Source organism: Bufo bufo, chromosome 4 (assembly GCF_905171765.1).
Source record: "Bufo bufo chromosome 4, aBufBuf1.1, whole genome shotgun sequence".
Lineage (NCBI taxonomy): Eukaryota > Metazoa > Chordata > Amphibia > Anura > Bufonidae > Bufo > Bufo bufo.
In genome coordinates, this window is record NC_053392.1 from 373014335 (window position 1) to 373158513 (window position 144179).

The following is a 144179-nucleotide window of genomic DNA, read 5'->3' on the forward strand; positions in this document are numbered from 1 at the left end:
TGGCAGCCTACAGTGTCTGAGTCGCCTCCCCCCTGCTGTGGAATCCTCAGAGAGCTGTGATAAGTGAGCTCAGTGTACAATAACATGTCGCTCTTCTGAAAAGTTTTACACACAATGTCAGTCTGATCTTTTACAAACCAATTCTGTGCAGCAAACACTATAATTCCATATTATACCTTAGCTCTAAAGATTGTCAGCCAGTAGACTTATAACTGTGCATTTGATTCCCATAAAACATGACCATTCCCCACCCCCCAGCACTGATGCAGATTTCTTTCTATTACTGCTGTACTACAATTATGTATAAACCTTACACTATGTATATGTATAGATGCATATATAGCTCAGAAACATGTTTCTTCTCCAGTCTCCTATCATAAGTTTGGCTCAAGGGCTTCCTATACAGCTCAGCTACATCTTTATTATACTCTCCCACCATCCTTGAGGTTGATGGTCCACATATAAAGCTCTGCTACAACTCTTTATTCCACATTCCACCATTACTGAGGCTGACCATCCGCTTATACAGCTCTGCTACATATATATATATATATATATATATATATATATATATATCTTGTCATTTCCACACTAGCACTGTAGCTGAACAGCCTCATACAGTTCTAGTTCATCTCTCTCTCTTTCACCATCACTGAGGCTGACCATCCGCTTATACAGCTCTGCTACATATATATATATATATATATATATATATACACATATATATATATATATATATATATATATATGCACTGCTCAAAAAAATAAAGGGAACACAAAAATAACTGTCACGGATGGTGTACAGGAAACAAGACAATACCATATAAACAATGTCTCTCTGGATCAACAACTAAGGAACAAAGGGAGACCCCTGCAATAGAGCTGCCGCTCTCCCTCACTGCTCAGCCTATGCGAACACCCCAAAGGTGGATGGCCGCATATCCACGTTCCTCGGCTATCTATTACCTGAAGACCCTACAATAGTGAAGGGACACGACCACCGTCTCCCTACACTGACACGGAGGGAGTCAGGGTCACCTGGATCCAGAAAAGACAAAAACATAAATACATAAACAGCACTTATCTGCAGACGACTGACGACTGAGAACTGGGAACAGCATGCACACACACTCCAGGAAGTTGTATCAGCCGCACACTACTGCATTATGGGGAGGAACTTAAAGGGTAGCGATCAGTCTGACTGCATGACAGCTGAGATAGACTAACGAGATGAGAAACTAAACCAAAACAAAGAAATTCAAGGAGGAGGATCTGAGAAGCTCCAGTGAGCGCTTCTCAGCTGTCTGGCTGTGACAGTATCCCTCCCTCTAGGAGTGGACTCCGGACACTCAGGGCCCACCTTCTCAGGATGGTACCTATGGAAAGCCCTGATGAGACGAGAGGCCTTAATGTCCATCACTGGGACCCACATCCTCTCCTCAGGACCATAACCCTCCCAATGAACGAGGTACTGGAGGGAACCGCGGACAAGACGAGAATCCACAATCCTAGAGACCTGAAATTCAAGATTTCCATCAACCATAATCGGAGGAGGAGGCAAAGGCGAGGGTACAATAGGTTGAACATAAGGTTTCAATAAGGACTTATGAAAAACATTATGGATCTTCCAAGTCTGAGGAAGATCAAGACGGTAGGCAACAGGATTGATGACAGACAGGATCTTGTAAGGCCCAATAAACCTAGGACCCAACTTCCAGGAGGGAACCTTCAATTTGATATTCTTGGTAGACAACCACACCAGATCACCAACATTCAGGTCCGGACCAGGCACACGTCTCTTATCCGCCACACGCTTATATCTCTCACTCATGCTCTTTAGATTATCCTGAATCTTTTGCCAAATAGATGACAAAGACGAGGAGAATCTGTCCTCATCAGGCAAACCAGAAGAGCCCTCTCCCGAGAAAGTCCCAAACTGCGGATGGAACCCATATGCACCAAAAAATGGTGACTTATCAGAGGACTCCTGACGATGGTTATTTAAAGCAAACTCAGCAAGGGACAAAAAAGAACACTAATCCTCCTGATTCTCCGCCACAAAACAGCGCAGATATGTCTCCAGATTCTGATTGACGCGCTCTGTCTGGCCATTCGACTGCGGATGGAAAGCAGAAGAGAATGACAACCGAACCCCCAAGCGAGAACAGAAAGCCTTCCAGAATCTGGAAACAAACTGCGTGCCCCTATCAGAGACTATGTCTGAAGGAATCCCATGCAATTTGACAATGTGGTCAATAAATGCCTGCGCCAGCGTCTTAGCATTGGGCAAACCAGGGAAAGGGATAAAATGCACCATTTTGCTAAAACGGTCCACCACCACCAGAATGACAGACTTCCCCGAGGAACGAGGCAAGTCCGTTATGAAGTCCATGGACAGATGTGTCCAAGGACGGGAAGGAATGGGCAAAGGAAGGAGAGGACCTGATGGCCGTGAATGAGGGACCTTGGCATGAGCGCAAGTCTCGCAAGCTGCCACAAAACCCTCAACCGACTTACGAAGCGCAGGCCACCAGAATCTCTGAGCGATGAGATCCAGTGTGGCTCTTGCCCCCGGGTGCCCAGCAAGGACCGTGTCGTGGTGTTCTTTAAAAATCTTGTGTCTCAAAGCGAGAGGCACAAACAACCTCCCAGGAGGACAAAGATCAGGAGCTTCTGACTGGGCTGCCTGCACCTCTGCCTCCAATTCAGGAAAAAGAGCAGAGACCACCACACCTTCAGCCAAAATGGGACCCGGGTCTTCAAAATTCCCACCTCCTGGAAAACAACGTGACAGGGCATCTGCCTTCACATTCTTAACCCCAGGGCGGAACGTAACAACAAAATTAAACCTTGAAAAGAACAAAGACCATCTGGCCTGTCTCGGGTTTAGACGCTTGGCTGACTCCAAATAGGCCAGATTTTTATGGTCAGTAAACACGGTAATAGGGTGTCTGGCTCCCTCTAGCCAATGGCGCCATTCCTCAAAAGCCAACTTGATGGCCAACAATTCCCTATCTCCCACATCATAATTTCTCTCTGCGGAGGAGAGTTTCTTTGAGAAAAAGGCACACGGTTGCCATTTGGCAGGAGAGGAACCCTGAGACAAGACCGCACCCACCCTTACCTCAGAAGCATCAACCTCAACTATGAAGGGTAACGAAATATCAGGTTGTACTAGGATGGGAGCGGAAGCAAAACTCTCCTTGATATTAGAAAAGGCCTTACGCACCTCTACCGACCAGGAAGAAAAATCTACCCCCTTTCTGGTCATATCAGTGAGTGGTTTAACAACAGAGGAATAATTCAAAATAAATTTCCTGTAATAATTGGCAAAGCCCAAAAAACGCATCAGCGCCTTCTGGTTCTCAGGAAGCTCCCACTCAAGCACAGCGCGGACCTTCTCGGGGTCCATGCGAAAACCAGAAGCGGAGACAAGAAACCCCAGAAATTGGATTTCTGGAACCGCAAACACACATTTTTCCAGTTTCGCATATAATTTATTCTCCCGCAGAATGAGCAAGACCTGACGTAAGTGTTCCTTATGAGTCTTGAAATCAGGAGAAAAAATCAAAATGTCATCCAAATACACTAATACAAATTTTCCCATCAAATGATAAAAAATGCTGTTGACGAAATGCTGAAAAACGGCTGGGGCATTCATCAAACCAAAAGGCATAACCAAATTCTCAAAATGGCCCTCAGGGGTATTGAAAGCCGTCTTCCATTCGTCTCCTTCTCTGACCCTAACCAGGTTGTATGCCCCGCTTAGGTCTAATTTGGAAAAGACTTTAGCCCCAACAACCTGGTTAAACAGGTCCGGGATCAGAGGAAGCGGATAAGGATCACGAATAGTGATACTGTTCAGCTCCCTGAAATCCAGACAAGGTCTTAAAGAACCATCTTTTTTCTTAACAAAGAAAAAACCAGCGGCAACAGGTGACTTCGAGGGTCGTATGTGTCCTTTTCTCAAACTCTCAGAGATATAAGCCCGCATAGCGACCCTCTCAGGTTGGGAGAGATTGTATAAACGAGATTTAGGCAGCTTGGCGCCTGGGATGAGATTAATAGGGCAATCATACTCCCTGTGCGGAGGCAAACCCCGAACTCCAACCTCAGAGAAGACATCCAAAAATTCAGAGAGGAAAGGTGGTACAGTCTTAGTAGAAACCTCAGAAACAGATGTTATGAGGCAATTCTCTCTGCAAAAGTTACTCCAACCATTTATTTGCCTCGCTTGCCAATCAATGGTGGGGTTATGTTTAGTGAGCCAGGGTAGCCCCAACACTAGAGGAGTAGGCAAACCGCTAAGGACGAAACATGACACATCCTCAACATGAGCATCACTCACAATTAAACGGATATTGTGAACTATGCCCTTTAATGATTTCTGAGAAAGTGGAGCTGAATCAATAGCAAAAACAGGAATATCCCTTCCCAAAGTGCATACCTGGAAACCATGAGTTATTGAAAATTGATTATCAATGAGGTTGACAGCTGCTCCACTATCCACAAAAATCTCACAAAAAATGCTCTTGCTCTCTAGCGCCACCCTAGCAGGCAGGACAAAACGGGAACTACAAGCAAACGGAAAACCTTCAATTTCCGCCTCAACCCTGCCAATAGTAACAGACGGAACATTTTTAAAAGATTTTTTCCTTTATGTCTCTTTATTACTCCCAGAAAACTGCCTGAATCTCCTTGAGGGACAAACATTTGCCAAATGATTTATACCTCCACAACAAAAACAAACCCTCCCATGCGGGCTGAATCTTCTATTGTCAGAGGCAATCAACCCCAGCTGCATGGGCTCCTGCTCAGAAGGGGCTGACAGCGACTGAGACTCCTGCGCACAGAGTGAGACAGCTGCACTGTTCCGAGACTGAGTAGGACAGGAAGGAGAGATCTCTCGTCTCTCTCTAAGACGCCTGTCAATACGAACGGCCTGAGACATAGCAGAGTCCAAGGAGATAGGCCTCTCATGAAAGGAAAATGCATCTTTCAATCCCTCTGAAAGACCATGGCAAAATTGACTTCGGAGTGCAGCATCATTCCAACCAGTATCAGCTGCCCATCTCCGAAATTCGGAGCAGTATATCTCTGCGGATTGTTTACCCTGGCATAACAGACGTAGTCTAGACTCAGCCAGAGCAATGCGATCCGGATCATCATATATCTGACCCAGGGCTAAAAAGAATTCATCCACTGAGCGGAGGGGCCGTGCCCCCTCCGGTAGCGAAAAGGCCCAAGACTGAGCGTTACCCCTGAGCAGTGATACAATGATCCCCACCCTCCGTTCTTCATCACCAGAAGAATGGGGAAGAAGGTGAAAATGGAGTTTGCAAGCCTCTTTTAAACGCACAAAATTCTCACTACCCCCAGAGAACGTATCCGGGAGCGAGATCTTGGGCTCAGCACAAACTCCATGAACGCAAGCTGAACCGGTCACTTGAAACTGAGAAAAAATCCTACGGAGATCAGCTACCTCCAATGAAAGACCCTGGAGGCGTTCAGCCAAAAGTGAAACCGGATCCATGCTTGAGACGGTTTTGGCGGCTGATAATGTCACGGATGGTGTACAGGAAACAAGACAATACCATATAAACAATGTCTCTCTGGATCAACAACTAAGGAACAAAGGGAGACCCCTGCAATAGAGCTGCCGCTCTCCCTCACTGCTCAGCCTATGCGAACACCCCAAAGGTGGATGGCCGCATATCCACGTTCCTCGGCTATCTATTACCTGAAGACCCTACAATAGTGAAGGGACACGACCACCGGCTCCCTACACTGACACGGAGGGAGTCAGGGTCACCTGGATCCAGAAAAGACAAAAACATAAATACATAAACAGCACTTATCTGCAGACGACTGACGACTGAGAACTGGGAACAGCATGCACACACACTCCAGGAAGTTGTATCAGCCGCACACTACTGCATTATGGGGAGGAACTTAAAGGGTAGCGATCAGTCTGACTGCATGACAGCTGAGATAGACTAACGAGATGAGAAACTAAACCAAAACAAAGAAATTCAAGGAGGAGGATCTGAGAAGCTCCTGTGAGCGCTTCTCAGCTGTCTGGCTGTGACAATAACACATCCTAGATCTGAATTGATTAAATATTCTTCTGAAATACTTTATTCTTTAGATAGTTGAATGTGCTGACAACAAAAATCACAAAAAAAAAAAAAATGGAAATCAAATTTTTTAACACATGGAGGTCTGGATTTAGAGTTACACTCAAAATTAAAGTGGAAAAACACACTACAGGCTGATCCAACTTTGATGTAATGTCCTTAAAACAAGTCAAAATGAGGCTCAGTAGTGTGTGTGGCCTCCACGTGCCTATATGACCTCCCTACAACGCCTGTGCATGCTCCTGATGAGGTGGCGGACGGTCTCCTGAGGGATCTCCTCCCACACCTGGACTAAAGCATTTGCCAACTCCTGGACAGTCTGTGGTGCAACGTGACGTTGGTGGATAGAGCGAGACATGATGTCCCAGATGTGCTCAATTGGATTCAGGTCTGGGGAACGGGCGGGCCAGTCCATAGCATCAATGCCTTCGTCTTGCAGGAACTGCTGACACACTCCAGCCACATGAGGTCTAGCATTGTCTTGCATTAGGAGGAACCCAGGGCCAACCGCACCAGCATATGGTCTCACAAGGAGTCTGAGGATCTCATCTCGGTACCTAATGGCAGTCAGGCTCCCTCTGGCGAGCACAAGGAGGGCTGTGCGGCCCTCCAAAGAAATGCCACCCCACACCATTACTGACCCAATGCCAAACCGGTCATGCTGGAGGATGTTGCAGGCAGCAGAACGTTCTCCATGGCGTCTCCAGACTCTGTCACGTCTGTCACATGTGCTCAGTGTGAACCTGCTTTCATCTGTGAAGAGCACAGGGCGCCAGTGGCGAATTTGCCAATCTTGGTGTTCTGTGGCAAATGCCAAACATCCTGCACGGTGTTGGGCTGTAAGCACAACCCCCACCTGTGGATGTCTGGCACTCATATCACCCTCATGGAGTCTGTTTCTGACCGTTTGAGCAGACACATGCACATTTGTGGCCTGCTGGAGGTCATTTTGCAGGGCTTTGGCAGTGCTCCTCCTGTTCCTCCTTGCACAAAGGCGGAGGTAGCAGTCCTGCTGCTGGGTTGTTGCCCTCCTACGGCCTCCTCCACGTCTCCTGATGTACTGGCCTGTCTCCTGGTAGCGCCTCCATGCTCTGGACACTACGCTGACAGACACAGCAAACCTTCTTGCCACAGCTCGCATTGATGTGCCATCCTGGATAAGCTGCACTACCTGAGCCACTTGTGTGGGTTGTAGACTCCGTCTCATGCTACCACTAGAGTGAAAGCACCGCCAGCATTCAAAAGTGACCAAAATATCAGCCAGGAAGCATAGGAACTGAGAAGTGGTCTGTGGTTACCACCTGCAGAACCACTCCTTTATTGGGGGTGTCTTGCTAATTGCCTATAATTTCCACCTGTTGTTTATCCCATTTGCTCAACAGCATGTGAAATTGATTGTCACTCAGTGTTGCTTCCTAAGTGGACAGTTTGATTTCACAGAAGTGTGATTGACTTGGAGTTACATTGTGTTGTTTAAGTGTTCCCTTTATTTTTTTGAGCAGTGTATATTATATATATATATATATATATATATATATATATATATATATATATATATAGTCATTTCCAAACTAGCACTGTTGCTGAACAACTTTTTATACAGCTTTGCTACATCTGTCTCCCCCTCCACCACTTGCATTTTTGATGAAACGCTTCCTATACAGCTCTGCTACATCTGTCTCTACCACTAGCACTGTGGCTGATCAACTTCTTATACAGCATTGCTACATCTGTCTCCCCCTCCAGCACTAGAATTTTGGATGAAAAGCTTCCTATACAGCTCTGCTACATCTGTCTCCCCCTCCAGCACTAGTGGCTGATCAACTTCATATACAGCACTGTTACATCTGTCTCCCCCTCCAGCACTAGAATTTTGGATGAAAAGCTTCCTATACAGCTCTGCTACATCTGTCTCCCCCTCCACCACTAGCATTGTGGATGAAAAGCTTCCTATACAGCCCTTCTACATCTGTCTTCCTCTACACTACCAGGACCTCCACTTCATAATGTCCTATGGAGGGACACAGGGGACGCCAATATGGAATAGAGGAACACTGAGTTTCATGAATTAGACACCTATAATGAAATATAGTGTACATGAAGACAGATGTAGCAGAGCTGTATAAGAAGATCAACGTACATGAAGATCAAACAGAATTTGAGAAAGAGGGTGTGCGGGAGAAGTATCGGAGGACCAGGACAACTTCAAAATAGGTGAGTATCATTTTTATTTGAATAAATGCACCACCAAATCCACCAACGATTTTACATTAGATTACAATAATGGAATTCAGGATGAACTCCTTTATGGAATGGAGCAACATAGGGGGAAGACGTTATGGAGTGGAGGGACAAAGGGGACACCATTATGGAATGGAGGGACACAGGGGACGCCATTATAGAATGGAGGGACACAGAGGGGACGCCATTATGGAATGGAGGGACACAGGGGGATGCCATTATAGAATGGAGGGACACAGAGGGGACGCCATTATAGAATGTAGGGACACAGAGGGGACGCCATTATAGAATGGAGGGACACAGAGGGGACGCCATTATAGAATGTAGGGACACAGAGGGGACGCCATTATAGAATGGAGGGACACAGAGGGGACGCCATTATAGAATGGAGGGACACAGAGGGGACGCCATTATAGAATGGAGGGACACAGAGGGGACGCCATTATAGAATGGAGGGACACAGAGGGGACGCCATTATAGAATGGAGGGACACAGAGGGGACGCCATTATAGAATGGAGGGACACAGAGGGGACGCCATTATAGAATGGAGGGACACAGGGGATGCCATTATAGAATGGAGGGACACAGAGGGGATGACATTCTGAAGTCTAGGGATACAGGGGACGCCATTATGGAGTGAAAGGACACAGAGTGGAGGACATTATGAAGTAGAGGGACAAAGGGGACGCAATGTCCCTCCATTCTCTCAACATCATAATGTCCTCCTCTCTGTGTCCCCTCACTCCATAATGGCGTCCATGTATCACTACACTTCAGAATGTCACCCCCTCTATGTCCCTCCATTCAATGTCACCCCCCTCTATGTCCTTCCATTCAATGTCACCCCCTCTATGTCCTTCCATTCAATAATGCTCTATGAACACAACCAGAACTGAGCAGCCATAAATCCCCCACAGCTCCATTGCTGTAGTCCAGAGTCTGACCCCATCCTGCCTCATGTCCTCTGCTCCTACCCCTCTCTGCTCCTGCAGATGAAGGCACAAAGGAATAGAGCGGCCGCCCGGCGCTGATCTTTATTTCTTTGTGCTGCGTCCAAAACGGAGCTGCGCATGCAATGGATTTCACACATGTTGGCATACCCACACGACATAAAAAAATACTGAAGAAATTTAGCTTTATTGTGAACGTAATTAACATGTTTATTTTAAAATAAACTTCAAATCAACAGGCAAAAAATAAGAAAAATTAGAATAGTAGTGTTATATTTAATTTACTTGACAAAAATGTTTATTTTCTAAAGAGATGTCTTCAAACCAAGTCTTCCTTTGGAGGACGTTCAATCGGTGCAATATTTTTTGGTAAAGCTGGCAAGGCTGATTGCCATGTCGATTTGATTTTTCCCTCTGCAAATTAATAAAATAAAAATAATCACGTTACTAAGAACTTTTTGAGTGCCCCTGTGAAATAACTAGCACGGGGCACTGTGCTGGTCCAGTAAGACTTATTCATGTCAATATATAGTAGTGAAATCTATGACATTTCACCTGAGTTCTACCGCACATTACTAATGCCAATATTCTTGCCCCCTCATAGTATTTATTGCCAGATATGTGGCCCCTTCAATCATTTATTGCCAGATATGTGCCCCCTCACAGTATTTATTGACAGATATGTGTCCCCAGGAAGAATAGTGCCCCCTTTAGTGCCCCTAAGAATAATACTGCCTCATTAGTGCCCCCAGGAAAAATAATGCCATTATTACCCCCAAGAATAATAATGCCCCCTTTAATGCCCATAAGAATAATACTGTCTCATTAGTGCCGCCAGGAAAAATAATGCCCTCATTAGTGCCCCCCCAGTTAGAATAATGCCTCCAGTTGTACAAGGTAAAATAATGCCCCCTTTAGTGCCCCTGAGAATAATACGGTCTCATTAGTGCCCCCAGGAAAAATAATGCCATTATTGCCCCCAAGAATAATAATGCCCCCTTTAGTGCCCATAAGAATAATACTGTCTCATTAGTGCCGCCAGGAAACATAATGCCCTCATTAGTGCCCCCCCAGGAAGAATAATGCTTCCAGTTGTGCCAGGTAAAATAATGCCCCCTTTAGTGCCCCCCCAGTTAGAATAATGCCTCCTGTTATGCCCCCATGTAAAATAATGCCCCCTTTAGTGCCCCCCATTAGAATGATGCCTACTGTTATGCCCCCATGTAAAATAATGCCCCCTTTAGTGCCCCCCAGTTAGAATGATGCCTCCTGTTATGCCCCCATGTAAAATAATGCCCCCTTTAGTGCCCCCCGTTAGAATAATGCCTCCTTTTATGCCCCCATGTAAAATAATGCCCCTTTAGTGCCCCCCGTTAGAATGATACCTCCTGTTATGCCCCCATGTAAAATAATGCCCCCTTTAGTGCCCCCCCAGTTAGAATGATGCCTCCTGTTATGCCCCCATGTAAAATATTGCCCCCTTTAGTGCCCCCCCAGTTAGAATGATGCCTCCTGTTATGCCCCCATGTAAAATAATGCCCCCATTAGTGCTTCCCCAGTTAGAATGATGCCCTCCCCATTGATGATGCTCTGATTATTAAATCGTTGGTGGAATTGGTGGGGCATTTACAAATAATACTTACCTATGTCCTGCGCTGGTTGTTCTAAAGACGTCCGACTCCTTTCTTCATCCACCGAAGTGTTCGGGCGCCCGCGCATGCGCAGAAGTATCTTCCTTTGTTCGGAGCCGCGGCACGAAGTATACTTGATCTGCGCATGCGCGGCCGCCCGACGTGCGCTTTCACATCTTATAATGCAGGCCGGCCACTAGATCACCAGGGTAAGCGGTGCGCAGGTGCGGCCCATGGATGCGGCCGGCGATAGGTGGCTGTATCCATGGGCAGCGAGTATAAACAACAAAATCTGATTTTTCATTTTTATTAAAAACTATAACATTTAGAAAAAGCTGTATATTTAGGAAAAGTCTCAGGGGGGGGGGGGGGAATGAAAGATGATTATAAAGATGATAATACCCCTTTAAGGGGCATCATAACAGAAAGCAGAGGTTTGGGAAGTGGCAAACCATTTACGGAAGCCACTGACAGAGGTCTTTCTAGACAGATGGTAGGAAGCCGGTACTGATGGACCAGAGCTTGCTGAATGAAGTTACCGGCTGAACCAGAGTCGAAGAATGCAGGCACAGACAGTGTGACTCTCTTGTGAGAGAGAGTCACCGGAACTGAAAACTTCGGAAAGGAATTCTCCTTGTCTAGGACCACCTCTCCAACTGATCCTAAACATTGGCGTTTCCCGGTTTCTGCGGACAATTACGCACAAAGTGGGCCTTGCCTCCACAATACAAACACAGGTTCTCTGCTTTGCGGCGTAAACAGTCCTGGTCAAACAATCGAAGGCACTCTATTTGCATGGGCTCTTCAGATGGGGTGGACACTAGAGGAAGAATGGAGCCAAACGAGGTACTGTAGTCTTCTGGTGCATGCAACCTCCTTAGAACGTTCCCTGAAATGCATATCTATCCTTGCGGCCAAGGTGATCAGGCCATTCAGAGCAGCCGCTGTTACAATCAGTTGTTTTATGCAGCTTGCTAACAAGTTCTGCATTACAGAATTCTCAAAGAAAGTCATATTTTTCTGTATGAATAACCAGACAATTTATTTTTTTTGTAAAAAAAAGTTTCAACAGTTTATAGGCTTATTGACAGCACCCCAATAGCATACATTATGATGTAAACACTGAGGATTGCATTATACCTGTGTTACTGAGCGCATTGTATATTACTGCAAGATATCATTCAGTGTTATAGAAAAAGTAATACTGCAATAATACCATTATTATACACCCTCATTATTTTACTGCAAGATACTGTTCAGTGTTATAGCAAACACATTTTATTACAATTATGCATTTATTATATCTGTGGGATTAAATAAGTTATATGTTACTGAAAGATACCATTTAGTGTTATAGCAAACCCATTTCATTGCAATAATGTAATTGTTATACTTATATCACTTAACATGTTATATATTACTGCAAGATACCATTCAGTGTTATAGGAAAGATATTTTGGAAATGTCATGGTGCTACGCATCTTCAGCAAAATGTAATACTGTTACATGATAGTCATACTTCTGCCCAGCCGTCCATATATAAAAAGGTTTCAAATTGTCCAGTTTTCTAAATGACTGTGTTTCCCTGGTACATACTGTGTCCCATGACCCTATGGACTTGCAGACTGGAACGGTGACCAGAACTGCCCCAGTTTGCTCTCTCTGTATTATCTTGTCCAGCCTCCAGTGTCATCTCAGACAGAGTTTTTGGCATGGTAGGTGACACCATCAGACACAAATGGACAAACTGTTAAAACAACACTTTTGTCAAAATGAACCAGCCATGGATCCATGATCTGTCACATATGGCTGCTGCTTCTCTGTCCCCTCTGTCTACAGCTGCTACTCTTAGCTGCCAATCCCACTACTGCCACTTCCATTACCCCTACTTCTACCACCATTTCTCCTACACAGCCACCACTACTACCCTAACACAGCCCATTCCCATCAACTTACTGACTTGTCTGTTCCATGCTGTGCTGCTTCTGCTGGTTCTACTATTGCTACAACTATTAACCTTACAATTACAAACCTTACTCTTTCCACATCCAATTCTCTACAAAAAGACACCAGAGTCTCTATAGCTCAAACTATAAAAATATCTTTATTAAATGATTATATATAAAATGTAACATGATTAGCAGAGATGTAGGGAATTTTTGTAGGAGTCTCTATAGCTCAAACTATAAAAATATCTTTATTAAATGATTATATATAAAATGTAACATGATTAGCAGAGATGTAGGGAGATTGTATTAGTATAGAGTTGACTCTATTTGAGGGGTTTGCAAAAAAGTCTCTTATTTATATTTTCATGTATAACCTTTTTATAATATCTTTCCACATCCACACTGTACAGCTGCTCCAAAATAATAGTGAGATTTTTTTCTAGTTTTCCACGCTTTTTCAACTTCAGAACAATCCACTTTTTGTCTGACAATTATCACTTGTGTGTGTATAAAAATGGGGAGGCACTCGGTCCCAGTCCCATAATTTTGGGACGCTTGGTCCCAACAAGGTTTTTTTCTGATAACATTGTGTTTGTTTCAACACCATCTGCCTCCAATGGGGGACAATTTTGGAAGCTTTCTAATATGAGAAAGCATAACACATGCAACAGTGCAGTGTGTTTTTAAACACGCTACTTGTTAAAACCTCAAACATGCAATTACCCATAGCAATATATGTCAGTGTCACATTATTTGCTATTGCTGTCATTGAATTCAAGGACTTAACCCCTTCCCGACACATGACGTACTACTACTACTACGTCATGGGAACCACTGCATTCCCGCAATTTGACGTAATAGTACGTCATAGTGATCGTGCGGGCACAGGAGCAGTCCCTGGTAGCCGGGCCCCTGCTGTATCCGCCGGCATCGCTTTAATACCCGATGCCGGCAGATTAACCCCTTCTATGCCGCGGTCCGCGCTGACGGTGACATAGAAGGGGTTTGTGTCGGGGAAGATCCAGCCTCAGGCTGGGTCTCCCTGGCAACCCGTTAGTGTATGAGTCAGTGTCATACAGTAACCGGCAATGCATTACAATACAGATGTTTTGTAATGCATTGCCGAGGGGATCAGACCGCCAAAAGTGAACATCAGAAATAAAGTAAATAAAAAAAGTTAAAAAGTGTTTTTAATAAAATTAATAAAGTAATAAAATTAATAAAGTAAAAAAAGAAACAAAAACGCCCCTTTCCCCTTATTTTATAATAAAAAACTGAAAAAAAACCGAAACCCTCACATTAGGTATAGCGGCATCCGTAATGACCGGCTCTATAAATATATCACATGATCCACCCTGTCCGATAAACACCATAAAAATAAAAAATAAAAACAGTGTAAAAAAAAGCAATTTTTGTCACCTTACATCACAAAAACTGCAACACTAAGCGATCAAAAAGGCGTATGTCCCACAAAATGGTATCAATAAAACCGTCACCTTATCCCGCAAAAACTGAGCCCATACCTAAAAAAATCTCCCCCAAAAAAAAAAAATTATAGCTCTCAGAACATGGAGACACTAAAACATAATTTTTTTTGTTTCAAAACTGCTATTATTGTGATAAAGTGAAATACATAAAAATATATACATATTAGGTATTGCCACGTCCGTAACAACCAGTTCTATAAAAATATCACATGATCTAACCCCTCAGGTGAACACTGCAAAAAAAAAAAAACTGTGTCAAATAAAAGCCATTTTTGTCACATTACATCACAAAAATTGCAACAGCAAGTGATCAAAAAGGCATATGCCCCCCAAAATAGCACCAATCAGACCGTCACTTCATCCCACAAAAAATGAGACAAAGCTATCACTCTCAGACTATAGAGACACTAAAATATGATTATTTTTTGCTTCAAAACTGCTATTATTGTGCTAAAGTGAAATAAATAAATAAAAATTATACATAAGAGGTATCACCATGTTTGTAACAACCACATGACCTAACCACTATAAAAATATCACATGACCTAACCACTCAGGTGAACACTGTAAAAAAAAAATATGTAAAAAAAAGCCATTTTGTCACATTACATCACAAAAATGACAACAAGTGATCAAAAAGGCGTATGCCCTCCAACATAGTACCAATCAGACCGTCACCTTATCCCGCAAAAAATTAGACCCTACCTAAGAGAATCGGTCAAACAATAAAAAAAGCTATGGCTCTCAGACTATGGATACACTAAAATATCATTATTTCGGTTTCAAAAATGCTATTATTGTGTAAAACTTAAGGAAATTAAAAAAAGTAGACATATTAGGTATTGCCACGTCCGTAATGATCTGCTCTATAAAAAAGTCACATGACCTACTCCCTCAGGTAAACGCTGTAAAAATAAATAAATAAAAACTTTGCAAAAACAACCGATTTTTTTGGTCACCTTGCCCCATAAAGTGTAATAATAAATGATCAAAAAATCATATGTACCCAAAAATGGTACCAATAAAAACGTCAACTCTTCCTGCAAAAAACGAGCCCCTGCACAAGACGATCGGCAGAAAAATAAAAAAAAATTGGGCGTTCAGAAAATGGAGATACAAAAACCTAATTTTTTTTTTCAAAAATGCTTTATTATATAAAACTGAAGCAAACATCCTAGAAAGTAGACATATTTGATATCATGGCGTCCGTAACAACCTGCTCTATAAAAATAGTGCATGATCTAACCTAATCTAAAAATAAAAAATAAAAACTGTGCCAAAACATCCATCTTTTGGTTACCTTGCCTCACAAAAAACGTAATATAGAGCAATTAAAAATCATATGTACCCCAAAATAGTGCCAATAAAACTGGCACCTTATCCCCTAGTTTCCAAAATGGGGTCACTTTTTTGAGTTTCTACTGTGACATGGCATCTAAAAACCAGTTCAGCTAAATCTGCCTTCCAAAAACCATGTGGCGTTCCTTTCCTACTGCGCCCTGCCATGTGGCCGTACAGCAGTTTACGATCACATGTGGGGTGTTTCTGTAAACCGCAGAATCAGGGTAATAAATATTGAGTTTTATTTGGCTGTTAACCCTTGCTTTGCTACTGGAAAAAAATTATTAAAATGTAAAATCTGCCAAAAAAGTTAAAATTCAGAAATTTCATCTCTATTTCCCATTAATTCTTATGGAACACCTAAAGGGTTAACAAAGTTTGTAAAATCAGTTTTGTATACCTTGAGGGGTGTAGTTTCTAAAATGGGGTCATTTTTGGGTGGTTTCTATTATGTAAGCCTCACAAAGTGACTTCAAACCTGAACTGATCCTTAAAAAGTGGGTTTTGGAAATTTTCCGAAAAATTTCAAGAGTTGCTTCCAAAAAATAAAATGCCATTTTCAAAATGATCCAAACATGAACATAGACATATGGGAAATGTAAAATAATAACTATTATATGAGGTATCACTATCTATTATAAAAGTAGAGAAATTTGAAAATTTGGAAATCTTTTAAAATTTGGGGTAAATTTAGGTGAAATATATTGATTCAAGTTTATGACTATCATGAAGTACAATGTGTCACGAGAAAACAATCTCAGAATGGCTTGGATAAGTAAAAGTGTTCCAAAGCTATTACCACATAAAGTGACACATGTCAGATTTGCAAAAAATGGCCTGGGCGGGAAGGTAAATACAGGCCCGGGGTTGAAGAGGTTAAAGGTAGTGTTTTGGAGGGGGGGGGGGAAGAACAAACATTTGTAAAAACAAAATCTGAGTCCTAGTAGAGTGTCATATACCAATTTTCACGCCAACTGGAGTATATTTTTTTAAAACAAATTCAACAAAATGGGCACAAAATAATACCGGTAATTTTTATGCAGTGTTGGCACTGTAGGCTATTACAAGATAGAATAGTTTCCATTAGGCAGTACAAAAGACAAAGACCCTAAATACGGTATACAAAACGTGTAGGAATTTTTAATTCAGGAAACCCACTACAAAGTGTGATTTCCTCTAGAAGTGTTCCACAGATTGAATGCAGAAGCGTTGTCAAGAACTAGATAATTTAGTCCATGAGTGAATACAAAGTGCTCAGTATATAGTCTCATTACATCATATTGAATGGTGGTACATCTGGTTAATGTACATTACAAAATGAACACAGCTGTTCTCTGTTCATGCTCTTTATACTGCATATTATAATTAGTGAATTAGGATTGTGAGGGAATATACAGCAGTTTAGAAGTGTATGAAAAGGTATGACTTCTTATATGTTAAAATATTTATATAATTCTTAAGGAGACTGAAGATTATATATGAGACAGGCAAAACCTTGACTAAACTGAGGAAATGTGCCATATGAGACTGTCTGGATCATTAGTCATGATGGCATACAGGTTCAGATGTTTGGTTTGGGTCAATGGGACTGTTCTCTGTTCATGTTTAGTAAGAAATTAAGGAATATTAGAACTTCCTGCAATTTACAGAAGCCTTGGTGAAAAACATATTTTCCCCTGATATGACCTGTTAGCTTGTGTGATATGTCTTTTTGTTTTGTAACTGTTTGTATTCCCCATGCAATACCAATGCTGGAGCAATATGATTTTTCTCTATTTCCAAATGTATTACTTGACAAATGGGTGCTATCATTTTCTTTGTCAAAAGGGCATGTCCCTTAACAGATTGACACTGTCTGCTCTAACTGGCAGTCTGCAACTGAACGACAGTCCCTTCCTATATATGTGCTGGTTCGAATCAGTGAGGGGAACATAGAGAAACAAAATATTAGAAGACTAATGATAGAATGGCACAGTGGAAGCGGACAAAGACAGAATCAGAAAACGTACCAAGCTGAGGTCAATACCACGAGAGTCCAAACCAAATCAGAATCAGAATCAGTAACACAAATAATGGATAGCCAGAGGTCAAAATCAGGAGATCACATCAAATTCAAATGGTCAAACATAATTCAGTCAGGGTACAAGCCAGGGTCAGGAATTCAATAGCAACTGCACAGGAACAAAACACTAGTGTGGCAACCCAAAGGATGAAGCCAATCACAGGTAACCTGTGACCAACAGGCTGCCTGTTTAAATAAGCAGCATTTACTGGTCATTTGACCCGTCCAGCGTCACAAGACTGATGATATCAACATACCTCAAATTGGCTAGCGCTTCCTGAACCAGGAGGCCCAGCCTTGTTGTCCTGCCAACTCAATACCAGCAACGCTGCCTGCTGAGGAGTGCGCCGTTGGCAGAAGGTGACAGTACCCTTCTTCTACAATGGACCACCAGACCCTTAACCCAAGGATCGGGTTTCTCTGAGTGCATGGCATGAAACTTTCCGATCAAGTCGTCAAGTCTCCTCTGGACCATATCCTCTCCAATGAACTAGGTACTGTATTGAGCTGCAGACTGTTCTAGAAACCACAATCTTGGACACTTCATACTCCAGTTGACCTAACACTTCAACCAAAGAGGACGAGTCTGCAGCAGCGATATAGGAGGTACATAGTTCTTCAACAGCAACTTGTGAAATATATCGTGGATTCTAAAAGAAACAGATAAATTCAGTCTAAACGATATGGACCAATAAGGTGTGGAGCAAGTTTTACAGATTAGTTGACAACCATAACTTATCCCCCAATACAATATCTTACCCCTGAAACGTGTCCTACTGCTATCAATCTTTCTCATTTGTATTTCCTTGGATTTTCTCAGGATCGCTTGAACCTGAGTCCAGACTGTCCACAGTTCTTTAGTTACCATATCCACCCCCGGATTGTTAGACGATACAGTAGAAAAAGACCCACACAGCAGGTGAAAACCATAATAAGGGCGAAATGTCAATGGAAGAGTTCACATGATTATGGATGGCAAACCCCACCAGCTCAACGTGAGACACCCAGTCAGTTTGATTGGCAGAAATGTAGCATCTCAAGTATTGTTCCAGAGACTGGTTTATCCATTAAGTCTGACCATTGGTCTCCAGGTGAAAAGTTGACGAAAATGACAAAAAAAATATTCCCAATTTATTGCGAAACAATTTTCTCCAGAATCCCATTGTCTGCCTTGAGAGGCAGACAATGCAGTAATAAAGTCCATGGATAGATGGGACCATGGTTCCCGAGTCCTTAAAGACCCATGACGTACTGGTACGTCATGTGTTGTTCCGATCACCGCCACCCGGGGCTATGGGGGGGACCCGATGGCATGGAAGGCAGCGCGATGCCTTCCTGAGGCATCTGCACTGCCTTCCGGTGAAGAGCCTGTGAGATCCAGCCCCCTGGATCTCACAGGCCCCGGAAGCTGTATGAGTAATACACACAGTATTACTTATACAGCCAATGCATTCCAATACAGAAGTATTGGAATGCATTGTAAAGGGATATACCCCCAAAAGTTCAAGTCCCAAAGTGGGACAAAAAATAAAGTGAAAAAAAGAGTTGAAAAAATAAAGTTTTCCCCCCAAAAAATGAAAAGTTTCCAGTAAAAATAAACAAAAACGTCATTTTCCCCAAATAAAGTTAAAAGAATTCATAAAAAGTAGGGAAAAAGTATACATATTAGGTATCGCCATGTCCGTATCGACTGTGCTATACTAAACTAAACTAAAAATAAACAATTTTTTTGTCACCTTACATCACAAAAAGTACAACAGCAAGCGATCAAAAAGGAGTTTTCCCACCAAAATAGTACCAATCTAACCGTCACCTCATCCCGCAAAAAATAAGCCCCTACCTGAGACAATCGCCCAAAAAATAAAAAAAATATGGCTCAGAATATGGAGACACTAAAACATCATTTTTTTGTTTGAAAAAAGCTGTTATTGTGCAAAACTTACATTAAAAAAATAAAAAAGTATACATATTTGGTGTTGCCACGTTCGTATCGACCGGCTCTATAAAAATATCCATGACCTAACCCCTCAGATGAACACCGTGAAAAATTGAAAATAAAAACTGTGCTAAATAAACCATTTTTTGTCACCTTACATCACAAAAAGTGTAATAGCCATCGATCAAAAAGACACACACCCCAAAATAGTGCCAATCAAACCGTCATCTCATCCCGCAAAAATCATACCCTACCCAAGGTAATCGCCCAAAAACTGAAAAAATTATGGCTCTCAGACTATGGAAACACTAAAACATGATTTTTTTTGCTTCAAAAATGAAATCATTGTGTAAAACTTACATAAATAAAAAAAAAGTATACATATTAGGTATCGCCGCATCCGTGACAACCTGGTCTATAAAAATATCAGATGATCTAACCTGTCAGATGAATGTTGTAAATAACAAAAAATTAAAACGGTGCCAAAACAGCTGTTTCTTGTTATCTTGCCTCACAAAAAGTGTAATATAGAGCAACCAAAAATCATATGTACCCTAAACTAGTATCAACAATACTGACACCCTATCCCATAGTTTCTAAAATAGGGCTACTTTTTTGGAGTTTCTACTCTAGGGGTGCATCAGGGGGGCTTTAAATGGGACATAGTGTCAAAAAAACCAGTCCAGCAAAATCTGCCTTCCAAAAACCGTATGGCATTCATTTCCTTCTGCGCCCTGCCGTGTGCCCGTACAGCTGTTTACTACCACATATGGGGTGTTTCTGTAAACTACAGAATCAGGGCCATAAATATTGAGTTTGGTTTGGCTGTTAACCCTTGCTTTGTAACCGGAAAAAATTATTAAAATGGAAAATCTGCCAAAAAAGTGAAATTTTGAAATTGTATCTCTATTTTCCATTAATTCTTGTGGAACACCTAAAGGGTTAACAACGTTTGTAAAATCAGTTTTGAATACCTTGAGGGGTGTAGTTTCTTAGATGGGGTCACTTTTATGGAGTTTCTACTCTAGGGGTGCATCAGGGGGGCTTCAATTGAGACATGGTGTAAAAAAAAAAAAAACTGTCCAGCAAAACCTGCCTTCCAAAAGCCGTATGGCATTCCTTTCCTTCTGGGCCCTGCCGTGTGCCCGTACAGCGGTTTACGACCACATATGGGGTGTTTCTGTAAACTACAGAATCAGGGCCATAAATATTGAGTTTGGTTTGGCTGTTAACCCTTGCTTTGTAACTGGAAAAAAATTATTAAAATGGAAAATCTGCCAAAAAAGTCACATTTTGAAATTGTATCTCTATTTTCCATTAATTCTTGTGGAACACCTAAAGGGTTAAAAAAGTTTGTAAAATCAGTTTTGAATACCTTGAGGGGTGTAGTTTATAGAATGGGGTCATTTTTGGGTGGTTTCTATTATGTAAGCCTCGCAAAGTGACTTCAGACCTGAACTGGTCCCTAAAAATTGGGTTTTTGAAAATTTCTGAAAAATTTCAAGATTTGCTTCTAAACCTTGTAACATCCCCAAAAAATAAAATATCATTCCCAAAATGATCCAAACATGAAGTAGACATATGGGGAATGTAAAGTAATAACTATTTTTGGAGGTATTACTATGTAATATAGAAGTAGAGAAATTGAAACTTGGAAATTTGCAATTTTTTACACATTTTTGGTAAATTTGGTATTTTTTTTATAAATAAAAATGAATTTATTTTACTTCATTTTACCAGTGTCATGAAGTATATATGTGACGAAAAAAACAATCTCAGAATGGCCTGGATAAGTCAAAGCGTTTTAAAGTTATCAGCACTTGAAGTGACACTGGTCAGATTTGCAAAAAATGGCCTGGTCCTTAAGGTGAAATAGGGCTGAGTCTTTAACGGGTTAAGAAACAAGTCATGGCACTCACCCAGAACTTGGAGACGGAGATGGATCAGAACAAATAGTTTCCATTGTGGACACCTCTCAGGAACCAGATCCTGTTTCTCTCTGATCTTCATCGCCAGATCAGAAGAAATAGAGGCCACAACAATACATATTGGTAACATGAGTTCAAGTTGGATATTTGGAGGATGAATAGCACAAAAGCTCCTAGACAACACATCTGCTTTAGTGTTCTTAGCTCCTGGCCTAAAAGTTATAACAAAATTAAAATGTGTTAAGTACAATGCCCATCTGGCCTGTCTAGGGCTCCATTTAGCAGATTCCAAGTATGTTAAAGGGGTTGTCTCACTTCAGAAAATAGTATTTATTATGTAGAGGAAGTTAATACAAACCACTTACTAATGTATTGTGATTGTCCATATTGCTTCTTTTGCTGGCTGGATTCATTTTTACATCACATTATACACTGCTCATTTCCATGGTTATGACTAGAGATGAGCAAATCGAAGTTGACGAAGTTAAATTCGATCTGAATTTCAGGAAAAATTTGATTTGCACCAAAGCCGAATTTCCTCACGATTCGTGGTAACAAAACGCATGTTTTCCTAAAATGGCTGCTGTACGTGTTAGGACATGGAGCAAAGAACTCTGGGAACGAGGGATCGATCACCCACAATGCCATGCATGCTGCCAATCAGCAGCCAGCCAGCCCTGTGATGTCACAGCCCAGCCTGAGCCATCTTGGATTCAGCCATTTTCCAGTGTATTTAGTGCAGGGAGAAACATCAACAGGCGCTAGGGACAGTGCTAGGAAAAACTTTTTTGTGCTGAAAAAAATCGATTTAGAAGTTCAGGGTAAGATTATTCATAGTGTAGGGAAAGGATAGGGAGGCATCATCTACACTATAAAAGGAGAGCAGGGTGCAATAGGAGAGTGTACAGCCTGGGTAATAGGAGCAATTCTATTACACCATGCTGCATTAATTGGAGATCCAAATTGCAGTTATACTGCTGCTTTTAGGTTGTTTGCACTATATGATCAGTAATTTCAGCAAACCTTGCTTGTTATTGGGGTGCAAGTTCTGTGTGATACCGCCATTTACAGAGTGTATTAATAGGAAATATACGTACGTCCTACTAGCCGTTCTGCGTTGATTTTACATTGTTTTACTTTTCTTGGGGGGGTGTATTAACCCCTTAACGCAAAATGCTGTGCATGTACGGTGGGTAATGCTGTGCCAGAAGGCATTCTGCCATACATGCAGGAGCTGCTCCCACCCGATCACTGCAGGGGCCGGCAGTCCCTGATAGCCGGGTCCCTGCTGTATCCGCCGGCATCGCTGTTTACAGCGATGCCAGTGGATTTACCCCTTCTACGCCGTGGTCAGCGCTGACTACGACATAGAAGTGGTTTGGGGCAGGTGAAGGATCGCATCGGGTCCCCGCACTGCTGTGGCGGGGACCCGATGTTTGAAAAGGCATCCAGATGCGGTGCAGAGGCTGCCCAATGCCTTGCACAGCATGGGGACCTGCCAGACCTAAGCAACCTGTTAGTGTATTACTCAGTGTAATCCACTAACAGCTAAGCATTACAATACAGATGTATAGTAATGCATTGCAGAGGGGATCAGACCCCCAAAAGTTGAAGTCCCAGAGTGGGACAGAAATAAAGTTTAAAAAAAAAGTGTTTTCAATAAATAAATAAAAAAGTTTCAAGTTAAAAAAAGAAAAATACTCCCCTTTCCCCTGATTTTATAATAAAAAATAGAAGAAAAAAAAGAAAAAACACAGATATTAGGTATCGCTGCATCCGTAACGACCGGCTCTATAAATATATCACATGATCCACCCCATCTGATAGAAACCATTAAAAAATATATAAAAACTGTGTCAAAAAAAGACATTTTTGTCACCTTACATCACTAAAAGTGCAACACCAAGCGATCAAAAAGGCATATGCCTGCCAAAATAGTACCAATCTAACCATCACCTCATCTCGCAAAAAATTAGCCTCTACATAGGACAATCACCCAAAAAAGAAAACAAAATAAGGCTCTCAGATTATGGAGACACTAGAACATGACTGTTTTTGTTTGAAAAATGCTTTTATTGTGTTAAATGCAGGGCTTTTTTTCTGGCGGAACGCACCGGGACGGCGTTCCGCCACCTATTTTTCCCCGCCCCGCTTTAGTTACTGGGCCCAGCCGGCCCGCTGCTTAGCAGTGGCATCACCAGGGGGGGCCAGAGGGGGCCACGGCCCCCCTACATCACGCTGTGCCCCCCCCATAAAATGCCCCCCCCCCCCCAAGTGAGCCACCGCCAGGCACAGGGAGATGAGCGCTTCCATTGTGCTCATCTCCATAGTAATCTGCTTGTGCTGCGGCGGTGCAGGGGAGGGAGAGGCGTGTCCCTTCCTCTGATAGGCTGCTGGCCTAGTGCCTGCAGCCTATCAGAGGCCGGCGTAGGCGGCGCGATGACGTCATCGCACCACCTGAGCAATAAAGCGTGGGACACAGGCCGGAAGAGGCCTGCATCGCATCGCTGATGCGAATAGTGTTACTGGCACATTGGGGGGCTTATTACAATACTGGCACATGATGGGGGGGCGGGGGGCTTAATGGCACATGATGGGGGGGCTTAATACTGGCACATGATGGGGGGGCTTAATACTGGCACATTATGGGGGGGCTTATTACTGGCACATTATGGGGGGGCTTATTATTTGCACGTAATGGGGGGGCTTATTACTGGCACCGGCACGTAATGGGGGGCTTATTACTGGCACGTAATGGGGGGTTATTACTGGCGTGTAATGGGGGGGCTTATTACTGGCACGTAATGGGGGGGCTTATTACTGGCACGTAATGGGGGGGCTTATTACTGGCACGTGATGGGGGGGCTTATTACTGGCACATGATGGGGGCTTATTACTGGCATGTGATGGGGGGCACTTATTACTGGCAGTGGCACGTGATTGAGGGCACTTATTACTGGCACATTATTGGTGGGCACTATAGGGGCATCTACTGAGGTCACAAAGAAGGGGTATTTTATATGGGGGGCTCGGTAGCATTTTATACTGGGACACATGGTGGGTACTATGGGGAAGGGGGGAGAGAAGTACTATGGAGTCATCTACGGGGGCCACTAAGAAGGTGTATTTTATACTTGCAAATTATGGGGGACACTGAGGGCATCTACTGTTGCACGATATATGGGGCATTTTATACTGGTACATTATGGGGGCACTAGGAGGAAGGGGGAGAGGAGCACTATAGGGTCATTTACTGGGGGCACTATATAGGGGTATTTTATACTGGCACATTATGGGGGACATTAGCTCAACTGAGGGCATATGGGGGTATTTTTTGCACTGTCACATTATAAGGAGAATTATTTCTACTGGGGGGCATTATGGTGGGCTTTATTACTCCCCCATGGTATGACCCCCCTAGTAGCAGCACCAGCCTCTCCCTGCTCTGTGACCCCTCAGCCCCTTCTTCAAATCCTTATTATGAAATCTCTCTCTTTAGGATAAAACACAACATCAGCTCCGCCGAGCCCCCGGCCAAAGTGTTGAAGTGGTGTCCGAGATCCCCAAGGGCTAAGCCAAGTAACTAAGTTTTCATGTGAAATATGTTTATGTTATAGACATATAGCATACACTGTGCCACACAATATACAGTATACCGCTACACTGTGCCCCACAATGTACAGTATATCTCTAGTCTGTGCCACACAGTATACCTCTACACTGTGCCACACAATATACAGTATTGTGTGGCACAGTGTATCCCTGTTCTCTAAAGGGGCGGTTTTAGGGGGCGGTCCTAGGGGTGGGTAGGGGCGTGGCCAGGGGAGGGGGGGGATGCGTTCCACCACCTTTTCTCTGAGAAAAAAAGCCCTGGTTAAATGTAAAAAAAAAAAAAAAAAAAGTATACATATTAGGTATTGCCACGTCCATAACAACCTGCTCTATAAAAATACCACATGACTTAACCCCTCAGGTGAACATCGTAGAAAAGAAAACTACTTTATTATACTTTATTATGTAAAACTTAAACATAGTCATATTTGGTATTGTCACATTCTTAACAACCTGATCTATAAAAATAACTCATGATCTAACCTGTTGTAAATAACAAAAAATAAAAACAATGCCAAAACAGCTATTTTTTTGTTACCTTGCCTCTCAAAAAGTGTAATATAGAGCAACCAAAAATCATCTGTACCCTAAAATAGTACCAACAAAACTGCCACCTTATCCCGTAGTTTCCAAAATGGGGTCACTTTTTTGGAGTTTCTACTCTAAGGGTGCATCAGGGGGTCTTCAAATGTGACATGGCAAGTTAAAATTATCCCAATGAAATCTGCCCTCCAAAAACCATATGGCGTTCCTTTCCTTCTGCACCCTGCCGTGTGCCCGTACAGCAGTTTACGACCACATATGGGGTGTTTCTGTAAACTTTAATTCCCATTAATTCTTGTGGAACACCTAAAGGGCTAACAAAGTTTCAAAAATCAAGTTTTGAATACCTTGAGGGGTGTAGTTTTGAAAATGGGTCACTTTTTTGAAGCTTCTACTCTAGGGGTGCATCAGGGGGGCTTCAAATGGGACATTGCGTCAAAAAAACAGTCTATCAAAATCTGCTTTCCAAAAAACATATGGCGTTCCATTCCTTCTGCGCCCTGCCATACAGCAGTTTATGACCACATATTGTGTGTTTCTGTAAACTACAGAATCAGGGCAATAAATATTGAGTTTAGTTTGGCTGTTAATCCTTGCTTTGTTATCAGAAAAAAAATATTAAAATTGAAAATCTGCCAAAAAAGTGAAATTTCATATCCATTTTCAATTAATTCTTGTGGAACACCTAAAGGGTTAACAAAGTTTGTAAAATCAGCTTTGAATACCTTGAGGGGTGTTTCTAGTGTTGATCACGAATATTCAAATTGCAAATTTTTATTGCGAATATCGGCACTTTGAGAATTTGCAAATATTTAGAATATAGTGATATATTTTCGTAATATCGAATATTTTTTTTTAATCAGTACACATGATTCCTCCCTACTTCTAGCTTGTGGGCCAATGAGAAGGCTGCAATATCTTTGACTTTAGGAGTAATGTTGATTGCAAATTTTCGTAATGCGAATTTTCGTAATGCGAATTTTTGTAATGAGAATCAAAAAGATTGTGAAAACTCAGATCCGATGGTATATTCTAACCCCCAGGCGTTCCCATGGTGAAGGGGACACTTGTCGGGGAAGAGTATGCCAAAGTGGAACAACTGTACAGATTAAAATAAAAGACTAATATTCTAAAAAAACAAATATATTAGTTTTTTTGAATATTCGTAATATTCTAAAACAAGAATATATAGCAATATAGTGAATATTCGAAAAAAACAAAAACAAATGTAGAACAATTTAGCTAATATAGTGCTATAATCTTTTTTTTTTAATAGTTGTAATTTTTTTCCAATCTGAACTTCAGATGAGAACAAAATTACAACTATTAGACAAAGAAGATTATAGCACTATATTAGCTAAATTGCTCTATATTCGGTTTTTTTCAAATATTCACTATTGTGCTATATATTTGTTTTTTAGAATATTCGTAATATTCTAAAACAAGAATATATAGCAATATAGCTAATTATATTACGAAAATTCGCATTACGGAAATTCTCATTATGAATATTGGCATTCCGAAAATTCGCAATTAACACTACTCCTAAAGTCAAAGATATTGCAGCCTTCTCATTGGCCCACAAGCTAGAAGCAGGGAGGGATCATGTGTAATGATTAAAAAAAAATCTCGAATATTCGCTATATTGCTATATATTCTTGTTTTAGAATATCTTTGACTTTAGGAGTAGTGTTGATTGCAAATTTTTGTAATGAGAATTTTCGCAATATAATAATTCGCTATATTGCTATTTATTCTAGTTTTAGAATATTACGAATATTCGAAAAAACAAATATATAGTAATATAGCGAATATTCAAAAAAAATAATTTTGTGTCACGGCTGAGGATGGGGAAAACCCTCAGCCGTGCGATGACTGAAGATGGTGGTCGCTGCTTGGCCAGGACGACAGAATTAGGGAGCAGGTCACCTCCTATTACGTCCCTAGTTCTGACCCTGACTCCTAGCTGTATGAGCCGACCCTGATGGTAGGAGGGCTCATACTCCGGAACCTTGGGGTCCCTACTAGCCCTCAGGGTGGCCCTGAACTAGGAGCAGGGTAAGACGACCTGTTCCTCCTAGATGCGGACGAACAGGAGTCTCACAGGCCAAGCTGGAAGGAAGGGGAAACAAATACAACTTATGAATATGGCAGGTGAACTAAAGCAGTTCCAAACCTACCTGCCACAGCCACGCTGACTGCAACCTGTGCATAACTACTGCTGTCCACAAACATATGAAGGGCACAGAACACAACACATATCACACAGGTAACCAGGACATCCATAGTTGCAATAAACCGAAAGACCATAAAGACATCTTCAAACATCAGACATAAAGTTTATGACCACAAGGGTGGCTCTCACTGGCAGATGGTATAAACCAGGAGGATGACATCAGCTAACCATGGCTGAAGTACCCCTCAGAGTCTGGCATCCAGAAGGAGCTAAATAGCCCCAAGTGACCACACCCACACACACACCCAGTGTTCACACACTAAGAAGGGAGTTAACCCTTCCTACACCAGGCAAGGGAAAAGCCACATAAAGGGGAGTGTACAATAAACAATTACACTGCAGCTGTTACCGCAGGCAACGACATGCGTGGCAACCATGTCCTGGGAGTCAGCCAGAAGGCCGAGATACTGCCACCACATGTACACAATACCACACGTTGCCACGGGCAGCCACAAGTGAAGGGAAGTGTCACAGTGCACACATACATAAACCTCATGCACACCAGACATAGAAAGTGCAGACATACACAAACACACACACACACACCAAACCAGGTGTAACCTCATGCACTTGACAGCAAGCTGCCTAGCAACAGCTCAGGCTGCTATACTGCCAAGTACAATCATGTTGCCAGCGGCAACCACACGTGAGGCAACATACAAGCAACCCTCACCATGTGGTTGACAATAAAACCAAACCGCAGGCAACAGCCTGCGGATCAGGAGTCACGACCATAAACATGGGTGTGACATTTAGCTAATATAGTGCCATAATCTTTGTCTAATAGTTGTAATTTTTCTCTCATCTTAAGTCCAGATTGGAAAAAAATTACAACTGTTAAAAAAAAAAGATTATAGCACTATATTAGCTAAATTGTTCTACATTCGTTATTTTTTTTCGAATATTGGCTATATTGCTATATATTCTTGTTTTAGAATATTACGAATATTCTTTTTTAAGAATATTCGTCTTTTTTTTTAAAATCTGTACAGTTGTTCCACTTTGGCATACTCCTCCTCGACAAGCGTCCCCGTCACCATGGAAACGCCTGGGGGTTATAATATACCATCGGATCTGAGTTTTCACGATCTCATTGATTCTCATTATGAAAATTCACATTACGAAAATTTGCACTCAATACTACTCCTAACGAATATTCGAATTCGCGAATATTCAACGAATATTCTACAAAATATTCGTGAAATATTGCAAATTCGAATATGACCCCTGCCGCTCATCACTAGTAGTTTCTAAAATGGGGTAACTTTTTTGGAGTTTCTACTCGAGGGGTGCATCAGGGGGGCTTCAAATGGAACATGGTGTCAAAAGACCAGTCCATTAAAATCTGCCTTCCAAAAACTATATGGTGTTCCTTTCCTTCTGCGCCCTGCCGTGTGGACTGATGAAACTGAGGTGCTATGGACTGATGAAACTGAAATTGAGTTATTTGGCCATAACAAGGGGCTTTATGCATGGAGGAAAAAGAACACAGCATTCCAAGAAAAACACCTGCTACCTACAGTAAAATATGGTGGTGGTTCCATCATGCTGTGGGGCTGTGTGGCCAGTGCAGGGACTGGGAATCTTGTCAAAGTTGAGGGACGCATGGATTCCACTCAGTATATCAGCAGATTCTGGAGACCAATGTCCAGGAGTCAGTGATAAAGCTGAAGCTGCGCCGGGGCTGGATCTTTCAACAAGACAACGACCCTAAACACTGCTCAAAATCCACTAAGGCATTTATGCAGAGGAACAAGTACAACGTTCTGGAATGGCCATCTCGGTCCCCAGACCTGAATATAATTGAAAATCTGTGGTGTGACTTAAAGAGAGCTGTCCATGCTCGGAAGCCATCAAACCTGAATGAACTAAAGATGTTTTGTAAAGAGGAATGGTCCAAAATACCTTCAACCAGAATCCAGACTCTCTTTGGAACCTACAGGAAGCGTTTCAAGGCTGTAATTTCTGCAAAAGGAGGATCTACTAAATATTGATTTAATTTCTTTTTTGTGGTTCCCAAATTTATGCACCTGCCTAATTTTGTTTAAACAATTATAGCACACTTTCTGTAAATCCAATAAACTTCATTTCACTTCTCATATCACTGTGTGTGTCTCCTATATGATATATTTAACTGACATTTTTTATTGTAACAACCAATGATTTATACAGGAAAATCATGACGATTAACAAGGTTGCCCAAACTTTAGCATCCCACTGTATGTCATAATTGCCATTCAGCAGTAAAGTTACTTTGCCCTGATGACACTGACACTCTAAGCTCAGTGGCCACTTCCGTCTGAGAACATCCTGTTTGAAACCTCGCAATGGCGAGTTACTGTTGATCAATTGTTAGGAGTCGCCTTGGTCTCATGATGAACTGCACGATGAACGCGATGAAGAACTGCAAGGAGGATCCTTGCCTAATTTGCCGGGTCACAGGCCACGAGACCAAAGACTGCCCAAAAAAGATGTCATGCAACGTGTGCGATCTGTCCTTCCACGTCTACATGGACTGTTCAAAGAGGGATCGTACCTGGGCATCCGTTGCAGCCAAGGCTTTGGCCAGAAGGAAATCCACCTCCACCTCAGCTCCGTCAGTGACAAAGCCCAAAGAGAAGTCATCTAAGAAGGATGGTAAGCGGGCATCTGCCCTTTGCCATGCTTCCAAGTCCTCCCCTTCCTGCCCAATCCCCTCCCTCTCCGTCACCACCACTGAGGCTATCCAAATCCACCTTCCCAAGCCCAACCTGCCCCCTTGCCACCGCTATAGCAGCACTAAATCCCTCTCCTGCTGCTACAGTCCCCACAGAAAACTGAACTGCATTCTGTTGAATCAGGAGGATGTGCTTGCAGAGCTTATAGAGATCCACATAGCTTGGTGGAATGACAAATGCTTGTTTGAAAGGACTAGTGACTGGCGGGAGTATGTTAAAGTCCAGTTTCATTGTTTCTTTCAGGCCAAGCAACAACAACAGGCATGTGAGAAGAAGAGGGACTTCAGGGAGCTGCAGCGTCAGCTGCGATTCCTGCAAGACCTTCATCTGTGCAGCTAGAGCGTTAGAGAGGAGCTGGTAGAGACCAAAAAGAGCCTGAAATGGCACTTTGAGGAGGAATCCAAGTAAATCATCTTCCGTTCCAAGGTGGAGAACCTGGAGAAGGGTGAGAAATGCAACTCATTTCAGAAAACTCTGGCCATATGCCCCTGAACAAACTTCGAGACAAGGACGACAACATGCGATCAGGGAAGGAGGAATTGACAGCCGCCGATAAATTTCTGCAGGTGCGGAGGCAATGGATGACTCTCTGATGGTGGGGGAGCTGCTTTCTGCCGCTAGATCATTTAGGTCTGGCAGGACCCCGGGCAATGATAGTCTTCCAGCGGAGCCCTATGTAGCGCTGGGGGATCTGATCTATTCGGACCTGTTGGAACTCTATGAGGAGATGGTGGTGGAGAGTAGAATGTCCCCATCGTTGAGGGAAGGCATGATCACGATCTTGTCTAAGCAGAAGGGGGAGAGATGTGACCTTAAAAACTGGCATCCCATCTCTCTCCTTAAAGTGGACTACAAGATCCTCGCCAAGGTACTGGCCAACCAGCTGAAGATTGTCATCGTTAGGATTGTCCACTCAGATCAGACCTGTGGAATTCCTGGCTGCAGGATCGCAGACAGTCTTGCTCTCGTGAGAGACACGGTACAATACATCAAAGACCGCCATGTACATGCGGCCCTGGTCAGCCTCGATCAGGAGAAGGAATTTGACCGAGTCTCTCATGAATGCATGGGCAAGGCGTTGTGCAAGCTGGGTCTGGGCAAAAGGTTCTGTTTGTTTGTTAACCTGATGTACCTTGATATTTACAGCACGGTGTTGGTGAACAGCTGAAACGGTCCTCTACTTTTTGTTTATAGGGCTCTTTGCGAGGTCTATCTGGCAGAATGGAGAGATCAGAGGGATCACCATACCAGGACCAGGACACTACGAGGTCAAGTGCTTGCTGTACATGGACGACGTGACTGTCTTCTCCGCTGACCGGCTTTTGGTGACTGCATTTGTCCAGACCTGCGAGGAGTTCGGACAATCTTCAGGGACTAAAGTCAACTGCGGGAAGTCAGAAGCTATGCTCTTCAGGGACTGGCAACTGGCTTCCTCTGCCCCCTTCCCATTTACCATGAAATCGGATTTCATCCAGATCTTGTGAGTCTGGTTCGGGAAGCAAGGCGCAGCACTCAAGTTTTGGGAACAATGTTTGGCCAAGGTGAATCAAAGGATTGGACTATGGAGCCTCAGACAGCTCACTATTGAGGGCAAAGCACTCGTCCTGCGTAACAAAGTTCTGCCTGTGCTACAGTACACTGCACAGGCATGGCCTCCTCTTGTCACAGTTTCTACGGCCATCACCAAGACAGTTTTTCACATTTATTTGCGGCTCCAAAATGGACATAGTGAAGCGAGCCATCATGTACAAAAAGCCCCGCAAGGGTGGGAAGGGCATTTCGGACCTGCCCACCTTACTGCGGATCACCTTTGTTTCTGACAGTGTTCGCCGGACTCTGAGAACTGCACACGGCTCTGCAGGCAAGGCCATGTCTCGCTTCTTTCTCCTGACCCTCTGGAGTGGTCTAGGCTGAGACAAGTGGGACAGCTCCATCCCTTTCAACAGACATGCCCCTTGGTATTACAGAGATGTCATCAGGTTTGTGAGGGAGCATCAACTGGAGGGCCTCAAGCCCGACTTGTGGAAACCCAAGATGATCCACAAGCTAATAAGAGCGAAGGACTTGGTGGAGTCAATTCAAGGGCTCCCTGATGACACCACAGAGACAATATGGACTAATGTATCTTCAGACAGGTTAACCAATGGGCACAAGGACTTGTCATGGATGGCCATTCAGGGAGGCTCGCTTATCCGGTCATTAATGCACTCCCGAAACCTGTGCAAAACCCGCTATTGCCCCAGGTTCCCTTTTACGGAGGAAACATCTTTTCACCTGTTTTGGGAGTGCCCCTTTGCACAAGGCCTATTGAATGCCCTGAAACATGAACTCAAAGACTCTGTGCCCAGGAACAGCCTGCAACACACCTCGGTGTTGTATGGACAATTTCCTGGGATTCATACTGTTGAGGCCATCCAGGAGGCCTGGCACTTTATGAACTGTTTTAAGGACGCTATATGGCTTGTCAGGACCCGAAGGCTTGTACACAGCCTACTGTGGGATTACAACATCTTGGACATCAACGACGAAGAAGAGGACTAAACCCCTCTCCTTCCCCCTCTCCCCCCTGTTGCCTCTGTCCTTTCAATAAAGCTTTGGGCATGTGATATCCCCTCCCTACCCCCTCCTTCCCATCCCACACCCCTCATCACTGTCTAAATGCTTTGTTGAATGGTTACATAAAAATACTATGCTATACAAGAAAATTATAATTATTTATTGTGCTGCCTCGTGGCCTGTGCTACGTCGCAGTACTATGTATGGTTGTTTAACTATTTGATTACAATAAAGGTGTATTCAATCAAAAAATGTGTGGAGCATTCACTCAAAGGGATATTCTTGTATCTTGTTATGTAACTTCTTTTCAACTGCTGTACAGTTGGTGTGTATGTGGTGCACATAAGCTAACCTGATACATATCAGCCTCTAAAGTGACTCTGTTTTTAAATTATGCACCTCACTTCTTCCAGTCTGCTTCTCTTTCTTAAAACACACATTGGACAGTGTCCATCTGTCTTATGAGGTTCCTGAGAAAGACAGAACAATACATACTTACAGAGAGAGGCATGAAAAATAGTGAGAGATACATTGTGAAAAATGTACAGACACAATATAATATTTTGCAGACAGACCGGCTCAGACAGATTGACAGACACACAGAAATACATAAACAGACAAATACAGACAGACAGCTATGTAAAAGGCAGAAACATACCAGCATCAAGACACACCTATAGAAAGCAGTTTGAGGGAAAGACCAAGTAACACAAAGCAATATCTACTGTATACAGGCTGGCTGAAAAAAGAAACTGAAAAAGGTGCAACAAACCCTCGTTTTGCTGCTACATGTCAGGATTATTTAGCAAGCCAGCTTCAGGTGATATAGAGCACAGCTTCCTTACATGCCTTGTGGAATCAGCAGGCAGCTCCCTTTCTCAGCAGACAGGAAGTTCAGAGCAGAGAAGCCCTGACCAGAGTTACTCTCAGGTGCAAGAGAATGCACTTCACAGAGCTGGGACTAGACACTAGACTAGACCATAATCGACCAGCAATAGGAGACAGCAGACAGGTCATAACTAAGGGATGCGGGAGTGCAAGGCTACTTTCACATATGCATGTATGCTGTCCAGTTTTGAGATCTGCAGCAGGGCCGGACTGGCCTGCCGGGATACCAGGAAATTCCCCGGTAGGCCGGAAGGCCTGAGTGCCGCAAAAGGCCGCGGCCCTGGTGACAAGTCCATAGTCATCTGTATCGCCGTCCTCAGGACGGCGATACAGATGCCTGTTCTGCGGCCGGGGAGGGAGAGGTGTGTTCCCTCCTGTTCCTCTGATAGGCTGCCGGCCTAGTGCTGGCAGCTTATCAGAGGCCGGTGCAGGCGGCGCGATGACGTCATCGCGCCGCCTGAGCCGTATAGCGAGGGACACAGGCCGGAAGAGGCCTGCATTGCATCGCATCGCTAGAGGTAAGTATAAGTGTTTTCTTTTTTTTTTATATAGGTACAAAACTGGCTGGCACATGATAAGGGGGGACTACTAGGCTGGCACATGATAAGGGGGGACTACTGGGCTGGCACATGATAAGGGGGGGCTACTGGGCTGGCACATGATAAGGGGGGACTACAGGGCTGGCACATGATAAGGGGGGACTACAGGGCTGGCACATGATAAGGGGGGACTACTGGGCTGGCACATGATAAGGGGGGACTAATGGGCTGGCACATGATAAGGGGGGACTAATGGGCTGGCACATGATAAGGGGGCTACTAGCACATAAGGGGGGCTACTGGCACATGATAGGGGGGGGCTCTGGCTACTGGCACATGATATGGGGGGGGCTCTTATTACTGGCACATGATTGGGGGCATCTATGGGGGCACATCTTATTGGCAGATTATTGGGGGGCACTATAGGGGCATCTACTGAGGCTAAAAAGAAGGGGTATTTTATATGGGGGCTCTGTATAGGGACATTTTATATTGGGACACATTATAGTGGGTACTATGGGGAAGGGGGGGAGCACTATGGGGGTCATCTACAGGGGCACTGAGAAGGGGTATTTTATATTGGCACATTATGGGAACATTAGCTCAACTAGGGGCATTACAAAGGGGTATGTTTTGCACATTATAAGGAGAATTATTACTACTGGGGGGCACTATGGTGGGCTTTATTACTCCCCCATGGTATGGCACCCTAGTAGCAGCACCAGCCTCTCCCTGCTGTGCTATCCCTCTGCCCCTTCTCCAAATCCTTATTATGAAATCTTTCTCATTAGGGTAAAACACAACATCAGCTCCGCCGAGCCCCCGGCCAAAGTGTTGAAGTGGTGTCCGAGATCCCCAAGGGCCAAGCCTAGTAATTGTACGTTTTTATGGGGGTTCTACAAAAGAGCTATCGTGGGGCAAAGTTCATATTCGTGTTTACACACGTGTTTTAAAATGAATTCTTTCTCCTATTATAAACAAGTAAATAATGATGCAATGCTGTGGGGCTGGTATGCAACTTTTTCCAGGGCTGGTTTTTATCCCCAGTCCGGCCCTGTCTGGCAGGGGATCCCAAATCCACAGCAAAACTGTTCCGTATTTCAATAATACAACCGCCTGCATTTGCTCAGAACAGATCCGGTTGTATTCTATCAAAAATGAAGAATCCGGATCAGGCAATAAAACCATTGTAAGTCAATGGGCGCCAGATCTGGTATTTTCGTGTCTGAAAAAACAAAAACGATCCAGCACCATTGACTTATATGTTTTTTTTGTGCCCGATCTGGCTGCTTGTAGCGATTTTGTTTCCAGCATGGGAATGCAACAAACCAGAATGGAATGCATTCTGGTGTGTTCTGTTCCGGTTTATTCAGTTTTGTCCCCATTGAAAATGAATAAGGACAAAACTGAAGTGTTGTGCTCTGCTTTTTCAACCTTTATAACAATGTAACAGTTTAATTCTGTAAACTTTACAATGTAAGCTCTGTCCTAGTGAGAGATTGTCTTAGATACCACACTGTCTACATTTCGACATCCACACAATACATCTGTTGTATGTACATTGTTCTTGAGAACTATGAACACTCAAATAGGCTACAAACAAGCCTCCCGTTTCCTCAGTTTCTCAAATCGTCTTTTAGACTGAATAATTGTGCTACATATTCTATAGTCATTAACCTCTATCTTTGATGTCCTCTTGTCTGATTTTTACATAGCCATCTCCAGTTTCTCCCAAGTATCTCCCATACTTTGAAACTCAATATCTATAAGAATCTCACTGCTCAACGTTAGTTTATAAAACTCAAAACAATAAGAGCGATCCAACTTTGAAATGTTCTTTTATTCTCTTGGAGCTATGCAGTGGGAGGAATATATTCCACATTCGATTCTTCTACTAAAGTGTTACTATTCAAGTGGATTATTGAACATCTTCTCCAGGAGGAGAAAAAACTTTTCTCCAATATTCAGGTGGAATTGCTCTGCAGTTGTTTCAAGTTATATAAACTAACATTGAGTGGTGAGATTTATTCTAAGCATTGTGAATTTTAAGTAGATAAGAAGTCATATAATGTTCAGTACACTTGTATAAATATATATATCTTGTGAGGCAGTAACAGGCCTCATGGCTGTTAGGGGGGGGGTGTATGTCAGGATTTTCCATATCTTCCCCATCAGTTGCCAGGCCTGAGGCAATACCAGGTGCCACAATCACCTGAGAATAAAATACACCTCAGCGTGAGAGAGTGAGAGGCTTGCTACCTGTTTGTCGTGAAAACAGATTCGTTCTGCTGTCAGCAAGGACTCTTTGAGGCAGAATTGCCGTATGGTGTGAATTAACACCAACACCGCAAGGTAACTATTTGTTTGTTTATGACTGCTTGTTTTGTCACTTGCCTAAAGTGTGAATAAAACACTGAACTGTTTGATCCAAAGAACTTGTTGTTGCTTCTATACTGCGTCCACTAATCCTGTCTACCAGAGCGAGTCCCAACAATATACACTGCTCAAAAAAATAAAGGGAACACACAAATAACACATCCTAGATCTGAATTAAATATTCTTCTGAAATACTTTGTTCTTTACATAGTTGAATGTGCTGACAACAAAATCACAAAAAAAAAAATATGGAAATCAAATTTTTTAACCCATGGAGGTCTGGATTTGGAGTCACCCTCAAAATTAAAGTGGAAAAACACACTACAGGCTGATCCAACTTTGATGTAATGTCCTTAAAACAAGTCAAAATGAGGCTCAGTAGTGTGTGTGGCCTCCACGTGCCTGTATGACCTCCCTACAACGCCTGTGCATGCTCCTGATGAGGTGGCAGACGGTCTCCTGAGGGATCTCCTCCCAGACCTGGACTAAAGCATCTGCCAACTCCTGGACAGTCTGTGGTGCAACGTGACGTTGGTGGATAGAGCGAGACGTGATGTCCCAGATGTGCTCAATTGGATTCAGGTCTGGGGAACGGGTGGGCCAGTCCATAGCATCAATGCCTTCGTCTTGCAGGAACTGCTGACACACTCCAGCCACATGAGGTCTAGCATTGTCTTGCATTAGGAGGAACCCAGGGCCAACCGCACCAGCATATGGTCTCACAAGGGGTCTGAGGATCTCATCTCGGTACCTAATGGCAGTCAGGCTACCTCTGGCGAGCACATGGAGGGCTGTGCGGCCCTCCAAAGAAATGCCACCCCACACCATTACTGACCCAATGCCAAACCGGTCATGCTGGAGGATGTTGCAGGCAGCAGAACGTTCTCCACGGCGTCTCCAGACTCTGTCACGTCTGTCACATGTGCTCAGTGTGAACCTGCTTTCATCTGTGAAGAGCACAGGGCACCAGTGGCAAATTTGCCAATCTTGGTGTTTTCTGGCAAATGCCAAACGTCCTGCACGGTGTTGGGCTGTAAGCACAACCCCCACCTGTGGACGTCGGGCCCTCATATCACCCTCATGGAGTCTGTTTCTGACCGTTTGAGCAGACACATGCACATTTGTGGCCTGCTGGAGGTCATTTTGCATGGCTCTGGCAGTGCTCCTCCTGTTCCTCCTTGCACAAAGGCGGAGGTAGCAGTCCTGCTGCTGGGTTGTTGCCCTCCTACGGCCTCCTCCACGTCTCCTGATGTACTGGCCTGTCTCCTGGTAGCGCCTCCATGTTCTGGACACTACGCTGACAGACACAGCAAACCTTCTTGCCACAGCTCGCATTGATGTGCCATCCTGGATAAGCTGCACTACCTGAGCCACTTGTGTGGGTTGTAGACTCCATCTCATGCTACCACTAGAGTGAAAGCACCGGCAGTATTCAAAAGTGACCAAAACATCAGCCAGGAAGCATAGGAACTGAGAAGTGGTCTGTGGTGACCACCTGCAGAACCACGTCTTTATTGGGGGTGTCTTTCTAATTGCCTATAATTTCCACCTGTTGTCTATCCCATTTGCACAACAGCATGTGAAATTGATTGTCACTCAGTGTTGCTTCATAAGTGGACAGTTTGATTTCACAGAAGTGTGATTGACTTGGAGTTACATTGTGTTGTTTAAGTGTTCCCTTTATTTTTTTGAGCAGTGTATATATATATATATATATATATATATATGTGTAAGACACTCTCCCGTTCCGCCATCCACTGGGGCCCCCAGGAGTCCTTGTAGGGCTCGGTCTGTGGGGGACCCCGTTGGAGTAGCAGGACAGGTCACGCATGTGCCTGGGGAGTCTTCGGTTCCGACTCCTTTGCGGGCAGACGCGTTAGTGCATCCGTATGGTCTCAGAGGCAGATTGACCGGACTGGTGGCGGCACACAGCGGCCGGTCCTGTCTCCGGTATCGCCTGCGGGTTCCGTCCCGGCGTCTGTGCTGACGCGATAGTGTATTCATGCTGGGCTGCTCAAGCATCTGCGTGCACGCTCAAGAGGAGGTTCGCAAAAGGATACGCGGCCAAACGTACGCGTATCTTATTCGCTACGCCGTCCGCTGATGGGGAAAATACCTGTACATAAATTCTAGTAGATTAGAGGGCAGGCATGAGTTACTGGCTGGCTGTCACTGGCTGTCCCCTTGGTGTTTCCCTGCACAGGTTATTATTCGGGTTGGTTACCTGTATATGCTTACTGGTTTGGACTGTACTGCCGTTTATTTAATAAATCCACTATTGTTTAACCTCTGTCTGGTTGCTTGGGGTTCTGCACCCTTACAAATTTACAATATACAGGGTGGGCCATTTATATGGATACACCTTAATAAAATGGGAATGGTTGGTGATATTCACTTCTTGTTTGTGGCACATTAGTATATGTGAGGGGGGAAACTTTTCAAGATGGGTGGTGACCATGGCGGCCATTTTGAAGTCGGACATTTTGAATCCAACTTTTGTTTCTTTAATAGGAAGAGGGTCATGTGACACATCAAACCTATTGGGAATTTCACAAGAAAAACAATGGTGTGCTTGGTTTTAACGTAACTTTATTCTTTCATGAGTTATTTACAAGTTTCTGACCACTTATAAAATGTGTTCAATGTGCAACCCTCTTCTCCCACTCTTCACACACTGATAGCAACACCGCAGGAGAAATGCTAGCACAGGCTTCCAGTATCCGTAGTTTCAGGTGCTGCACATCTCGTATCTTCACAGCATAGACAATTGCCTTAAGATGACCCCAAAGATAAAAATCTAAGGGGGTCACCTTGGGGGCCATTCAACTGGCCCACGACGACCAATCCACTTTCCAGGAAACTGTTCATCTAGGAATGTTCGGACCTGACACCCATAATGTGGTGGTGCACCATCTTGCTGGAAAAACTCAGGGAACATGCCAGCTTCAGTGCATAAAGAGGGAAACACATCATCATGTAGCAATTTCGCATATCCAGTGGCCTTGAGGTTTCCATTGATGAAGAATGGCCCCACTATCTTTGTACCCCATATACCACTATCTTTGTCTGTAGTTTTCTGCTTCTTCATCCAGCTGAGGCTGAAGGTGCTCAGACTGGGAATATGATCAAGTCTCAGACGGTACAAGATCCTTGCTGTCTTCCCTATGCAGGGGTTCTCCTGAACGCTATCACACAGCCTTCCCCTAGCAGGGGGGAGGCTACACTCTGACTCTAACTCCCTTCTCCACCCATGCTGCAGGATGTGGGAACAGCCCACTTCACTCACAGAGGGGGAGCTAAGCTGGAATAATCCATTCCAGCCTAGATAAACTAAACTGGGACTAGTACCTTGCCAAAGTGTTGCTGCCACCTACTGGTAACCAGGCAATATTACATAAACAATGGTATTTAACATAGATTTATATGCACATTTGTGGAGAATATGATATAAATTACATCAGATGACAGTGCAAAGCTCTTAGAAGATAGTAGCAAGGTAGCGGCATGTAGTAACACAACTCTGACCTTGATTCCATGTGGGGTCGAGGACCTCATCGTCCTCTACATCATCTTCCACCCAGTCTTCACCCCTGCCCTCCTTGTTGGTCTGCACACTGCAGAAAGCCACATCGCAGTTGGCACCTGTGTTTCATCATCATTCGAGACATGCTGCGGTGGTCCTCCCATGTACTCATACTGAAACATAAGTGGTTGGGCATTGGTACACTCAATCTCTTCCACTTCTGGGGCAGGGCTATGTGGATGGCCCTGGGAAACCCTGCTAGCAGAGTCATCAAAAAGCAGAAGAGACTGCTGCATGACTTGGGGCTCAGACTGCTTGGCTGATTTGCAAGGGTTGAGGTGAAGGACTGATGGACATCGGCTGCAGGTGCCAACTCTGATCTTTCAGTAGGAGACTGGGTGGGAGACAATGTGAATGAACTGGAGGCACTGTCAGCAACACAATCTACTATCGCCTGTACTTGTTCTGGCCTCACCATTCGTAGAACCGCATTAGGCCCGACCAAATAATGCTGAAGGTTCTATCGCCTACTCGCACCTGAAGAAGGTGTTTCACTTGTGCGTGTAGCTCACACAGATCAACCACATCCTCTCCCTGCAACAGTAGCTCCACCAGCAGCACCACGACCGGGGCCACGTCCTTTTTTTGACGCTCTCCTCATTCTCTGTAAATTTAGGATCTTGCCCAAAATGTTTGTCTTTTTAATAACAGAATATAACTGCAGTATCTAACGCTTGTTTTTTCACACTGACAGATGCAGCAAAGGCCGCAAATTTAGTATTTTGCCCAAAATAGGTGTTTTTTTTATAACAGAATATAACAGCAATATCTAACGCTTTTAGTTCACACTGACAGATGCAGCAAATGCTGCAAATTTAGTATTCTGCCCAAAATGGGTTTTTTTTTTTTATAACAGAATATTATTGCAGTATTTCAAGCTTGTATTTCACACTGACAGATGCAGCAAAGGCTGCCAATTTAGCATTTTGCCCAAAATGGGTGTTTTTTTTAAATAACAGAATATAACAGCAATATCTAACGCTTTTATTTCACACTGACAGATGCAGCAAATGCTGCAAATTTTGTATTCTGCCCAAAATGGGTGTTTTTTTTATATAACAGAATATTATTGCAGTATTTCAAGCTTGTATTTCACACTGACAAATGGAGCAAAGGCCCCAGATGTAGGGTATTGCCAAAAATGGGTGTTTTTTTAAACTCAAAATATTATGGCAGTATTTCAAGCTTGTATTTCACACTGACAAATGCAGCAAAGGCGGCAAATTTAGTATTTTGCACAAAATGGGTGTTTTTTTAAACACTGAATCCCCACAGTTGGTGGAGGATTGGCGCATAAGCAATGAGGCTGGCGTAAAAGCCGAAATATTTAATTTTTTTCCCTCCGGGCACGGATGTATGTTCCTGCTGGAACATACATATTTTATTCAGAATAGAACATAAATCACGGAACAAAAGTTTAAACTGAGAAAATGTACAATTTTAAGGGAAAAATATACCGCCAGGTAGGTTTTGACATCATCCGTGGGTGCCATCATGGGGATCGCCATACGAACCGCTTTCCGGGCATCGTGAACACTCGGGGATGCTCCTGGCGTCTGTAGAGCCATAACGTGTTCCAGCAGGAATATACATCCGTGCCCGGAGGGAAAAAATTTAAATATTTCGGCTTTTACGCCAGCCTCATTGCGTATGCGCCCATCCTCCACCAACTGTGGGGATTCGCTCTGGTACACAGGATAAGCGGACGCAGTATAGAGGCACCAACCAGTTCTTAAATAAAACAGTTCAGTGTTTAAAACATAAACAAAATGTCACATTCAACATAAAAAGTCACCTTGTGGTTTTGGTGTTAGTTCACACCCTGCTGGCAGTTCTGCCACAGAGAGTCCATGAACCGGCTTTAGGTGGTCTCAGCCCTCCAAGCCCAGCACAAGCCTCAGATCCCAATACAGAGATCCTTTCTGCTGAAACCAGCTGTCTTTTAAAGGCAGCTAGGTGTTGCCAAAGCCCGGGCCGGCACATGAGATCCAGTCCGGTGTTTGACCACACCTGGCTGCTAATCAGTCCAGCAGCACAAACTGGGAGGAAAATACCTGCCTCCCCATACAACTCCCTTTACTGTATCACAGGTGTTAGAAGACGTAGAATTTTAAAAGCAAATTTTAACATTTTCAAAACTAAATTCTAAAAATGACTTTTTTTTTTTTTTTATATAAATATTTTTATTTTGAAAGAGACATACAATTAGTACAAAGACCGATTCAGAACAGATCATTGTAAATAATATAATAGTCATAAACATAAATATCCTTTTATCCCTCCCCCCCCCACCCCCATTGGCTGTCGTTTCCCTCAATTCATTCAAATACTACAGATAATACAAACATTAAAGATATCTACGTGGCTCTGCGTGCTACTCTCCGCTTCCTTTCAATGTCCTCATAGATTTTGATTTGTTGAAGGTATAGATCCCATTCCCTAAAAGAGGGCTGAGAGACAGAGCCCCAGTACTTCACCAATATAGCCTTCGCTACCATCAGACCTCTCATCCAAATCCGTCTAATCTGGGGGGGGACTTCCGTTTCTGAACCATAGTCACCGAAGATCACTATCAATATCCCCGGGTTATAGTTCATTAGGGATTCCTGTTGTAAAGCAAAGAAAACCTCGTCCCAATATTTTCTTATTTTAGTGCAACTCCAAAGCAGATGGACATAGTCCGCATCAACATAGCCGCATTTAGGGCAGCAACAGTCCCGGCCCCTATTTTGGGGGAATTTCCCCTGGATTTTGGGCGTATAATACAACCTATGGAGGATTTTAAATTGAATTAGTCTATGTGCACTGGAAACTGTCGCCTTTCTCACGCTCCTATAGATAATAGGCCACTGCAAAGGAGGGCAATTCAACTCTTGTTCCCATTTGCTTGGGCTTTTAAAAGGCGTTACAGTTGCCAGTGCCATTCGGAGTTTAGTATATAGTCTAGATATTTTCACCTTGTCATCCTTCTGGGCATCACAGTAATCAAAGAAAATGTTCTCTCGTGGAAAAATACAGCCCCTATTCCTAGAGGCTTCAAATACATGTTTCAAACGTGCATACATAAATATATCAAGTAGTGAATATTGATTAAAACCGAATTCCAAAAGTGATTTAAAGCGTCCTAAATAAAAAAGGTGAGACACCATATAGATGCCCTTTCGTGACCAATAACCATAATCTGTAATTTTGAAGAACTCCTCCAGCCCCCCGTTCCCCCACAGAGGGGTGAATCCAAACGGACCGGAGACTTTAAGGATCTCCTTCAGCCTGTTCCACACCCTCTGTAGTGAGCAAGGGATCAGCAAGGACCTCCTCATTCCCATAGTCCCAGTTTCCAAACACGCAAAAATATTCTCTATTGGCCTATCAATCACTTTATTCAGATATCGTGCGAGTAAACTCTCTTTCCAATAAAAACACCGCTGAATCTGTGCACAAAAAAAGTAACCTTGAAAAAAAGGTAGCGACAGCCCACCATCTGCCTCCGACAACCATAGATATCTCTGCTTTATACGCACTCTCTTTCTGCCCCAGATTAGATCGTTAATCAAGGTCTCCAGTCTATGAAAAAAGATATCGTCAATCCAGATAGGAGAGGCACACATCGGGAACAGAACTATAGGCAAAATAATCATCCTGATCAGTGCAATTCGATCTGTCTGTGCCAATGTTAATTTCCGCCAAGCGCCAACTTTGGCCCCAACTTTATTCAAAGCTGGGGCCAAATTCAAGTCATAATACCTACTTATTGGAACCCCGATCTCGACCCCCAGGTAGTTCAAAGAATCGTTCGGGGCCAAGACACGGACTCGGCTCCCCACATCTACAGCTTTCCGGTTCAGCGGGAGGAGCGATGACTTTGTCCAGTTGATCATATAACCTGATAGTTTACCATAATTCTCTATTACCTCTATGACAAATGGAAGAATTTTCCATCCCTGATCCAGAAACAGAATCACATCATCTGCATAAAGACTTATTTTATCGCTCACTCCCGCCACCCCGAAGCCTTCTATACGATTCTCCAAGCGTATCCGACAAGCCAATGGTTCGATAAAGAGAGCAAAAAGGAGGGGAGACAGGGGGCAACCCTGTCTCATCCCTCTCCGCATCTCAACGGGAGATGATCTCACACCGTTGATATTAATACATGCAACTGGTGGTTCATATAGCATTTGGGTCATTCCCAAAAATGAATTGCCAAGGGCGAAACAAGACATCGTAGCCCAGAGAAAAGGCCACTCCATCCTGTCAAACGCCTTTGCGGCATCTAGTGACAGCATGGAGTGGTCCACACTGCCCCCAACAGAAAGATTCAGATAGACCCTATATATGCTCGTCTGTATTTGACGGCCCGGGATAAAGCCTGTCTGGTCAGGATGAACCAGGCCGGCTATAACCCGCTTCAAGCGGTTGGCCAGGATTTTTGCAAAGATCTTATAATCCGTATTTAAAAGCGATATGGGTCTATATGACCCCACATCGCATGGGTCCTTCTCCTTTTTCAAGGCCAGAACAATCACCGCCTCTCTAAATGATGGTGGTAAAGAACCAAGTGCACAGGATTCATTCAGAACTTGGAGTAAAATCGGCAGAAGAGATTTGGCATGATACCTATAGGTTTCGAACGGCAATCCATCTGGGCCGGGAGATGAATTATACTTTAAAAGCGGAAGAGTCGATTGGAGTTCCTCCAGGAGGATGGGGGAATCCAGCATCCCTCTCTCCTGGGTGGATAACTGGGGGAGCGCCAATTGTTTAAGGTAATGATCCATGTCGATACGTCTAAACGTAGACTCAGATTTATAGAGGGAAGTATAATATTTCACAAATTCCTCTCTAATCTCCTCTGCGGATCTCACCCCAATTCCCTGAGAGTTTCTGATTTCTTTTATAGTGGTAACCTCTCTCTGGTTGGCAACCAAACGAGCCAAGAACCTTCCGGTTTTCCCAGATTCGCAGAAACGGTTCTGACCCTAAAAAGGAGCTTATGTTGTGCTTTTTTATATAAAAGTGACTTAAGCTGAGAATTATCCTCCTTTAATTGCCTAATGAGTTGCTCCTCATGGCGGTTAATCAGTGCGGCACGCAAACTCCTTATTGAATCCGTCAAATATTTTTCCCTACGTCGTATTTCAATTCTAAATCTATGGATTTTACTGAAATACAAACCCCTAATATGGGCCTTCAACGCGTCCCACACATAATGAATATGTGTTGAGCCTACGTTGAAGCCCCAAAATTCCTGGATATCCTGATCAACACGGGCCTGCTCCCCTATCACATCAAACCAATGTGCATTCAGTTTAAAGGTCCTTCCTAAAGTAGGAGCCTCCACAAACGAAATCAAGACTGGAGAGTGGTCCGATATTCCATGAGGCTCGTACCTCATTCTCAGGACGCGACCGCACAGATCCCGACTAGCAAATGCCAGATCAATATGGGACATAGACCCGTATGACTGGCTGAAGCATGAAAAAGTTTTTTTATTGCCGTAGAGGTGGCGCCAGATATCAACCAGCGCCAGCTCCTGGCACACCGCAGCCAAGGGGGATCCACTGCGACCGCGCCCGGAGACTGAAGAGAACCGGTCCAACTCAGGGTCTAATACCGCATTAAAGTCACCTGCCACAAATAAGGCACATTGATTTTTAGTAGATATATATTGAGCCAAATGGGATAGAACCGTTGATTTAAATGGGGGGGGGGGGGGGGGAAATAAATAAAGGCCAATATCACCTCCTGCCCTTTCCAAAGCCCATGAAGAAATATATATCGCCCCTCTTTATCGATAGAGCTATCTAGCAGTTGGAACTCTATCCCGCGATGAATGTATACACTGACACCTCTTGCATAAGAAGAGTAACAAGTGTGGTACTCCAAAGAGGCCCATTTCCTTTTCAGTGTATACAACCTATCTGCTGTCGCATGGGTCTCAAGTAGTGCCACAATGGCCGGCAAATGACGGGTCACAAGGTCGAATACCACCGTCCTCTTTACTCTGTCTCCCAACCCTCTCACATTCCAGCATAGAATATTACAAGGCATATCATATGGGTAAAGGCATCCACAATCTCAGCGGAGAGGCACGCATGACCACGTATCGGAGAACGGCAGCCAATCCCTCCCTAAAACCCCCTACATGATTGACAGAGCATTTTACAATACCCATCAACCTCTCACCTTCCACCAAACCTCCCCCCCGCCACCTCCCCTCACCCACCTCCCCACCTCCTCTTCATAATATTTTATAAACCCCTAGAGTCCAACCATTGTGCCATTTCTCTTGAGAGAAATCAGGAAATATTGATACCTGGTTATTGTTGAAGTATGTTTCTAGTACTTCTCTTTTGCGTCTAAGGACCCAATCCCGATCCTTTGAGCAGACGAATTTAGCTAATATTGCCCTAGGGGGGGCACCTGGCGGCGGTTTTTTAAAGGGGATCCTATGGGCCCTTTCCACACAAAAAGTCGCTGCATCATAGTCTGGGCCCAAGTTTTCTACCAACCAGTTCTGAATAAATTTTGGCGAGTTATCCTGTTCTGCCCCTTCTGGGAACCCTACTAGTCGCAAATTATACCTACGCGATCTATCCTCAAATTCTACCACTTTCTTTCTTAACCAGGTACGATCTTCGTCTACTTCTTTTAATTTATTCTTTAATACACCGTTTTCTACACTGACCAAATTAACTGCAGTTTCCAGCTCTTTCACCTTTAGTCTCAGCTTCGTCATTTCATCTCTTATTATGGTGACGTCCCCCTGTACTACTGCAAGGGAGGAGGTCAGCTCAGCGACCGAAGTGTTGGTAGCGTTTACAACTCCCAGTATATCCTGCAATTTTTTATTAATGCTCTCAAAGCCTTCAGAGGAGCTAATCTTTGATGCACCCTGTTCTAACCGATCCGCATTATCCAATCCTATTTCTACCTGAAGAGCAGATCTCTGTACCCCTCCTCTAGTTTTTGGGGGTGGTGATTTCAAAAACTTATCAAGTCGAGCCTGCGGACTCCCCCCTGATCCACTTTTTGGGGAGGGCAGACCACCCGATTTACGATATTTGGGCGGCATTTTTCTATAGGTCAGTATCTTACCTCTATAAACACAATTCCCACATAAATATGTACAAGGTATCACCCGTTTATATTAGCCGGAACACATAGGGTAGAGAGGCGAATACCAGTCAGATGAGCACATCAAAGAACCGATTAGTAACTGAACTGGTGTGGATACCCAAGATCCAGTGTATGTGCAGTCCAACTGGTAACCCCCCCCCCCCTAAATAGTTGGTTAAATAAGGTTGCCTATATTTACCTAGCAGTCAAATATATGAAGGCAAAGTAAGTCACTAATAGGCCAAAATGAAGTTACCGGCAGTTATATAACAGTTATATAGCAATCACACCAATGTGATACAATGTGATATAATGGAGCAAACTCAATTAATATAATAACCGATTATTGAGGCCGGGTTTTACAGAGTATGTCCCATAAGAAATATGCTACAGTCACCAAACTTTAGCTTTTCAGCTTCCACAAATGCAATGTCACATTGCTCCTAAGAGCTGAATTTATCAGGGAAGCCAGTTCATCCAGATGGAAGCAAACAGTGTCCATAAAGCTGAGAGTTGATGGGGATCTTCACGGGTCTTTACTGATTGCCTGTGCCTTGCACAGAAAGAGGGACAGTTCCACTGATATCACAGCCCCGGACCCCAGCGGCCACACAGCCAACCGCCCCAGGGCCCGCAGCAAACCGCCACAAACCGCCGGAGTCCCCAACCGGGACAGAGGAGATGTTACAGCCGGCTGAGAGCACCACGCCACACCACCCGCCAACCGCCCCAGGGTCGACGCACTCCTCAACACTCGATATGGAGAACGAAACAACCAATTCATCCACAGGGCGTCTGGCACTGAACCCCCACCTCCCCCGCAAGGACCACAGCCCTTCCACCTAGTAGCTACCTGTGCCAACAACCGAGACCCCCCCAGGCAGCGGGGTGACATAAAGGACGCCTCCGCAAGTCACAGCAGAGAGTGGAGATCAAACATAGGGCATCAAAGATCGGGTTGGAGCGGGCGGAATCAGCAGGTGGGTGGTGGCGTCAATAAATGGTGTCCACATAGAACAGGGAGCACGGTGGAACGGGAGAGCATGAGCCACAGTCATATCAGAGTCTTACCACCACCAGCGTGCGGCACCTCAGATGGAACATCGTGCCGCAAGTCTCAGCATAGAGGATCACGCAGTCAGCTTGGTCTGGCAAGTCAGGGCGCGCAACAAACGGCTAAAACAGGTACATGGAGCTCCCATCTAGGCTCGACTAGCCTGGCCTGGCCTGGCCTGGAGGCGGCATTCCTTCAGGTCCACATCGGGGGAGGTAAACTAGGCGGTCGGAGAGGGGAGAGGAGAGAGAGCGGCGACGGCAGCCGGAGGAGGAGCGCGGCGTGCCTACGTCATGCCGCCTTGCTATTCTAAAAAAATGACTTTTTTAAAGAGCCTCTGATCAACCCTATTAAACCAGGCATACTGCCTGGTAGGTTTGATCATGCTGATTAAAACTATACTTTTCTTATGCCTGTACCATATGTTAAACAGCAGCAGAGATATCTGTGGTTTTGAGTACCATGGGGTGGGGCTGATTCCTTGGAGCACTGCTTTTGAAACACCACTTTGCTCTTCACACCCCCCCTCACTTTATTTGACGTGGGCTAGATATCAGCATGCTGGGGGCAGAGTTGTGTCCTAGAGCTGTGTCCTAACATGTACATATCCTATACATTACTTACTATAGCCCTGCCATGTTCAGAATAGAGGTTTTCTGTGCTTAGAAAGCTAATACATCACTGGTCTATTTATAAGCACAATATATGATTATAAAGAAACCAGTAATATGTTTTCACTTTCCAAGTATAGAAAACCACCTTTCGCAACATGAGAACTCTATAGACTGGAGGTAAGTGGTCAACCTTGCATGTAGATGTCACTGGTTCAAAACCCAGGGAAGGCTTATAGATTTTTTTCTCCCTCATTTACCCCTTAATAAAAGGCTATAGCCTTACTATATTGAGAATAGAGGTTTTCTATAATTACAAAGCTAACGCATATTACTGGTTTATTCACAGGCACAATATATGATTATAAAGACACTAGTAATATTTATTAACTATAAATGAGTTTTTAGAATCACCTTGACCTTGCTCACCAATCACACTTTTGACTTTTCCAGAGTACGGTCCCTTCTCAACACAGTTCAAATCCACAGTCTTTAATTGAGACACTATCTCTTTATGAGTTCCACTTTAAGGCCGCTTTCACATGTTTTTGGTCAGTTATTTCCATTAGTGATTGCAGGCCGAAACCATGTGCCTGTCAAAAACACAGAACAGGTGCAAATCTTTCCATTATACTTTATTTCTATGTACCCCCACTTCTGGATTTGGCTCACAATCACTGATGGAAATTACAGGCAAAACACTGATGTATGAAAGAGTCCTAACGTGGTTAACAGCACACAGTGCAACTTGACAATAAATATTTGCAATCTTTGTCTCTGATGTCACTTGCTCTGCTACTTACTTACTTACTTACAGTCAGCTGTGGACCGAAACCCTTCTTCTAATAACAGTACACCTGAAGGGGCTAATATAATGCTCCTGACAGTGTATAGCCACCAGCTGCTTTGCAACCTCTCTCAGATTCATTAGCCTCTGCAGCTCTGTCTATTTTTGAGTGATACCTCTGATGCAACTTCTTTCAAGGACCCTTCTCTGACTCTGGTGTTCTCATTTATTAGCCAGAAAGGCTCCACTCCTCCTCATTCTCCAGTCACTTTTCAGCCTCTCTTCCACAGAATCCCCAAGTCTCCTCATTTCTTCCTAGAGAACCCCGGTTCATTGTCCTCTGCTGCCCTTGGCTTCTGTCTGTAATTTAAAGTGATTTGGTCCTCTCTCTCCCCCTCTGTACCAGTCTAATAGCTTCTTGTTTATTGTATTTTTTTATATTGTGCATTTCTAGCCCCCGCAGCCACGGGCAAGAATGCAAGAATAGACATTTATATCATAGTACCGGCCATGTGCAGTCCGCAAAATATGGAACACACATGGCTGGTGACTGTGTTTTGCGTATCCGCAATTGGCGGACCACAAAACAGTTGCGGACATGTGAATGGACCCTAATAATAATTGGTTGTGGCCACCACATCCATGGAAAATAAAATGTCACATTATTTACCTTGGACTCATCCTCTTCTGTGCTTGCATTGAAAGCATTCAGAGCATGTGCAGACACATTCTGCAGAATTTCCAGTATCTGGCCATGAGCAGAATACTTTCAGCCCAAGCACAGAGGATGATGCGTTTAAGACAGCAATCACATGGGTATATTATCTGTCATCTTACTATGGACATTGTGGCCATAGTTTTTTAGAGATTCTTTTCAAAAGTAGTCAACCCCTTTAATTATGAATTGATATTGTATTTTTACATAATATCATTATGCAATTACTGATTGTGACTACAGCTGCAGATTACAAATGGCTATTTTACTGGGAAGTCGGAGGCTTGAGAAAGGAGGTGGTCCCCCCAAACTTTACAATGACATGGTAAGAAGCGTGTCCATCTACCGTAGTGTCTCTATGCACAGCTGGACTTCATGAACTGATAATTGATTCTTTGTTTTGGGTACTATGGTTAAATATATTTATACACTTAAACCGCTTGCTGGCCGCCTATTAACTATATATTTCTGAGTGGTTGGCACATATCTCTGCACTGTCCCTGCCTTCCCCATTACTCTATTCACAGCACTCAATAGCAGTGGTGTAGCTAGAAATGACTGGGCCCCACAGCAAATATTTGAATGGGGCCCCCCTCCCCCAGTAATTTTTTTGCAACCCCTTCCTTTCATGCCATCCCTGGCTAGTAAAGATCGCTCTCTCAGACCAAGCCAGGCAGCTGTTTCATCTCTTTCCTACACTGTCTATACTGTCACTGTATATCATTTCATTGTGTAATACAGTTACACAAAGTAAAAAAAAAAAAAAAAAAATGCCACCACACTGCAGCTTATAGCCCCACTCATGGCAACCATAACCCATGCATCCCATATAGAGATAAGCACATTTTTTTAAAATTCGATTCGCCGGTTCCCCGAATTTTTCGGGAAAAATTGGGTTTGATCCGAATAAATTTGATGTGAATTACATAAGAAAATGGCTATTTCCTTGCTGCTGAGAGCCTTTATAGTGGTGTAGAACACTGTGCCTTGTAGTAACATGCATAGGGAGTCTGCTTTGGTAGTGAAATAATACTGTGAGTCCGTTTGACATGCAGATGACAGGCGTCTCTCTTAGAATCACTGTACACTTCACTTATTTGGGCAGTCACGGGGCCAAAACGGAACAACTAACTCAAGTATCAACTCAGCCTTACAGGTAGATGTAGGGTCATGAAGAGGCACACTCCTTTTACACCCTTATCAACTGATTCCACATAGATGTCTACAGAACCTGTTCTATTAAACGCTTATACATGTAGAGCCCCCCGACAGAGTGGAGAGGGCGTCAGCAGTAAGTTTGTGTTGACGTCACTGATTATTTTTCCCATTCTCTGATCCCTCAGAACAATTACCCAGAAAAAACGGATCCTGTCTGTGGAATATACGCCTTCACTTGGTCAGCATTTTCTCAATAATCCATCAGTATTGCTAAAGGCAAAAAACACACGAGTGGATCTAAAACAGAGATGACACGTGAATGGAATATTTGCATGTCTTCTGTGTTTTGTACCCACTCCTGATTTTGCCTACCAAATCATAAGCCATTTCTGATGGGACCATACAGGCCTTACAGCTGCTACACAGACATGATCCGTTGTGCGTCTCCTTTTTCCTTCCTTCTGACAGATCAGAAGAAGTGTCAAAAAAATGATGATGTCAGCCAAGCCGAAAGGCAAAATAGTGGACCAGTCATGAAGTGGGGAGGGTGGGAACAGCATGAGAGGTCCACAGAGTGGACCTATGACATAGTGGTGAGGTGAAAGCAGCATGAGGAGACCACAGAGTGGCAAGGTGACATACTGTGGAGGTGGGTGGCAATACCAGTACCCGCTGAAGATGGTGGGTGAAAGAAGGATCACTTGGCATCAGATGTTTGGCATCAAGTGAGTAACAGCATCAGAATAGTAGCTGGGGCAGGTAGCCAGAAGAAACCAATCTCTTTTGTCAAATTGTTGGTGTGGCACCATGGATGATCTAGTCTGATGCATCAGACATTGGTGTGTGGAAATCCTAGCTGATCCACGCCTGATTCATCTTGATGCAGTGTCCCACTATATGCTATATGTGGGCACTTTAAACTCTTGCTAAATGTCATATCAAATGTATTGTGGTATCATGCTGTAATTCCCTTTAACCTTTATTCGCCCCTAGGTGGTGCTGCACCACATATATATATATATATATATATATATATATATATATAGCTGGGGGGGTGTAAAGTTAGTGTGTCCGATGCTAATGAAGAGATGAGAAAGTTAATGGAGGAGCTGGAAATTTGTATTTCCACCGAAATAATTCAAAAAAGATTTTAACGCATATATGTGCAGTGCTTAATGCAGAATACAAGATTTTTTGTCCACCGAAATAATTCAAAAAAGATTTTACCGCATATAAGTACAGCGCTTAATGCCAAATACAAGATTTTTTTTCCACCGAAAAAATTCAAAAAAGATTTTAACGCATATAACTGCAGCGCTTAACGCTGAAAACAATTTTTTTTCCCACCAAAATAAATCACACAAGATTTTACCACATATAACAGCATCGTTGAATACAAGCTCCTGGGAAGGTCATGGAGCGTCCCGGTCATTCGGCATCTATTCGATCCGCTGAAGAATTATTTTGAAAGTGTTGTGGGGATTTGCTCTAGGAGACAGGCTAGCGGACGCAGTATAGAGGCAACCACAAAGTCTTTAACTTAAACAGTTCAGTGTTTTATTCACACATAAGGAAATACAAAAAGTTACACTTTGCAGTCTAGGTGTTTGTTCACACCATGAAAAGTCCACAGAATAAAAACCTTCACCTGGTTTTTAGTTTCTCCACCTGTGGCCCACAGCAGGATTTAGGGGCCTGTTTCTCAGCATACGGTTCCCAGCCCTTCTGCACGGCACAAGTTTTTAGATCCCAAAACACACAGGAACTGATAGCACTCCACTGTCAAAGAGGAGTAATCCACACCCAGCTGAGACTGCTGGCTGGATTTGATATAGGCCAGTCAAGACCCGGCCTGGAGCATAGAGAGAAGCCACCCACCCAGCACTTTGGCTACTCCCAGTAAGAGCCGGCCGGATCAGCTTACAGCCATACTAAAATAGCAACATGTTAACCAGCACTAGCTGCCGCTGACACTTGAAAATACCGGCTCTTACTTTACCGAGCCCAGGAACCTCGATGACACATAGCTTCCATCAACAATGGACCCTTGCACCTTCCTACAGTGTGTATCATAGATATCATAGAGATTTTACAACTTATAACTGCAGCGCTGAACACAATTTTTTTTCGACCGAAATGTACTGTGTACAGTTCTGGGCTCCAGTGAACAAGGCAGACATAGCAGAGCTGGAGAGGGTCTAGAGGAGGGCAACTAAAGTAATAACTGGAATGGGGCAACTACTGTACCCTGAAAGATTATCAAAATTAGGGTTATTCACGTTAGAAAAAAAGACGACTGAGGGGAGATCTAATTACTATGTATAAATATATCAGGGGTCAGTACAGAGATCTATCCCATCATCTATTTATCCCCAGGACTGTGACTGTGACGAGGGGACATCCTCTGCGTTTGGAGGAAAGAAGGTTTGTATACAAACATAGAAGAGGATTCTTTATGGTAAGAGCAGTGAGACTATGGAACTCTCTGCCTGGGGAGGTGGTGATGGTGAGTACAATAAAATAATTCAAGAGGGGCCTGGATGTATTTCTGGAGCGTAATAATATTACAGGCTATAGCTACTAGAGAGGGGTCGTTGATCCAGGGAGTTATTCTGATTGCCTGATTGGAGTCGGGAAGGAATTTTTTATTCCCCTAAAGTGAGGAAAATTGGCTTCTACCTCACAGGTTTTTTTTTGCCTTCCTCTGGATCAACTTGCAGGATAACAGGCCGAACTGGATGGACAAATGTCTTTTTTCGGCCTTATATACTATGTTACTATGTTACTATGAAATAAGTCACAAAAGATTTTACCACATATAAGTGCAGCGCTGAATACAATTTCTTTTCCACCAAAATAAGTCACAAATTTTTTTACCACATATAACTGCAGCGCTGAACGAAATTTTTTTTCCACTGAAATGATTCACAAAAAATGAACGCATATAAGTGCAGCGCTGAACGCTGAATAAAATATTTTTCCACCAAAATACTTCAATAAAGATTTTACCACATATAACGGAGCACGGAGATGGAAAAGGTCTTCGGATTCCCCCCGCACTATACAGACATCTCAGAAATGAACCGCTGCTCCCTACAACAGCTCCTGGGAAGGTCATGGAGCGTCCCGGTCATCCAGCATCTATTCGTTCCGCTAAAGGATTATTTTAAAAGTGTGTAGAAACCACACGGGGCCCCCACGCTGCAGATTTATCATGGAGACATCATGGAGATTTAACCGTATATAACCACAGTGCTGACTGCTGAACATTTTTTATTTTTCGACCAAAATACTTTAATAAAGATTTTACCACATATAACCGCCGCACTGACTGACTGCTACCGCCGCTACTTCCATGAACCCCTGCTACTTCCCAGTAGGTGCTCTACCCCGGGCACGTTTGGCTCCTGACCTCCCACTGCTGCAACCCTGCTGAATCCCAGCCATGCTTTCAACAAATATAACCGCCAACGTGAACTAACAATGTATTTTTATGTTTGTACTGAAATAGGCCACTAAACGCTTTCAACTCATCTAACCGCCGCCGACGTGAACTGAGAATGTATATTTCTGTTTGTACTGAAATAGGCCACTGAACACTTTCAACACATATAACCGCAGCCGCCGTCAACTGAGAATGAATTTTTCTGTTTGTATTGAAATAACACACATAACCGCCGCACTGACTGACTGCTACAGCCGCTACTTCCGTGAACCCCTGCAGCACTACTTCACGGGCAGGTAGGCTGCTGAGAAGCAGGTGCTCTACCCCAGGCACATTTGGCTCCCGACCTCCCACTGCTGCCACCCTGCTGACTCCCAGCCATGCTTTCAACACATATAACCGCTGACGTGAACTGAGAATATATTTTTCTTTTTGTACTGAAATAGGCCACTGAACACTTTTGCCACAAATAAGTGCACCAGTAAAATGCGTATATATTTTTCTTTTTTTTTACTGTAATACGCCCCTATATGCTTTCAACAGAAATAACTGCAAAAGTGAACTGAGCATATATTTTTCTTGTTGGACTGAAATAGGCGACTATACGCTTTCACCAGAATTAACTGCAGAAATGCACTGAAAATATATATTTCTTTTTTTACTGTAACACGCCCCTTAAAAAACGCTTTCAACAGAAATAACTGCAACAGTGCAGTGCGTATATGTTTTTCTTTTTTTAATGAAATACGCCACTACACGCTTTCACCAGAAATAACTGCAACAGTGCAGTGCGTATATATTTGTCTTTTTTTACTGAAATACGCCCCTATATGCTTTCAACAGAAATAACTGCAGCAGTGCAGTGCGTATATATTTTTATTTTTTTAATGAAATACGCCCCTATAAGCTTTCACCAGAAATAATTGCAGAAGTGACCTGAGAATATATATTTCTTGATAGAATTAAATAGGCCACTATACGCTTTAACCAGAAAACAATTAAACAATTAACAGAAATAACTGCAACAGTGCAGTGCGTATATATTTTTCTTGTTGTACTGTAATACGCCCCTATACGCTTTCAACAGAAATAACTGCAACAGTGCAGTGCGTATATATTTTTCTTGTTGTACTGTAATACGCCCCTATACGCTTTCAACAGAAATAACTGCAGAAGTGAAATGCATATATATTTTTCTTGTCGTACTGAATAAGATACTAAGATATAAGCCACTAAAGGCTTTCCAACATAACACTTGCAGCCCAATAACAAAAATCTGTAATGACAGAGCTGTCTAAAGACTATTTGGATTCCCAAATAATTGTTCCCTGTGCTTGTAAATCACTTTCCTATCAATGTCCCCAGCGCCTACTGACATCTCTCCCTGCACTAAGAAACTGTGAAATGATTTCTCCCTATCCTTTCCCTGCACTTATATATCCTTTTTTCAGGTTTTTTTTTTAAACATAGGAGGTTTTTCCAATAGCTGTCCCTAGCACCTTCACACGTCTGTCCCTGCACTCTGAACGCTGGAAAATGGCAGAATCTAAAATGGCTGCCATATTTATAGGGCTGTGACATCACAGGGATAGCTGGCTGCCGATTGGCTGCATGCAGGCATGTCAATCTGGGTGATCCCACCTTCCCAGAGTAAATTTCCCCCTGTCCTGAGTTCTCACACGTGTAGCTGCCATTTTAGGAAAATTGCAATTCATTACCACGAAGCGCAAGGAAATTCGCATTCGTTTCAAATCGAAGTTTTCCTGAAATTCGGATCGAATTCCACTTCGTCAGCTTCAATTCGCTCATCTCTAATCCCATATATCAAAACGGCCATTCTGTTTGTTGTTTTTTTTTTTTTTTTTTTCATTTTCCTGCTTTTCAAAAGTAATTAAAAACAAATACTAAAAGAAAATAAATAATAAAATATAAATAAAGCTTAATGTATCACTGAAAAAACTTGTAAAATTGTTTAGAAAAAAAAGCTATGGCTTTCAAAGAGTCATATACTAAAAAACTGAAAATGCTCTGTCCCTGAACTGGTTAAACGTTGCCTGTATGATTGTTTTGCAATTACTAGCTTGAGTTGTGCATGTGATATACAGTATATGTAGTTAAGGCTGCCGTGCAGCCTGTATTTGTGGGAGGGGCATAGGCCCAGCCCCCTTTGGCTATAAGACCCACGGAGTGCAAGGGACGGGACGTGCAGCCAGTTACCTGGTACTTCCGGTTCACGTCTGGTTCCTGCACGTCCCGCTCTTTTTCGTCTCGGCTGGGTGAGTATTGGCTGCGGCGGCTCGTCTGGTGCTTTCGGTCAGGTAAGCGGGGGGTATCCTATGCCGGGCCAGCAGTGTGGGGACCGCACGGCGGGTCGGGTCCTCACCCCGGGGGGGGGCAGCGCTCGGCTGGCCGGGATCTTACCACATATATGGCATATCCATAAGCATACACAGATTCCCGATGCGTTCCACGGTGGAACGCATCGGCAGGTACAATCCCGCCCACCTCCCGGAGCTACACTACTTCCCTGATGCGTTCCACTGTGGAACGCATCGGCATCCATAGGTCGCTTAATCATCAGGAAGCCTTGCTTAGCACCAACCTCTTCCCTGCGCTTCACCGTGGGGCACACAGGGGGAACCCCATATACTTTGCTAGGCACGCACTATGGCTCCGCCCCTGGTAACACTTGCACCGTATTAAGAATCCCGCCCACTATGTTGTGCAAGTGCAGACTGGCCAGAGGTAACATTGCGGTTACACAATGAGGTAACCACGGCCGTCCACTGAGTTCCTATGTCCTCGTCATTGGTACCTCCTGGACCACATATATATACATGTGTGAACGCTCAGTCTTGTATATAATAAGGGTGGGGAACTCAGAGCATGCAATGTATGACATTCAGTCCGTGTACTGTCACCGTAAGGAATCTGGTCTGATTTTGTGGTCATCAGTCAGCAGACCTATGTGGTTCATAGTTCTGTGTGTATATGTGGCCACGGGCGGCAAGTGTCAATTTGGTATATCGCAAGACTTCAGAGTCCTTTGTTTGTCCTGCTCTAGGGCGGCGTGGTTGGTCTCTCTGGGCGGGAGCAGCAGTGCCGATGTTATATAAAAAAATAAATAAAAAAAAAATAAAAAAAATCTCCTTTACCTTTTGTCTTGCATCATCATATTACAGTGGCTGCTTCTGGTCGGTTATCTGTCACTCCACTCCGGTTCAAGGATTTCTTTACGTACAGTAGGTAATACGTCCTATCGTCCATACGGGTATGGTATGTGTCACGGGGGTTTGGCCGCAGGCACTTTCACACATTCCTTATCGTCTACTTGAAACATTCAGGCGCTATTCTGTCAGTCACCCCGGTGGCACATGATTTTGCCTGAAATATCTAGGGGGTCACTTGTTTTTTTTTTTTTTTTTGTGGTACGTCGGCTTGAAACGTTCAGGCTTGTGGTGTCCGCCACTCCGGTGGCATGTGGTCCGGCCTTGAATCCCAGGTTGTCAAAATGTTTATTGTGGTGCGTCTGCTTGAAGCGTTCAGGCTTAGTCACGTCCGCCACTTCGTGGCACGGTGTCCTGGTGGCAGGGTGTCTCGTCATCTCATGTGGTACGTCCGCTTGAAGCGTTCAAGCAGTGTTATGTTGTTCTCTCCTGGAACGTCCAGGTTGCCATACTCGTTACGGTGGCACGTCTGCTTGAAACGTTCAGGCAAAGTATGTCTGCCACGCGGGTGGCTCGTGGTCCTGCCTGGAACGTCCAGGTTGTCATATTCGTTTCTTGGTGTACATCTGCTTGAAACGTTCAGGGAAATATTACGTCCGTCACCTGGTGACACGTGGTCCTACCTGGTACGTCCAGGTGGTCGTTCCTGTCCCTTGTTACACGTTTGTCTGAAGCGTTCAGGCAATGTTGCGTCAGTCATCCCGGTGGCATGGTGTCCTGTCTAAATACGTCCGGGGGGGTTTTTGTTCACCAAGCAGGGCACACATCCACCATAGCAGCATGCTTGACCTAGCAGCATGCCCGGGGGGCACGTCATCCCAGGTTGTTGGTTCTTCTGTCCTCAGCATTGTTGCCCAAAAAAGATTTTCATACTTGTTCTTTGTTTATACGGCAGCATGTTTGGGGTTTCAGTGCCGGCAGTTTTTCCATGAGCAAGGCCTCCACCTCGGTTGGTGGTACGAGCCTCCGGTACGGTATCATTGTCTTTGGCACCCAAATTCCATAACCAGGTGAGTATCAATTCAGGTTCATTAGGCTGGCCAGAATCTAGGGGCAGTTTCAAAAAAAAAAATGGGGCCCATCGGGTTGTCCTAGACACACCTGGGTCCGCACAAGTAACAAAGGTTTTGTCCTCAGGTCTTATCCAGGGCGTAGAGGTTACAGCGCGGTCAACATGTCCCAGGCCTCAGACATCGACGATGCCTCGTCCATCTCCAGGTCCATGGTTTCCGGTCTGGCTGGTCATGGATCCCTGAGGAACTGGACAATTCCAAAACTGGTGGCCGAATTAAATAGAAGGGGCATTAGTCACCCGGCTTCGGCCAGGAAAGCCGAACTTTATAGGCTACTGGTATCTAGCCCGGTTCCAGCAAGCGAGCAGCTGATAGTGCTTTCTATCCAGGCTTCACTGGCTCAATTAAATGCCACCATGGGGAGTCTGGCTGCCTCGGTTGCGGACATCCAGCACAGGGTCGTGGAGCTGGAGTCAAGGGCCTCCACCTCGTCGCAGTCAGTAGCGACCATATCGGCAGTATCGGGGCCGGTGGCAGGTTACCTAGGTATGTCTTCTACTCCGCCGGCCATTGTCCCAGCTCATTTTGTGGCAGAGAACATCAGGAGAGATATACTGGCGGGCAAAGAAGTCAACCTGGCATCTATCCTCATAGCTTCCCACGATGCTAGTGAGCACAGAACCATTGATTGCGGGGAGGTGTCAGTGGTGATGAAGTCTAAAGATGCCAGGTTGAATCGCAAGCTGTCCATACCAGAATTTGTTCTCGCCTTTAGCTTGTTCCGAGACGTCATCTGCTCGGCGCAACCTAATAGGAGGGAGGAGCTGGACGCCTATCTATATCAGGTCACCGATTTGGGTCACAAGTATGGGGGCTCGGCGTTTTATGACTACCATCGGTCCTTCGCGGCTAAAGCCGCAGCCTCCCTAGCACAGTTTCAATTCATGACCAATTGGGCTGTGCTAGACATGGAGCTTTTCTGCAGGCATTTTGCAGGACTCCGAGCCCCCACTTGTGGTTCGTGCCAATCCATTTTCCATGACACGGTATGGTGCCCCAACGAGGCGTCTGCCCGTCCAGATAGAGCCCTTCCAAGTACATCGGGGGTCACCAGGGGTCCAGCCCTCATGGACAAGTTTGGCAGGCCTATTGTGTATCTGGGCAAAAGCCAGATATGCAATAACTTCAACTTTGGGCACTGCATGTTTAGCGGGTGCAGGGCACTTCACGTGTGCACGGTCTGCTTTCGGGCACATCCCAGGTCCACCTGTCCCAAAAAATCGGCCAAACAAGCATGACTGACCGACGTCAACGTGGATCTCCTGGAAACACTCCTGGAAAGGCATGACGACCGGCAGTTCGTGCAGCACTTGGTCACTGGCCTGTCATTAGGGTTCCACACAGGATTGGTGGCCCTGCCACATTCGAATTGGGAGTGTGAGAACCTCCTATCTGCAAGACAAGATCCTAAAGGCGGTGCAAGCGGTTTTATCCTCAGAATTGGAAAAAGGCTTCATCATCGGCCCTTTTGACTCAATTCCTTTTGAAGTATGGAGGGTCAACCCAATTGGTGTGGTGTCAAAGAGAGGCTCAAATAAAAAAAGGCTGATCTATGATCTCTCGGCTCCTCATTCCTCACATATTCCTAGTATCAACTCGCTCATACCGTCAGAAGAGTTCAGCATGAAGTACTCTTCTATCGATGAAGCCATTCAGTTCATTCTCAAGGCAGGCAGGGGGGCCTGGTTGTCAAAAACTGATATTGCCGATGCCTTTAAATTGCTCCCGATCCTCCCGCAACTGTGGCAATATTATGGCATCAAATGGGCAGGAAGATATTACTTTGCCAATCGTCTTACGTTTGGCTCTAAAAGCAGCCCATGGCTGTTTGACCGGCTGGCCCAGGCCCTGCATTGGATTCTGGTCGAACATGGGCAGGTTCCGATGTGTATCCACTACTTAGATGATTTCCTGCTGGTAGAGCACCCTGCCAGTCAGCCCTCCGGTTTATCCTCTCTGCTGGAATTGTTCTCGGCGCTCCAAGTTCCTCTCGCCACTGGGAAGACGGTCGGTCCTTCCTCAACGATCACCTTCCCAGGGGTCATTCTGGATTCGGTTAAATTGGAATCAAGGCTCCTTGAGGAGAAGTTACAGCAGATCCGGTTAGCCATCCAGGAGGCTGCCAAATCCTGCTTCTGAACCAAAACAAGCCTCCAATCCTTGCTGGGCCGGCTGAATTTCGCCATGAGGGTCATGCCCCAGGGGCGCTCCTTCGTATCTCGACTCTTGCTGCTCCTGCCATCAGCCCCGGAACAAGACAGTGTCATTCGTCTAGATCAACAGGCCATGGCGGACCTGTCCATGTGGAGCTTGTTCATGTCCTCTTGGAATGGCGTCAGGTTGTTTATTCCCCCCCGGGGCTCATCCTCTCCCACGGTCTATTACGACGCAGCCGCATTCAAGGGCTTTGCAGCCATTTTTTGCAACCACTGGCTGGCCGGTGCCTGGCCGTCTCAGATTATGCTGGACGGGCAGGCCCTCAGGTCTTCTCCCTTCTTGGAGTTGTATCCAGTGGTGGCAGCAGCCCGTGTATGGGGCCACGTTTGGTCTAACTCAAGGGTATCATTCATCACCGATAGTCAGGACGTGGTCGACATCATCCGCAACGGCAGAGCCAGATCCCCAAAAATCATGGCTCTTATGCGTAGGCTGGTATGGTTATCCATGGTACACAATTTCTGCATTGAGTGCTCCCACATACAGGGATCCAAGAATACGGCTGCTGATGCGCTGTCCAGGTTTAACGTTGATGTCTTCTTTCAGAACATGCCGCTCGCGGACGCAACGGGGGCAGACGTTCCGGCGTACAGCGACCTGGTGGGACTGACATCTTTAATCTCCAAAGCAAAGGACCTGTTGCACCAGAGCCTGTCTGAGAATACAGTCAGGAACTATCAGACGGGCTGGAATCTGTTTAAGAAATTCACCGAGAGTCATCAACAGGGCGACGTGGATGACGTGTCGTTCATCATGGCCTTCATCGCGCATTGTCATGCCAACCTCGGGCTCGCTCACAATACCATCCGCCTGTATTTAGCAGGGGTGCAACATCAATTCACGTTGGACAATCCGGCCCGGATCTCTTTTTTATCTTCACAGGCGATCAAGGCCACACTCCGGGGCATTGAGAAAGCCGGTGTAAGCAGGCCGGTGGTCCGGCAACCCATGACCGGCTCCTTATTTAGGCTGTTGTCCTTGGCTCTGGATGGTGATCCTTTTGGGCCCTTCATTAGCACAATCATTAAGGCCGCCCTTTACCTGGGGTTTTACGGGTTCCTTCGTCCAGGGGAATTCACCACCTCCGTCCGCGGCGGTCGTCATCTCCTGAAGCAGCACTTGACCTGGCATCACGACCAGTTTGTTCTGAGCATTCCATCTACCAAGACCGCTCAGACAGGACCTCCAACCTTGGTGTCCTTCTACCCCTCGCACAACGACTGGTGCCCGGTCGAGGTGCTGCAGCGGTTGGCGGTGGCTCTGCGGGCGGCAGCAGCTGATAGTCCCCTACTCCCCTTCAAAGGGGGGCCATTGTCCATGCCCCAGTTCATGTCTCATGTGCGGTCATTGGTGGCGGGGTTGGGTCAAGACCCAAAGAGCATCTCGGGACACTCTTTTCGTATTGGGGCAGCCTCTGCGGCTTCAAGGCACCAGATACCTCCTCATGTCATCAGGAGCATGGGGCGCTGGAGGTCGTCATGTTTTGCTAGATACATTCCTAACCCTCAATCAGAGATCCGTGAGGCTTTCTGTTCTCTTGGCCTGTAACCCTGCAATAAAGAATCTGTCCGTATGTTTGTCTCCTTTTTGGCCCCTTTTAGGCCTATCTATTCTGAATCGGCTGCAAAGGCTATGAATGTGGTTTTAAGTAACACATGGAGCTCATTGCCCTGAAGAGATTATTCATCCCAAATCACCTTTCCAGATAGCTTACTCAGTCACAACTCACATGAAAGAAGATCTGGCGATGTTTATTCGTCGTATGATCCGTAGAATGCAAGTTACAACAGGTAAAAGAACGATTCTTCCATGCAGGTATAGAGAATAGACACAGGTCAGATGAATTACAGCAATAAAATGGCTGATACAGCAAAGAGGGGGAGGAGACTGAGCAGCATGCAAACTAAGGAATGCCACAAGAGACAAACTAGATAGGCATTAAAGAGACAGTACATAATAAAAATAATATCATGTAACATGACACTCCCCGCCTGAAATCTTTAGATTTCAAAGTCTATCACATATATAAAGATAAGTCCAACTTGAACCTGTAGGGGAAGAAACGTTAAAGGTAAAACTGGTGTATAAACCATAGATACGAGATACCCGCAAACACAAGAAGGTATGCAGTAAATGAACAATGAAACATGACGTCCAAAAAACAGATGGCTTGAGTCCTGCGGTCTATCGTTTGTAATCGTGGGACTTCAACAGTAGCACAGTCAATAGTGATAGTGATATTCTCCCCGCCATAACAGGTATAGCCGGTACTCCTGCCTAAGTCACTCACTTGGGAGAAGAAGCACCAATTCCGTGATTGGTCGCGATAAAGTCCGAGCAGAACCTCCTTTATTTATCTTAATTTCAACCTTTCGAACCTTTCCGTCATCGCTGGGCATTACGCTTGTTACAAGACCCATAGGCCACTCATTGCGACAGACTTCTCTATCTTTCAGAAGAACAAGGTCTCCTACTTTGAGGTTAGGCTTGGGCGTTTGCCATTTGGAACGGCTTTGAAGGGTATGCAGGTACTCCTTTCTCCAGCGGTGCCAAAACACATTGGCTAGGTGTTGCACCCGTTTCCATTGACGCCTATAGATATTCTTCGGGTCAATCTCGGCAGAAGATATCACGGTAGTTCCAACCTTCTGAGTAAGGAGTGTGGCTGGGGTAAGGATCATTGGAGCATCAGGATCGGAAGATACTGGTACTAGAGGCCTTGCATTAATGATGGCGGATACTTCTGAGAGAAAGGTACTCAAAGTCTCGTGAGTAAATAGTGAAGACTTGTGGTCCTGCAACATGGAATCGAGAATTCTTCGAGCGATTCCAATCATTCGCTCCCAGGATCCTCCCATATGCGAAGAATGTGGTGAATTAAACAGCCAAGTACATCCATTGTTTGCTAAGAAATTGTCTAGTTGAAGTTCTTTACAGGCTCCAACAAAGTTGGTACCACAGTCGGATCTTAGCTGTTTGACAGGTCCTCGGATGGAGAAGAATCTTCGTAAAGCGTTGATGAAACAAGACGAATCCATTGACTCGATCACCTCGATATGTACAGCTCGTACGCTGAGACAGGTAAACAACACGGCCCACCTCTTGCTATTGGCTGCTCCACCGCGAGTCCTACGAGTTACCACAGTCCACGGACCAAATACATCAACTCCAACGTAGGTGAAGGGTGGATCTGTACTTAGGCGATCAAATGGCAAGCTTGCCATTTGTTGTAGTTGGTGTCTACCTCTTAACTTGCGACACTTGACACATTTAAAAAGCAGGGAAGAAACACATCTCTTCATTCCAACAATCCACAAGCCAGCTGACCTGATAGCGCCTTCTGTAAATTGTCGGCCTTGGTGCTGTATTAGTTCGTGATGGTGCCGTATTAGAAGAGTGGCAATGTGGTGCTGACCTGGTATGATGACGGGGTTTTGTTCCTTGCTGCACAGGTCAGATTTCTCTATTCGACCTCCAACTCGTAGCAACTGATTGTCATCGACTACAGGGTTCAGATTAAATAGTGAACTACCCTTTGATAGAGGTATTCCACCTTTGAATCTGTGCAACTCTTCCATGTACACTTCTTGTTGTACACAGCGAATGATAACCCTTTCCGCCTGCTCAATTTCCGTTGCAGTAGGAAGGTTGGTACAGATATGCCAGCCATGACATTCTGAAGTTGAGCTCCTTTTAAAACAATGGGCAATGTGTATCAAATAAGCAACGGTCCTAACAGCTGATGACCAGGTTGAGAAACGTTCAAAACGATGCGACTTTAGTTTTTGTTCTGAACTCGCAGAGGTACACAGTGTGGTGTACATAGACCTGATTTCTTTATCATCGTCAGGATGTACCAGTTCATAGGTAGTGTCCGTGGGAATTGAGTAGGAGTTTTCAGAAAGAAATCTTGGAGGCGACAGCCACAAGCAGTCGAGGAGAGCTACTGGAGATATAGCTCTTGTCCCACAATCGGCAGGATTAAGGTCAGCGGGAATATGGTGCCATTGCTTTGGCAAGGAGAACCTTCTGATACGTTCTACTCTATTGCTGACGTACACGTAAAACTGTTTAGTTTGGTTGTAAATGTAACCAAGCACTATCTTGCTGTCTGTGTAAAATGTGAAGGAATCAATGTTAATGTCCATCTCACTCTTTATGACTTCAGCTATTTCCACTGCTAGCACAGCTGCACAAAGTTCAAGTCTGGGTATGGTATGTGCGGGTTTTGGTGTTAGCTTTGTCTTGCCTAGAACAAAGTTGCAGTGTATGACTCCATTAACTCCTGAGGTCTTCAAATAGGCCACTGCAGCTATAGCTTCAACTGATGCATCAGAGAAAATATGGATTTCCCTCTGGACAGCGGCTGAGATGGAGACTGGGGCATAGCAACGTGGAATTTGAAGCTGTTCTAATGTCTTCAGAGAACCTCTCCATTTCTCCCATCTTTGTTGTTTCTCAATAGGTAACGGAGTGTCCCAATCTATGTTATCAGTAGTAAGCTGTCTTAATAACATCTTACCTTGGATGGTGACTGGGGCTATAAATCCCAGTGGGTCGTAGATGCTGTTCACTACGGACAAGACTCCTCTCTTGGTGAAGGGTTTGTCACAGGTTGACACCTGGAAGGTGAATGTGTCTACTTTGATGTTCCACAGCAGACCTAGACTTCTCTGCATAGGGGGTGTGTCTGACCCAAGGTCAAGGTCTTTCACACTGGCAGCATAGTCCTCAGGGTGAAATGCATTCATTAGCTCTTGGCTGTTAGATATAATTTTGTGAAGTCTCAAGTTTGCTACAGCTAGCATCTCTTTTGTTCTGGTAAGAAGATTAATTGCTTCTTTAGCAGTAGGAAAGGATTTGAGCCCGTCATCTACGTAAAAGTTCCTTTCAACAAATTGACGAGCATCGGATCCATACTCAGCTTCTCCAAGCTGAGCTGTCTTTTTTAGTCCATAGATTGCTACAGCTGGGGAAGGGCTGTTCCCAAAGACATGTACCCTCATTCGGTAATCAATTACCTCTTTGTTGATGTCGTTGTCCTTGTGCCATAGAAACCTGAGGTAATTCCTGTTATCTTCCTTGACGATGAAGCAGTGGAACATTTGTTGAATGTCGGCCATCACCGCTACAGGTTCTTGACGAAAGCGAATTAGGACTCCAATGAGGTTGTTGTTCAAGTTGGGCCCTGTGAGGAGCATGTCGTTAAGTGAGAAGCCTTCATGTTGGGCACTGGAGTCAAAGACAACTCTGATTTGGTCTGGCTTTCGTGGGTGATACACACCGAAGGAAGGGAGGTACCAGCATTCTTCTCCTTCTTTCAATGGGGGTGCGGGTTCGGCATGACCTCTGTCAAAGATATTCTGTATGAAGTCCACAAAATGTCTTTCCATCTCTGGCTTCCTGCTTAAGGTACGCTTTAAGGAGGAGAATCTTTTGACTGCTTGATGTAGATTGTTTGGTAGCTTCTCTCTCGGGAGGCGAAAGGGTAGGGGTGCTACCCAGCTATTGGAATCTTCCTGAAAGAACTCATTGTCCATTACTTTAAGGAATTCTTTGTCTTCTGCCGAAGGAGCCAACTTGTCGTCTTCACTGCTTACATTGAAAACTGTAGAACCAAAGCTGTCATCGTAGGTGCGGGAAAGGTTTGTGTTGCGATGTTGCAACTTGCAGCTAGTTACCTTCTCCTTCACCCAGTAGTGATGTGGGCATGGCTCAAAGTGAGTATTACGACCATTTGGCAATACATTTGTCTTGAATGAAGAAATGTTAGTAGGCCTTTTCATTTTGCCTATACAGACGTTGCCTATGATGACCCAGCCTAAGTCCAGGTACTGGGCGAATGGGGCCTCTGGAGGTCCGCTGACCTGCCTGTGTACCTTGTGGATCCTTAGAATATCTCTTCCCAGCAGAAGAAGGATTTTAGCATCTTTGTCAAGTGGTGGGATTTCACTGGCTATTGACCTTAGATGAGGGTGGTAGAAGGCAACTTCTGGTGTAGGTATTTCTTCTTTGTTGGCTGGTATCTGGTTACACTCTACAAGTGTAGGTAAGGGTAATTGTAGGTTATTTTCTAGGGAGGACACAATAAATCCATGAGCCCTTCTTCCAAAAACCTCTGTAGTTCCACTACAAGTGCCTAAGGTGTAAGGGTGAACCTCTCCTTTTGTGCAAAATAGATCGAACAGTTCGGATCGTGCAAGCGATCGATTGCTTTGATCGTCTAAGATAGCATACACCCTTAAAGTCTTTTCTGGCTGATCCTTGTGATGAATATTCACTAGGCATATTTTAGCGCAAGATTTGTCACAGTGGTCTTCCCCACAGACTTCAGTGCACAAAGAAAATACCATGGTGTAATTAGGTACGTGATCTGTACTCTTCCCGCTGTGGTTCTGCCCAGGAGGAAGGTCTGCATGTTGTGAAGGATTGGACTCAAGGGGATGGAGTGCTTGCATGGTCCTCGGAACCGCACTCTATGCACTTGATAGGAGTTTTACATTCCTTGGCAAAGTGATCGGTGGAAGCACAGCATCTATAACATACCCCAAAAGTCTTTAGGAGTTCCTTTCGTTCTTGTAGGGGCTTCTTTCTGAAACCGATACATTTTTTGAGGGGATGAGGCTTCTTGTGGATGGGACATAATCGGTTTGGGTTTTCGATCTTGCCGCTCTTGTTTGGGGCGGGAGTGGGAATAATGTCTGTCTTCCTAACGGACACGGGACCTCTGCGGTTCCTGTAACTAGTATGTAGGTTGTCACCTTTAGGTGAGGGAGTATTGAACTCGCTGAATGCAAAACTAGGATCGTTCTTGGTGTCAGCAATGTTCCTGACGAAATTGCAGAAGTAGGAGAACGGGGGAAAGGAAACCTTGTTTTCCCGTTTGTATGATGACCCAACTTGGATCCACTTTTCTTGTAGGCCATGCGGAAGCTTGCAAACGATAGGGTTAACTCCTCGAGCAGTGTCCAGGTAACTGAGGCCAGGTAGCTTAGGGTCAGTTTTGGCAAGCTGGACTTCGAGAAGAAGGTCGCTGAGTCTCTGGAACTCTATATTGTCCTTACCAGATATCCTTGGGAAATTTTCCAATCGTTTGAGCAATGCATTCTCTATGGCTTCAGGACTACCGTAAGTCTGTTCTAGACGCTCCCATGCTGCGGTGAGACCTGCAGTTGGATTGTCGATGTAAACTGACCTGAGGCTCTTGACACGTTCTGTTGACTGTGGGCCAAGCAACCCGATCAGCAGATCCAGCTCACGATCGGCAGTAAAACCGATACCGCCTAATGTAGTTTTGAAAGCGGCTTTCCAGCTTCTATAATTTTCAGGATGGTCGTCGAAGTTTACTAGGCCTGACTTGGCGAGCTCATGTCGAAGTAAGTACTTTACTACCTCTGTTGTATCGGTTGCCTCTGACTTTACATAGGAGGTTGCTGGTTGATTGTTGTGGATTGCATTGTTTATGGTATCGTTGCAAAGAGACGTGGGAAGATATGGTGCAGCAAGGGCATTCAGCTGAATTGTTGGGTGAAGGTCTGGAACAGTACTGTTAGCAGGAGGCTGGCGACTTGCTTGCGGATTAGTGTGCCGTTTTGTGACATATGCGGGATCAGCATGACAGTCGGGAGCTGCACTGGGGTGGGTTTGCATGTAGGAAGTGGCTGGAACGGCTTTTACCTGATGATGTGGTGAAGTCCTTGCGTTGCCGTGAAACGTGGAGGTAATTGAGTGTTCACTGCTGTGGTTTAGAACATAGTTCTTAGTGCGTTCAAAAGGATCTTCTACATCTGCCTTGACGCTGACCCTTTCGCTAGCATTTTCATCTGCACCGATAGCTTGTTCCAAAACCTTTAGTTTTGCTGCAGCTGCCTCGTAGTTGCTCTGTTCCTTTAAAGCTTCAATTGCTGCCCTTTGACGTGCCGTTTGAGCTTCTATTGCTGCCTTTTGATGCGCTGCCTCGGCTTCCATTACTGCCTTTCGATGCGCTGCCTCGGCTTCCATTACTGCAACCTCGGCCTCCATGTCTGCTCTCTTTTTTGCATATGCGGCCCGTATCTTGATAGCCTCTGCTTCGGCGCGGGCATTCATTAGCTGTTCACTAAGCGTTGAGTGCCTTGAACTTCGGGATCTAGAGGAACCTTTAGAACGTCTGGTGGATACAGATTTGTGGGATACAGTGTCCCGTGGCAGCATTAATTTTGCTTCTGCCTTTGCTTTAGTTCGCTGGATAAAGCTTTCTCTTTCCTCATTAAGAAGCTGGGCATTGTTAAGTTGCTCTAAGGACTCCTCAGTGTTGATGCTTTGCAGAATAGTTTTATATTTGTTGCTTGTAGTCTGGTACAGTTCGTATGAAGCAGAGAGATGCTTTATGGCGCCCTCTAGTTGCAGTACCTCATGGCTGGGACATGAAATCACATCAATGTGGGTGAGGATTTTATCCCAAATCTGCTTCAAACTGGTTGCTAGTTCAGTTCTCATGGATTCATAGTTCTCTTTAACCTTCCAAGTGGGTTTCACAGAGCGTTTGGTCAATGCAGTGAACTCTGGGTCCTCATCCTGACTTTCTCTGTGTGAAGCATGCTGTGGTGTTTCATCACACACTGAGCCCTTTCCACTCATGATGGCCTGCAGTACACAGGCTTGACTGTAGCAGTGAAGAGTGTCTGTGTACTGTGAGGAGCTGTAACAAGCTGAGCTGGGGTTGTATGCAGAATTCTCATGCAATACACACAGTTACACTTCACTATGATCTGTCCTGTGACGCAGTTATCTCTGTGCAGGCTGCTGGATACGTTCTTTTACTATTCTGAATCGGCTGCAAAGGCTATGAATGTGGTTTTCAGTAACACATGGAGCTCATTGCCCTGAAGAGATTATTCATCCCAAATCACCTTTCCAGATAGCTTACTCAGTCACAACTCACATGAAAGAAGATCTGGCGATGTTTATTCGTCGTATGATCCGTAGAATGCAAGTTACAACAGGTAAAAGAACGATTCTTCCATGCAGGTATAGAGAATAGACACAGGTCAGATGAATTACAGCAATAAAATGGCTGATACAGCAAAGAGGGGGAGGAGACTGAGCAGCATGCAAACTAAGGAATGCCACAAGAGACAAACTAGATAGGCATTAAAGAGACAGTACATAATAAAAATAATATCATGTAACATGACACTATCCTCGTTACAGGCTTCCGGCATTTCCAAGCCAGATGGTGGCGCTAGCTCCTACGTCCAGGGACCGACGCCCTGACCACAAGTAGTTAAGGCTGCCGTGCAGCCTGTATTTGTGGGAGGGGCATAGGCCCCGCCCCCTTTGGCTATAATTACCACGGAGTGCAAGGGACGGGACGTGCAGCCAGTTACCCCCACCCTCCCTTCCCTTTTTCTTAGCTCTTCCTTAAGGATAGGCCCCCTTTTAGGCCTATCCTCGTTACAGGCTTCCGGCATTTCCAAGCCAGATGGTGGCGCTAGCTCCTACGTCCAGGGACCGACGCCCTGACCACAAATTTATATATATATATATATATATATATATATATATATATATATATATATTTGTAGGGGGTTCACTCTTCACCGGGGGTCATTCTCCCAGATACGCCTTTAGGACACCAGATTTCAGGTCCAAACAGTGTATTTATTGTGCACACTCCAACCAATACAGGTTATCATGAAGTCGCAGCTTCACCTAACACATGTGACATCCACATAAAATAATAAACACTCGCCCGTCCAGGCTCTAACTAAACATAAAGTTTCCTGACTCACCTAGGTCCCAGTTCACACCCTGTGAACTCATGCGGCTTTTGTCAGCCAATGTCCCACAGCCTCCTGGCTGTACAGAGCACAGTACGCCCACTGTCTCCAGTTCAGTATTTCTTGTGGGGGATTGGGGCTCAGTAGTCTGCCTGACTATGGCCCTGCGACCCTCCCAGGCGTCGCTGCGTCCCCCAACTCCAGGCTATCTCCCAGCCTTGTGGTCCCTCAGCCTTGCCCAGCTGAGACCACACAGACAGAGCCTCCAGGCCTCTGTCCACAGGTAACACACTACCCCCTTTCTGACACTCTGGGAGGTGCCTTATGCCAGGCTGATTACCTCCAGCTTCTCTCACCTGTGGTGGAACAGGGGTGTGGACCACACTATCCACCCCTTCCTTGCCTCTAACCTGAGTGAGACCTGTCACTGTCTCACATATCCCCCCCCTTTGTTCAAGCCCGTGAGGGTGAACACCTGCATAACCACGGGAGGCTGGTGAGAGGGTATCGACCTGGCCTGGACGCGGGGAACAGCCACCCACCCTGCTCTTTGGCTGCTCCCAATAAGAACTGGCCCAGATTGGCTTTACAGCCACACTAAGTAACCCAGTGTCAGCGAGCACTAGCTGCCGCTGACACAGAAAATTACTGGTTCTTATTTCACCGAGGCCAGGAACCTCGGTGACACGTATCTTCCCTTTGTTCTGCCAGACCCACGCCAGCAGAGCTTGGTTTATCACCAAAACCAACATCTTGCCTAACCGAAACTGCCTAAAGGCCTCATGTGCCCATCTCATGGCCAGATATTCTTTTCCTACTCTTTCCCGAGTGATAATGATGCGCTGTCGTATATTTTGATCTCTCTCTCTTTTTAGATCCTTTGGCTCCTGTACATGCGCCTCACATCCTTTCTTGGACTGCTGCAGCTCTTGCCTGAACTGTTCCGAGTCATGGTCATATCCCGACACTTTCTCCTTTGCTTTGCAGGGCTCCTTCAGCAGAGCATGCTTGCCCCTACTCGCTTCTTTTACGTGCATCTGGGTCACTTCTTCCTTCTTTCCAACAGTAGTTACTCCAGCTACTATGACAGTTTTAGAGACCTCTGCTTCTTTAGCGGCTTTTTCCACTTCGGCCGCGGCTCCCTTTGGCTTAACTTTGGTCTCTGTAGAACCTGGGGACTTCATGTCAACCAACATATCGGCCTTAACTTTTTCAGTCTTGAAGTCTCCAGTCTCTTTGACCGCCTTCTCATCCTTCTCGGACATGGCACCATAAACTTGCCCTGTTAACCCCTCCCCCTCTTTCTCATCGAGGCAGGAGGCACCAGGGTCTTCAGCAGACTCCTTGTGTTCTGTCATTTTCTCCAGAGGCTCACCCAGGACCCTGTTCTCATTTTGTGGAGGAGTCAGGAGATACAGCCCATTGTAATAGCCCGGATCCGAAAACTGATCGTTCACCTCCTCGTACTTCTTCCCCAGCAGGCTGCTGGCTATTTGGAAGGCCTTGTATGCAGAGGGGACATCTTCCAGGCCTAGGCTACACGCTACCACGGGTCTGTGGTCTTCGGCATCCACATCAGCCCCATCATCTGGTTTAGCAGAAGCATCTTCCATCTTCTCTGCCACAGCCAGCACCACAATGCCACCCTCTCCAGTCCCATTTTTAACAGGCTCTGGCTTCTTGACGTCTTCCAGAGAACTCTCCTCTTCAGGTTTCTCACCTTCCACCTGCTGCTCGAGAGCACACTTAGATTTCTCCAACTCATCTTTTAAGCTCATGAGATTTTCAGTCTCTGCTCTGAGTTGCTTGTTCAGCCTCTCCAATTCAGCATGCTCCTCAAGCGCTTCTTCCAGGGCTTTAGCCAAGGAGAGGGCCTTGGTCTCCTTTTCCAAAGCATCAGTCTCTGTTTGGTCACTTTTTTCACCATATCGAGCCGAGATGCATTTCTCTTCAGCTAGGAGCCAGTCACACTTCTCCTGTTTCTTCGCTGGATTAGACATAACTTGCTTCTGGTGGTCCAGGTCCACCATCAGATCATCCAATCCCCGCTGAAGTTTGTTCTTGGTTTTCTCCACCTTTTTGTATGTCACACCCTGTTTCTCCAGGCGCTGAACCACCAACTCTATGTTTTTCAGCAGTTTCTTTTCAGCTTTTTGCACAGGCTTGTGGGAAGTGCCCCGCTTTTTAGCCTCCGGTTCCAGCTGCTCCTTGCTCGGCTCTGCTGCAGCAGTTGTAGGAGTATCACCATTCTCTTTCTGGCTCTCCTTCTTTGCCCTTTCTGAAGCCTTCTTCAGTTGCTCTGTGAAGACAGCTAGTCCCGTCTCTAACGTTTCTAGGGAGCGTGAGGAGAGAGAGAGATCATCCTCCTGTTTGCAGCTGTACTGTCGTGTCAGGTCACCTACAACTGTCTGGATATGGGCTTCAGACCCTAGGCTGACGTCACCCGACTTAATTCCCATCTCGTCAGATAGAACTGTCTGGTCGCTACTAGTAACCACCTTTGTTTCATAGGACCTTGACATGGTAGCTTCACTCTCTGGGTTGCTACCGGTCACAGCACATACGTCACCTATACCGCTCGTGTCATTATTAATTCTGACCTCTAGGGGCACCGCTGAACTAATCCCCACCGGGGACACTTCCTTAGTAACCAACCAACATTGTGGAGACTGCATTTCCACCTCGGATACGTGCGGTACACCCTCTAGCCCTATCATATTTTCCTGCACCTTCAAACACTGAGCTGGAGCTGGGCTTTGCTCCACACTAGTTATATGCATGTCTTCAAACCTTTTGATTACGTCATATCGCGCTTCATGAAACATAGCAGATGCAGAAAATAAAGTTTTATCATCATTTACATTTTTACCACCAGGGGGCGCTTCTCCCCTGACCACAACCTGCAACGGAAAAGTTATATCACTGTCACCACATATTTCATATGACATCATATTTTCCTTATGCATTTCCGCACTTTTGTCACCATCACTTTGCACTTGACCAGTACCATTGTTTCCAATGGTCAATATTCTTTCCCCATGCAGGTCAAAGTGCAGCTCCCTTAGATCCTCACTTAAAGGGACAGGCACAGGTTCTGCAGGAGTTTCGTCACTATCTGCAGAAGTGTCTACCTTACCCCACAGCAACAAACTGATATTACGGCCCAACACTCCTTCATGCATGAGCGTATCTGTAACATCAAATTCATCAGTCTCTGTTCTCATTGGAGTCTCACGCTCAGTGAAAATCACCGGATAGTCCTTATCCGCACGACTGTCCAGCACCTTTAATATTTTACCAGTCTCAGGTTTCAATATTGTGCTGCCTCTTACCCGGGCTAGCATGGGATCCCGGATCCTTGTCATCCCAAAACTAGCTTTGGTCATGGGCAACTGAGGTAACACAGAATCTTTCTCCCCTGTAGATTTCTGCGAGGGAGCAATCACAGCAGGCTTATCCGCCTGTCCAGACACAGTTTTTTCTCTGTGTGACTTATTACCTACCGGCCCAGCAGGTATCCCCTGCCGCCGGCTCACTGTCACTGGGTCTGCTACATAGTTAATAACAGGAACAGTCTTACCCTTTGTAATCAACCATTCTGGTAAAGCAGTGACATTCTCTCCCGCGGACTCATCAAGGTTGTGGTTGCTCCTAGCAACAGCTTTACTGCACCTCCGCACTCCCTCTCTAGGACTCCGGACACAGTCGCAGGGAAGATAGGCACTCCTGAGAACCGCACCGCTCTCCACCTCTTTGTCTTCCCGACGGTTGCCCTTGGCAACGGCATATCTTTGCCTTTTATCAGGAACTCCGCTCCACAACTGCCCAAACAATGGAAAGTCCTTGCCCAGTACAAATTCCACTTCCAGTGTCTCACATTTTAACAGCTCCCATTGCACAGAGCCATAGTCCGTCACAAAGGTCAGTGACACCGTAGTTTTTGTCTCTGGCCCCCTTGTTACAAAGTCCAGAATTTCAGGCAGGACCCGAGACACTTGCTGGCGGGAGTCTATAATGACCCCCAGCGGGATTCCGCCGATCACTAACTCGCAGGATTTCTCCCACGGGCTATACCATTTTGCAGCCATTTTCACTGCTCAGTCTCTTGTACTGGGCTTCTGGCCCTTTAAATCCTGCACTGTTTGCACCACAGAAAAAAAAAAATGTCCAGTTTAACACCAGCAGTCTCTGCTCCTGCAAACTAGCAGGCTTCCAGCACTTTTACTTATCAACAGGGACACCTGCCCGCATCCGACACCAATTGTAGGGGGTTCACTCTTCAACGGGGGTCATTATCACAGATACGCCTTTAGGACACCAGGTTTCAGGTCCAAGCAGTGTATTTATTGTGCACACTCCAACCAATACAGGTTATCATGAAGTCGCAGCTTCACCTAACACATGTGACATTCACATAAAATAATAAACACTCGCCCGTCCAGGCTCTAACTAAACATAAAGTTTCCTGACTCACCTAGGTCCCAGTTCACACCCTGTGAACTCATGCGGCTTTTGTCAGCCAATGTCCCACAGCCTCCTGGCTGTACAGAGCACAGTACGCCCACTGTCTCCAGTTCAGTATTTCATGTGGGGGATTGGGGCTCAGTAGTCTGCCTGACTATGGCCCTGCGACCCTCCCAGGCGTCGCTGCGTCCCCCAACTCCAGGCTATCTCCCAGCCTTGTGGTCCCTCAGCCTTGCCCAGCTGAGACCACACAGACAGAGCCTCCAGGCCTCTGTCCACAGGTAACACACTACCCCCTTTCTGACACTCTGGGAGGTGCCTTATGCCAGGCTGATTACCTCCAGCTTCTCTCACCTGTGGTGGAACAGGGGTGTGGACCACACTATCCACCCCTTCCTTGCCTCTAACCTGAGTGAGACCTGTCACTGTCTCACAATATATCTGTCTCACAATAAAGTCTACACACCCCTGTCAAAATGTCAGGTTTCTGTGATATAAAAAAATGAGACAAAGATAAATCATTTCAGAACTTTTTCCTCCTTTAATGTGACCTATAAACTTTACTACTCAATTGAAAAACAAACTGAAATCTTTTAGGTGGAGGGAAGAAATAAAAAAGAAACAAATGTGGTTGCATAAGTGTGCACACCCTCTTATAACTGGGGATGTAGCTGTGTTCGTAATTAAGCAATCACATTCAAAATCATGCTAAATCGGAATCAGCATACACCTGCCATCATTTAAAGTGCCTCTGATTAACCCCAAATAAAGTTCAGCTGCTCTATTTGGTCTTTCCTGAAATTTTCTTAGTCGCATCCCACAGCAAAATCCATGGTCCACAGAGAGCTTCCAAAGCATCAGAGGGATCTCATTGTTAAAAGTTATCAGTCGGTAGAAGGGTACAAAAGAATTTCCAAGGCATTAGATATTCCATGGAACATAGTGAAGACAGTCATCATCAAAAGTAGGAAATATGGCACAACAGTGACATTACCAAGAACTGAACGTCCCTCCTAAATTGATGAAAAAACGAGAAGAAAACTGGTCTGGGAGGCTACCAAAAGGCCTACAGCAACATTAAAGGAGCTGCAGGAATATCTGGCAAGTACTGGCTATGTGGTACATGTAACAACAATTTCCCGTATTCTTCATATGTCTGGGCTATGGGGTAGAGTGGCAAGACGAAAGCCTTTTCTTATGAAGAAAAACATCCAAGCCAGGCTACATTTTGCAAAAACACATCTGAAGTCTCCCAAAAGCATGTGGGAAAAGGTGTTATGGTCTGATGAAAGCAAGGTTGATCTTTTTGCCCATAATTCCAAAAGATATGTTTGGCGCAAAATCAACACTGCACATCACCAAAAGAACACCATACCCACAGTGAAGCATGGTGGTGGCAGCATCATGCTTTGGGGCTGTTTTTCTTCAGCTGTAACTGGGGCCTTAGTTAAGCTAGAGGGAATTATGAATAGTTCCAAATACCAGTCAATATTGGCACAAAACCTTCAGGCTTCTGCTAGAAAGCTGAACATGAAGAGGAACTTCATCTTTCAGCATGACAACAACCCAAAGCATACATCTAAATCAACAAAGGAATGGCTTCACCAGAAGAAGATCAAAGTTTTGGAATGGCCCAGCCAGAGCCCAGACCTGAATCCGATTGAAAATCTGTGGGGTGATCTGAAGAGGGCTGTGCACAGGAGATGCCCTCGCAATCTGACAGATTTGGAGTGTTTTTGCAAAGAAGAGTGGGCAAATCTTGCCAAGTCAAAATGTGCCATGTTGATAGACTCATACCCCAAAAGACTGAGTACTGTAATAAAATAAAAAAGGTGCTTCAAAAAAGTATAAGTTTAATGGTGTGCACACTTATGCAACCATATTATTTTATTTTTATATTTTTTCTTCTCTCCACCTAAAAGATTTCAGTTTGTTTTTCAATTGATTAGTACAGTTTATAGGTCACATTAAAGGAGGAAAAAGTTCTGAAATGATTTATCTTTGTCTCATTTTTTTACATCACAGAAACCTGACATTTTAACAGGGGTGTGTAGACTTTTTATATCCACTGTATATTATATAAAGAGTATATGTATACATATATATATACTGTATATATATATATATATATATAGTAGGGATTTGCTCTGGTAGGCAGGGTAAGCGGACACAATACAGAGGCAAAACCGCGGTTGAAAAACAAAAGTCCAGTGTTTATTCACACAAAAAGGCAGAAAAGAAAAACAAATGCATCACAGGGTCCTGGTGTTAATTTCACACAGCAAGAGTCCCCAGAATCACACAAATCACCTGGCAGTCCACAGGGCTTTAGGGCACCAGACTCCCAGCAGACGGCTCCCATGCAGCTCTCAAACACAGAGTTTCCACAGCTCCCCTTTCAAATGCAGGGTAATCCACACCCAGCTGAGCTGCTGGCTGGGTTTTTTAACCCCAGCCCAAAACCTGGCCTGGACGTGGGGAACATCTACCCACCCTGCTCTTTGGCTGCTCCCAATAAAAACCGGCCCAGATTGGCTTTACAGCCACACTAAGTAGATCAGTGTCAGCGAGCACTAGCTGCCGCTGACAAACATAATTACCGGTTCTTATCTTACCGAGGCCAGGAACCTCGGTGACACGTACCTTCCGTCAATGACGGACCCTTGCGCCTTCCTACAATATATATATATATATACACACTCACCTAAAGAATTATTAGGAACACCTGTTCTATTTCTCATTAATGCAATTATCTAGTCAACCAATCACATGGCAGTTGCTTCAATGCATTTAGGGGTGTGGTCCTGGTCAAGACAATCTCCTGAACTCCAAACTGAATGTCAGAATGGGAAAGAAACGTGATTTAAGCAATTTTGAGCGTGGCATGGTTGTTGGTGCCAGACGGGCCGGTCTGAGTATTTCACAATCTGCTCAGTTACTGGGATTTTCACTCACAACCATTTCTAGGGTTTACAAAGAATGGAGTGAAAAGGGAAAAACATGCAGTATACGGCAGTCCTGTGGGCAAAAATGCCTTGTGGATGCTAGAGGTCAGAGGAGAATGGGCCGACTGATTCAAGCTGATAGAAGAGCAACGTTGACTGAAATAACCACTCGTTACAACCGAGGTATGCAGCAAAGCATTTGGGAAGCCACAACACGCACAACCTTGAGGCGGATGGGCTACAACAGCAGAAGACCCCACCGGGTACCACTCATCTCCACTACAAATAGGAAAAAGAGGCTACAATTTGCACGAGCTCACCAAAATTGGACTGTTGAAGACTGGAAAAATGTTGCCTGGTCTGATGAGTCTCGATTTCTGTTGAGACATTCAAATGGTAGAGTCCGAATTTGGCGTAAACAGAATGAGAACATGTATCTATCCTCTGATGGCTACTTCCAGCAGGATAATGCACCATGTCACAAAGCTCGAATCATTTCAAATTGGTTTCTTGAACATGACAATGAGTTCACTGTACTAAAATGGCCCCCACAGTCACCAGATCTCAACCCAATAGAGCATCTTTGGGATGTGGTGGAACGGGAGCTTCGTGCCCTAGATGTGCATCCCTCAAATCTCCATCAACTGTAAGATGCTATCCTATCAATATGGGCCAACATTTCTAAAGAATGCTATCAGCACCTTGCTGAATCAATGCCACGTAGAATTAAGGCAGTTCTGAAGGCAAAAGGGGGTCAAACACCATATTAGTATGGTGTTCCTAATAATTCTTTAGGTGAGTGTATATACAATTAGAACTCAAACTCTTAACTCTTAGTCCATTTGATGGATGACTATAGATGACAGGTGAGAACATTTTGTAGTTATTCTATGTATGTAATTGCCTCAATATGATTGTGTCCTCCAGGGGTTTTTCACAGCCTCAAGGAAAATAGTTAACATTTTAATGCATGTAGTGGTAATGTTGGTACATTAGGAATAGGATATGTAATCAAACAGAATACATGAGCTTTCAATTCTGGCAGGGGTTGTCAAACAGCTTTCCACAGATTTCTGAAGGGCAAAATGGCATTTACTGTATATTACCGAATATGCATTAATAAAACCTCACTTCATGCATTGTTTCATCGCTGTCATCAAGGAAAGAACAGACAATGCAGACACAATATGCATGACATGTACAGTAGATGCCATCTGTATTTTCAACACTATCTATTCAAATCCCTTTAGTCTGGAATTTGCAAATCCAGGATGAGTCGGTGATTGGTTTCTGTTTTACCCATGCTAGATTAAAGGGCTTTTGGGGACTTCAATATTGATGATCTATTATCAAGACACGTCATCAATATCTGATCGGTCCTAGAACCTCTGCCGATCAGCTGTTGGAAGGGTCTGTGGCATTAGGAAAAAAACCTGCACCCTCATTCCCAACTTATGACATGAAACTCATTGGTCATATGGCCTTTGTGCCACTCTCTCTTTTTCAAGTGAATGAGATTGAGCTGCACTACCAAGCACAACATCTCTATAATGTACGAGACTGTGCTATTATACTATGAAGAAGCCAAAGCTGATCGGCAAGTCCCGCGGGTCAGATATTGATGACCTGTCCTGAGGATAGTTCACCAGTATTTTATTCCTGCAAAACTATTTAAAAAAATTCAACTGTGTATTAAATATACGGTATTACTATTTCTAATACAGTATTCCGGGTTTTCTTGCTGTGACACATATGTAGAAAATTCATTCTCCCTCCAACTTCAAGCTGATTTTTGGTATAAACTACCTGTGCAACTTTCCGGAATCCTTTCACAGCCTTTGATCAATTCATGTCAGATCCTCCTCATTGAAGATATGGAAAATGCATGGATGAGTTCAACCACAAATGAAAGGTTTACTCCATTTAGTTCTTTGAATTATGAATGGAACAGCTAGTTGTACAGAATTCTCCTCTGGAGCTATTGGTTAACTGAAGTTACTATATTCTGTACATGCACACAATCCTGCTCCAAACATGATGAAAGAGAAATGTTATTCTGACATTCGATGAACTCAAACATTTCCCATCTGAATCTAACCAACAGAAGGCTACGCAGTCTTTCATCTACATTCCAAAGCCACTTCTGAACTAGGGGCCCTTGTTCAACTCTTCTATATTAAATGTCCAAAATCAACATCTTTATTGATAGTAAACTCTTTGAAGCTTCTGAACACTGCACTTCAATATTAGCATCTTTATTTAATGTACAGACAAGCGGAAAAAGGAGATGCAAAGTCTTACATAGTCATTATTACCATGAACATTACCACTGTGTAACAGAAATCGTTATTTTCTATGAGATGTATTCTTTCTTTGAGAAAATTGTAAAGTGCTTATTTACTTTTGATCCACAAACCCACCTTGAATGTTAGTGGGTCTATGAATCTATATAAGTAAAGAGAGTTGTATATTTATATTGTTCATTAACCTCAAGATAAACGTTAGCATTGCCTTAGATCCTACAATGTTGGCCTTGCCATATAGCATGTTACACATATCTGGAAACTGCAAATTATGATAGGGATCCATTGGGTTGAGTTTGGCATATGTATTTTTGTGCTTAAAAGGACTCTATGATTTTAACAAATTTTGCATAAATCTGTGGTACAGATAGATATAGGAGAAGTTGTAATATACACTCACCTAAAGAATTATTAGGAACACCTGTTCTATTTCTCATTAATGCAATTATCTAGTCAACCAATCACATGCCAGTTGCTTCAATGCATTTAGGGGGGTGGTCCTGGTCAAGACAATCTCCTGAACTCCAAACTGAATGTCAGAATGGGAAAGAAAGGTGATTTAAGCAATTTTGAGCGTGGCATGGTTGTTGGTGCCAGACGGGCCGGTCTGAGTATATCACAATCTGCTCAGTTACTGGGATTTTCACGCACAACCATTTCTAGGGTTTACAAAGAATGGTGTGAAAAGGGAAAAACATCCAGTATGCGGCAGTCCTGTGGGCGAAAATGGCTTTTGGATGCTAGAGGTCAGAGGAGAATGGGCCGACTGATTCAAGCTGATAGAAGAGCAACATTGACTGAAATAACCACTCGTTACAACCGAGGTATGCAGCAAAGCATTTGTGAAGCCACAACACGCACAACCTTGAGGCGGATGGGCTACAACAGCAGAAGACCCCACCGGGTACCACTCATCTCCACTACAAATAGGAAAAAGAGGCTACAATTTGTACGAGCTCACAAAAATTGGACTGTTGAAGACTGGAATAATGTTGCCTTGTCTGATGAGTCTCGATTTCTGTTGAGACATTCAAATGGTAGAGTCCAAATTTGGCGTAAACAGAATGAGAACATGTATCCATCATGCCTTGTTACCACTGTGCAGGCTGGTGGTGGTGGTGTAATGGTGTGTGGGATGTTTTCTGGGCACTCTTTAGGCTCCTTAGTGCCAATTGGGCATCGTTTAAATGCCACGGGCTACCTGAGCATTGTTTCTGACCATGTCCATCCCTTCATGACCACCATGTACTCATCCTCTGATGGCTACTTCCAGCAGGATAATGCACCATGTCACAAAGCTCGAATCATTTCAAATTGGTTTCTTGAACATGACAATGAGTTCACTGTACTAAAATGGTCCCCACAGTCACCAGATCTCAACCCAATAGAGCCTCTTTGGGATGTGGTGGAATGGGAGCTTCGTGCCCTGGATGTGCATCCCTCAAATCTCCATCAACTGCAAGATGCTATCCTATCAATATGGGCCAACTAGGGATGAGCGAACCCGAACTGTATAGTTCGGGTTCGTACCGAATTTTGGGGTGTCCGTGACACGGACCCGAGCCCGAACATTTTCGTAAAAGTCCGGGTTCGGGTTCGGTGTTCGGCGCTTTCTTGGCGCTTTTTGAAAGGCTGCAAAGCAGCCAATCAACAAGCGTCATACTACTTGGCCCAAGAGGCCATCACAGCCATGCCTACTATTGGCATGGCTGTGATTGGCCAGTGCACCATGTGACCCAGCCTCTATTTAAGCTGGAGTCACGTAGCGCTGTACGTCACTCTGCTATGATCAGTATAGGGAGAGGTTGCAGCTGCGACGTTAGGACGAGATTAGGCAGATTAACTCCTCCAAAAGACTTCATTCTGTGATCGATCTGCAGCTGTGGATCATTGAAGTGCTATTATTGACTTGCTCACTTTTTTGAGGCTGCCCAGAGCGTTTTTATATCACTTTTTTTCTGGGGTGATCGGCGGCCATTTTGTGACTTGTGGTGCGCCAGCACGAGCTATCACCAAGTGTATTTAACCATCGATAGTGTGGTTATTTTGTGCTATATCCTACATCAGCTGCAGGCTGAGCCTGTGTCACCGAAGTGCATTTAACCATCAACAGTCTGGTTATTTTTTGGGCATATACTACATCAGCTGCAGGCTGAGCCTGTGTCACCCAAGTGCATTTAACCATCAACAGTCTGATTATTTTTTGGCCATATACTACATCAGCTGCAGGCTGAGCCTGTGTCACCCAAGTGTATTTAACCATCGATAGTGTGGTTATTTTGTGCTATATCCTACATCAGCTGCAGGCTGAGCCTGTGTCACCCAAGTGCATTTAACCATCAACAGTCTGATTATTTTTTGGCCATATACTACATCTGGTGCAGGCTGAGCCTGTGTCACCCAAGTGCATTTAACTATCAACAGTCTGATTATTTTTTGGCCATATACTACATCTGGTGCAGGCTGAGCCTGTGTCACCCAAGTGCATTTAACCATCAACAGTATGGTTATTTTTTGGCCATATATTACATCAGGGGCAAGTTGAGCCTGTCACCCAGCGCCTAAAAAATAGACCTGACATTTCTATTCAACCAAATCTGCACAGTTTTAGCTGGTCAAGTTATTTGTAGTGACCGTAAAAGCAGACTTTTTGTTCTGGGTTGAAAAAGCATTCCAAAATTTGCCATTCTGAAAATAACTAGTTTGTGGTATTTGAGGCCTACTTGAAATCTATCCCAAAAAGAAAATCTTACATTGAAGGTATTGATAGTGTCATTCAGAAAAACCTAAGACACACGCTAGCGTGCTGATAGAAGTGTCATTCTGTGATTAAACCTATAACTGTCACACAGCGCAAAAAAAAACAGGTCTCACATCTCTATTCAACCAAATCTGCACAGTTTTAGCTGGTCAAGTTATTTGTAGTGACCGTAAAAGCAGACTTTTTGTTCTGGGTTGAAAAAGCATTCCCAAATTTGCCATTCTCAAAATAACTAGTTTGTGGTATTTGAGGCCTACTTGAAATCTATCCCAAAAAGAAAATCTTACATTGAAGGTATTGATAGTGTCATTCAGAAAAACCTAAGACACACGCTAGCGTGCTGATAGAAGTGTCATTCTGTGATTAAACCTATAACTGTCACACAGCGCAAAAAAAAACAGGTCTCACATCTCTATTTAACCAAATCTGCACAGTTTTAGCTGGTCAAGTTATTTGTAGTGACCGTAAAAGCAGACTTTTTGTTCTGGGTTGAAAAAGCATTCCCAAATTTGCCATTCTGAAAATAACTAGTTTGTGGTATTTGAGGCCTACTTGAAATCTATCCCAAAAAGAAAATCTTACATTGAAGGTATTGATAGTGTCATTCAGAAAAACTTAAGACACACGCTAGCGTGCTGATAGAAGTGTCATTCTGTGATTAAACCTATAACTGTCACACAGCGCAAAAAAAAACAGGTCTCACATCTCTATTTAACCAAATCTGCACAGTTTTAGCTGGTCAAGTTATTTGTAGTGACCGTAAAAGCAGACTTTTTGTTCTGGGTTGAAAAAGCATTCCCAAATTTGCCATTCTGAAAATAACTAGTTTGTGGTATTTGAGGCCTACTTGAAATCTATCCCAAAAAGAAAATCTTACATTGAAGGTATTGATAGTGTCATTCAGAAAAACCTAAGACACACGCTAGCGTGCTGATAGAAGTGTCATTCTGTGATTAAACCTATAACTGTCACACAGCGCAAAAAAAAACAGGTCTCACATCTCTATTCAACCAAATCTGCACAGTTTTAGCTGGTCAAGTTATTTGTAGTGACCGTAAAAGCAGACTTTTTGTTCTGGGTTGAAAAAGCATTCCCAAATTTGCCATTCTGAAAATAACTAGTTTGTGGTATTTGAGGCCTACTTGAAATCTATCCCAAAAAGAAAATCTTACATTGAAGGTATTGATAGTGTCATTCAGAAAAACCTAAGACACACGCTAGCGTGCTGATAGAAGTGTCATTCTGTGATTAAACCTATAACTGTCACACAGCGCAAAAAAAAACAGGTCTCACATCTCTATTCAACCAAATCTGCACAGTTTTAGCTGGTCAAGTTATTTGTAGTGACCGTAAAAGCAGACTTTTTGTTCTGGGTTGAAAAAGCATTCCAAAATTTGCCATTCTGAAAATAACTAGTTTGTGGTATTTGAGGCCTACTTGAAATCTATCCCAAAAAGAAAATCTTACATTGAAGGTATTGATAGTGTCATTCAGAAAAACCTAAGACACACGCTAGCGTGCTGATAGAAGTGTCATTCTGTGATTAAACCTATAACTGTCACACAGCGCAAAAAAAAACAGGTCTCACATCTCTATTCAACCAAATCTGCACAGTTTTAGCTGGTCAAGTTATTTGTAGTGACCGTAAAAGCAGACTTTTTGTTCTGGGTTGAAAAAGCATTCCCAAATTTGCCATTCTCAAAATAACTAGTTTGTGGTATTTGAGGCCTACTTGAAATCTATCCCAAAAAGAAAATCTTACATTGAAGGTATTGATAGTGTCATTCAGAAAAACCTAAGACACACGCTAGCGTGCTGATAGAAGTGTCATTCTGTGATTAAACCTATAACTGTCACACAGCGCAAAAAAAAACAGGTCTCACATCTCTATTTAACCAAATCTGCACAGTTTTAGCTGGTCAAGTTATTTGTAGTGACCGTAAAAGCAGACTTTTTGTTCTGGGTTGAAAAAGCATTCCCAAATTTGCCATTCTGAAAATAACTAGTTTGTGGTATTTGAGGCCTACTTGAAATCTATCCCAAAAAGAAAATCTTACATTGAAGGTATTGATAGTGTCATTCAGAAAAACTTAAGACACACGCTAGCGTGCTGATAGAAGTGTCATTCTGTGATTAAACCTATAACTGTCACACAGCGCAAAAAAAAACAGGTCTCACATCTCTATTTAACCAAATCTGCACAGTTTTAGCTGGTCAAGTTATTTGTAGTGACCGTAAAAGCAGACTTTTTGTTCTGGGTTGAAAAAGCATTCCCAAATTTGCCATTCTGAAAATAACTAGTTTGTGGTATTTGAGGCCTACTTGAAATCTATCCCAAAAAGAAAATCTTACATTGAAGGTATTGATAGTGTCATTCAGAAAAACCTAAGACACACGCTAGCGTGCTGATAGAAGTGTCATTCTGTGATTAAACCTATAACTGTCACACAGCGCAAAAAAAAACAGGTCTCACATCTCTATTCAACCAAATCTGCACAGTTTTAGCTGGTCAAGTTATTTGTAGTGACCGTAAAAGCAGACTTTTTGTTCTGGGTTGAAAAAGCATTCCCAAATTTGCCATTCTGAAAATAACTAGTTTGTGGTATTTGAGGCCTACTTGAAATCTATCCCAAAAAGAAAATCTTACATTGAAGGTATTGATAGTGTCATTCAGAAAAACCTAAGACACACGCTAGCGTGCTGATAGAAGTGTCATTCTGTGATTAAACCTATAACTGTCACACAGCGCAAAAAAAAACAGGTCTCACATCTCTATTCAACCAAATCTGCACAGTTTTAGCTGGTCAAGTTATTTGTAGTGACCGTAAAAGCAGACTTTTTGTTCTGGGTTGAAAAAGCATTCCCAAATTTGCCATTCTCAAAATTGTGGTGAACGGGAACAATGAGGAAAACATCTAATAAGGGACGCGGACGTGGACATGGTCGTGGTGGTGTTAGTGGACCCTCTGGTGCTGGGAGAAGACGTGGCCGTTCTGCCACAGCCACACGTCCTAGTGAACAAACTACCTCAGGTCCCAGTAGCCAGCAGAATTTACAGCGATATTTGGTGGGGCCCAATGCCGTTCTAAGGATGGTAAGGCCTGAGCAGGTACAGGCATTAGTCAATTGGGTGGCCGACAGTGGATCCAGCACGTTCACATTAACTCCCACCCAGTCTTCTGCAGAAAGCGCACAGATGGCGCATGAAAACCAAGCCCATCGGTCTGTCACATCACCCCCATGCATATCAGGGAAACTGTCTGAGCCTCAAGTTATGCAGCAGTCTCTTATGCTGTTTGAAGACTCTGCTGCCAGGGTTTCCCAAGGGCATCCACCTAGCCCTTCCCCAGGGGTGGAAGAGATAGAATGCACTAACGCACAACCACTTATTTTTCCTGATGATGAGGACATGGGAATACCACCTCAGCACGTCTATGATGATGACGAAACACAGGTGCCAACTGCTGCGTCTTTCTGCAGTGTGCAGACTGAACAGGAGGTCAGGGATCAAGACTGGGTGGAAGACGATGCAGGGGACGATGAGGTCCTAGACCCCACATGGAATGAAGGTCGTGCCACTGACTTTCACAGTTCGGAGGAAGAGGCAGTGGTGAGACCGAGCCAACAGCGTAGCAAAAGAGGGAGCAGTGGGCAAAATCAGAACACCCGCCGCCAAGAGACTCCGCCTGCTACTGACCGCCGCCATCTGGGACCGAGCACCCCAAAGGCAGCTTCAAGGAGTTCCCTGGCATGGCACTTCTTCAAACAATGTGCTGACGACAAGACCCGAGGGGTTTGCACGCTGTGCCATCAGAGCCTGAAGCGAGGCATTAACGTTCTGAACCTTAGCACAACCTGCATGACCAGGCACCTGCATGCAAAGCATGAACTGCAGTGGAGTAAACACCTTAAAAACAAGGAAGTCACTCAGGCTCCCCCTGCTACCTCTTCTGCTGCTGCTGCCTCGGCCTCTTCTGCTGCTGCTGCCGCCGCCTCGGCCTCTTCCGCCGCCTCTGGAGGAACGTTGGCACCTGCCGCCCAGCAAACATGGGATGTACCACCAACACCACCACCTGCGTCACCAAGCATCTCAACCATGTCACACGGCAGCGTTCAGCTCTCCATCTCACAAACATTTGAGAGAAAGCATAAATTCTCACCTAGCCACCCTTGATCCCTGGCCCTAAATGTCAACATTTCTAAACTACTGGCCTATGAAATGCTGTCATTTAGGCTGGTGGACACAGACAGCTTCAAACAGCTCATGTCACTTGCTGTCCCACAGTATGTTGTTCCCAGCCGCCACTACTTCTCCAAGAGAGCCGTGCCTTCCCTGCACAAACAAGTGTCCGATAAAATCAAGTGTGCACTGCGCAACGCCATCTGTGGCAAGGTCCACCTAACCACAGATACGTGGACCAGTAAGCACGGCCAGGGACGCTATATCTTCCTAACTGCACACTGGGTAAATCTAGTGGCGGCTGGGCCCCAGGCGGAGAGCTATTTGGCGCACGTCCTTCCGCCGCCAAGGATCGCAGGGCAACATTCTTTGCCTCCTGTCTCCTCCTCCTCCTACTCAGCTTCCTCCTCCTCTTCTTCCACCTGCTCATCCAGTCAGCCACACACCTTCACCACCAACTTCAGCACAGCACGGGGTAAACGTCAGCAGGCCATTCTGAAACTCATATGTTTGGGGGACAGGCCCCACACCGCACAGGAGTTGTGGCGGGGTATAGAACAACAGACCGATGAGTGGTTGCTGCCGGTGAGCCTCAAGCCCGGCCTGGTGGTGTGCGATAATGGGCGAAATCTCGTTGCAGCTCTGGGACTAGCCGGTTTGACGCACATCCCTTGCCTGGCGCATGTGCTGAATTTGGTGGTGCAGAAGTTCATTCGCAACTACCCCGACATGTCAGAGCTGCTGCATAAAGTGCGGGCCGTCTGTTCGCGCTTCCGGCGTTCACACCCTGCCGCTGCTCGCCTGTCTGCGCTACAGCGTAACTTCGGCCTTCCCGCTCACCGCCTCATATGCGACGTGCCCACCAGGTGGAACTCCACCTTGCATATGCTGGACAGACTGTGCGAGCAGCAGCAGACCATAGTGGAGTTTCAGCTGCAGCACGCACGGGTCAGTCGCACTGCGGATCAGACCCACTTCACCACCAATGACTGGGCCTCCATGCGAGACCTGTGTGCCCTGTTGCGCTGTTTGGAGTACTCCACCAACATGGCCAGTGGCGATGACGCCGTTATCAGCGTTACAATACCACTTCTATGTCTCCTTGAGAAAACACTTAGGGCGATGATGGAAGAGGAGGTGGCCCAGGAGGAAGAGGGGTCATTTTTAGCACTTTCAGGCCAGTCTCTTCGAAGTGACTCAGAGGGAGGTTTTTTGCAACACCAGAGGCCAGGTACAAATGTGGCCAGACAGGGCCCACTACTGGAGGACGAGGAGGACGAGGATGAGGAGGAGGTGGAGGAGGATGAGGATGAAGCATGTTCACAGCGGGGTGGCACCCAAAGCAGCTCGGGCCCATCACTGGTGCGTGGCTGGGGGGAAACACAGGACGATGACGATACGCCTCCCACAGAGGACAGCTTGTCCTTACCTCTGGGCAGCCTGGCACACATGAGCGACTACATGCTGCAGTGCCTGCGGAACGACAGCAGAGTTGCCCACATTTTAACGTGTGCGGACTACTGGGTTGCCACCCTGCTGGATCCCCGGTACAAAGACAATGTGCCCACCTTACTTCCTACACTGGAGCGTGATAGGAAGATGGGCGAGTACAAGCGCACGTTGGTAGACGCGCTACTGAGAGCATTCCCAAATGTCACAGGGGAACCAGTGGAAGCCCAAGGCGAAGGCAGAGGAGGAGCAAGAGGTCGCCAACGCAGCTGTGTCACGCCCAGCTCCTCTGAGGGCAGGGTTAGCATGGCAGAGATGTGGAAAAGTTTTGTCAACACGCCAAAGCTAAGTGCACCACCACCTGATACGGAACGTGTTAGCAGGAGGCAACATTTCACTAACATGGTGGAACAGTACCAGTGCACACCCCTCCACGTACTGACTGATGGTTCGGCCCCATTCAACTTCTGGGTCTCCAAATTGTCCACGTGGCCAGAGCTAGCCTTTTATGCCTTGGAGGTGCTGGCCTGCCCGGCGGCCAGCGTTTTGTCTGAACGTGTATTCAGCACGGCAGGGGGCGTCATTACAGACAAACGCAGCCGCCTGTCTACAGCCAATGTGGACAAGCTGACGTTCATAAAAATGAACCAGGCATGGATCCCACAGGACCTGTCCATCCCTTGTGCAGATTAGATATTAACGACCTCCCCTTAACAATATATTATTCTACTCCAGGGCACTTCCTCATTCAATACTATTTTTAATTTCATTTTACCATTATATTGCGGGGCAACCCAAAGTTGAATGAACCTCTCCTCTGTCTGGGTGCCGGGGCCTAAATGTGTGACAGTGGCCTGTTCCAGTGGTGGGTGACGTGAAGCCTGATTCTCTGCTATGACATGAAGACAGATTCTGCGCTGACATAAGGCCAGATTCTCTGTTACGGGACCGCTCTCCTCTGCCTGGGTGCCTGGGCCTAAATGTGTGACAGTGGCCTGTTCCAGTGGTGGCTGACGTGAAGCCTGATTCTCTGCTATGACATGAAGACAGATTCTGCGCTGACATAAGGCCAGATTCTCTGTTACGGGACCGCTCTCCTCTGTCTGGGTGCCGGGGCCTAAATGTGTGACAGTGGCCTGTTCCAGTGGTGGGTGACGTGAAGCCTGATTCTCTGCTATGACATGAATACAGATTCTGCGCTGACATAAGGCCAGATTCTCTGTTACGGGACCTCTCTCCTCTGTCTGGGTGCCTGGGCCTAAATGTGTGACAGTGGCCTGTTCCAGTGGTGGGTGACGTGAAGCCTGATTCTCTGCTATGACATGAAGACAGATTCTGCGCTGACATAAGGCCAGATTCTCTGTTACGGGACCGCTCTCCTCTGCCTGGGTGCCTGGGCCTAAATGTGTGACAGTGGCCTGTTCCAGTGGTGGGTGACGTGAAGCCTGATTCTCTGCTGTGACATGAATACAGATTCTGCGCTGACATAAGGCCAGATTCTCTGTTACGGGACCGCTCTCCTCTGTCTGGGTGCCGGGGCCTAAATGTGTGACAGTGGCCTGTTCCAGTGGTGGGTGACGTGAAGCCTGATTCTCTGCTATGACATGAATACAGATTCTGCGCTCACATAAGGCCAGATTCTCTGTTACGGGACCTCTCTCCTCTGCCTGGGTTCCTGGGCCTAAATGTGTGACAGTGGCCTGTTCCAGTGGTGGGTGACGTGAAGCCTGATTCTCTGCTATGACATGAATACAGATTCTGCGCTGACATAAGGCCAGATTCTCTGTTACGGGACCGCTCTCCTCTGTCTGGGTGCCGGGGCCTAAATGTGTGACAGTGGCCTGTTCCAGTGGTGGGTGACGTGATGCCTGATTCTCTGCTATGACATGAAGACAGATTCTGCGCTGACATAAGGCCAGATTCTCTGTTACGGGACCGCTCTCCTCTGCCTGGGCCTAAATGTGTGACAGTGGCCTGTTCCAGTGGTGGCTGACGTGAAGCCTGATTCTCTGCTATGACATGAAGACAGATTCTGCGCTGACATAAGGCCAGATTCTCTGTTATGGGACCTCTCTCCTCTGCCTGGGTGCCTGGGCCTAAATGTGTGACAGTGGCCTGTTCCAGTGGTGGGTGACGTGAAGCCTGATTCTCTGCTATGACATGAAGACAGATTCTGCGCTGACATAAGGCCAGATTCTCTGTTACGGGACCGCTCTCCTCTTTCTGGGTGCCGGGGCCTAAATGTGTGACAGTGGCCTGTTCCAGTGGTGGGTGACGTGAAGCCTGATTCTCTGCTATGACATGAAGACTGATTCTGCGCTGACATGAAGCCAGATTCTCTGCTATGGCATGAAGAGACTGATTCTCTGCTGACATGAAGCCAGATTCTTTGCTATGGCATGAAGAGACTGATTTTCTGCTGACGTGAAGCCAGATTCTCTGCTATGGGACCTCTGTCCAATTGATATTGGTTCATTTTTATTTTTTTAATTTTAATTTTAATTCATTTCCCTATCCACATTTGTTTGCAGGGGATTTAACTACATGTTGCTGCCTTTTGCAGCCCTCTAGCTCTTTCCTGGGCTGTTTTACAGCCTTTTTAGTGCCCAAAAGTTCGGGTCCCCATTGACTTCAATGGGGTTTGGATTCGGGACGAAGTTCGGTTCGGGTTCGGATCCCGAACCCGAACATTTACGGGAAGTTCGGCCGAACTTCTCGAACCCGAACATCCAGGTGTTCGGTCAACTCTAGGGCCAACATTTCTAAAGAATGCTATCAGCACCTTGTGGAATCAATGCCACGTAGAATTAAGGCAGTTCTGAAGGCAAAAGGGGGTCCAACACCGTATTAGTATGGTGTTCCTAATAATTCTTTAGGTGAGTGTATTTTTAGAGAGGAATATGTCTTTCTTCCCACTTATCAGGCTCATTTTCTCCCATCCAAATCTAACAGTACCCATCTTGAAAAACAAGACGACAGTCTGCTCGCTAAAGGATCTAAATTACTTTCTGCCCATAGACATCTATGAAGAGTAGAGGGAGGAGCAATTAGCTGGCACCCATCTCAAGCTAACAAAACAGGAAATATTACTTTGAGAGGGACCTGATAAGTAGAGAAAGAGGCATTTTTATCTGATAAAGATATATTGATTACAAAGTTTCTTATATGGTCTGTACTATTGATCTATGCAAAGTTGCGTGAAACATAGCAACCATTTAAGTACATCCCACATGCAGATATGACTGTGCTTGTTTGACCATTTTGTTTTGAGTTCAAAACCAGCATGACTGTACTATTTTTGACTAAGGTTATAGGACTTGTGGAGAATAGGCAGATATACACTTTTCTTAGGGTAGGAGGAAAAGACTTACATGAACTGGTAAGAACCCGAAAGAAAACTGGTGACTGTATACTGTATGTTTATGTTAAAGATCCCTAAAGCTCTGTTCACACTATTGTCAGTATTACAGAATCTATGGCAGATCTGATGATTGTGTAACAAATCATGATAGATCATCGCACATTCCATTGACTTGGCTTCATTAAGTATAAAAATATTTTACTGGAAAAAAGTGTAGTCATCAAACAGTAATATAAGTTATGTCATCATCATCAGCTGCTTCTTCTCCTGCTCCGACTTCTCCTCCTCCTTGCCCTCTGCTCCATTATCAGGCATTCAAAACGGAATTTGTGAACATGAGAAAACTATTCTTGACCAGTAGTGATGGACGAATATCAGCTGGGATGATTCGCAAACGCAATCAAATGTTCACAAACCGCAAGTTCACGGCAGGCCCCATTCACTTTAATGGCAGGCAAACCTGAAAAACCTTCAGGTCATATTTGCAGCCACCAAATACTTACAAGAAGTGCGCAACATGGACAATGACATACCAGAGGGGGAACTATGGCGTTTGTCCCTCTGTATAGCTGCAGTATCTCAGCAGAACCGCACACAAATGCTGCACTATACAAATGCACTATATAGAAATTATATTATAGGTATATCACACCCCTGCCTCAATCAGATTTTGTTGGGGGGCAACTTTTATAGCACACCAGTTGCAATTAGTTTTTCCAATAGCGTTTGTCCCTCTGTATAGCTGCAGTATCGCAGCAGAACCGCACACAACTGCTGTACAATACAAATGCACTATAATATACTTTCTATGTTAGAAAGTATATTATACAAGTATATCACACCCCTCAGTATGTCACACCTATCGGATAGCACACCTATACCAGTCCTTAAAAGGACTTTTGTGGCCCTATTAGCTAGCGTTTGGTGTCTCTAACAGTCTTTCCCTGCTCCACACAGCAACCTCTCCCTACACTGGCAAAAGACTGAATGTAAAATGGCAGCCAGATTGAGTTTATTTATAGGGTAGGGGGGTGTCCATGTGCTAAAAACGTCTCAATTGGCTGTCCTGTCCCACCTGATGGATGTGTCATGGGTCAAAGTTCTGCACAATGCAAAGAATATGGCGCCGGCGGACATTGCCATATGTTCGCCTGTTCAGCGAACAGTGAACGAGCAAAGTTCGCCACGAAACGACCGCTGGGCGAACCGCAAGGCCATCTCTATTGACCAGCAATTAGATTATGTTGAGGCCAAACTCCTACCTGGCCAAGTTGATGGTAGTGCAGTTGCTGCTGTACCAATTAATTTTGGTGCAGTTCCATGCATTTTCCAAAATTAATTTCAGCAGGCATTGCTAGCTCTGTCCAGCTTTCCGTAAAACATGTTTCGTCATCATGAAAATGTGCCACAGTTACGGATCTTCAACAAAATTTTATTCTTCTCCATGCCATCGGTTGGACTTTTTGCAAAGCAGGTACCCTGTCTGTAAAAATTATCTAGTTATCCACAAAATTATAGTTTTGAAACCATTAGTTTTAAAATGGTTTTCTGAGATTTAAATACTGATGACGTTTACTCTGGATAGGTGATCAGTATCTGATCGGTGAGGGTCCGACACCTGAGTCTCCACTGATCAGTTGTTTGAGAGGGGACCGGTGTTCACCGAGGCCTTCTCCCTGCTTACCAAACACAACACTGTTGTCACGAGGGTGTCAAGAACCACGCCTGACTCCGTTATACCCGGGGTCAGGAAGTCGCAGCGGTTGGCTGCGCGCTCTATGTAAGATAGGGCTGTTTCCTTATGGTAGCTTTCTGGGTTTGCTTTGCAAACCCTTTTGGCTCACTTAGGGATCCGTAGCTCCTTCTCCTCAGCTGTTCCTTGTCCAGCACTCCCAACCTCCTTATATTCCCCTCTCACACTTCTCTGGTTGCCAGATATAGAGCTTCCTGCCTGGACATCTATTCTGACCCTCTGGAGCTGTGTTGCTGCGTTCTCTGGTTGTTGGTCCAGAACGCTACCCTCCGGATCCCTGTTGGACCTTTGTGGTCTGCTGTGGTCGCCCACCTGGGTGTATGTGTTTGTCTGTATTGTCTGTCCTCTCCCTGGTGTTTCCCTCTTAGTGTCAGTGGTGCGGACTAGCGATCCCACCTAGGGCTCATTTTAGGGAAAGCCAGGGTTTAGGCACGTGATCGCCGCACGGGTGAGGAACCCGTCTAGGGACGTCAGGGCAGTCAGGTGCCAGCCGCAAGGTGAGTCAGGGGTCACCACCTTACCCTCTCCTTTGGGCAGGGCTTTCCCTTTTCCCTCCCTGTGCGTGACGCCGGTCATTACATTATATCTGGCCCTTATTTTGTGTAGGTAAAAAATAAATAAAAAAATAAATAAATGTTTTACCTACTTAGAATCCAGTATGGATCAAATTGCTGCTCTGTCCAAACAATTTCATGGCCTGTCTTTGGAGGTGGCAGGATTGAAGGCGTCGGTCCTTCAGCAACAGCAGCAATTACAACAGACCGCAAGCCCAGCGGTTGCTACTGGTAACCAGGTTGTTGCGGAACTCAAGGTCCCTCTCCCTGACAGATTTTCTGGGGGAAGGGACAAGTTTTTGACATTCCGTGAGGCCTGTAAATTATACTTTAAACTGCGCCCTTACTCCTCTGGTAATGAAGAACAGTGGGTGGGGGTTGTTATTTCCCTGCTGCAGGGGGACCCGCAGTCCTGGGCGTTCTCTTTACCTCCTGATTCCCAGGCTCTTCGGTCAGTGGATGAGTTTTTCGGGGCCTTGGGTCTCATATATGACTACCCTGACCGAGTCGCACTGGCGGAATCAAGATTACGGAGACTCCTACAAGGAGAGCGGCCGGTAGAGGAGTATTGCTCTGACTTCCGTAGGTGGGCTACGGATACCCAATGGAACGACCCGGCTCTCAGGAGTCAGTTCTGCTCTGGGTTATCCGAAAGGGTTAAGGATGCGCTTGCATTATATGAGACCCCCTTTTCCCTTGATGCGGTTATGTCCCTTTCTATCCGAATAGATAGACGCCTTAGGGACAGGTTGAAAAAACCGGAGCCATTGGTAACCCCTCCCAAGCAGCAGTTAGTCTGTACGGACTTAGACGACCCTATGCAGCTAGGAGGAACTACTCGTCAGGTCCGTCCTCCTGAGGCTCGCTGTAGGCGTGGGGTTTGTTTTTTTTGTGGGGAGAGGGGTCATTTCATTAATGTCTGTCCTTCTTTCCTCAGAAACAAAAGACCGTCGGAAAACTACTAACCCCAGGCTGTGTGGAGGATGTCAGCCGGGGGGTATACGTTTCCTCCATACGTACATCGCAATTTGTGTTGCCAGCGGTTATTGTTTTTGGTGATAAGACGGAGACTATTTCTTTCTTTCTAGACAGTGGAGCAGGGGTAAATTTGATAGATGCCCATTTTGCCCGCATTATGGGTTTGTCTCTCTGTACGCTACAGAGACCTATTCCCATATTCGCTATTGATTCTGCTCCTCTGTCTCAGAGAAACCTCACCCACATTGTTCATAATTTACACCTTCGGGTAGGGGACCACCATAACGAGATGCTTTCATGTTATGTTCTGGAGGGGCTTCCCACTCCGGTAGTGCTGGGTCTTCCCTGGTTGGTAGCGCACAATCCAGTGGTGGATTGGCAGGCCAGGGAGATATTGGAGTGGAGTGAGCAGTGCAGAGAAAATTGCTTAAATAGCAATTGCTTAGTCGCCTCCATAACTACCCTACCTACATTGATTTTGGATTTTGAGGACGTTTTTTCTGAAAAGGGTTGTCAGAAGTTACCACCTCATCGTCCTTATGATTGCCCGGTTAACCTTATTCCCGGCGCAAAATTACCCAAGACCAGGTTATATAATCTTTCAGAGAGACAAGCCATGAAAGATTATATCTCCGAGAGCTTGGCTAAGGGACACATCAGACCCTCTTCTTCACCCATGGCTGCAGGGTTTTTCTTCGTTAAAAAGAAAGATGGGGGCCTGCGTCCTTGCCTAGATTTTCGCGAATTAAATCGGATAACCATCCGAGACCCATACCCTCTTCCTCTCATTCCTGACCTGTTTAACCAGATTGCGGGTGCTAGGTGGTTCTCCAAACTTGATCTTAGGGGGGCCTACAATCTGATTCGTATTAAGGAGGGGGATGAGTGGAAGACAGCTTTTAACATCCCTGAGGGGCATTATGAAAATCTAGTTATGCCTTTCGGTCTGACCAATGCTCCTGCCGTCTTTCAACATTTCGTTAATGACATTTTTAGTCATCTAATCGGCAGGTTTGTGGTAATATACCTAGATGATATTTTAATTTATTCGTCTGATCTGAGAACACATGAGGTGCATGTCAGACAAGTACTGCAGGTCCTACGGACGAATAAATTATATGCTAAAATTGAAAAATGTGTCTTCACCGTTCAGGAGCTACAATTCCTAGGTTATTTTTTATCTGCTTAAGGTTTCCGTATGGAACCTAGGAAGGTCCAGGCAATTTTAGATTGGGATCTTCCTGAGAACCTCAAAGCACTACAACGGTTCTTGGGCTTCGCGAATTTATATAGGAAATTCATCAAAAATTATTCACTTATTGTAAAACCCCTTACTGACATGACTAGGAAGGGGACTGATTTTTCTAAATGGTCTGACGCCGCTAAAGTTGCTTTTTCCTCTCTAAAAGAGAGGTTTACCTCAGCACCTGTACTAGTCCAACCTGATGTCTCTCAGCCTTTTATTGTTGAAGTCGATGCGTCAGAGGTGAGAGTGGGTGCGGTGCTGTCTCAGGGTCCGTCTCCTGGCAAATGGCGTCCTTGTGCTTTCTTTTCTAAAAAACTATCTGCAGCAGAAAAGAACTACGATATTGGCAATAGGGAACTATTAGCTATTAAACTTGCGTTTGAGGAGTGGCGTCACTTTTTAGAGGGGGCAGTCCACCCCATCATTGTGATTACGGACCACAAAAATCTTCTGTACCTCGAATCAGCTAAGCGTCTCACCCCTAGACAGGCTAGGTGGTCGCTATTTTTTACCAGGTTTAACTTTGTGATTACCTATCGTCCTGGGGCAAAGAATACCAAGGCTGATGCACTATCTCGTTGTTTCCCTGGAGGGGGTAATGTGAGTGATCCGGTGCCCATTCTTCAAAGAGGAGTGGTTGTTTCTGCGGTACACTCTGTTCTGGAGGGGAAGGTGTTAGAGGCCCAGGGGGATGCCCTGGTCTCTTGCCCCTCAGAGAAATTGTTTGTACCGTTGAACCTACGTTTCGAATTATTAAAGGAACATCATAATTCGGCACTTGCTGGGCACCCGGGTAGTAAAGCAACCTTGGAGCTATTGTCTCGTCGTTTTTGGTGGCCAAGGTTGTGTCAGGATGTATTGGATTTTGTGTCTTCTTGTTCTACCTGTGCGCGCGCAAAAGTTTCACATACACGTCCTGCAGGGTCTCTATTACCACTCGTCATTCCCAATAGACCATGGACACATCTGTCAATGGATTTTATCACTGACTTACCTTTGTCTGTGGGTAAAACAGTTATTTTGGTAGTAGCGGACAGGTTTAGCAAAATGGTACACTTCATTGCGTTACCCGCACTACCTAATGCTAAGACTCTTGCTCAGGTACTCGTCAGTGAAATCGTGAAGCTTCACGGGGTCCCCTCCGATGTTGTTTCGGATCGGGGTACCCAGTTTATATCTAAATTTTGGAAAGCTTTTTGTTCCCGTTTGGGGGTACACTTGTCCTTTTCCTTAGCTTTCCATCCTCAGTCGAATGGACAGACTGAGCGTACCAACCAAAACCTGGAGACATATCTAAGATGTTTTGTGTTTGAAAACCAAGAGTTGTGGTCATCATATTTACCGTTAGCTGAGTTTGCCATGAATAATCGTCGTCAGGAATCCACTGGCAAGTCACCATTTCTTGGTGCATATAGTTTTCATCCCCAATTCTGTACTTTCAAAGAGGGGGGTCTTCTGGGGTTCCCGAAGAGGAACGGTTTTCGTCATCTCTTTCATCGGTATGGCAGAAGGTGCAAGCTAACTTGAAAAATATGGGAGGTAAATACAAATGCATGGCTGATAAGAGACGGTCGCCAGGTCCGGACCTAGGAGTGAATGACTATGTGTGGTTGTCTACTAGGAATATTAAATTGAAGGTTCCCTCTTGGAAACTGGGTCCTAGGTTTATTGGTCCTTACAAAATTGTAGCCATCATCAACCCCGTGGCTTTTCGCCTGGAGTTACCTCAGACTTTTAAAATCCATAATGTCTTTCATAAGTCGTTACTCAAAAAATATGTTCCACCTCTAGAACCGTCACCGCTGCCACCCCCTCCTGTTGTCGTGGATGGTAATCTAGAATTTCAGATATCCAAAATGTTTAATTCTCGTCGGGTCCGCCGCTCTCTTCAATATCTGGTGCATTGGAGAGGTTACGGTCCCGAGGAAAGAATGTGGGTTCCTGCGTCTGAGGTAAACGCCGACAGGCTAGTTCAGGTTTTTCATGCCTCTCATCCTGAGAGACCTGGTCCTGAGTGTCCGGAGGCCCCTCGTAGAGAGGGGGGTACTGTCACGAGGGTGTCAAGAACCACGCCTGAATCCGTTATACCCGGGGTCAGGAAGTCGCAGCGGTTGGCTGCGCGCTCTATGTAAGATAGGGCTGTTTCCTTATGGTAGCTTTCTGGGTTTGCTTTGCAAACCCTTTTGGCTCACTCAGGGATCCGTAGCTCCTTCTCCTCAGCTGTTCCTTGTCCAGCACTCCCAACCTCCTTATATTCCCCTCTCACACTTCTCTGGTTGCCAGATATAGAGCTTCCTGCCTGAACATCTATTCTGACTCTCTGGAGCTGTGTTGCTGCATTCTGGTTGTTGGTCCAGAACGCTACCCTCCGGATCCCTGTTGGACCTTTGTGGTCTGCTGTGGTCGCCCACCTGGGTGTATGTGTTTGTCTGTATTGTCTGTCCTCTCCCTGGTGTTTCCCTCTTAGTGTCAGTGGTGCGGACTAGCGATCCCACCGGCCCGTTCACTATCTAGGGCTCATTTTAGGGAAAGCCAGGGTTTAGGCACGTGATCGCCGCACGGGTGAGGAACCTGTCTAGGGACGTCAGGGCAGTCAGGTGCCAGCCGCAAGGTCAGTCAGGGGTCACCAACTTACCCTCTCCATTGGGCAGGGCTTTCCCTTTTCCCTCCATGTGCGTGACGCCAGTAATTACAACTGTACATTGTATAGTGGCTGTGCTTGGTATCGCAGCTCAGCCCCATTCACATCTATGGGGCTAAGCTGTGCCTAGGCCATGTGACCGATGAATGTGTCGGCACTCGGCCTAGAAAAAGCAGTGAGAAGGCTGTGGCACTACTGTGAGCACCTCTGCCTTCTCAAACAGCTGATTTGAGGGCATCCCTGGTGTCAGACCTCCACCGATCAGATACTGATGACCTATCCAGAGGCTAGGTCATCAGTAAGTAAGTATCGGAAAGCCTCTTTAATATCCTTATACTGAAATACCTATTACATTTTAACATCAGTATTAACTCTTCTTTGCCATACTGATTTTTACCCACATTAATATCTTAGTTATTGCTATGGGCTGTGATTTTTATGGAACCTATACAATATGTCATATCCTTCCTTCTGTAATTATTTTAGGCATTTACACAATCAAGATAGATATGGTCTTTGTGTTACAAATCACAATTTTAGGATTTTCATGATACCAATGTAAGCTTATGCACAATATGCAAAACTTTTATTTTACAGAATATTCTTCACAACCAAATCTTGTTTACAGTATGTTTTTTAACCCCTTTTAACTCGGGCCAGTTTTCACCCTCCTGCTCAGGCCATTTTTTGCAAATCTGACATGTGTTACATTATGTGGTAATAACTTTGGAACACTTTTACTTATCCAAGCCATTCTGAGATTTTTTTCTCATGACACATTGTACATCATGACAGTCATAAATTTGAGTCAATATATTTCACCTTTATGAAAAAAATCCCAAATTTACCAAAAATGTAGAAAAATTCACAATTTCCAAAATTTCTGTTTCTCTGCTTTTAAAACAGAAAGTGATACCTCATAAACTATTTATTACTTAACATTCCCCATATGTCTACTTTATGTTGGCACCATTTTCTTTTTATTTTTAAGAAAATTTCCAAAACCCACTTTTTAACCACCTCAGCCCCCATGGCTTAAACACCCTGAAAGACCAGGCCACTTTTTACACTTCTGACCTACACTACTTTCACCGTTTATTGCTCGGTCATGCAACTCACCACCCAAATGAATTTTACCTCCTTTTCTTCTCACTAATAGAGCTTTCATTTGGTGGTATTTCATTGCTGCTGACATTTTTACTTTTTTTGTTATTAATCGAAATTTAACGATTTTTTTTGCAAAAAAATGACATTTTTCACTTTCAGTTGTAAAATTTTGCAAAAAAAAACGAGATCCATTTATAAATTTTGCTCTAAATTTATTGTTCTACATGTCTTTGATAAAAAAAAAATGTTTGGGTAAAAAAAAAAATGGTTTGGGTAAAAGTTATAGCGTTTACAAACTATGGTACAAAAATGTGAATTTCCGCTTTTTGAAGCAGCTCTGACTTTCTGAGCACCTGTCATGTTTCCTGAGGTTCTACAATGCCCAGACAGTACAAACACCCCACAAATGACCCCATTTCGGAAAGTAGACAGCCTAAGGTATTCGCTGATGGGCATAGTGAGTTCATAGAACTTTTTATTTTTTGTCACAAGTTAGCGGAAAATGATGATTTTTTTTTTTTTTTCTTACAAAGTCTCATATTCCACTAACTTTGTATAAAAAAATGGGGAAAGATGTCTTTTGCCAAGATATTTCTCTCACCCAGCATGGGTATATGTAAAATGACACCCCAAAACACATTCCCCAACTTCTCCTGAATACGGAGATACCAGATGTGTGACACTTTTTTGCAGCCTAGGTGGGCAAAGGGGCCCATATTCCAAAGAGCACCTTTTGGATTTCACTGGTCATTTTTTACAGAATTTGATTTCAAACTCCTTACCACACATTTGGGCCCCTAGAATGCCAGGGCAGTCTAACTACCCCACAAGTGACCCCATTTTGGAAAGAAGACACCCCAAGGTATTCGCTGATGGGCATAGTGAGTTCATGGAAGTTTTTATTTTTTGTCACAAGTTAGTGGAATATGAGACTTTGTATAAAAAAAAAAAAAAAAAATCATCATTTTCCACTAACTTGTGACAAAAAATAAAAAATTCTAGGAACTTGCCATGCCCCTCACGGAATACCTTGGGGTGTATTCTTTCCAAAATGGGGTCACTTGTGGGGTAGTTATACTGCCCTGGCATTATAGGGGCCCAAATGTGTGGTAAGGAGTTTGAAATCAAATTCTGTAAAAAATGACCAGTGAAATCCGAAAGGTGCTCTTTGGAATGTGGGCCCCTTTGCCCACCTAGTCTGCAAAAAAGTGCCACACATGTGGTATCTCCGTATTCAGGAGAAGTTGGGGAATGTGTTTTGGGGTGTCATTTTACATATACCCATGCTGGGTGAGATAAATATCTTGGTCAAATGCCAACTTTGTATAAAAAAATGGGAAACGTTGTCTTTTGCCAAGATATTTCTCTCACCCAGCATGGGTATATGTAAAATGACACCCCAAAACACATTCCCCAACTTCTTCTGAATACGGAGATACCACATGTGTGACACTTTTTTGCAGCCTAGGTGGGCAAAGGGGCCCACATTCCAAAGAGCACCTTTCGGATTTCACCGGTCATTTTTTACAGAATTTGATTTCAAACTCCTTACCACACATTTGGGCCCCTAGAATGCCAGGGCAGTATAACTACCCCACAAGTGACCCCATTTTGGAAAGAAGACACCCCAAGGTATTCGCTGATGGGCATAGTGAGTTCATGGAAGTTTTTATTTTTTGTCACAAGTTAGTGGAATATGAGACTTTGTAAGGAAAAAAAAAATAAAATCATCATTTTCCACTAACTTGTGACAAAAAATAAAAAATTCTAGGAACTCGCCATGCCCCTCACGGAATACCTTGGGGTGTCTTCTTTCCAAAATGGGGTCACTTGTGGGGTAGTTATACTGCCCTGGCATTTTCCAGGGGCCCTATTGTGTGGTAAGTAGGTAAATGACCTGTGAAATCCGAAAGGTGCTCTTTGGAATGTGGGCCCCTTTGCCCACCTAGGCTGCAAAAAAGTGCCACACATGTGGTATCCCCGTACTCGGGAGAAGTTGGGGAATGTGTTTTGGGGTGTCATTTTACATATACCCATGCTGGGTGAGATAAATATCTTGGTCAAATGCCAACTTTGTATAAAAAAAATGGGAAAAGTTGTCTTTTGCCAAGATATTTCTCTCACCCAACATGGGTATATGTAAAATGACACCCCAAAACACATTCCCCAACTTCTCCTGAGTACGGCGATACCACATGTCTGACACTTTTTTGCAGCCTAGATGCGCAAAGGGGCCCACATTCCTTTTATGAGGGCATTTTTAGACATTTGGATCCCAGACTTCTTCTCACGCTTTAGGGCCCCTAGAATGCCAGGGCAGTATAAATACCCCACATGTGACCCCATTTTGGAAAGAAGACACCCCAAGGTATTCAATGAGGGGCATGGCGAGTTCATAGAATTTTTTTTTTTTTGGCACAAGTTAGCGGAAATTGATTTTATTTATTTTTTTCTCACAAAGTCTCCCTTTCCGCTAACTTGGGACAAAAATTTTAATCTTTCATGGACTCATTATGCCCCTCACGGAATACCTGGGGGTATCTTCTTTCCGAAATGGGGTCACATGTGGGGTATTTATACTGCCCTGGCATTCTAGGGGCCCTAAAGCGTGAGAAGAAGTCTGGAATATAAATGTCTAAAAATTTTTACGCATTTGGATTCCGTGAGGGGTATGGTGAGTTCATGTGAGATTTAATTTTTTGACACAAGTTAGTGGAATATGAGACTTTGTAAGAAAAAAAAATAAAATTCCGCTAACTTGGGCCCAAAAAATGTCTGAATGGAGCCTTACAGAGGGGTGATCAATGACAGGGGGGTGATCAATGACAGGGGGGGTGATCAATGACAGGGGGGTGATCAGGGAGTCTCTATGGGGTGATCACCACAGTCATTCATCACACCCCTGTAAGGCTCCATTCAGACGTCCGTATGCGTTTTGCGGATCCGATCCATCTATCAGTGGATCCGTAAAAATCATGCGGACATCTGAATGGAGCTTTACAGGGGTGTGATCAATGACAGGGGGGTAATCAATGACAGGGGGGTGATCAGGGAGTCTATATGGGGTGATCACCACAGTCATTGATCACGCCCCTGTAAGGCTCCATTCAGACGTCCGTATGCGTTTTGCGGATCCGATCCATCTATCAGTGGATCCGTAAAAATCATGCGGACATCTGAATGGAGCTTTACAGGGGGGTGATCAATGACAGGGGGGTAATCAATGACAGGGGGGGGTGATCAGGGAGTCTATATGGGGTGATCACCACAGTCATTGATCACGCCCCTGTAAGGCTCCATTCAGACGTCCGTATGCGTTTTGCGGATCCGATCCATCTATCAGTGGATCCGTAAAAATCATGCGGACATCTGAATGGAGCTTTACAGGGGTGTGATCAATGACAGGGGGGTAATCAATGACAGGGGGGTGATCAGGGAGTCTATATGGGGTGATCACCACAGTCATTGATCACGCCCCTGTAAGGCTCCATTCAGACGTCCGTATGCGTTTTGCAGATCCGATCCATCTATCAGTGGATCCGTAAAAAATGTCTGAATGGAGCCTTACAGAGGGGTGATCAATGACAGGGGGGTGATCAATGACAGGGGGGGTGATCAATGACAGGGGGGTGATCAGGGAGTCTCTATGGGGTGATCACCACAGTCATTCATCACGCCCCTGTAAGGCTCCATTCAGACGTCCGTATGCGTTTTGCGGATCCGATCCATCTATCAGTGGATCCGTAAAAATCATGCGGACGTCTGAATGGAGCTTTACAGGGGGGTGATCAATGACAGGGGGGTAATCAATGACAGGGGGGTGATCAGGGAGTCTATATGGGGTGATCAGGGGTGATCAAGGGTGATCAAGGGTGAATAAGGGGTTAATAAGTGACAGGGGGGGGGGTGTAGTGTAGTGGTGCTTGGTGCAACATATTACTGAGCTGCCTGTGTCCTCTGGTGGTCGATCCAAACAAAGGGGACCACCAGAGGACCAGGTAGCAGGTATATTAGACGCTGTTATCAAAACAGCGTCTAATATACCTGTTAGGGGTTAAAAAAATCACATCTCCAGCCTGCCAGCGAACGATCGCCGCTGGCAGGCTGGAGATCCACTCGCTTACCTTCCGATCCTGTGAACGCGCGCGCCTGTGTGCGCGCGTTCACAGGAAATCTCGCGTCTCGCGAGATGACGCGTAGATGTGTGACTGTGCGCAGGGCTGCCACCTCCGGAACGCGAATCTGCGTTAGGCGGTCCGGAGGTGGTTAAGGACCAGTTCAGGTCTGAAGTCACTTTGAGGGGCTTACATAGTAGAAACCCCCCATAAATGACCCCATTGTAGAAACTACAACCCTTCAGTTACTCAAATCTGATTTTATAAACTTTGTTAACCCTTTAGGTATTCTACAAGAATTAAAGGAAATGGAAATGAAATTTCAAAATTTCACTTTTTTGGCAGATTTTGCATTTTAATCAATTTTTTTTATTTAACACATCAAGGATTAACAGTTAAACAAAGCAATATTTATTACCCTGATTCTGCAGTTTACAGAAACACCCCACATGTGGAGGTAAACTGCTGTATGGGCGCATGGCAGGGCATAGAAGAAAAGGAGCGCTGTATGGTTTTTGGAAGGCAGATTTTGCTAGACTGGTTTTTAGATGCCATGTCCTATTTGAAGCCCCCCAGATATACCCTACAGTAGAAAAAAATCTAAAAGTGACCCCATTTTGGAAACGAAAGGATAAGGTGACAGTTTTATTGGTACTATTTTAGGGTACATATGATTTTTTTTTAAATTGTATATTTTATTGTTATTTTTCCATTTTTTTTCCAAACAAAATCAAATTGCAAATACAGTGTAATATTGACTCACATTATATGTCCAATATGATAGTCACATGGCATGAAACATAATAGGTGAACAATAGTTACTGCAAGTGCATAGGTAAAAGAACCATAGCAGACAAAATAATTTCAACCAATGGATATGCATAGAAGCACAGTAGAACAGAAGTGCACTTAGGCAACCATAGAAGATAATAGTCCTTCAGGACTCAAAATATCACAAAGAAATAAGAAAAAATACATTTGGGGTAAAGACGCAAGACATGACACGAAGGGGGAAAGGTAGAGGATGACATATCCAGGCATTAGTCGGTTCTCTGCTCGCAGAGATCCATGTAGTTATCCCATATTTGCCAAGCTTTATTAAACTTATCCAATGTATTAGAAACACTAGCTGCCATATACTCCATTTTTCTGACCTCCAAAACACTCGTGATAAGGTCTAGCTGAGTATGCGAATCAGTACTCCTCCAGAATCCCGCAATGAGATGTCTGGCTGCCGTCAGAACATTGAAGGTATAGACATGAAATGTTTTCTCAATGTAATCAGCAGCATATTTAATAGATAAAAAGAGGGATCTAATGGAAATCTAGTCCCCAGCACCTGGACTGAACTTACTGCCCTCCAGAATGGCCGAATCAACAGGCAGTGCCCAAAAATGTGGATATGGGATCCTTCGCCCGTCCCAGATCTCCAAAATCTATCAGAGAGAGCAGGATTAATGCGCTTCAGCAATTGCGGGGTATGATACCAGAACATTAGGATTTTATAAGCATTTTCCCTATGAGTAATGCAAGATGATGTCTTCCCTATCCTATTCCATATCATGGTCCATTCAGCAGACGATATCGAGCATCCAAGAATGGTCTCCCATTAAGCCATGTACGAATGCTGGATTGTGGACGTCGACAGGAGGAGATCAATCTCTGATATAAGACCTCGTGTGGTACTTGATAATTTACATAGTTTCTCAAAGGACATAGGAGTGGAAGCACTGAATCGAGTTGGACAAACTAGAGAATAGGTGCCTTATGTGCACATATTGATACCTCGAATTTTTTGGCAAATGATAGGAGGATTGCAATCTATCAAATGGCAGAAAACCAAGGGTTTTATAGTCCATAACGTCCGCAAAATGGAACAATTTGCTGGGCAACCATGACCTAAGAAAGGAAGTTTGCATGCCCATCGGAAACAATGGGTTGAATAGAAAAGAAACCATAGAGGACTTTTCCGAAGCTAGAGAGAATAAACGATTGCAGCGCAACCAAATACGGTGCGTGAAGGACGTTCGTCCCAACAAATCGGGCAACAAAGCAGGTGGGAGCGGAGACCAGAGCAGCGAATTAGGATGTACAGGTGCTATCCATAATTTCTCAATTTCTAACCATCTAGAATACGCAAATAGCTTGGACCAATCAGGTAGCCTTCTAAGATGGGCAGCCCAGTAATACTTCTTGATATCCCAGACCGCTAAGCCTCCCCGCGTCTTAGGTGCCGTAAGGGTCGCACACGGTATTCAGTGCCTCTTCCCACTCCATATAGACCGTAACATGCAAGACTGAAAGGTATGCAACTCCCTCTCCGGGACAGGGATTGGGAGAGTCTCAAATAAATAAAGCAGCTTGGGCAAAATAGTCATTTTGAGCGATGCTTTGCGACCCAATAGGGATATGGGAAGAGGCATCCACTTGTTCATGAGGTTTTTAAGCTCACTAAAATTAGCAGCAAAGTTGTGTGAATAAAGTGAGAAATAAGTCGGTGTTAGAATAACGCCCAGGTAGCGGAGCTTAGTATATGTCCAGTGAAAACGGTAATTAGCCTTCAGAATATCTAACCCATCAGGCGGGTAATTAAGGGGGAGTGGCCTCAGTTTTTGTGGTGTTAACTTTATAGCCAGACAATCTCCCATAAGACTCAAGTAGTTTAAAAAGGTTGGGAAGCGATGTGTGTAGGTCAGTCAATGTGAGCAGAACGTCATCTGCAAATAAGGACAGTTTAAATTCCACACGGTTAACTATAATTCCATGAATGTCGGGATTCGCCCTAACAGCAGCTGCAAGGGGCTCTATACAGAGAACAAATAACAGCGGGGATAAGGGACACCCCTGACGTGTACCGTTGAAAATAGGGAAGGCCTGAGAGTGGGCATGAGGAAGTTTTACCGTGGCCATAGGTTGGGCATACAGACCACGTAAGGCTGTAAGGAATGGGCCAGCAATGCCAAAGGCCTGCAAGGTGGGGAACATAAATGACCAGTTGAGGCGGTCAAACGCTTTTACAGCATAAAGACTTAACAGCAAGACTGAGTCTTTGCGCTTGTTGATAATATCGATCAGGTCACTGGTCCTTCTGGTATTATCACCCCCCTGTCGGCTCCTGACAAAGCCAACCTGGTCCTTATGAATTAGTTGGGGGAGCCAATTAGAGAGTCTATCAGCTAAGGTTTTAGTGAATATCTTCAAGTCAAAATTAAGGAGAGCAATGGGCCTATAGTTGGCACAGTCTAGGGGATCCTTCCCAAGTTTGGAAATCAAGGTTATATAAGATTGTGATAAAGATGTAGGGATCACAGAGCCCTATAGGAAGGAGTTAAACATCTGAGTCATATGAGGAAGGAGAATATCAGAAAAAGTTTTATAATATAGGTAAGGCAGACCATCTAGTCCGGGGGACTTGTTGTTCGGGAGCCGTTTTAGCACCTCCTGTAACTCCTCCACCGTTATGGGGGTATTCAGTGACGAAAGAGACTCACCTGAAAGTTTAGGGAGATCACATTTAGAGAGGAAGGAGTCAAAGAGGCGCTGACGTCTCTCCGGGTCAGACGGTAGCTGTTGTGTAATGGAATAAAGCGACATGTAGTACTCCTGGAAGAGTTTAGAAATAGCCTCCAGCCTATATATCAGTGTCCCATCTGTCTGTCTCATAACTGTGGGGGTCTCCGTAATATTAGAGTCACGCAGTTGCCTCGCTAGGAGCGTATGCGGTTTGTTGCCACAAGTATAAAAATGCTGGCGAGAGTACATAAATAATTTTTCAGTTTTATGAGATAGTAAGTCGCGTAGTCTAGCCCATATGATAACTTGGAGCAACTGCCTCAATCGTTTCTAACAGTTTCTCTAGGGCAGATAGCTGGGCTGTAAGGGCAGTCAGTTGAGCAGTCCTGTCACGTTTAAGCCTAGCACCCATAGCTATACAGTTTCTCCTAAAAACCACCTTATGAGCCTCCCAGACCGTAGATATAGAAGGGCCGGATGACTGATTAAGAGCAAAGTATTCTACAAGGCTATCCCGAAGTTCCTGTCTAAGCGGCAATTTATGTAGGAAAAATTCATTGAGACGCCAGTGACAAATTTTAGTGTGATAACCCGTGCTCCTAAGGGTAACCGATATAGGCGCGCATGATCCGACCAAGTAATATGACCAAGATCTGCATCCGCTAGCATTCGGAGAACCGGGGTGTTCCAGAAAAAATAGTCTATACGAGTGTGGGTGTTGTGCGGGTGTGAAAAAAACGTATATGATCTGGCAGTGGGGAAGTTGACTCTTCAGAGGTCATAAAGCCCATATTTACGAACGAGGCGTTGGAAAAGTCGGGAAATGGGTGCGTGTAGGTGGAACGTCCCTAGGGGGCAATCTATCTATATGTTTGGAAAAAGGAATATTAAAGTCCCCCCCCCCCCCCCCCCCATAAGTAGTGCCACAGGAAGGAGGTGGGATATTTTGGAAAAAAAACCTATGCAAGAAGGGGATTTGAGAAGAGTTGGGAGAGTACAGATTGCACAAGACTAGCGGGTCACCATTAAGTGTAGCATATCTGCCTTCATCATCTACAATTGAAGATTATACCTGTATTGGGCAATGAGCAGAAAGAAGTATAGCTACACCTGTCGTTTTTTTCCCAGATGTTGCTGAGTACACTCGGGGATAAAAACGTCGCACAAATCTAAAAGAGCCCTGGTGGTCAAAGTGTGTCTCCTGAAGGAAGACTACGTCAGCCCTTTGGGACCTACACTCAGCAAGAGCCAGTCGCCTCTTGGAGTTAGAATTAAGACCCTTCACATTTAACGAGACACACTTAATCATTACATATACATGTGAGGAATATACTTGCTATAGGGAAGGCAATCTGTAGCTCCTGAGAAGCTTTCTGGTCAGGGACAACCTCAAAGGTTAGAGGCACTCGGGAGGTCAGTCTGGAGAGCCTGGATGCAAGAAACGAAAAAAGAAACACCAGGAGGGGGGAAACACGAAAGACAAAACATATATATAATATAACCACAAAATGGTATATTCTTTGGATGAAACTACCCAGATATGGACCAGTATTGCGATAACATTGTAGAGCTGGCACCCCGTTCCCACAACAAAAAGGGAGAGCAAGGGTGTAAGCACTGATTCATGTCATAGAGGCATGACTGGGCCTCCGCAGGTACAACGGAGAAAATGAGCAGCAATACACTGAAAGGAGTAAGACAAGTAAGCAATACATCATCAAACAGTGAAGGAAACCAAACTCGGCTTCAAAAGAAAACGGAACAGAGAATATTACGGCATTACTGATAGGAGACGGGCATTACATATAGCAAGCACAGCACAGCAGTCAAGGGGGTTCATCACTGGCTCCAAGGTCAAGTCGCTCATCCTGGGAAGGTGTACATCTTCTCTTCTGTCTGGCGGGTGCCAGACTGGTTCAAGAGCAGGTTGCGGATCCAGAGCCTCCCAGTCCACAATTTGTGGCATCACAATATCTAGGGCTGTACAAAAGGCCGAGAGATCTGCATGCTGACGTAAGACAGAGGACCTGCAATTTTTTGTAGCCATCAATGCAGAAGGGAAGCCCCATCAATATGGTATTTTCTTATCCCGCAGAAGATGTAGTAGGGGTTGTAGGGCTCGCCTTTTCTGGAGTGTCCACCAGGATAAATCCTGGTACAGCTGGACTGTAGCGCCACGGAAGTCGACAGAGCACAACTGTCTTGCTTTCGCCATTATGCTTTCTTTCAATTGAAAGTCATGCACACAACAAATGACATCTCTGGGCTGTGTGGTGGTAGACTTAGAACGTAACGCTCTGTGGGCTCAGTCCAGTTTAATAGGTTGCGGCGGTTGGGTGCCCAGTACATTATTGAAAAGCTCAGATAGCACTTCCTGCAGGTTTTCCTCCTCACAGGCTCAGGGAGGCCCCGAACCCGAATATTATTGCGGCGCCCTCTATTGTCCAAATCTTCCAGGTGCCGCGCATTATCTCTAATGACCTGTGACTGGAGGGCTATGACAGACTTTAGGTGCGCAACACTTTTGCGGGTGTCATCATGCTCTTGTTCAAGAGAGTCAATGTGACTGGACAATTGTTTAAAATCTTGCCTGAGGGATGAGATTTCAGATTTGCAGGTACTTCTAACCTCTGTTATGAGGATCTTGAAGTCTTCCTTAGTAGGCAAATGCTGAAGAGTGTGCTGCAGAAGAGAAGACGTCTGTGATGATTGCATGGCCCTCTCCTCCCCTTCGTCCATAGAATCAGGTCCCAGGAAACCGTCTCATTATCTCCCCCTGGGTTGTGGTGGGAAAGCTCTGCAGGGCCGTCAGGTGTCTGGCCTGTTTGGAGGGAGCTTTAGGCGGCATATCGTCAGCAGGGCCTAGTAAGGGAGGGCCCAAAAGTGCTGCAAGAACACTGCCCCCTGTCCTGCCCGAGGGTCTGAAGGTGAAAATTGGCGCTAAGGGGGACAGAGCAGGAGAGATGTCCGGTTCCCCTCCCTCTCACCTGACTGAGTGCACAGGGCTCCGCTGCCACGCTTCCAGCAGGGACTGCAGAGGTAAGTAGGCCGCAGGCGGCAAGCGGCTGGGCGGACAGCCGTCGGAGGTAGTCGTCTAGCGTGGGAGTCCATTGGGAGGAAATTGGGTTTCTGCCGGGAGGTCTGGGGCGCAATTCTTTCCCCATATGCAGCGCTGAGAGAGCTGATGAGTCTCATTTTTCAGAAGCTTGCGGCGGAGCTCTGCGTTCACGCCGCCATTTCCTCCGGTGCCCAGGCCACGCCCCGTACGTATGATTTTTAATCGCTCTATATTATGTTTTTTGTGAGGCAAGGTAACCAAAGAATGGATGTTTTGGCACCGTTTTTATTTTTTGTTTTTTACAACATTCATCTGACAGGTTAGATCATGTGCTATTTTTATAGAGCAGGTTGTTATGGATGTGATGATATCAAATATGTCTACTTTATTTGTTTCAGTTTTACATAATAAAGCAGTATTTTTTTTATTATGTTTTTGTGTCTCCATTTTCTGTACGCCATATTTTTTTTCTTTTTCTACCATTCGTCTTGTGCAGGGGCTCGTTTTTTGCAGGAAGAGTTGACATTTTTATTGGTACCATTTTTGGGTACATATGATTTTTTGATCACTCATTATTATACTTTGTGGGGCAAGGTGACAAAAAAATTGGTAATTTTGGCACAGTTTTTATTTATTTATTTTTGCGGCATTCACTTGAGGGGTTAGGTCATGTGATATTTTTATATAGCAGGTCATTTTGGACGTGGCAACACCTAATATGTATGCTTTGTCTTATTTATTTAAAGGATAACTGTCATATTTTCATCAAAATTTTTTAGCATATGTTACTGCTGCAGCAGCATTATGCATAAAGCAATCTTTAGTTTTTTCACTTACCACTATTTTCCTTGAGTTAAAGCTGTTTTGAATACAATGGTAAATTGAGACAACAGCACTCTTAATGAATGCAAAGTAGTTTTTATTCGTAAAGCAACTTTCACACCAAAGTGATGTTTCGGTCAAATCATGACCTTTTTCAAACACAAGTTGCCAGAAAGACAGACGAGAAGAAGAAAATATCAGGGAATGGTTTGTACGCACCTTGGTATGAGTTGTCTCAATTTACCATTGTATTTAGGCTAGGAGGCCACGACAACACGCACCAGCACACCAGAGTGCCGCGCCTTTCCTATATAATTGGCTGTTTTGAATCCTACATTATGAGGATCTTCTCAAGATGGCTCCTCTGCCAGTTCTCTGAGGCCAAAACTGCATTCCCTCAGGTCACATACAAACTTCTTTAGCCAGCAGCTTCCTGCCAGCCAATCAGATTGGATTACTGAGAGACACACCTCCTCAATCTGAAGCCTAATGCAGGCGTGCAGTGTGAAGGTCTGCCGATCTGTCTTCCTAGCAGGAGACAGATGAGCCATAGCAACAGTCTTTTAAGGGAGCAGAGGAAAGGGACAGCAGACATTAATGAATGCTGTTATTATAAGGTAATTACAGATCTTTTGGCAATCATTGACAGACTAACTCAGGTATACATGCCTAGCTGTAATAAACTAGCAAATAAAAAAATATGAGTTATCCTTTAAGTTTTACACAATAATAGCAGTTTTGTAACAAAAAAAATTGTGTTTTAATGTCTCCATAGTCTTAGAGCCATAGCTTTTTTATTTTTTGGCCGATTGTCTTAGGTAGGTTCTTATTTTTTGCGGGATGAGGTGACGGTTTTACTGGTACTATTTTGGGGGCATACGCTTTTTTGATTGCGTTGTTTTGCACTATTTGTGATGTGAGGTGACAAAAATGGCTTTTTTGACACAGTTTTTATTTTTATTTTTTTACTGTGTTTATCAGATGGAGTGGATCATGTGATATATTTACAGAGCTGGTCATTACGGACAATGCGATACCTTATATGTGTGTTTTTCTTTTTTTTCTTTTTTTATATTATAAAATCAGCGGAAAGGGGAGATTTTTCTTTTTTTACTTTAAACTTTATTTTTTTAATTAAAAACTTTTTTTTTTACTTAAAAAAAAAAAAATTATTTCTCCCACTCTGGCACTCCAAATTTTAGGGGCCTGATCCCCTCTACAATGCATTACAATACATCTGTATTGTAATGCATTGCCTGTTAGTGTATTACACTGAGTAATACACTAACAGGTTGCCTAGGAGACCCAGCCTGGGACTGGATTTCCTTGGCCTCCGTAAAAGGCCGATCCCGATGCCATGCATGGCATTGGGCAGCCTGTACAAGGCATCGGGCTGGCTCCCTCACTATAGAAGGTTTTAATCTGTCTGCATCGGCTATCCGGAGGATAGAGCAGGGGCCTGGCTATCACCATGATGTAATAGTATGTCAAAATGCGGCAAGTCACCTGCCACCATGACGTACTATTACGTCATGTGTCGGGAAGGGGGTTAATATACACAGTATTACATCTGTTTACCAGTCCTATTACTCATTTAAAGGGATTGTCTTATTTCTGCAGGTCCAGTTCCTGGACAGCTGAATTGTCATTGCCTGACTATCTAAGAAATACACTATTGTATGGTGGCTATTCCAACTCCACATTTAGTTTCACTTAGACAGCCCAAGTCTGCTTCTTTTTATCATCACCCCACTCGTAAAGGCAATGTACAAGTAGGTGACCCAATCTGTAATGTTTAATGCCCTAATTAGTGTTGAGCGAGCATGCTCGGCTGAACTGCTGTTCGGCTTGAGCATCTCTATGCTCAGCACATTGCAGTGCTCGGCCGAATACTGCGTGTGCTTGAGTACAATTTATTACAATAAAAGTCAATGGGAGACCTGAGCATCCAACCAGGCACCCCCTGCTCTGAAGAAGAGAGGGTGTCTGGTTCACAAAAAAAGGTTTGAAATTGATGGAAACCCCATAAAAAATGGTTTGGAAACAGCATTAAGAGGATAACTGGATGCGTCTTGGACTCCTATTATCTATGATTTACAATAGACAACCACACAAAGGCTATATGCCAAAAGCCAGGTATGTAACATAGTAACATAGTACATAAGGCCAAAAAAAGACATCTGTCCATTCAGTTCGGCCTGACATCCTGCAAGTTGATCCAGAGGAAGGCAAAAAAAAAACCTGTGAGGTAGAAGCCAATTTTCCCCACTTTAGGGGAATAAAAAATTCCTTCCCGACTCCAATCAGGCAATCAGAATAACTCCCTGGATCAACGACCCCTCTCTAGTAGCTATAGCCTGTAATATTATTACACTTCAGAAATACATCCAGGCCCCTCTTGAATTCCTTTATTGTACTCACCATCACCACCTCCTCAGGCAGAGAGTTCCATAGTCTCTCTGCTCTTACCGTAGAGAATCCTCTTCTATGTTTATGTACAAACCTTCTTTCCTCCAGACGCAGAGGATGTCCCCTCGTCACAGTCACAGTCCTAGGGATAAATAGATCATGGGATAGATCTCTGTACTGACCCCTGATATATTTATACATAGTAATTAGATCTCCCCCCAGTCGTCTTTTTTCTAAAGTGAATAACCCTAATTTTGATAATCTTTCAGGGTACTGTAGTTGCCCCATTTCAGTTATTACTTTAGTTGCCCTCCTCTGGACCCTCTCCAGCTCTGCTATGTCTGCCTTGTTCACAGGAGCCCAGAACTGTACACAGTACTCCATGTGTGGTCTGACTAGCGATTTGTAAAGTGGTAGGACTATGTTCTTATCACGGGCATCTATGCCCCTTTTGATGCAACCCATTATCTTATTAGCCTTGGCAGCAGCTGCCTGACACTGGTTTTTGCAGCTTAGTTTGCAGTTTATTAAAATTCCTAGATCCTTTTCCATGTCCGTGTTACCAAGTGTTTTACCATTTAGTATGTACGGGTGACTTGCATTATTCCTTCCCATATGCATAACTTTACATTTGTCAGTGTTAAACCTCATCTGCCACTTATCTGCCCAAGCCTCCAATCTATCCAGATCCTTCTGTAGCAGTATACTGTCCTCTTCAGTGTTAATTACTTTACACAGTTTAGTGTCATCTGCGAAAATTGATATTTTACTATTCAAGCCTTCTACAAGATCATTAATAAATATATTGAAGAGAATATCGCCTAATACTGACCCCTGAGGTACCCCACTAGTGACAGTGACCCAATCTGAGTGTGTACCGTTAATAACCACCCTCTTTCTTCCATCACTCAGCCAGTTACTTACCCACATACAGACATTTTCTCCCAGTCCGAGCATTCTCATTTTATATACTAACCTTTTATGTGGTACAGTGTCAAATGCTTTGGAGAAGTCCATATATATGACATCTATTGATTCGTCGCTGTCAAGTCTAGAACTTACCTCCTTATAGAAACTGATTAAATTAGTTTGGCATGACCTATCCTTCATGAAGCCATGCTGATATGGCGTTATTTGCTTATTTCCGTTGAGATGCTCTAAGATAGCATCTCTTAGAAAACCTTAAAACAGTTAACCCACAACAGATGTTAAACTTACCGGCCTATAGTTTCCAGGCTCTGGATAAATTCCCTTAGGATACGGGGGTGTATGCAATTCGGTCCTGGTGATTTGTCTATTTTAATCTTTTTAAGTCGCTGTTGTACTTCTTCCTTGGTCAGACAGGACACTTTTATTTTTACATTCAGCATTTCATCTGACAGTTTATTTTCCTCAGCGAATACATTGGAGAAAAAAAATTTAACAGCTTTGCTTTCTCCTCGTCGCTCTCTGCGACTAAAGGACCGACACCTTCAGATTTATACTTTTTAACATTTATATAATTGAAGAACATTTTAGGGTTAGTTTTACTCTTTTTGTCAATTAATCTCTCGGTCTCTAGTTTGGCCGCTTTTATTTAGTTTTTTCCTTATAGTTTTTCAGTGCTTCCGTGCTACCCTCATGTGGGTACAAACAATCTATCCATGAGACAGATAACAGTCAGCATACCTTACAATGGCAACCTTGTGCACTATGAGACATTCCAAACTAGCTCTCATCTGACTGAGAGCCAGTAAGCCTCAAAGTTGCTTCACATCTGTTTGATGGCTTTGATGGACCTGCGCACCTAGATCAATATTATTAGGGTGACAAAAAGTTTTCTGATTGTCCTAACATAATATTCAATAACCTTTCTTTACAGTTTTGTCATGTAAAAACTCATTTGTATAAACATGAGCATATGGGATGAGCAGAATCTGCCTTGTTTTTCAGCTGAAAAACCATTTGCATGGAAAATTTGCGATCTACACTACTCATGAAAATTATGGCACATTATGGCACTCATGAACAGCGCCATCTATTGGATTCATAGTCTTGTCATAAGACTATGAAACCAATAGATGGCGCTATTCATCTTGTTGGGGCGCTAGTAAGTGGTGCACCCTGCTCAACAGAGTCTACACACCGTGTAGCACTCAGCCTTTTGCATGGAAAATTCGCCATAAAAATTAGCGACTAGAATATTCGTGATCTACACTACTCCTGAACAGCGCCATCTATTGGATTCATAGTCTTGTCATAATACTATGAAACCAATAGATTGCGCTGTTCATGAGTCATTAGAAGCAGGGCAATAGTCCTCAGATACACCCTAGCAAGCCTATATTACCGCAGATAAAGTGCTAGAAGATGTGTGAATGATAGCAGCAATCCAATATACACCTCATTGTTAGCACAGGCTATTATAGGCTGAGTGCTACATGGTGTGTGGACTCTGTTGAGCAGGGTGCCCCACTTACTAGCGCCCCAACAAGATGAACAGCGCTATCTATTGGTTTCATAGTCTTATGACAAGACTAATAATCTTGTCATAAGACTATGAATCCAATCGATGGCGCTGTTCATGAGTAGTGTAGATCGTGAATTTTCCATGCAAATGGTTTTTCAGCTGAAAAACAAGGTAGATTCTACTCACCCCATATGCCCATGTTTATGCAAATGAGTTTTTACATGACAAAACTGTATAGAAAGGTTATTGAATATTATGTTAGGACAATCAGAAAACTTTTTGTCACCCTAATGATATTGATCTAGGTGCGCAGGTCCACCAAGCCATCCAACAGATGTGAATCAACTTTGAGGCTTACTGGCTCTCAGTCAGATGAGAGCTGGTTTATAATGTCTCATAGTGCACAAGGCTGCCATTGTAAGGTATGCTGACTGTTATCTGTCTCATGGATAGATTGTTGGCTTCCGCATACCTGGCTTTTGGCATATAGCCTTTGTGTGGTTGTGTATTATATATGATAGATAATAGGAATCCAAGACGCATCCATTCATCCTCTTAATGCTGTTTCCAAACCATTTTGATGGGTTTTCCATCAATTTCTAACATTTTTTTGTGAACCAGACATCCTCTTCTCTTCCGAGCAGGGGGTGCCTGGGGTTCTCCCATTGACTTCCATTGTGCTTGGTAGAGCACTCGAGCATACTGATGTGTTCGGACAGAGCACACAAGCACTTTGGTGCTCGATCAACACTAGCCCTAATAGGGTATATGGGACAAAGGACAAGAAATTAATTTTTAGAAATAGAAATAGAGCTGCTTTTACCCGACATGCTTCCTGGCAATTCCTTAGCGCAATGCCGAATATGTATTTTATTTCAATAAAATAAACTCCTATGTTTAAGGCATTCGTTAACATTTAGTGGGTAATTTAGAAAATAAAGATAGATTTTTTTTTACACTTCCTTTTTGTATCATTTTGCAGTTCCCATCATATGAATTTTGATTTCCCATAAATCCTCACAGTGGAAAAAATAGCACCCTGTAGATGTTTGTGTTGGATAAATGTTCTACTATAGAGAATGAAGATAGAGAAACCGAGGCACTACGTTTATGAACTTGGATAAACCCTTTCAACTACTGTGGTTTTCTGTTTTTAGAAGAATAAGCCTTCCTCTGGCAAACGGAGCAACACCTATAGAGTTTGTAAAAATGTCACTCATCCACTATCACTACCTGTACTTGAAGTGAAAATTATGGCACATGAAGGAAACAAATTTTAAAAGGTAAGATAGAAAAAATAATAATAAACAGACGACGGGCCGCTGCTGTCTTTTCTTGTATAATAATCAGAATATCAAGGAATGTAGAAGGAGACAATTGTGTATTCTGTAGTTGTCTCCTCCAAGCCAATTAAAAAAGGCTGTTGCCAACCAATCATTGATACACATCCTTGCAATGGTTTGCTGTTCTCACTCTGCCTGTGACATGCTGTGTGCTGCTGCATTATGCACAGTCTCAATCCTCTCCTGTGCCTCAGCAGCAACCTGCATATAATTGGGAGTGACCTACATAAATTAATATTATGCTATATTTGACCTAGTTGCACCACTTTATGGTTTGCCTGTGCAAGACATTATCTGGCATTGAGTTATAAGAGCTACTGTATTTTTAGTAGCCAGTGATACAATCCAAAAGCAATCAGAAATCATTATATTAGAAAATGTATGACAGCCTTTTCTGTCTTATGAAACACCAAATTAATTGGAACCTGTCATTAGCTTTAACCCTCCACCACCCATAGTACCACCACTGCTCTGTTGTATAGCTGAATAGCTTTCTAAAAATTTCCCTATAAGTATTAATAGTAGCTATATTAGGTAAAAGTACAAGCTATTTTAACATTTTATTCTGGCCTTTCTTCTTAAAGGTTATCTACCTCTACAAATGCATTTTACATGTGTTTGTATGACTGTTATTAATATAGAATATTAAAGTACATTAAAGGGGTTGGCATTTTTCTGGCGACATGTAACCAATGTTTATATAAAATCACTATTTGTTACTTAGTAGTATAGCCTTTGTTGATATTCTTTGCCGTTTTCTTTATTTCATAAGCCTTGTCACCTTGTTAGGCAAATCTCCTGTGCTGTCCACATAGAGGTCTTGTACCTAAGATGACCACTGATGGAGGGTCATATGACCAGACACATCACTCAGTTTCCTCTTTTCTAACTCACTGCACATGTATTAAACTCCCAACAGTGCAAGTGCAGAAGGCAGGTGTAGTGTATTGGAATGGAGGAGACATCACATGGAGGTGATGTGTCTGGTAACATGGTGACTCCATCAGCAGTCATTTTATGGACAAGACCATTGTGGATAGCACAAACAAACAAGGCAAACAAGAGGGCATACCTTATGTAATATTGTAAGTGCCATATAATCATCTTACAAAGAAATTGGTCAACAATAACCAGTAACTGCCCTTTTAAGTGAATCGTAGCTTATTTATTTTTTTCAAAATAATGTCTAAATAAATAGATTTTCACATTCATTGGTTCAGGTCTTGGCTCAATTTATTCCCAATCTTAAAGAACCAGATATGTTTTATGTGATTAGAGAAAAACTGTATCCCCTCTTAAGCGTTTGAAAGCACACAGATAAGTCCATGTAACCTAGCCAGTAATTGACCAAATTACCTATATAGACATAGCTTCGAACACCCACCAGATTAGCTTGTCTAGCCATGCTGAAAAATAGAAATTGCTTTATCATCTGTATAGTTATTATCTTCATATAGGTAGCCAAAGAATCATCAATATATCAATGCTGCTTTCTTTGTATATACCTACTTAAAATGTCTCAAAACATAACAAAAAGCTTTCAATCAAAAATAACTGCTCCTCCCATGAAGTGACAAGTTAATTGCCTAATAATACATAAATGACATATTCAAGATTACAAGTACCCAAAAGCCGATGATTTACAGTTAAGTATTCCTTTAATTGTGTAGATATTTGCCCTAATATAGTGTCAAGCAGATGCTTACTCTTTTCTTGTACTCACAAGTCTTAGATTTTGTGTTAAGGCTTATACTTTATATGTGTTCTCTTTTTTGTTTTGTTTTGGACAAGATACTTATATGAAGAAAAGATCTAAGCATGAGATAAACCCACAGTATTCGCAAGTTGCATGGGTTATCTGCTATGGATGATCCTGTTAGCTAGAAGGGTCCGGGAATAATAATTTGAACACTGGTTTTCCCATTGTGTAACTGCACAAATTGCACATATGGTATGTCCATCCATGTGAAGTGCACAGTTTTCCTACAGTGCCACAACAGGGGAAAAACATGCACCATGATGGAACCCCCATTGAATCTATTATAAGAAAATTTAGACTAGCACAACAAAAGTCACAGGTGCACATCCATAAAGCTAACATGCAGACAGCAAACAAAATACGTATGGCAGCACCCTGTTATACATGCAAACATGATCCTATTATAAGTCAGTTGGGTCGATCAAGGAGAGGGGGTTGTTACTTCCTGTCATGTGATGGATTCGACACTGTGCCTGTTTCTACATCACAACTACAGAATTTGACTAACAAATAATGCATATGACTTACGTAGATTTCAAAATGCATACAGACCACATACCAGACCTCCTTAATGAATATATATATATATATATATTTATATCAACAATTTACCTGGGAATAATATAGCTAGCATTTGCAAGGATGTTGTGTGATCAATTATGGGAGTCACTGAGGACATACTGTACTGTCGGTTGAAACTTACTAATCTTGAAGACAAGGGAACTCTATGGCTGATGTAATACGCCTTCCACAATTGACACTTAATGTTATGGGGGCAATGTCAGGGGCATTGCTCCATTTTATGGAAGCATCGGAATCAGCACTGATACCCTCCTGTGGCATACTTCTTCTATTGACCTTCTTGTCAGTCGAGATCTGTGCTGAGGCCTTTCTTGGACATCAGAGTTAGGCAACCAGGACATGCCATTCCAGACTGCCTAAATTGCTTTCCTGCCTGCTTATCTCTGTGACCAAATTACTCCAGCCAGAGCACTGACAAGTAAACAGTGTGAGCCATAGTGGAAACAAGCAACAGTTCTGTCACGGAACCATGAACCAGACGTACAACAAGAGATAAGTGAAAATAAGAAGGCTTTATTGAAAATAAAGCTGTAAAGCAAAAGTCCAAACGGATGGTGAAACCGAGCAGAGTCTTTGCGAAGCCAGAGGTCAGGAACCAGAAGGGTAGTCAGACGAAGCCAGGATCAGGAACCAGCAGGGTAGTCAGACGAAGCCAGGATCAGGAACCAGAAGCAGCAGCAGTCTTAGAAGCATGTGAACACAAGAGGACCAAGCAAGGAACTGAAGCCACAGACCTCCTATATATATGAGCTAGGCATCCAGCTCCTCCCAGGGGAAGGAGGAGCCGCAGGGTGGAAGGCTACAAGAAACCCAGGACCCAAGATGGCCGCCAGCACATGTCAAACGAAGGAGAGCAGCAAGCAGGTAAGACCATGACAGTACCTCCCCCTCAAGGGCCCCTCCTCCGCGGAGCACAAAACGGTTTCTGAGGGAAGCGTGCGTGGAAGGCTCGGAGCAAGGCAGGAGCATGGACATCTGCGGAGGGAACCCAGGAACGCTCCTCTGGACCATAACCACGCCAATGGACCAAAAACTGCAACCGACCGCGGACCAGGCGTGAGTCCAGGATATTGCTCACCTCATATTCCTCACGATTGCCCACTTGGACCGGACGAGGCCGAGGAACCGAGGAAGTGAAACGATTACACACCAGTGGCTTCAACAGGGAGACATGAAACACGTTGGAGATCCGCATGCCAGGAGGAAGCGCAAGGGCATAGGCTACCGGGTTTACCCTGCGAAGCACTCGGAAGGGACCAACAAAGCGAGGCGCCAGCTTGGGAGTGGGCACTCGAAGGTTGAGGTTGCGGGTTGACAACCATACACGGTCTCCGACCTGGTAGGAAGGAGCAGGCGCTCGTCTGCGATCAGCCTGGAATCTCTGGCGCTGCGCAGAGACCTCAAGGGACTTCTGGATCTGTACCCAAGAAGCACGTAGGACGGAAAGGTGATCCTCCACAGCCGGAATATCCTGGGGAGAGAATACCTCCGGTAACACGGCAGGTTGGAACCCATAATTGGCCATGAAGGGAGACGTCCCAGAGGAAGAGTTCACCGCCGTGTTCCTGGCAAACTCAGCCCAAGGCAGGAGGTCAACCCAATTGTCTTGGTGATCGGAGACATAGCAACGAAGGAATTGCTCCAAGGCCTGATTGGATCGTTCTGCGGCCCCATTGGACTGAGGGTGGTAGGCCGAGGAGAAGGAGAGATGAATCCCCAACTGGGAGCAAAAGGCGCGCCAGAACCTGGACACAAACTGACTCCCCCGATCCGACACAATCTCCTTAGGCAAACCGTGCAACCGGAAGACCTCCCTGGCAAAAATCGTGGCCAACTCTTGTGCAGAGGGTAACTTCTTGAGAGGAACAAAGTGGCACATTTTGGAAAACCGATCCACAATCATGAGAATGACCGTATGGCCTCGGGATGCAGGGAGGTCCACAATGAAATCCATCCCCAGGTGTGACCATGGGCGCTCCCCGGTGGCTATGGGTTGCAGAAGGCCCAACGGAAGGTGCCGAGGGGACTTACTCTGGGCACAAACGGAGCATGCCGCTACATATGCGGCGATGTCGGAACGTAGGGAAGGCCACCAGAACAGACGTGAAACAGCCCAGGACAGCTGATTCTTTCCAGGATGCCCCGCGGTCTTGGAGTAATGGTAGGTTCGCAACAACCGAGTGCGCAACTCCTCAGGCACAAAACATCTGCCGTTGGGTCTCCCAGAGGGAGCACCAGATTGAGCCGCCAAAATCTGCTCACCCAGGGGAGAGGTCAGGCTGGTGCGAATGGCGGCCAGGATCTGATTCGGAGGTATGACCGAAGTCGGAATCGACTCCTCCCTGGACAGCTCGGAGTACTGCCGTGATAAGGCATCCGCCCTGATGTTCTTGGAACCGGGTAGGTAGGAGACCACGTAATTAAAACGAGACAAGAACAGAGCCCATCTGGCCTGACGTGGTGTCAATCTCTTGGCCTCAGAAAGGTAGGTCAGATTCTTGTGGTCCGTCAGGATGAGAACCGGAACCACCGAACCCTCGAGCAAGTGCCTCCATTCTTTAAGGGCCTGCACGATGGCCAATAACTCCCTGTCACCAATCTGATAGTTGCACTCCGCGGAAGACAGTTTCCGGGAGTAAAACCCACAAGGAAGCAGAGGACCCTCTGGTGTTCTACGCTGAGACAGAAGGGCGCCTACTCCCGTCTCAGACGCGTCCACCTCGAGGACAAAGGGCAACCCAGGGTTGGGATGCGACAGAATCGGAGCCGACACAAAGGCGGACTTTAGGGCCTCAAAAGCTCGGATGGCCTCGAGCGGCCAGACCTGGGAATTACTGCCCTTCCTGGTCAGATCCGTGAGAGGCTTGGCCAGCATGGAAAAGTCCCTGATGAACTTCCGATAATAATTGGCGAAGCCCAAAAAGCGCTGCAGGGAACGAAGACCACTGGGCTGGGGCCACTGTAAGACAGCCGAAACCTTCTCAGGATCCATGGAGAACCCCTCAGCGGAAATGATGTAACCTAAGAAGGTTACCTGGGATCGGTGAAATTCGCATTTCTCAAGCTTACCGAACAGCTTGTTCTCTCGTAACCGTTGCAACACTCGTCTGACATCCAGAATGTGGGCCTCCATGGATTCAGAATATACCAAGATGTCATCCAAATAGACTACCACACACTGCTGCAACAGGTCACGGAAAACATCGTTGATGAATTCCTGAAAGACTGCGGGCGCATTGCACAACCCAAAGGGCATAACCAAGGATTCGTAATGACCGGTCCTGGTGTTAAACGCGGTCTTCCACTCATCGCCCGCCTTGATCCTTACCAGGTTATATGCCGCCCTCAGGTCGAGTTTGGTAAAGACCGTGGCCCCTTTAAGGCGATCGAACAGCTCGGAAATCAAGGGTATCGGGTAAGCGTTCTTGATCGTGATGCGATTGAGACCCCTGTAATCGATGCAAGGCCTCAACTCACCGCCCTTCTTTTTCACAAAGAAAAATCCAGCCCCTGCCGGGGACGAAGATTTGCGAATGTGTCCGCGTGAAAGCGCCTCCCTCACGTACTCCTCCATGGCCTCATTCTCCGCTACCGACAGTGGATAGACTTTGCCACGAGGAGGAACGGCACCAGATTGTAACTCTATGGCACAATCGTATGGGCGGTGCGGAGGTAGGGCAACCGCGCGCACCTTATCGAATACATCCCGGTACTCCTCGTATTCAGGAGGCAACAGAGAGTCCGAGGAAGTACACAGCAACTTTACAGACCCATGGATGCAACTAGCCCCACACTGCGGTGACCACGAGAGGATCTCGACCGATCTCCAATCGAAAGTCGGATTATGCTTCTGGAGCCAGGGGTACCCCAAGACCACCGAGTAGTGTGGAGACGAAATAACCTGGAGGCAGACCGACTCTCTGTGAACGGCACCAATGGCTATCCCCACTGGAAGGGTCTCATGAGTCACGTGTGGCGGCAGAAGGGGTCTGCCGTCTATCGCCTCAAGAGCCAGTGGGGAACCTCGAGCCTGCAGAGGAATGGAATTGGCGGCAGCGAACACACTATCAATGAACAAACCACCAGCACCAGAGTCCACCAACGCCTGGGTCGTCACCGAGCCCCCGACCCAGGAGAGGACAACAGTGATCAGTGGTTTGTCAACACGGGAAACCGGGGACGAGGAGACTCCACCCAAGATCTGCCCCCGACAGGATCTCAGGGTACGAGCGTTTCCCGGACGGTTCGGACATGCCAACCGAAAATGCCCACCGAGACCACAGTACATGCATCGGCCCTCGCGTCTCCGGAGTGCCCTCTCCCCCTCGGACAGGCGAGCAAACCCCAGCTGCATGGGTTCACCCCCAGACAAGTCATCCCCAGGAGGCGTGGGAGGAGAGGGAGGCACGGGTGGGACAGCAAACGTAGGCACCAATCTGTTAGAAGACCTCCGCAGGTTCTCCTTAAAGGAAGGTCTCTCCCTGAGTCTGGTGTCAATCAAAATCAGGAAAGAAATAAGAGACTCGAGCTCAACTGGTAGGTCCTTAGCTGCAACCTCATCCTTCAAGGCATCCGAGAGACCATGAGAGAAAGCAGCGACCAGAGCCTCATTATTCCAGCCCACCTCTGCTGCCAGGGTACGAAACTCAATGGCGTATTCAGCTACGGATCGTGAACCCTGTCTGATGGACATAAGGAGCTTCGCAGCAGAGGCAGCACGAGCCGGCACATCGAATACCTTCCGAAGAGAAGCAACAAAACCGGAAAACTCGGCAACCACCGGATTGTTGTTCTCCCATAAAGGGCTGGCCCAGGCCAAGGCCTTGTCCGAGAGCAGCGAGATCAAGAAGCCCACCTTTGATCTCTCAGTAGGAAAGGCATGTGGCAGCAACTCGAAATAAATGCCCACCTGGTTAAGGAAACCTCGGCACTGAGTTGGCTCTCCCCCAAAGCGCTGTGGAAGAGGGGCAGAACCGGTCATACCCCGAAACACCGCAGGCGCAACAACAGGTGTCGGGGTAGACTCTGGCGCAACAACCGGAGCGGCAGTAGGAGCGAGCCCAGGAGCGACAACCGACCCATCGGCAACGGGAGCGAAATGAGCCGTGCGTTCAAGCAGGGTTTGCAACGCCACAGCGAACCGACCCAACAGGTGATCCTGCTGATCAAGTCTGGCAACCAGCGTGGGTAGCGAGGATGGCCCTGTACCGTCAGAATTCATGGCTTGGTCCTAATGTCACGGAACCATGAACCAGACGTACAACAAGAGATAAGTGAAAATAAGAAGGCTTTATTGAAAATAAAGCTGTAAAGCAAAAGTCCAAACGGATGGTGAAACCGAGCAGAGTCTTTGTGAAGCCAGAGGTCAGGAACCAGAAGGGTAGTCAGACGAAGCCAGGATCAGGAACCAGCAGGGTAGTCAGACGAAGCCAGGATCAGGAACCAGAAGCAGCAGCAGTCTTAGAAGCATGTGAACACAAGAGGACCAAGCAAGGAACTGAAGCCACAGACCTCCTATATATATGAGCTAGGCATCCAGCTCCTCCCAGGGGAAGGAGGAGCCGCAGGGTGGAAGGCTACAAGAAACCCAGGACCCAAGATGGCCGCCAGCACATGTCAAACGAAGGAGAGCAGCAAGCAGGTAAGACCATGACAAGTTCATGGTGTATCTCCTCCTCTTAGTCCATATGATGGTTGAGGTCCCTGATGTACTCTCCTGGAGAACCTGCACCACAGGTTGACAACTGCTGCTCTACAGTTTTTTTTTTAGAACTAGAGACGTGTGACACAAAGTAGTGATCATGATGTTAGACTTTTCAAAAAAAAAATTATTAACAATATAGGCATATTGCCCCCAGCTTAAAATGCAGCTTACAGAGAATAAGATAAGTCATTTGGAAGACAAATACAATATAGACAATCTGTTTTAGTTCCCTTTAAACTGATTATAATGCCATTATGAATATTGTGATATACAGTAAGTTACTAAGATAGCTATTGGATAACCTTAAAGGTTGTATCTTACAACATCTATTAAGTTTTCTAAATATGTTCAGTATAGGTGTTTTACAGTTCTACAGGGAAATATCCATTAAAAAACACTCAAACTCCAAAATGCTATCAGTGAGGGATGTCAGTGAGCCTGTCATTCAAGTCAGGAAGATCAGTAAAGTGGGATTTGAAGGAAACATCTGGTGTTTTACAGATCATGAGAAACAAAACAAACTGGAAATGGAATCTCCCTATGTGTCCCAGCTATAAATAGCTCCTTTCAAATAAATAGTGTCTGAAAAGAGGGGCACAGCAAGAAAGCACAGATGCTAGTGCCATACACATGGTCAGAGGAAGTGTCTATAAATTATTTTTAAAGCTTGTCAGCAGAGCAAGAGAAAGGTGAGAGACATAACATAGTAGAATGTCAGATTAGTCATGCTCTTCTCATGGTGGTGCCAGAAGATGAAAATCAAATAAATTACTGTTCTGACGCAGTAAACTTTTCTTGTATGACTGTTGGTTGGCACATACAGGACCAGCGGAATCATTCCAATATAACTGAACATCTTTTATGAAGTAGAACCAATTTATGTATTATGAAGCACTTCTTCACACACCTTAATAATTAACCTGTGAAGAGCTGCAGGATAATATCCAAATTAAAGGGGTTGTCCTGCCATTTATATTGATGACATATCATAAGGATAGCGTTGAAGAAACGGTAACTGCAGCATCTCCAGATATTCTTTATTGGACGTGCTTCAACGAATGTGTACATAAATTTCAACATTTCGGCTACATGGTAGCCTTTATCAAGCATAGTAAAAATTGATATTCACCCGTCTAATATAGTGTACATAACTCCTCCCTTATTTACAGAGAACCAATCAATTCGGCGTCACCACTCCCACCAATACAAAACTAACCAATACACAATAGATCCTAATAATGTGCCATATTGATCACAGTTGTGTGTAGTTAAAAACTCTATAATACCTTAGAAAGAAAGAGTTGAAATGGATCTTCACTTTAAAATCACTACAACCCCATGGACTTAACATTGAATTCAATGTGAATAATATGGATTAATCAATGTAGGAGGTGATTAAATTATGTTTTTATGTCCGATTCAGTATTTAGCATTTATTATTCTATTTGTATAGATGTTTTTATATGTTTTTTATTAATGTCACTTTATTTCTCACAGGTGGTGGGCGGAGCCTAGTGGGGCGACCGAGTCACCTGGACTGAGGCCTGAGAAGATCTGACAGACTTGCTACACGTGAGTCTATCTGACAGATTGTTCTGTTTCTCTTTGTTGTGGTTTTGGGCAGGATCCCACCTCCCCACAGGTTCTGCTCATTAGCTATTTAGTGGTGCTATTTATACCCGCCTCTGACTACAGCCCTTGCGGTTTATATTTGCTTCTGGAGTTCTCAGATGGTGTTTGGTGGATCTCCTGCTCCCCGTCCGTCTTAAGCTAAGTCCTATTCCTTCCCTTTTGTTGTGTGTTTTGGCTAGGCCTCAGGAAGACGCTGGTTCCTGCACCAAGCGCTAGGTTGTCTTAACTCCAGCTCCGTAGCTGAGGGTTTGTTTCAGTTTCAGCTAGGCTTAGGCTCCAGCGCATGAGCACTTCCACCTCTAGGATTTTCTCATGTTGTCAGCAGTCAGGGAAAGACTCAGGGATTGTCAGATGGTTACCTTTCCCTGTTCCCTAGCTTTGGGGCCTAGCCTGGTGTTTTGTTGCTTTTGTTGTATTTGGTTTGCTTCCCTTCCCTCACCTCACCTACCGTGACACTGGATTTGTATGGGTCCGTGATATGTTGATAAATGAGATATATGTAAGATAGTTGTGACTGTATAGTGCAGGATACCGCTGTTTTAGAGAGGTCCCTAGCACACAGTACGCTATGATAGTGGGACTCCTCATGCGAATTCAGATCACTACATTGTTTTGTGTTTAGGGTGGAGTGATTTTCCATGGTAATTTAGACGCTCCTATGTAATATATTTTTTTACTTGTTTGGGCGGAGATTGAATAGCAGTCATGTGATTGTCATGTGACCATCATGTGATCTAACAGGATGACGCGGTGATTCGCGCCACTTGGATTTGGGCAGAGCTGGATGACATCGCGGTCATGCGCATTGAAGTTTTTAGGACGCAAACATGGATCGCAGGTGTTTGGTATATATGCTTCTCTGGCTGACGCTCCCCCTAAGGTATTATAGAGTTTTTAACTACACACAACTGTGATCAATATGGCACATTATTAGGACCTATTGTGTATTGGTTGGTTTTGTATTGGTGGGTGGGGTGACGCCGATTGATTGGTTCTCTGGAAATAAGGGAGGAGTTATGTACACTATATTAGACAGAGGAATATCAATTTTTAATATGCTTGATAAAGGCTACCATGTAGCCGAAACGTTGCAATTTTTGTACACATTCGTTGAAGCACGTCCAATGAAGAATATCTGGAGATGCTGCCGTTACTGTTTCTTTGAATGCTTATCTGTGGACTGCTGAAGATCTGCGGTCGTGGTTTGGCTGGTGTATTCCGGTAAGGTCGAAAAGGCCCATGGGTGCTGCTCTACATTATCTTTTTCAATATCATCAGGATAGGTCATCAATATATGATCGGCAGCGGTCCATCACCTGGCACCCTTGCCAATCAGCTGTTTGAAGAGGAGACGGCACTCAATGTGATTTACTGCACATGATCTCGGAAGTTCAGTGTAATGACAAGTACTCGCTCCGTTCACTTGAATTGAGCAAGTACTTGTAATTACACTGTACCAACACTACAAAGGAGAAGACAGGTAGTGTAATGAAGAGGAAGCAGCGCTCATATGGAACACTGCCTCCTCTTTAAACAGCTGATTGGCAGGGGTGCCGGGTGTTGGATCCCTGCTGATGAGCATATGCAGCGTACTCAAGTTAGGTGTAGAAATGTTCCTGGGTGTTGTAGTGCAATAGACACTAACCTGAGACGGCTGACTCTCTGCAAGGGCAGGTGATGATGAGAAATGTTCGTGACGCCAGTGCCAATTAAACGGTGGCACGCCGTTTGCTGATAGCAGGAATAATTGAGGAACCACGTGATGTTAAAACAGAATTCAAACTTTAGTAGTCATCATTTAGGGACATTAACGGAAACGCAGTTCCTTTGCAGACAGTTGATTTTCAATACAGTTGATGCAGGCAATATATGTATAGCAAGGTGACTTCAGAGTGTTAAACACAGGACTTGCAGTACAGGCAGCTGCACTCTATTCCTGACTGATCCTGGAACATAGAAAATCTTCTCCAAGGCCCAATACCCTAGCTCTGGCGTATATCCTTGGTTTTATCTTTATCAAGTACCTCCTCTGTTGTCTTGAGTACCTCTTGCTTTCCTTGACATGCCTCTGTCTCTCTCTCAGCTTCCTCAGGCTCTTTAACTGAGGTGTTCCTGCTTCTGCATAGGTGAACTCAGGAGGGGAACCTTCTCTTTGAATCTGGGTCCCGGTTACAGGGACTGCAATACCCTCTCCTGGTCTGCAGGCTTCCGGCCTGGACTTGACTCTGACATAGTCTAAACTCCAACTGCTGTAGACTGACTGTAGACTAGACTGACTGTAGACTAGACTGACTGTAGACTAGACTGCCTTTTTCTTTCCCTGACTGGGCCTTATATAACCTAGGGCTCCCTAGCTCCCTCTAGTGACTAAGAGCTGGAATGACACCCCTAGCAGGCCTGTACATGCAAGTTTCACAGTAACAGGGAAATACATAGCATTACAGTTATAAAGATGACTTATACCAACTTCCCCATAAATAAGGGGGAGACGACAGCACACAAGTGACCCTTCTGTAGTGACGGGCATTACAGTCCCCGTACACTACATACCCCACTGCTTTAAGCTGAGTACGACCTCGTACTCCATCAGGGCCCGCCCAACTGGAATCTTTACCTGAAACAGAAAAAGAGACATGCAGGCATACATATATGTAATTCATCTGCATTTACATTCATATCAGGTCCAATTGGCAAAAGTGAAGTGTGGTGACAAGGGGCGTCGTTCTCTTCTTCTCAGGATAGTGAATGGAACTGGGGCGCTGACCTGGCACAGCGTAACATTATAACCAGGATAGTCCATGACAATGAATAAGTCCATAATAGAACAGCAAAATAGATAAAACAGTATAAAAGTTCTTGGAGGCTCAAAGAACAAACATGAGTCCGTACCCAGGTTATTTTCCTATTAAATCACAGAGGCTCTCGTGCGGTGGAGTCCATCTCTGGGCACATTTCCTTTAAAAAGAGTAAGAATCTCAGAGGCTCAGGTTCTTTTGAGTCTGTCTCCGGGCACGGTTCCTTAGTATCAAGTTGCACAATATAAAACAAGTGCTGTAATACCCCTGATCAACCTGAAAAGGGGGGTAAGGGTAAAAGGTGCAACAAAGGAACAGGCACAACTTGGCGTGGGATAGCAAAAGCAGGCAGGAGATCCTGGAAACAAACTTGGCTTTGTTGACCTTGTGATTTCAGTGGTTAACACCTACCACTGAGCCGTGGATGAACTGGCAGCAGCAACAAACAACCAGGAAACATAGGACTCCTGTCCTGGAAGGGTTAAGTCCTCAACATCATCATTTCTAACAAAATAAATCAAAGGCCTAGCAGGCTGATTCACAGTGGCATATCATAATTACCCGGCTCTGCTGGCAAGTACGGCCTGTAGTAGTCCTCTACAGGAGGATGTGCCCACATAACGGTGTCAGGGGGCAGTTGCAAGGTAAAGGGGCCCCTAATAGGTATTGGCCCCATGGGCCTAGGGGTAAACCCTCGAGTGGACCGTACCGGTCCCGGCATACTGATTGTGGGTGGTGCTGCATTGGGTACCGCCGCCGCAAGCGGTCCGGTGGGCTCTGTGCAGCAGTTCACAGCAATAGCGGGTCCTCTTTGGGGCCGCAACGGAGCGGTGGTGACAGAAGGTGGTCTACGGGTGGTGACAGGCACCCTTACCTAGTCCTTCTTTGGCGGCGTCCGGATCCTGGCGGTCGCGATCTTGCGCAGCTCCCGCAACTTCTCTTCCAGCCGGACAATCTGGTGACCGATGCTCTCCGTGTCAGAGTCGCTGTCATCTGCTGGCGCCGCCGGCGCAGGTACAGTCAACGATGGCTCGGACTCGGCCTCTGCAGGTTCTGGTGGCGCATCGGGTCTCTGACCCTTCCGGATGTTCTCTAAGGTAACCCGAAGTCCTTTTAAGTTCTCCAGGTCCTGTATGGTCTTCTCCCGACGAGGCAGCTCGGGGGAAGGATAGGGGCTCACCCATTTTTCCAACATGGTTGGCTGCCAGAAGACATTAGGCCCAATGAAGGAGCTCCGCTCCTGGAAGGCGTGATGGGTCGGCTCTGGAGAGCGTTCAGGTTCCCACTCGCAGCCAGAGTAGTCTTCTTCTGCCTCCCAGTCCTCAGGTTCTCGCTTGGGACGGGTCACGGCAGTTGCATAAGGGCCTCTCAGGCTCTCGGCAGGGGTGAACTCCACTTCCTCTCCCTCGCGGAGGCTGTGCTGATAGGAAGGGAGGTAGTCTCTCTTGACAGATCTTCTGTTAACATACAAGTCTCTGCCAGTCAGATAATCTTGGATGAACCCGTAGCCACGGGTTTTGTCAAAGGACACCACCAACCCCTTTCTCCTTTCCAGGCGGGGTTGGGTGTCGGTGTGTCGTTCATGGATAGTCTTGGTCAATTCCTCATAATAGATTTTAGTCTTTGTATTCCGCTTTATAGCGGCCTCCCGGATCTCTGCCATTAGTGAAGACCACTTGAAAGAGGGCTGAAAGAAGTCTCTCCAGGAGCCATAGCAGGGCTCTGGTTCTTTCTCCCGTGGCGGGCAGGCGGGTTTCTCCGGTCCCGGAGAGTAGGCCGGTGGAGCCTCCTCTGGCTCTACACCAATATCAGTCATCTTTGGTATTTCAGGCGCGGACGTTGCAGCAAAGCGGTGCTCACTCTCCAACATGCTCGATCCTTCTCTGGAGAGCGATAGGGTGGCGCCAATAAGATCAGCCAGCACCTCCCATTGCACTGGGAGGCCGCCCCCCAGGTATTCCAGTATGGGGAAGGCGGAGTCCATGCTGGCCGACATGCAAATGTCCAGATAAGCAGTGGCGCCTGACCTTGAACTCCTTCCCGCTATCTTCTCAGAAAGGCGCCAATTTTTCCCGCTTTTTCGGTATGAAGATGACGCAGCAGATATTTCAGTAGCCTTAGCGGCCATCTTTGGTAGAAACGCTGTCTATTCACTGACAGCAAGCAGGATGGTAAAAAGTCCATAAAACCACACTCCGGTGTGGCGATTTCTTTCCTCTTGATAGCGCAACACTGCACAGCGCTTTTTGGAGGTTTTAGGCACACTTTGGGTATGTTTTTCGGTCCACAAAGTCCACTTTAATAAAACAGGCAATATGTCACTTTGGTCACAGGGCAACTGTATAAGGCACAAAGTTCACGCTTCTTGCACTAGAAAGCGTGCGTATCCTGTTCGTGACGCCAAAAGAGAGGTGCAGCGTACTCAAGTTAGGTGTAGAAATGTTCCTGGGTGTTGTAGTGCAATAGACACTAACCTGAGACGGCTGACTCTCTGCAAGGGCAGGTGATGATGAGAAATGTTCGTGACGCCAGTGCCAATTAAACGGTGGCACGCCGTTTGCTGATAGCAGGAATAATTGAGGAACCACGTGATGTTAAAACAGAATTCAAACTTTAGTAGTCATCATTTAGGGACATTAACGGAAACGCAGTTCCTTTGCAGACAGTTGATTTTCAATACAGTTGATGCAGGCAATATATGTATAGCAAGGTGACTTCAGAGTGTTAAACACAGGACTTGCAGTACAGGCAGCTGCACTCTATTCCTGACTGATCCTGGAACATAGAAAATCTTCTCCAAGGCCCAATACCCTAGCTCTGGCGTATATCCTTGGTTTTATCTTTATCAAGTACCTCCTCTGTTGTCTTGAGTACCTCTTGCTTTCCTTGACATGCCTCTGTCTCTCTCTCAGCTTCCTCAGGCTCTTTAACTGAGGTGTTCCTGCTTCTGCATAGGTGAACTCAGGAGGGGAACCTTCTCTTTGAATCTGGGTCCCGGTTACAGGGACTGCAATACCCTCTCCTGGTCTGCAGGCTTCCGGCCTGGACTTGACTCTGACATAGTCTAAACTCCAACTGCTGTAGACTGGCTTTAGACTAGACTGACTGTAGACTAGACTGACTGTAGACTAGACTGACTGTAGACTAGACTGCCTTTTTCTTTCCCTGACTGGGCCTTATATAACCTAGGGCTCCCTAGCTCCCTCTAGTGACTAAGAGCTGGAATGACACCCCTAGCAGGCCTGTACATGCAAGTTTCACAGTAACAGGGAAATACATAGCATTACAGTTATAAAGATGACTTATACCAACTTCCCCATAAATAAGGGGGAGACGACAGCACACAAGTGACCCTTCTGTAGTGACGGGCATTACAGTCCCAGTACACTACATACCCCACTGCTTTAAGCTGAGTACGACCTCGTACTCCATCAGGGCCCGCCCAACTGGAATCTTTACCTGAAACAGAAAAAGAGACATGCAGGCATACATATATGTAATTCATCTGCATTTACATTCATATCAGGTCCAATTGGCAAAAGTGAAGTGTGGTGACAAGGGGCGACGTTCTCTTCTTCTCAGGATAGTGAATGGAACTAGGGCGCTGACCTGGCACAGCGTAACATTATAACCAGGATAGTCCATGACAATGAATAAGTCCATAATAGAACAGCAAAATAGATAAAACAGTATAAAAGTTCTTGGAGGCTCAAAGAACAAACATGAGTCCGTACCCAGGTTATTTTCCTATTAAATCACAGAGGCTCTCGTGCGGTGGAGTCCATCTCTGGGCACATTTCCTTTAAAAAGAGTAAGAATCTCAGAGGCTCAGGTTCTTTTGAGTCTGTCTCCGGGCACGGTTCCTTAGTATCAAGTTGCACAATATAAAACAAGTGCTGTAATACCCCTGATCAACCTGAAAAGGGGGGTAAGGGTAAAAGGTGCAACAAAGGAACAGGCACAACTTGGCGTGGGATAGCAAAAGCAGGCAGGAGATCCTGGAAACAAACTTGGCTTTGTTGACCTTGTGATTTCAGTGGTTAACACCTACCACTGAGCCGTGGATGAACTGGCAGCAGCAACAAACAACCAGGAAACATAGGACTCCTGTCCTGGAAGGGTTAAGTCCTCAACATCATCATTTCTAACAAAATAAATCAAAGGCCCAGCAGGCTGATTCACAGTGGCATATCATAATTACCCGGCTCTGCTGGCAAGTACGGCCTGTAGTAGTCCTCTACAGGAGGATGTGCCCACATAACGGTGTCAGGGGGCAGTTGCAAGGTAAAGGGGCCCCTAATAGGTATTGGCCCCATGGGCCTAGGGGTAAACCCTCGAGTGGACCGTACCGGTCCCGGCATACTGATTGTGGGTGGTGCTGCATTGGGTACCGCCGCCGCAAGCGGTCCGGTGGGCTCTGTGCAGCAGTTCACAGCAATAGCGGGTCCTCTTTGGGGCCGCAACGGAGCGGTGGTGACAGAAGGTGGTCTACGGGTGGTGACAGGCACCCTTACCTCGTCCTTCTTTGGCGGCGTCCGGATCCTGGCGGTCGCGATCTTGCGCAGCTCCCGCAACTTCTCTTCCAGCCGGACAATCTGGTGACCGATGCTCTCCGTGTCGGAGTCGCTGTCATCTGCTGGCGCCGCCGGCGCAGGTACAGTCAACGATGGCTCGGACTCGGCCTCTGCAGGTTCTGGTGGCGCATCGGGTCTCTGACCCTTCCGGATGTTCTCTAAGGTAACCCGAAGTCCTTTTAAGTTCTCCAGGTCCTGTATGGTCTTCTCCCGACGAGGCAGCTCGGGGGAAGGATAGGGGCTCACCCATTTTTCCAACACGGTTGGCTGCCAGAAGACATTAGGCCCAATGAAGGAGCTCCGCTCCTGGAAGGCGTGATGGGTCGGCTCTGGAGAGCGTTCAGGTTCCCGCTCGCAGCCAGAGTAGTCTTCTTCTGCCTCCCAGTCCTCAGGTTCTCGCTTGGGACGGGTCACGGCAGTTGCATAAGGGCCTCTCAGGCTCTCGGCAGGGGTGAACTCCACTTCCTCTCCCTCGCGGAGGCTGTGCTGATAGGAAGGGAGGTAGTCTCTCTTGACAGATCTTCTGTTAACATACAAGTCTCTGCCAGTCAGATAATCTTGGATGAACCCGTAGCCACGGGTTTTGTCAAAGGACACCACCAACCCCTTTCTCCTTTCCAGGCGGGGTTGGGTGTCGGTGTGTCATTCATGGATAGTCTTGGTCAATTCCTCATAATAGATTTTAGTCTTTGTATTCCGCTTTATAGCGGCCTCCCGGATCTCTGCCATTAGTGAAGACCACTTGAAAGAGGGCTGAAAGAAGTCTCTCCAGGAGCCATAGCAGGGCTCTGGTTCTTTCTCCCGTGGCGGGCAGGCGAGTTTCTCCGGTCCCGGAGAGTAGGCCGGTGGAGCCTCCTCTGGCTCTACACCAATATCAGTCATCTTTGGTATTTCAGGCGCGGACGTTGCAGCAAAGCGGTGCTCACTCTCCAACATGCTCGATCCTTCTCTGGAGAGCGATAGGGTGGCGCCAATAAGATCAGCCAGCACCTCCCATTGCACTGGGAGGCCGCCCCCCAGGTATTCCAGTATGGGGAAGGCGGAGTCCATGCTGGCCGACATGCAAATGTCCAGATAAGCAGTGGCGCCTGACCTTGAACTCCTTCCCGCTATCTTCTCAGAAAGGCGCCAATTTTTCCCGCTTTTTCGGTATGAAGATGACGCAGCAGATATTTCAGTAGCCTTAGCGGCCATCTTTGGTAGAAACGCTGTCTATTCACTGACAGCAAGCAGGATGGTAAAAAGTCCATAAAACCACACTCCGGTGTGGCGATTTCTTTCCTCTTGATAGCGCAACACTGCACAGCGCTTTTTGGAGGTTTTAGGCACACTTTGGGTATGTTTTTCGGTCCACAAAGTCCACTTTAATAAAACAGGCAATATGTCACTTTGGTCACAGGGCAACTGTATAAGGCACAAAGTTCACGCTTCTTGCACTAGAAAGCGTGCGTATCCTGTTCGTGACGCCAAAAGAGAGGTGCAGCGTACTCAAGTTAGGTGTAGAAATGTTCCTGGGTGTTGTAGTGCAATAGACACTAACCTGAGACGGCTGACTCTCTGCAAGGGCAGGTGATGATGAGAAATGTTCGTGACGCCAGTGCCAATTAAACGGTGGCACGCCGTTTGCTGATAGCAGGAATAATTGAGGAACCACGTGATGTTAAAACAGAATTCAAACTTTAGTAGTCATCATTTAGGGACATTAACGGAAACGCAGTTCCTTTGCAGACAGTTGATTTTCAATACAGTTGATGCAGGCAATATATGTATAGCAAGGTGACTTCAGAGTGTTAAACACAGGACTTGCAGTACAGGCAGCTGCACTCTATTCCTGACTGATCCTGGAACATAGAAAATCTTCTCCAAGGCCCAATACCCTAGCTCTGGCGTATATCCTTGGTTTTATCTTTATCAAGTACCTCCTCTGTTGTCTTGAGTACCTCTTGCTTTCCTTGACATGCCTCTGTCTCTCTCTCAGCTTCCTCAGGCTCTTTAACTGAGGTGTTCCTGCTTCTGCATAGGTGAACTCAGGAGGGGAACCTTCTCTTTGAATCTGGGTCCCGGTTACAGGGACTGCAATACCCTCTCCTGGTCTGCAGGCTTCCGGCCTGGACTTGACTCTGACATAGTCTAAACTCCAACTGCTGTAGACTGGCTTTAGACTAGACTGACTGTAGACTAGACTGACTGTAGACTAGACTGACTGTAGACTAGACTGCCTTTTTCTTTCCCTGACTGGGCCTTATATAACCTAGGGCTCCCTAGCTCCCTCTAGTGACTAAGAGCTGGAATGACACCCCTAGCAGGCCTGTACATGCAAGTTTCACAGTAACAGGGAAATACATAGCATTACAGTTATAAAGATGACTTATACCAACTTCCCCATAAATAAGGGGGAGACGACAGCACACAAGTGACCCTTCTGTAGTGACGGGCATTACAGTCCCCGTACACTACACATAGATGACCTATTGGTCTGCTTTAAGCATTCATATTTTCGGCTCTGTAAAAGATAGAGATATGGGTATTATCTCCTCTACATTGGAAGATATAGCCTTTACAAGTTGGGTTGGGAGTGACAGCAGCTGAAAGTGAAGCATGCTTTAGCTTGCAGTGGTTGAGCTGACAGCCTGCAAATTGGAGAGAAAAAGCATTGCAGCTAATCATCCTCATTAGAGAGAAATCTAATATATTAGCCCTCACATGGTTATGTCCTCAGAAAAATATAAATTTACTGAGTCTTGTAATGCAGGAACAAAAAAACTGATTATATTGTAAAAATAAATTTTTGATGCAAGTAGTATAACATAATAAAAACTACATAAATTTGGCATGATCAAGCTGACCCGCAGAATAAAGTTATCATGTTATTCATACAACTGAGAGAATGCCATGAAAATAAATCTCCCCCCCAAAAATAAATAAAGTTATTTAATACACTATATGTACCAGTGTGACTTGATTGCTAGTGTCACATCTCTCCCTGCACACAATAGGGAAATTCCTATCAATCAAGCCCATCCAGGCAAGGAGAAACCTGGGGTGGAGCCGCCCACTACACGGCTCCTTTTAAAACTATGGGCACATTAATTAAGACTGGTGTTTTAGATGTCGATCCTAATAAAGCCCTGCACTGGCAGTGGATCCGCCACAGTTATGTACAGGCGCTGGCCTATTCATAACTTCAGCGGATCCTCCGCCAGTTCTAAATGTAAGACAGCTTCCTACCAGCCTATCCCTTTTCCCACCCATGCAACGCCCACTTACCTGGCGTGAGCGGGGAGAAGCCTCAGATTGCAGCGCAACTAACCTTTGCGCCACAATCAGTGTCTGAAATACGCCTAATATAGGGGTATTTCAGCTTAATAATTTAACCCCCCTCTATGCTTTTGTATTATTTTAATAATGAGGGAGCATGTCACTATTATATTGCAGATGTGTATGTTATTACTACAGATAATTAAATCCGCTATGAAGTAGCTTGTTCTGAAATCTGCAGCAAATATGCTGTGACACCAATGTTCCCATGGATTTATATGCAGATTTGGAACGGCTTTCTACCCTCTCCCTATTTAGGACACTGGAATGCAGGCATATGAAGGGATTGGGAGAGATAGCTGTCTGCCAAACAAGTATTTGGCAGCTGTCTAATGAGTATGGCCAGCCTCAGCGATTCCCAGTGTCTTAAGCGGTAGGTGCCTAGGTAATGTCATGGTAAAGAAGCTCATTTCAGCTTTTTACAATGGGCACTCTTCTTCAGTCTTCCTGTACAATCTCTTAAATTTCTTGAAAATCAACAGCTGACATTTCTGTTCATGCGATACATGTACCTGGCCATCATTAAATTCATACTATCACTTCTGCAGATTTTGAACATCATAAACTGACTGTATCAACAATCTATAGCCCTAGTTTTAAAATATTTCTGCCATCTAGTGACAAAATATTGAACTAAATGACAGCACATTTTTATACAGATGCAAAAACAGTTATGTAGGAAGTTACGATATGTAGGAAGCCATGTTCATGATTCCCTTTCATATTTTCAGGATTCTTTTAGTTTCAAGAAAAGAAGATCTTTATTCTTGGGTACACTTAGGAGATTCAGCCAAATTGCTAAATTTTAAAATCAACAATGGATCCCTTTAAAGACACAATCAGAAATGGCATTCTACCACCCATTAGTAAGACCTGGATCAGGTACTGATAATTATTCTAGCTAGTCCAGTTTTTTCTTCCCTTATGATCTTTAATTATAGAGATTAAAATAAAACCTTCAAATTACATTTACCAAAACAGTTACGAAGCTTATTTATAGCAATCAAGAGCTCTTCAAAATGAAGTGTAGTTTTGGTGTTTTAAGGGACACTGACAGGCCCTATAAACATATTTAGTTATTCCAATGCAGTCATAGGTCTATTAAAGTGTATTCCAATGATATTTTAAACCATGTAAAAACAACTTTATATTCATCTGTCAATCACATTCCTTTGTGCCCATGGGGCGTTTTTTCTCCTACCTTCATGCCCAGCCACGCCCCAACTGTCGATTCCTACCGCCACCCAGCTCATTATTATTCACTGCGCTGGGCGGCTCTTACATTCCCCGATCCTGTCAGATCCCGCACATGCCCGATTGAGTACGATGCCCATAAGTCTCTATCGGACCATCTGTGCATGCGCCGGATACCTGTATCCGGCACCCTCACAAGCCAGAAATTTAATGCGCCTGCGTCCCTTATTCTTCTATGCGGCTGCTCTCTGTGGATCCTGCTGCGTCTGCGCCAGACAAGAAACTCAGTGAGGGCGGAGAGAAGAGTAAAAGCCGCCCAGCGCAGTGAATAATAATGAGCTGGGCGGCGGTAGGAAACGACAGTTGGGGCGCGGATCGGCACAAAGGTAGGAGAAAAACCGCCGCTTGGGCATAAAAGAAGGTGATTAACAGATGAATATAAAGTTGTTTTTACATGGTTTAAAATGCGGACAGGGGTACTCTTATATCATTGTAATACACTTTAATAGACCTATGACTGCATAGGAATAACTAAATATGTTTATAGGGCCTGTCAGTGTCCCTTTAAAGCAAAGATGTAAGCCACTATTTTCAATCCAAAATACATCAACTGCACCAAAAATTGCATTTTGTAACCAAAACTAGAAATGTAAACATTTTTTCACTTATACTTCTCTTCCACCAAAACTACACCAACTTGCTCTTCCTAAGAAGTTACGGTATCTGCTTAGTTATGGTTCAATCAGTTTTTATTGAGTTATCAAAGCAGATTAGCAATAATAATTACCAAGCATTGTAAGAGGTAATTGCGAAAAACACATGAGAAATGTGATATATCCAAAGATATAAGACACTATTAATATTGATTAGTATCCACTTGTGAAACATTTGAGAATATGAATATAATAAGGAGAACTAAAAAAATAAAATAAATAAATATAAACAAATAATGAAAATGTAGAGGTAAGGAAACATGAAGAAGGATAGAAGGGAAGACAACACAGAAAAATTAGGTAAGGAACACGAATATCTGGAGAATACATGGAGACAAGACATACTATAACTAGACTGATAGTGTCAAAAGAACCTAAAGGTCAGGAAAGAGAGCCATTACTCAACCAAACCGAGAAGCGCAGGGAGGAACGAACTGGAGCCAAGACTCCCAAGTTATTGTATAGACAGGGCCGGATAAACTGGAATAAGCGCTTAATACCTCTAGGCGTGCCAGAGCATCCATAGCAGTTGCCCAGGTAATCCTCTGAAGACTCTCTGTTGACTTCCACCTACGGGGAATAATCTGCCTCATGGCAAGTACAAAAAATCTTAATGTATCTGCTTAGTTAAAAGCTATGTACACCTTCACAGGCATTTTTTTATGATTGCATTTTACTCATTTTTGGCTAAAAATAATTTTTTCAATTGACCTTAATTAAAAATATTGAGCTGTTCTGTCACAAAGGATTAACTGTTTTTCTAGCTGAGTGACAATTTCAGTTTGTGCAGGTCAAATAACGCATATGTCTAAACTACTGAAAGGTCATAAACACTTATTTAAAGGGAACCTGCCACCTGGATTTTGGGTACAGAGCTGAGGACATGGGCTGCTAGATTGCCGCTAGCACATCCGCAATATCCAGTCCCCATAGCCCTCTGTGCTTTTATTGTGTAAAAAAAAAAAAACTGTGATTTTATAGATATGTAAATGAACCTTAGATGAGTCTTGTCAGAGATGAGTCCAGCGTTCTCTGACTCTGAGACCAGCCACGCCCACTGTGAAGGAGCCCAGCACTGCCCCGCTTTCGCCGAATCTCCTCCTTGCTCCCCAACGTCACAAAGCTAGAGCGCCGTAATCTCGCGTTGCAGGAGCTAGTGCATGCGCAGTTCGTTCCCTGAGGCTGATGCCAGCAAAGGCAAGGAACACTATGCCGACACTGCGCATGCGCTAGCTCACGCATCGCGAGATTACGGCGCTCTAGCTTTTTCACGTCGTCACGTCGGGGAGCAAGGAGGAGATTCAGAGTATGCGGGGCAGTGCTGGGCTCCTTCACAGTGGGCGTGGCTGGGCTCTGGAAATGTTAATACCCTCATTTACATATACAGTCAGGTCCATAAATATTGGGACATCAACACAGTTCTAACATTTTTGGCTCTATACACCATCACAATGGATTTGAAATGAAACAAACAAGATGAGCTTTAACTGCAGACTGTCAGCTTTAATTTGAGGTTATTTACATCCAAATCAGGTGAACGGTGTAGGAATTACAACAGTTTGCATATGTGCCTCCCACTTGTTAAGGGACCAAAAGTAATAGGACAATTGGCTTCTCAGCTGTTCCATGGCCAGGTGTGTGTTATTCCCTCATTATCCCAATTACAATGAGCAGATAAAAGGTCCAGCGTTAATTTCAAGTGTGCTATTTGCATTTGGAATCTGTTGCTGTCAACTCTCAAGATGAGATCCAAACAGCTGTCACTATCAGTGAAGCAAGCCATCATTAGGCTGAAAAACAAAACAAACCCATCAGAGAGATAGCAAAAACATTAGGCTTGGCCAAAACAACTGTTTGGAACATTCTTAAAAAGAAGGAACTCACCGGTGAGCTCAGCAACACCAAAAGACCCAGAAGACCACGGAAAACAACTCTGGTGGATGACCGAAGAATTCTTTCCCTGGTGAAGAAAACACCCTTCACAACAGTTGTCCAGATCAAGAACACTCTCCAGGAGGTAGGTGTATGTGTGTCAAAGTCAACAATCAAGAGAAGACTTCACCAGAGTGAATACAGAGGGTTCACCACAAGATGTAAACCATTGGTGAGCCTCAAAAACAGGAAGGCCAGATTAGAGTTTGCCAAACGACATCTAAAAAAGCCTTCACAGTTCTGGAACAACATCTTATAGACAGATGAGACCAAGATCAACTTGTACCAGAGTGATGGGAAGAGATGAGTATGGAGAAGGAAAGGAACTGCTCATGATCCTAAGCATACCACCTCATTAGTGAAGCATGGTGGTGGTAGTGTCATGGCATGGGCGTGTATGGCTGCCAATGGAACTGGTTCTCTTGTATTTATTGATGATGTGACTGTTGACAAAAGCAGCAGGATGAATTCTGAAGTGTTTCGGGCAATATTATCTGCTCATATTCAGCCAAATGCTTCAGAACTCATTAGACGGCGCTTCACAGTGCAGATGGACAATGACTCAAAAGCAACCAAAGAGTTTTTTTAAGGGAAAGAAGTGGAATGTTATGCAATGGCCAAGTCAATCACCTGACCTGAATCCGA